The sequence below is a fragment of the Diabrotica undecimpunctata genome, chromosome 3 (assembly GCF_040954645.1).
Source record: "Diabrotica undecimpunctata isolate CICGRU chromosome 3, icDiaUnde3, whole genome shotgun sequence".
Taxonomy (NCBI): domain Eukaryota; kingdom Metazoa; phylum Arthropoda; class Insecta; order Coleoptera; family Chrysomelidae; genus Diabrotica; species Diabrotica undecimpunctata.
The window spans coordinates 66,094,947-66,239,125 of NC_092805.1; the positions used below are offsets into that span (position 1 = coordinate 66,094,947).

Sequence of the window (144,179 nt, forward strand, 5' to 3'; positions counted from 1 at the left end):
CAAATTAAAATGTAAGAGGTCGCTGTGCTTTAACGCTAGCTAGAAGCAAAATTTTGGTTTAGTCGTCAGTTGGGGTAAAGACTCGAGAGTGCGCAGCAACTTTCCATATCTCTGGTGGCGAATTTGAAACCAATTTGAAAAGTGAGCATCTTTTACATAATACCATCATTAAATATTAAAGCATCTCAAATTAAGCAAGAAACTTAAATAATAATAAATTATATATCAGATCACGCCATAGTGACAATCTCTCTAAAGTCCTAAAGCTACGCATTCGTCTCAGGTAAGCAATCTCAATTATTTATTTTATAAAATCGGTTCTTTTAATATCCATATATAATATCGTCATTTATTTAGTAAGAAACAAAATAGGATCAACGTTTTTATGTCATAATTTCATATGGTCTTCATTTTTATAGTAACATGTATCGTTCCTCGTTAGTTTTTATTCGTTTTTTTCAATACGGTAAAAAGTCTGAGCTGCGTAGACCGTTTATCGAACGATCCGATGTGAAATATGTACCTACTGTTATGTTATAACCATTCTTAGAAACAATTGGAATTTTCTTGATGTTATTTTTGTAGATTCGTCGCCAGCCACTCATCCAGAGTATATTTATACATACCCATCCACTCATACATATTTTATATACACCCATATAGTTGCATATTATTTGAAGAACAACACTTGGAGAAATCAGCTTGCCTTATTCCAATCAGCCTTCCATCGTCGTTGGTTTTTGTAAAGCCGAGAGGGCCAAACCCTATGTGGACCTGTTTTCTGTGGCACTAGCTGTGGAACAGATAAGCTTTTGTTAATTTTAAATTCATATAAATATCTGTAAATCGTTTTATATCTCTAAATTGTTGATACTTGTTTTAATTTACAATCAGTGTAAACTGCTTATATGTATATATTCAGGTAAACTTACTAGTATTTTTATAAATAGGGAATGGGTAATTAAAGTTTGCCGAAGAGAGACTCGCCGCACTAAGATAACCGCAGGTTTTCAAAGATTGCTAAACAAATTGTTTAAAAACAGCAGTTTCCAACACTGTTGAAATACGCTAAGTTTGTCCTTATGCTAAAAGGTAGAGGTGAAGAGGAAGAGGTGCGCTTTCGGCCAATCTGCCTTTTTAGTTCGGTAGCTAAATTGTACGAGCAGCTTGTAAAATGCCGCCTTGAGCGAGAGCTCGAAGAAAAGCATGCCCTGAGCGACCGCCAATATGGTTTTAGGGCTAAAAGGTCCACCTTAGATGCAGTCACAAAAGTAACCTCTTTAGTCAGGATGCAAAGAGATAAGTGGCTCTCATCCTGCTTGACGTCAAGAATTCCTTTAACACGGCATCATGGAAAAAATCATGTCCAGGCTGAGAGAATTGGGCGTTAGTGAGTCCCTGGTCAACGTATTTGGCAGATACTTTAATGATAGGTCCATAAAAGAAAAAGATACCAGCATCAGTTTGTCACAGGGTGTTCCGCAGGATTTAGTCCTAGGTCCCACCCTGTGTAATGTCCTATACGACGGGTTGTTGAGGCTACAAATGCCACAGGGATGCATTCTTATGGCTTATGTCGATGATCTCGCACTGGTTGCGCGGGCGAGTCAGAAGACTCGGCTAATGCAGCTAATGCGGCTAACACAGCCCTGCCTCATATTAGTAGGTCGATCAAAGAGAACGATCTACAGCTAGCACTTCAGAAAACTAAGGCGGTAGTTTGTAACGAGTCCGTCACTTCAATAATTCTTTATTCACTTTAAATAAAAATTTTAAATCCATATCCTCTTAATAATTTCCTTAATTCTTAAATTTTAAGTTGGTATTCAACAGAGACACCAAACGTCTATATTTGCAATCATAGTTTAGCTAACTCAAAACAAGTGCTGATTGCTCACTTCTGCTTCGACGTTCGGTAGAGACACTTGGGTTTAGAGGTAGGGGCCAGAGAAGGTATAAAAGGTTTTTATTTAGAATATTAAAGTTTTTTTTAAGAAGAAGTAGCAGGAAGTTTTGGTTTGGTTTTTTTGTGTCCTGTTGGTTTATAACCACTCTGAGCCAGTAAGTTTATCCAATTATCAATAAAATGAAAATATAAAAACCATCAGCCATTTTTGAGATCCTACAGTATTGTCATTCTTCATTTGATTCGATATATTTATCTGAAATGTTTCCCATCATTTCATTAAGAAAATTCAACATGTAAATCGAAGGTGTTATTGATATAAAATCATATGTATTTTAATTTTACTTCCCGGCCTTAAAAAAAGATTATCTATCTTTAAAACAATTTATTATTTATTAAGAGTATCGATAAAAATATTCTGTCGTATACCGTTCATTATATTATAAAATATATTATTATATATATCATGCTTTTCGTTAAAATTGTCGATATAATTAATCCATTTTACTTAAAATACGGTCAAGCCATACGAAGGTCACATCATTTACAAAATCATTAAGTTTTTGCTTCCACACTTCATAAGTAACCTTTATAAAACCTTTCAAGGTTCATAAACCTTGTGTTTTTTCCATACTCTGTATCAAGAGTAACAAAGAACTCTAAAACAAATGTTTTTTTAGCCTACCTCTGGGAGTCAAGCAGAAGTCGGGGGAAGAATATTTGATTTTGTTTTTTTTTTTTTTTGATGTTTTCAAGAAGAATTTTTAAGTTAATACCTGGTCGAAACTATACCTGGTTCCAGAGTTGATTTTTTTTGACGTGGCTGTTCCCTAGAGGTCCAGATCTGGCCTTGTTATTCCCGGACAATTTGAGAAAGCAGCAAGAAGTATCTTCCTCCTTCAGAATATAAAATCTCGTAAACCTGTATTAAGTTTATTTATTAGTTTTAATCTTTTTTATAATATTTTTTTACTTAAAATCATACTATTTTAAAATAATAATAAAAAACCATAATTTTTTTTTTCTAAAATAATATTTAATCATATTTAGGGACTAAGTAGGTTGAGGTTTTAAATCCTCCCGTTTAACTCATTTGTACGATTTCTTGTGTACACATTTAATCAGAGAGTTATTAATTGTTATTGTATTATTATATATTTAAACCTTTGGACATCTATCCATTCAGGATAGTGTCCTCATTACTTTTGCCGAATATTTAATTGAAAGCCGAAATACAGAGTTACATCTCTAGTAGGCAAGTAAATTACCTTTTTAGGACAAATCATTAAAATTGTCTTATATTTTATTATTTATAAATTCAGATCATCTAGGATCAGTTGTGTATAACGGGGGTATTTATTTTTTTTGTATATAACTAGGTTGACTGTACATAATTGGTGGTGGGTAGTTATAAAAGCAAATTATACTGTATATATTTGGATAGGTATTAAAATTTGTGGTGAAAACTAAATATTTTAATTAATACCTGTTTCCTTTTTTTGCAGCAAATAGCTTTACAAGATACCTTGGAAGGTGTATGTTAATACTTTCCTGGCGCCCAATCATATCTTAGAGCAACTTCTATAATTTAATACTTTCATTTACGTTATTTCTATTTTTTTTAAGTATCCTGTCATTCATTTTCTTATTCTACGGTCTCTGTAGGGCATGCAAATTGGCCGAATCCTCTTTTGAGTGTTAAGTAGTCACTCTCCGGCACATTCAGCTAGCCAGCTTTAATTTATTTGTTTTGTTACATCACTCCTCATTTGTATTTGTTACAAGTTCTCAAAGGGAGCCGAGACAAATAGTCTCTTCGCTGTATATTGGAAGGTGTGAAGGTTGTGCTGGTTAAATCGGTTAAGTATCTCCGAATCTGGTTGTCGAAAGAACTGAGATTCGGAGTACATTTGATACGGCTGATGCCAAATATTCAAACAAAACCGTTCAGGTAGCACTAAAAGAGGGGTGCTAAATAACGTATTCCAGTAGGTGGTAACCTACGCTGCCCCGTGTGTTGTAGCGCACTGACTACTGCGAAATACTCCAAGCTGATGGAGACTTCGCAATGGCGAATTTAGGCGAGGTTTCAAATGAGGCTTTGTATGCCATTGGAGTGGTAATACCGATCTCGTTTTGTTGTGCAAAAAGCGTGCGAGGGTGTATGCGAGGAGAATGGATGGAAATATAAATGAGAATGAGAGGGAGAACGATAGTGGAGTAGTAGAGAGAATGATAGCGGAAAGTTAAGGTGGACGAAGAAGCTTATTTTCGATCCGAGGCCGTGGTAGGAATGTAAGTTCAGGAAAGTAGACTACTCCCTGACGCAGTTTCTGACCGAACATGGTAGTTGTGGCACCTTCACAAATAGAATAGGCAAATCTGCCTCGGCAGACTTTATTATTTGTGGTGTACCGGACGCTTCTACCTACATTTTTAACTGCCAGAAATGAGCAAATGAGAGGAGAGACTTCGAGAGGCGAATGGGTTTCGGGCTAAATGAAAGAAACATGGTAAACATAATGATGCGAGGACTGAAAATATGAAGAGAAGTAATTTGATTTCTCTGATTTCTGAAGTGATAAAGAAGAAGAAGCAGGAGGACAAAGGAGAACATTAAACCAGTGATCTGAAATTTATGGTCAATATTATTTTTTTATTAGTTTATGGCCTCACGGAGCTATATTTTGATTTACAGTGATAGGCGCGGTTATTTTTAAGTTTTTTCTTAATATTGTAGTTATTCTTCTTTTAAAATAACGGTTAATATAAGGATTTTAGTTATTCATTGAGTGGCAAGACCACTATTCTAGAACAGTGGTTAAGGGTTTAGCCGAAACACGGTAAATCCGGCACTACTCTGGGATCTTCTGGCCTTGTAGGTGTCTTGCTCCGTGACGTTAGATGTCTAAAAAAGATTGCCCGCGCCGTTGCCTGCTAGAATTCAATGGATACCTTTTTAGGCTCTTACTGAAATCTGACAATAGAGATGTGTTTATTGGCTATTTCACGTTGTTTACTGCTAGAGTCAAAACTCATTGCGAATATCAGTCATAGACATAGTAAGAAGATTCTTATTATGTTTATGATATTAGTTTGGTAACACAGGCGCGTCTGACAGACAGATAAAGATAGCTAAACCTCTTAAAGTGACTATCGGCGTTACACCTCTTTTCACAGAGCGACCCATACCTTACCTCTATGATTTCACTTCCTTATCTTAGAAAAGTTCTCTAACTAAAATAAAATTATAATAACAAAAACTCGCATATCTATTTATTACTTACGACGAGTATTCTTTCCTGAAAAGTTTTTCAGTTTACATGGGAGAAAAGCCGTTCCATTGGTAAGTTATTCCAAGAAGCTCTACGTCAGATACTGATTAATTTAGTAGGTGATTGGGCAACGATTGATCTGGCAGGAGATACAAAGAAATAGATATTTTCTGTATTTATACATATTTTGAAATCTTAGAAAACATTTAATATTCAGACCTGTAATATCGATATTTTAAAATCATATAAGATATAAGACTGTATATTTCTAAGAGACCTTTTTGCCTTGTAGATTTTTTTTTGTTTTTTTTTTATTTAGAAAATTGCGTTGACCAAATGGCCATTAGCGAAAAATTGATGGATTACATTAGGTACAATTACTGCATTACAATTTGGATTATCAAATATTGTGGTACTTATTAATGTCTTTCAAGAAATTCAGAGTATTGTTAAAGTTACAGTCTGCACCTAGAGCTTCTAGAAGTGTTCCTGGTATCTTGTTGTTACTTCGTTGTTCATTGTATAGGGGAAATTTAGATAGTATGTGCATTATTGTTAGTGTCGTATTACACGTTTCACATCGCAGCGGTTCGCACTTTTTTATTAAGTAATCATGCGTTAACCTAGTGTGTCCGAGTCTGAGGCGCGTTACTATGATTTCTTGGCATTTTTACATATTTTTCACACTGAAACCTAAAAGCCTATCACGCATTTTCGAGATATATTTCTCACCTGGTTAGGTTCTACAGCAATCTGTTCCAGGTAGTTATAAAGACGTCGAACAATTACTGTATTTGACTGTTTATTAGGTAATATGTACATTAAGTGGTAATAAATATTTTGGTTGAATACTGAATATTATGCTGAGTTAGTTTTTACTTGAAAATCCAAACAGATATACTATTAGCTTCTGGAACATTTTACCTTAAGAGATATCAGAGAGAGCATTTCACTAAACTTTTTTTTGTTTGAGATTTTTTCATTATTATGACCGAAAAGGTTTTCTAGTATTTTGATGCTGGAATGATTTTTTTTGTTAGTAAAGTATCTAAAACGATTTGGTTCATAAAACCAAAGTTCAGCATTAACCATAACCACACCCGTATTCATTTGTCTGTACATGCCAGGATCTCTACTGTAAAGACTGCCCTGTTAGTCAATGTGTTGTTTTCCGTATCCAGACAAAAAAGTTACGTACTTTAACATGCGATACTGAGAGCTCTAATCAATATAAAAAAATTTTCTATTCTAAAAAACTGTATTAATTTTTTTTACAAATTTAAAAAAAAATGTTAATGTCAACATATACCTTCTTCTCTAGTGGTATAATTGATTTATGTTAATTACACATTTATTTTTACGAGAAGTAATTTATTGTAACTATTTTGTTAGTTATTTATAAATTATATTTTAATTTTATTTAATTGTCCAATTTAAAATTAAATACCATTAAGATAATAATATTTAATCGCAGGCGTAAACATTATGCAGGGAATAGACAACGACATACTTTATAAAAAAAACTTCAAAACATAAAAATAAACATAAAACTATAAACAAACTTTACCAGCATTCCCTAAAGTATTTATTAATTGAATGATCGAAGAATTGCTGATATGAGCTCATATTAACTATGTTAGCAAAGTAAAAACAGGTAATGACAATACAAATTAATTAGATATTATTTGTAGCTGCGGTTGCACACACTGTTTTGAATTATAATATTGAAGAATAAAAATTATTTTTTATTAAATTTTTTTTTTTTTTCAACTAAGAACAGTTCACACTTAGAACGAACACGTAATATAAGGGGAAACAATATGAACTATATCTCACAATTATTTTTAAAATAAATCACACCCCAAAAAAAAATTAAATTCCCCCATCTTCAAGAAGTCTGAAATGTAAACGTAAATGAATGGACAAGCAGGGGTGATTTCATGTTGATGGTTTACCTTCTCGAACTAGAGTAACTGGACGGCTGCTTTCCCGTGAACACCTAATTACCAGATTGCATTTTGCACGAGAACACTTGGCGTGGACAATACAGGATTGGAGTCGTGTATTGTTTTCCTATGAATCGAGATATCTTACGGTCTCAGACAAACGTGTAAAAATGTGGCGATGTCTAGGCGAGAGATATGCTCAAGCATGTGTTGCTGAGCGACTTCCATTTGTTGGAGGGTCAGTTATGTCATATGGAGGCATAGTTTGACGCTCGCACTGACTTAGTCTTTATCGAGAATCGGACATTGACTGCACATACGTACCTAACACAGGTTCTAGAAGACCATGTCTTAACATTTATGGTTATTCTTGGAGACGACGCAACATTTATGCATGATAATGCATAAATGTTGCGTCGGTTGGCACAATGCCCGGATAGTTATACCATTGTTTAAATAGGACTAGTTAGCCAACGCAATGTTTAAATTTGTTTGATTCTAATTGAGACAGTCACTAGATGTCACCACTCTTTCTGTCTCAATAGATTTTAATATACCATTGTTTGTTTGATATACATTATACTAGATGGTGCTATGTGAAAAAGTTAAAGACTAAACTAAACGTCCATTTTTGATCCCCTGAATTAAATTCACCAGCGTTGCAATATTTCACTGACATAGTAGCAACAGGTTTACTTACAAATAAAAATGTTACAAAAAACAGACCTTGAGTCACTTAAGATATTTATTTAAAATAGAGTTATTACTATCAACTAGTAAATATCGTGTCAACTAAAATTGTAAATAAACGTACTGTGGCTTCTAAATCTTCCTATATCTAAATAAGTTTAAAGAATTTAAATATTTTATTTTATTTGGAAGTGTATTACAAAAATTTGGTCCGAGGTAAGTAAAACATTTTAATTATATGTGTTTAAAACATAAAAAAACATTGTATGAGAAATGAACAAATTAGGTATTTAGAAATAAATTTTACCGGATAATACATGCATTTGATAATATTTGAAAAAAGTGATTTTAAATTAAAATAATGTTACTTCCATAATAAATAAATAGTTTTTTACAGATGGTCGGAAATATTTGTTGTTATTACAAATGTGGTTTATCACCATACAATATTCATGGATTAAGAATGTTCAGATTTCCGACAAAAATCTTTCGGCTTGTCAAAGATGGATATTTACTCTGGTAAGTAAATAGAAACTTTTTTTATATTCTTTTATTTTACACCTTTTCCGTTACGTAATTAACTTGAAAAAATGTTTATTTTTTTTTTTCATTCATCATTTTTTATTATCGCCAGGGTGCACGCGTCATATTCGAGATGCATTAATTTGAATTTTACGTTTGCGTTGGTATTATAATTATGATATAATAAACTTCAGAAAAACAAATTAGTGAATAAATATCAAGTTAATAAACATAAACAAAGTATTAGATATTTAAATATGTATTTCTTTAGCTATTTTTAGTTATTGTATTGAAAAGTAGAAATAAGTTCATCTTTATCGGAGAATTAATTTATACAAAGGTCCATCTGGGAAAAAATTATTGGTTTCACGTAAAAATTTTATACAGATATTTGAAGGTTCTAAAAGATATATGAGGGTTAGTTAATAATAAATATGTGAAGACATACAGGTGATTTTGGCTATAAACGTTTTTTATCCAGTTTAGAGAAAAGTAGTTAAAATAAAAATTGTAGATTCAAAAAGTTCTTCCATTTGTGAGTTTCTAAATTAAAATATGTAAAGAATTCACCAAAATAGTTGCAAAAAACCCTTGATTTTGCAGAAATTTATAAATTTTAATAACTTTGTTTTTGCATAATGGTATGTAATGTAACTAATTAAAATTGTGACGATTTGTTTATCGTAGAAAGCGATTATTTAAACAACTTTTTGTTGAGCTATTCCAGTTTAAAAAAAAAATATGTTTTACGTGCCACAGAAGCCAAGATATTGCAAGTTTTGCAATCGCGCTTCATTTTGAAAAAGTTCAAATCTAAAAAAAAACCGAGCTTAAATGGTTCTCCATTCTACTTTTCCGAAGCGGTATTTTACGAATACCATCATTTTAACGGGTTATAAATTTTTACTTCTTTACCGCATATGCCATATGTAAGTTGGAACGCAAAATTCAGATCTTCATTTAGGGCCCCTTCAATTTACAGCTCTTACTGTTAATAGACACTGGAAGTATGATTTTAGGAATAAAATGCTTTGGTTTTAAATATAAAATGCTCTCTTGCCTAGTAATGGTCATAGAAGATTCTGTTTTTTTAGAAAGTGTGTTTTTCACCAGTTTTTCATAAGCCTCTAAATAAATTTGTGGTATAAACGATATCAACGTTATTATAAATGTTTATAAACAGATTAAATAACCTATAAACTATTTGCTCTGATTGATATTTAGCGCACTTTAATAACTTATTAATTTCCATAATTTCAAGGAGCTATGTTACATGTCTTTGCGCAAAAAAAGTGTTATTATAATTTATAAATAACTGCAAAAATAAGTTTTTTTTTGCAACTATTTCGGTTAATAGTTTCATGTATTTTAATTTGGATACTTTCAAAAATTACATAACTTTTTGTGATCTACAACTCTAAAAAAGCTAAAAAAATCTTAAACAGATATTTAAAGTCTCTAAAAGGTATATGAGGGGTAGCTGATGACAATTATGTGAAGACTTCAGCTAATTTTGCTTTGCTTTTTTATTAAACAATCGTAAAAAGTGAAAAAAGTTTATGCGCATAAAACGTTTCTTATTCATGTTAGAGATATATGGTTAAAATAAAAGTTATAGATCATAAAATGTTCTCTAATATTGAGATTTTTATAATTAAAATACATAAAGAATTGACCGAGATCATTTAAAAACCCTTATTTTTAAAGTAAAATTTATAAATGTTAATATAAATATAAATAATATAAATATAAATAACTTTCTTTTTTGCATAACGATATGTAATACAACTATTTAAAATTATGGCAGTTAATGAGTTTTTAAAGTGTGCTAAATATCATACAGAACGACCATACAGTTTATGAGTTATTCAATTTTTTTATCCAGGAGACCGATTATTTAAACAACTGTACTTGTCCAAACAGTCACTCTAGGGTTATTTTGTAAATAGATATCGATTTTTATGGCTTCGTTTTAAATTACACAGGCCAACGATGAAAAAACTTTTTCACTAAAAATACCCTATTCTAATGTCTTTCAGGTCGCTGAATCCAAATATGATGCTTACAAAGCTGTATCACCCACAATTTCTTCACATTTTGTAGTAACATTTTTTTAATTAAGCGATTTCTACAGAATTTAACATATACTATAATAGTTTAAATATAATCAAAAAAGTAGAGGTAATGGACTTAAATTGTGTTGGTAGCACTGCTGAAACATACTAAAAGATCAAAAAAGGTAGATTCCATTTGAACGTTAACAGCTGATGTTTGTTTACTGTCAATCTAACCTCACTTTCACGGTTTTTGTACACGTGCTCAATACAATGTCTAACCGCGGTTGTAAAAACTCTGTTGACAGTTTTTGTTATATTTGTGGTGAGTTTGTGATTAAAAAACACCAAAGAAACATTACGGACTTTGTGAAAAAGGTTTATCGATCATACTTTGGAACTTTACTTGGCGATCAGGATAAATCTTGGGCGCCGCATAAGGTATGTTATGTATGTGTTGAAGATCTAAGAAAATGGTCAAAAAAGGAGAAAAAATCCTTCAAATTTGCAGTTCCTATGATATGGAGAGAGCAAAGAAATCATTCTGATGATTGTTACTTTTGTAGTGTTGATGTAACTGGTCACAACTCAAAAAATAAGAAGGTAATAAGCTACCCTAACCTTATGTCTGCCATCCGACCAGTGAAACACGGTCAAGATATGCTGGTCCCTGAACCTCCAGATGATTTGGATTCCATTCAAACTGAACCATCTTATGATGTAGAATCTGAGTTAGGTGAACAAGATGATGAAGAATTTCGATGTATTACAGAAAATGTAGAGCCTAAATTGTTTACTCAGATTGAACTTAATGACTTGGTTAGGGATCTAGGCTTAACTAAAGAAAAAGCTGAATTGCTTGGCTCTAGACTAAAAGAAAAGAACTTGTTGGGTGCTGGAACCAGCATTTATGTGTATAGAAAGAGAGAGCAACAATTTTTAAAATTTTTTGAACAAGATGGTGATTTGGTGTACTGTACAGACATTCCAGGTCTGATGAATGAATTTGGTGTTGAGTACAAAAAGGAAGACTGGAGGCTGTTCATTGACTCATCCAAAAGAAGTTTAAAGGCTGTTTTATTACACAATGGAAACCAGTACGCATCTATACCTGTTGGTCATTCTGTACACATGAAAGAAAGCTATGAAAACCTAGAAATAGTGCTGAATAAAATAGGCTATTGTGATCATGGTTGGATGATATGTGGTGATTTAAAAGTAACATGTATGCTACTTGGTCAACAAGGTGGTTTTACCAAGTTTCCATGTTTCTTGTGTGAATGGGACAGTAGGGCTAGAGATCAACATTGGTGCAAAAAGAACTGGCCTGCTAGGGAATCTTTAAAACCAGGTGAAAAGAACATTCTTCGCAAAAACCTCGTAGATCCAAAAAAAGTGCTCCTACCACCTCTTCACATAAAGTTAGGCCTCATGAAACAGTTTGTGAAGGCTTTGCCTAAAGATGGGCCATGTTTTATGTATCTCTGCCTAAAGTTTCCACACCTCTCAGAAGCTAAACTGAAAGAAGGCGTCTTTGTCGGACCAGACATTAGAAAAATGATGTTAGACCTTAACTTTGAATCGACAATGACCTCAAATGAGAAAGAAGCATGGGTGTCATTCAAGCAAGTGGTTACCAAGTTCTTGGGGAATAAAAAAGATCCAGAATATGTTGCTATTGTTGCTAACATGTTAAAGAACTTTAAAAAGTTAGGATGTTTGATGAGCCTGAAAGTTCACTTCCTGAACAGTCATCTTGATTACTTCCCGGAAAACTTGGGCGATGTAAGTGAGGAGCAAGGAGAGCGTTTTCACCAGGACATTAAACTGATGGAAAACGCTATCAGGCCGCTGGAACACTAACATGATGGGGGACTACTGTTGGTCACTTCACAGAGAAGTTCAGCAGGCGACTCATCGTAGAAAAAGCTACACAAGAAGTTTCAAAGAAAAGAGGGAAAGAAAATACAAACCAATCCCAGATGACTAATGGAACTTGTATTATATCATATGTATAACTGTTTCAAGTAACCTATTGTAATAATATATTCATGATTATGATGTAACATAGTGTTTCATTAATTTCACCATATACCGTATTTATACTACATAAGAAACTACATAAAAATGTATACTACATAAAAACCCAAATTGCAGAAAAACTATGGGTGATACAAAAAAACTAAGGCCAGATTTGGATTCAGCACATAAAAATCAATAAAAATCAGCCATTAAAGTAAAAAAAGTTTTCACAAAAAAATTTTTCGTCGGCCTGTGTTATTAAAAAAAAACATCAAGATTATATTAAATTTGTTTTTAAAAATCAGTTTAAAGAATAACAAATTTTTAGCATATAGAAATTTCTAATAACTTTGACTTTTTTATGTCATACACTTGTATGCAGGCTCAATATAAAGCTAATAAAAAAAACATTTAAAAAAAACCAAAACCCAGACTAAATCAAATAGCATTTTTTTTTCTTGTTTAAGAAATTGCAAATATTTTCATTGTTTATTAACATTAAGAGCTGAAAATTGAACACATTGTAAAAGAATATCTAAATTTTATAATTCGATTTATAAATGGCATACACAGTGAAGAAGTAAATTAGTTTTGAAACATTAAAATAATGGTACTCGTAAAATATCGCCACAGAAAAATGCAAGGGAGATCTGTCCGCTGCAATATCTCAGCTTGTTTCTTGTTATTGGTTATGGAAATTTCTGTTTTTTTTTTAATTGTGCTTTTACACCAACTTTTCATTGAGCCTACGTACAGCCGTATGACATGAAAAATATCAAAAGTATTATAAATGTTTAGAAGCTTAAAAGCACTTTTTCAAACTGTTTTTTAAATAAAATGTTGAAGTTTATAAATAAAGCTTCAAATAATCGATTCAAAAAACGTCAAATAACTGTCAAAGGTTAAACACCCTTTTTAAAGTACCTCACGGATTTTAAAGATTTAAACAGTGTTAAACAGATAAAGTAATTCATCGACGAGTTAACAATATGAAGCGAAGTTCTTTAATCACAATGTGATAAGAAAACAAGTATCAAATTTGGTTTTATATTTCAATAGTCGAATTTAATTGCGTCTATATTGGTGTAATTAAAGAAAACCAGTGAAAATCCCAAGAAATAGGTGAGATCCTTTTTTTGTTTCTTTCCAGTTTGGAAGAGGGTCCATTAGGTACCCACATTTAGGTATTGTGTTACGGTCTGGGTAACCAGGACTACACATCATGAACAGCAATTAAATATTTACATTTACACAAAACAACTTCAATTCCAACCCAAAATCATATGTCGTTGACGCAATCTCTACACCTCCTTCCCGTTCGTTTTCTAAAAGGAAACAAGTTATTGTCATGCACTCCATTTTGAATACTGTTTTATTTAAATATATTAAAGAAATTGGTAAAATAGTTTATCCAAAAAATATTACTTTTACATCTCGCATTTCGAATAATCGAATCTGCATTTTCCTCACTTCTACCGACATCGTTGATCAACTAATACACCGAACGTCATAATTAATTCCACCGTCATCTTTATCTGCAGGCTTCTTTCTGCGACCAGAAGAATCCTTATTTCAAATGTATTTCCTTCCATTCCGCATTCACTAATCGAGCAGTCCCTAAAAAATACGGAACATCAGATGATCAATAGGCATATATCATGAGTTTTCCTCTGTGCAATTTTCTCTGTTAATTAACCATGAAAATACATCCTTTAAAATATTTTTATTCTCTGACAGACTATAGTGCTTTCTTTGTAAGCTTACGGAACGTACCGTGGAGTCTGATTGCAAAGTCTCCAGTTCACCAGATCACGCACTCATTGCAGCTAATGCTCCTTCCTCTTCTTCATTTTCAGCTGACTCTAAGGAGTCCTTAATCCTGAATCCTTAACTTCATCAAAAGAATTTCTATCTTCGAAAATTGAGTCCATCTCCATTAACTACATACCCATCCTGGCTGCCATTATGGATTTATCCATCTCTCGTCGTACTAATTCAAAGCCCATGTTGGCAGTAGGACAAATAGGGGACACTTCAATGACAGTCCTCCTGATACTCCTAGCATTCTATCTTCATCTGGTATTCTTGCTCTATTAAGTTCTTTTCCTCCTTTGACATTTTCGATGCTACCCAAACCAGCCAAAAAATGTCCAAATCTAATCTTTGATTGGATTACTCGATGAAACCTTATTATATTTCCGCTATAGAAATGATTTACAAAGATAATCCGACTAATTTTACACTCAATTCCACGCAACTTATTACATTTCTTGAGAACTCTTTTGTATATATCACCCCACTACAAGAAGCTTAAAAATCCTCCAACATAGATGGTATTCAAAAGGACTTATTGCAGCTCTACATAGGTACAAGGAAAAGATCACTAAAAAACCGTATCACTAGAATCTTAAAAAAGTTAAAAGAACAGCCTACCTCCGACTTACAAGAGTATATATAAGTGCATCCTCTGATAAATCTTCTGATGTCAAATCTAATCACAGCATACATGATGAATAGAATTTCTCTCTTTCTCTCGCATTTATTCATTTTTTCTGCTCTCTGTATATTTTTACTTCATCTTTTGCCAAATTTAGACACGATATTTAATTAAGTAAGAAAACTTTATGTACTTCAAATACTAGCTTAATAAAAAATACCCTTAAAATATCCAATCTCTTTTTTAATCGAAAGGTTATCCTTGACAATTAAGAGACAGCCAAGATTCTGGCAGAAAATTTAAAATAAAAGTTTTGCAACAAATCTGGACTTAACCATATATACTCTTTTCTTCCTTCGCCCTTTCATTATTCATCCTCAGTTTCACAAGATACCAATTATCCGAACTCTCGTATAAACTATTTCGAACTAAAAGCTGCACTCAAATCTTATAAAAACACAAAAATTATTGTTTTCTAGAATTATCTTAAAAAATGTCTCGAAAATTCCTTAGGCACTAACGACCCTCTAAATGAAGCCAGTAAATTTACCACTGACATACCGCTGACAATCGTTAATGAAAGATCTTGCCCTAATCTATACTAAGATCAAAGAAAGATCATTACCAAAAAAAATTTTGTTAAAATCCTTTAAAAAAGGTACATAAATTAAAAAAACCCAAACGGGCTATGTCATGAAGACAAATCGTTTTTGGAATCCATATTCCATCATCAGTGTCTAGGTGTACATTTTTTGAGCCACTAAATATCTGGGTAAAAACCCGTTAAAAGTTATATGTTACAATTTAGTTTACATTATTTAGTCTTATATATTATTGGATGTTAAAGTTACCAGTGGATATGATAACTCCACTCTCATTTATAAAAAAAAACTGTTTCACAAATCCAAGGCAATAAAACTAACCTTCATCCTATGAATTTAGTCATCCTTCATTCCTATAACCTAACTATGTCTCCTATCATCGTCAACAACACAGTTATCTCTGACAGTCAATTCATTTCCGACACACTCGCTAATGGGGTTGAAGACAGATTCAATAAAAGTAATATGGCTTTTACTCCTTTAAATAAAAATATTAAAATAAAAATATTCTTTACGCGCTCAAGTTCCAAATGCCTTGACGGAATGGACGTGCATTTAGCAAATGAACCACTAGATGAGAAAAACTTTTTTTTGGGTACAGACAATGAAACAATTTGGACTGACATTCCATTGAGTATTACACACTCTCGAACTCCTTCGAGAAATATTATTACCCACCTTACTATAAAGCCAAAGGTCTTACTGACGAAATAAATATTTTTAATCTTTTTATAACAGATGAGATGATTGAACTGATTGTTCAATATACTAATAGAGAAATTGAGAGAAAATCATCGTCACATAATTCAGAACAGTCTTACATATCTTCAACAGATGTTATAGAAATAAAGTCCTTTAATGGCTTGCTATATTTGCTTGGTGCACTAAAAAATTCAGGCTTGACATTACTGGATCTGATTTCTCCAGTTTTTGGTCCCAGTTTATTTCTTTGCGTAATGAGCAAAATCGTTTTGAGTTTTTGTTGAGAGTGCTCCGCTTCGATTCTAAGATCACGAGGAAACAACGAAGGAGAACAGATAAATTTGCTCCATTCAGAGAATTCTAGAGTTTCTTCGAGAGTAATTGCAGAAAAAATTACACTCCATCGGAGTATATAACCGGATGAGACTTTGTTAAGCTTTAGGGGAAGATTCCCGTTTAAAATGTATATACCAAGTAAACCAGATAAGTATGGACTCAAAATTATTTCTCTTTGTAATGCAAGAACATTCTATTTCTATGGAGGAATTCCTTACCTTGGCAAATAGAACAGACCACAAAATGACCTGCTGTTACCAACTGAATATGTTCTCAAGCTGGTAGAACCCATCAAGAACTCAAACAGAAACGTTACCACCGACAACTGGTTTTCATCTTGTCAACTGTCTGAGGAACTAAGGAAGAATAATCTAACTTTAGTAGGCACCCTTCGAAAAAATAAGAGGGAGATTCCTAGATCTTTTATTGGCACAAAAGAGATTCCTAATGAGTCATCACGATTTTTGTACAGTCCAGATAAAATGTTGGTATCCTATGTACCTAATAAAAATAAAAATGTAGTTCTGATCTCGTCAATGCATTCTACTGAAGACGTAAATCAAATTTCCAATAAACCTGATATAATAGAATTCTATAATATGACGAAGGGAGGAGTCGACGTCTTTGATCAGCTCTGTTATTCAAAGACCACCAAAAGAAAATCCAACCGATGGCCTACGAGGTATTTTTTTGGAGTTTTTGACGCTGCTGCTGTGAATGCTTTTGTAATTTACAAACTGAATGTAGATTACACCTGTTTCGAGATCTCAATTTGTTTAAAACTTATCGCTCGCCTTATAGGCTACTCACATGGAGCGAAAATTCAAAATTCAGCCTTCTGCTACAAATACAGCTGTTAACGCTCAACAAGAAAGCTCAAAAAGACCAGGATTGTGTGTCTTCTGCTGTGATCGGAGAAAGAGAAGAAGAGGAAATTACAGTTGTGGCCATTGTAATAAAAGTGTGTGTGGTGAGCACAAACGAATTGTTAGCCCCCAGCATTATAATTAATTAATAAAAATTTTGTAATTTCTTATTTTGTTTAACAGTTTTTGTTGTTTTTTTGTTCCATTTTATAACTTGGAATATGAAGAATTGTATTACTTTTGTTTAATCGTTTATGTACTTCTAATGTATTTTATAAAGTTTTTTATATATTAAATAAACGTATTTTTCACTAAAATCTGTTTGGTTATTTAGTTTACATTTGTCTGTTTTGTACATTAAAGTAAGTTTTCGATATAAAATAGCGGTAAAATTAGAATGATGTCGTATCCGACGTCACGGTACTAGATATGTCCCAATCATCAACGTGTGGTTCTAGGGTTAAAATTTCTTGTATTTTAACTAAAAGCGCATCAAACTAAAATTGCTTTTTTTAATTTTAATACATCAAAGGAATATATATATATATATATATATATATATATATATATATATATATATATATATATATATATATATATCATCATCATCATCATGTGCAGCTTTATCAACCGTTTCCAATTACGGTGCAGCCTCCCTTATTTCAAAGTTATTCTATGTTCTTATTATTATTCGACGATGTCTTAGTTATACGTTGTTGTAATAATTTGCGCTCATTTGCGCCCATATTTTTCTATTTTGTGCTATTCGAGACCACGTTGTTCCTGTTAATTTTCTAATATCATAATCCCATCTGAGATTTGGGCGCCTCTTTGGTCTCTTAGCGTTCCTGGGGTACCACATAGTTGTTCTAGTGGTCCATCTGTTATCTGTTCTTCTTGCCATATGTCCTGCCCATTGCCATTTCAGGGATTTTATTCTTTGGATTACATCAGTCACCTGGGTTTGCCTCCGTATCCATTCAATTCTTTTACGATCCCTCTTTGTTATCCCTAGCATACATCTTTCCATTGCTCTTTGAGTTACTTGGAGTTTCGACGTTATTTCTCTCTTTAATATCCAAGTTTCACATCCATATGTCAAGACGGGTAATATGCATTGATCAAATACTCTCTTCTTGAGGTATAGTGGCATTTTGGACTTGAAGACTATGGAATTTCGTCCGAATGCTGACCACGCTTGTTTTATTCGTCTGTTGATTTCCGGAAGTAGTGATCCCGATTTATGTATGAGCTGTCCCAGGTATATGTATTCATCTACTACTTCTAGCGAGGTTTCATTAATTTTTATTTCCACGTTGGCGATCAGATCATTGCACATTATTTTAGTCTTTGCTAGGTTCATTTTTAGGCCTACCTCATTGCTGGCTGTATTAAGGTCATTAATTTGCAGTTGTAATTCTTCAGGACTTCTAGCAATTAGAATGATGTCATCAGCGAATCTAAGATGGTTTAGGTATTCTCCATCTATACATAGACCTTGGTTGTTCCAGTCTAATTTCCGGAAGATATTTTCTAAGGTTGCAGTGAAGAGCTTAGGGGATATGGTGTCTCCTTGTCGGACTCCTTTCTGAGTGGGAAATTCTGGGGTATTTTCATATATGCTTACTCTAGCTGTGGCCTCTTTGTATATATTTGCTAGCGTTTCGACATATGGTTTATCTACTCCTTGGTCGACAAGAGCTTCTATGACTGCTCTTGGGTATACGGAGTCAAATGCTTTCTCGAAGTCTATGAATGCTAGCGCCAGTGGTAGATCATATTCTTTTGTTCTGCTCATTACTTCCCTTAATGTTTGAATATGATCCATTGTGCTGAAGCCACTTCTAAAGCCTGCTTGCTCTCGGGGTTGTTCAGCGTCAAGTGTGTTTTGTATTCTGTTGTTAATGATTTTGGTGAATACCTTGTATATCACAGGTAGCAAGCTGATCGGTCTATAATTTCTAATGTCTTCCTTGCTACCTTTCTTGTGAATAAGGATTATGTTGGCTGAATTCCACTTTTTTGGAATATGTCTCGATTTTAGGCAGTCTGTGTATATTTTTGCTAGGATTTTCCAAGTTGTTTTACCAGCAATCTTTAGAAGTTCGGCTGTAACACCGTCATTACCGGCTGCCTTGCCGTTCTTCATGCTCTTAAGAGCTGCCTCTACCTCATCTACGAGAACATCTGGTACATCTTCTTGAACCGCAATTTCTTCTTCGCCTATTTCTTGTGCTTCCGGAGCTTTATATAGACCCTCATAGAATTCGGTTACATGTTTTATTATTTTATCCCTATTTGTGATCCTTCCGTTGTTGTTTCCCAATGCTATTATTTGCTTTCTACCGATTGCCAACTTCCTCTTGGTTTTCCTATAGCTTTTATGGTTTTCGATTGTATTTTGTACAAGTCGTTCATTGTAGGTTTTTATATCTTCTGCGATTTTTTTCCGTATTACTTTGCACAGTTCGGTATATTCAATTCTATTAATATTGGAGTTAATTTTCATTTCTCTTCGTTGTTTCAGGAGAGCTGTTGTTTCATCTGAAAGTTTTCTATTGCTGTTGTGTGCTTGTGATCCTCCAACTTCTTTGGCGCAATTTAAGATTGTTTCCATTAAGTGTGTGCTATTCGTTGGGTCTTGTAATTTTTCTTGAATTAAATTTTGATAGCGTTCCGAGTTGTTGCTTAGGTTAGTGATATTTACCCCTGCAGTTGGTTTCTGGAGTAATTTCATTCTTTCTAGTTTAGTGTTTAGAACGACCCGAGATCTAATTAGTCTGTGATCGCTACCTGTTCGGAATTTGTTGAGCACACTTACATCCTTTATGGTTTTCAGCTTATTAGTTAGGATGAAATCTATTTCGTTCTTGGTAGTTGCATTGGGAGCTAACCATGTCCATTTCCTATTGAGGTTCTTCTTAAAATAGGTATTGGCGATTGAGAGGTTCTGGTAATGTGCGTATTGAACCAGTCTCTCTCCCCTTTCATTTCTTTCTCCAATGCCAAAGTTGCCGACACATTGTTCTTGATTTGATTGTTTACCCACTTTGGCATTAAAGTCCCCGACTAGATACTTAAATTGGCTTTTGTTCTTGTTAAGCACCTCAGTTATTTCATTGTAGAATTCCTCTATTTCCTCATTGGAGTGGGATATGGTTGGTGCATATACTTGCACAATTTGGATGGTGTATCTTCTGGATAGTCTTAGACTTAGACTAGCTACTCTGTCTGAGGTGCTTGATATGTCGACTATCCTATCCTTCCATTTCTTATTAATTAGGAACCCCACTCCACTTGTTCGTCCATTTTCTGTTCCTTTGTGATAGAGGATGTTGCCCGATTCAAGTTCTATTAACTCTTCGTCCTTTCGTCTTACTTCGCTTATTCCGATGACATCCCATTTAATATTGACTGCTTCATTTTCTAACTCTATGAGTCTTGCCTGGTTCGCTAACGACCTGCAGTTATAGGTCGCTACGTATAGTGTTGTTGATCTGGCTGGGTAGTGGTTTAGACTCCGCAGATTCTTAGCACCCTCTGCCCTCCTGACTGGTTCTCGAGAACTACCCATCAAGGGGTCAGTTGGGCCTACGGAGAATGAGGGCCGTGGCTTTCTTTTTCCTTTATTCATAAGGGGTCGCGAGGCATACCTTACCACGCTGCCTCAGGTCGGGTTGGTAAGGGGCAAGTGTTGTCGTACAATGGCTTTTGCCAGTAACCATTGAGTTATATTATATTAATTAGATTTATAGTTCCATCGTTGATTAAAATCAGTTTCCCAGACATTATCTAAAAAATTGAATGTTTCACATTTTTCATCAAAATTATCATCATTGTTGTTGTATTTTGGATCAAAAGTCGTATTATTCATAAAAACTGTAACAAAATGAGATTTTCTGTTGCTATTTTATCCATTTACTTAACCAATTTTCAAATTTTAATATATATGAGATCTTAACGGAATTTTTCATATATTGTCATTTTGACAGTTTTGTTATATAAATAATCAACTGGATGCATTTTCATAAAAAAGGTACTTTGGGGTACCGTAAACAAACCCACAAACTGACACATATACAAAACGTGATTAAAATGTTCATAAGTAATTGTCAAAAACACTATAATTCCGGTTCTTATCTTACCGTTGATAATTAGTGTCATTGCGTGATATGTTTTCGACGTGGGAATAATTTCGTCTTCACTTAAATCAGTTGTATTGGAAATAAATTATTTAAACAGATTAGCAATAAAGTTTGTTGCACTACTAATTTCTACATCTGACTGCATCCAATTATGTGGTAACATCTTTTTGTAAATCTTTACAGAAATATCCAATTTATTCAGATCTTCTTCAGCTTGCTATTATTCATGATCTATTAAATAATGAAAAGTGATTTTCTGTTGCTATTTTGTTCATTTTTACCTTAAAAATTGGATATTTATAAGATCTTAACGGAAAATTTTGATATACAAACTAAATGTCACAATGACAATATATATATATATATATATATATATATATATATATATATATATATATATATATATATATATATATATATTGTGACGATTGGGGTTTATAGAAAATAATTTATAAGTTATATACCAGATAATTTTAGATATAACAAGTATTTGGTTATTTTAATAAGTTAAATACTAGAGAATTTAATAAAAATTATTTATGTGAGGGCATTTTTAATAAATTAGCATATAATAAGTGTAAAAAGTTGTATTTTAATGTTGTAAATATATTTAAGTGAGCCATGTGCATAGGCAACCAACTATACAGTAAATTGACAGATAGAAATTAATCATAATACGAATATAAGTGGGGTTATAATAATAATGTTAGTTTAAAATGTTTAATTTATATATATTTAATGATTTAAATGTTTATTCTGATCTGAAAAGCCTAAATGTCAACAAAATTATTAATAGAAAAGAATGGAATTCTCTGGATCACCGGAGATGGCCATGTTTGCGAAATGGTTTGTTCCAGAAAATTCAGACATGTATTTAATAGAACAAATTGGAACATGATCTCTTACCAGATGGTTCTAGAATATCCAAAAAGATATAAATACCCGTGATTTGGATTCAAGATGGCAGTTTTTAGTCAGAAGTCAGGCCAGTTTATTATGAAAGTTAGTAGACACATTTAGTTAGTGAAGTAAATTGTTCAGAATTTTCAAGAAGTCAGTCAGAAAAATTTAGTAAGAAATATGAAAGTTAGTTGGAGTCAGTGAATCACTTACAAATGGTCCAATTGTTTAATATAGTGAGTTAAATGAAGATTAAAAATTATGCATATATTTAATGCACATTTATAATTATACACAAATAATTATTGAAGATTATAAAAGTATATTAGAAGAATATTGGATGGACATTGGAAGGAATTAAAATTATATTATGATTGGAGATTAGTATAAATCAACTTATAATAATTGGATATTGGTATATTGAAAAGAAGAATAAATATAAATGGTGTTTGCTGGTTTGCTTGGTGGTGTATAAATGCTGGTGAAGAAAACTATATCTTAAATTGGTAGAAGCTGATAATTGGAAAAAGTAATTTTACAAAAACAAGGATAACCGAAGTACGAAGACATTCAGTGGTGATTAGAATCTATATAGTGGAAAACAGTTCATTTAGGCATTCAGTGAAAGAAAGGTACAAAATTTTGTTAATATAATTTAGTTAGTGTCATAACAATTTCAATTTTGAAGATAGTTTGTTTAAATTTTACATTGTCTATAGAATTTAATTAGTTTTATAAGAATATCAATTTAAAGATAGTTTATTTTAAATTTACATTGGCTAGGTAGATATATATGTGTGTTTCATAGTAGTTATAATAAAGATAATTTAAAAAAGTACTTACAAACTAATTCTTTGAGAACCGCGATAAAAACCCTATATATTATATTATTAAAAATACTCATTGCTATATATATATATATATATATATATATATATATATATATATATATATATATATATATATATATATATATGTATATATATATATATATATATATGTTAGTTTTGATATTTCCGCTATTTCCGCGGGAGCTGTATGTTATATCAATGGTATTCCGGGTTTGACTCCGCGTTAAATGTTGTTGGTTTTGATAAAAACCATTTTGACGACGTTTCGGTAAGATCTCACTTGCCATTTTCAAGTCTCTCTGGATGGTCTGCTTCCAACTGTTTTGGATGGGTTGGAGTCAATAAAAGGGCTATTGGTTAACTATTTTTTATCTCGAGCTTTCAATTGTGTTTACAATTGTTATCAAGAGCTGCTAAAAAAGACAAAATATCTTACAAAGTTGAACTAGAAAGAAAAAACAATTTTTGTTAGCTCACCAAATAAAATTAGTTTAGTAAATAAAAATTGCTCCTAATACATCTTAAAAATAATTATTATAAAAATGTCCTAATCTAATAAATGCTTCTCTGAAATTTTTAGTATAATTTTGAAAACTTTGTTTTTTAATACAAAAACAATTGAATTTATAAATAAGTTAAAATAGCAACCAATTACAAATAAGCCTCAATGTCATAAATGCCAACTTAAAATTTTTATTTTTGACAATTATATTGCCAAAAACAAAATTTTGTTTAAAAATTCTTTTTTGTTTAGTAACAAAATAGAAGAAGATTTATTCACCATTGATAGATGTCTAAAAAAATGTAACAGATATATGGAAAATTAAATCGAAATGTGACATTTTACAAGTTTTATACATAAATTTTAAAGATAGAATATAATTATAAATTTTGCTTAGATTTTGAATTTCTGATCTTTTGTTTAAATTATTATCACTTTTGCTAATACAAACCATTTCCAAAAAAGTCCTTTTGAATTTATTATTTTCACTACATAAAATTTTAATGATATCAAAATCCATAATATGGTCTTTATCGATTACATGCTCTGCCAAAGCACAAGAGGGTTTTTTAATTCTGCAATCACTTTTGTGAGAAATAATGCGATTTGAAAGATTTCTTCCGGTCTCACCAACATATTCAGCCTCACACTAAGTACAACTAATGCTGTATACTAAATTCGTTTTTTCAAATTTGTCTATAGGATATTTAGTTTTGGAATATAAAGATGAAATAGTTTTGATGTTCTTTGTTGCTATTTTTATATTGTCAATAACCTTTAGTGTTTGTATTAATTTAGGTGTTAATTATGGTATAAAAGGTAGTGAATGATAATAGATGTTCTGATTGTTAGATACAATGTTTTGAGATTTAGCAAAAAATGGTGTTAAGCTATTTATATGAACAATATTAGAAAAAAGCATCCTATGTAGCATATTTGGAGGATAAGAGTTTTCAATTAGAATATTTTTTAACAATTGAAGATCTTCTTGTAGATAATCTGGATGAGAAAGTTTTAAAACACGGTCTTTTAATCCTGTTATAAGGTTCATTTTCATCTTATTTGGATGATGAGAGTAATAGCTTATAAATCTATTACTACATATGGGTTTTCTGAATCATCTGGTTTTCAACATACTGTCTGTATTTCTTACAATTCTCATGTCAAGGAATGGTAGAGAATTATCTACCTCTTCCTCAACTGTAAATTGTATATATTGATTATGACTGTTAAAAATGTTGACTGTTTCATGAATTTTGTGTTTAGGAAGTGCCAAAACTAAATCATCTACATATCTTTTAATAAAAGGAATGAAAAAAGTGCAATTGCTGATACAATCACTGATAACATCATCCATGACATAGATACTTAGAATGGGTGAAAGACTAGATCCCATAGGTCTACCAAAAATTTGTTTATAAAAGACACCTTTAAATATAAAAATATTAGAATCAAAAACAAAATTGACAAGTGTTTTGAAATGTAATAAGTCAATATTAGTGTATTGCGAAATCTCATTCCAATGTTTTTCAACACTACTTATGATTAAATCTAAAGGCAAATTGATAAAAAGAGATGTTACATCAAAACTAACTAAAACATAATTTTGTGGCAATTGGAAATTATTAATGAAAGAACTAAAATCGAATGAATCTTTAATGTAAACATTGTTATTTAAATTATAAGCATTAGTTAAGATGTCAGTGAGGAGCTGTGCTATTGGTCCATTAGGAGGGCATAAAGATGAAACAATTGGTCCCATAGATAAAGTTGGTTTATGTATTTTAGGTAGAGCATAAAACCGTGGAACAATAGAATTATAAATTTTGAGCTCTTTTGCTTTTTTATTATCAATAAATTTCTTTCTGTTTAATTTAGATACTAGACAATTTGCTTTTTGTTGCAAAGTACAAACAGGACTCCTTCTACGTGTAGTGTAATACTTAGTATCATTTAAGAGTTCTCCAGTTTTTTGTAAGTAATCCTCTTTGTACATTACAACAGTTAAGTTACCTTTATCACTTTTGACAATATAAATTTCAGGATGGTTTTTAAGAAAAAGTTTAGTTTGCATATAGTATTTATTTAAAAAATGATCTTTGACTTCTTTATGCAAAAAGTTTGTAATAACGTTTGTACATTTAGATCTAACAACATCCTTTTGACTATCATTAAGTGGTCTGATTATTGATTCAATATCAGAAAGTAAATTAGGAACTCTAATATCAGATTTGGAAGGATATAAAGAAAATTTAGGTCCTAATGCTAAAAATTTTTTAATTTCAAAAGGAAAATGAATAGATGTTAGATTTTTAAACCATTTTTCTTGAAATTTTATTTTATCAAAAGCTTCTATTTTTAATTTATTGAACTTATTAATTTGTATTTTTTTGATTTAATGAAATTCTGTGTTGTGTTTAATTCTATGTCTACGATTAAATTCATTAAATGTGTGGAAACTTAAGATATTATAAGCTTTGGTACGTAACTCATGTAATTTTCTTTCAAAAAAGTTAATATCAGCAAAAGCGATTTTAATTTCTAAATTAATAATATATCTTCCAAACGTGTCACATAATTTCCGAGCATCATGATGAATATTCCCAGTCCGATGATGTAAAAGGAAATTAACATTAACTAGGCCATTTGTAACATGTCCAGGGAAACATCCATTAGATCTACACTTCAACAAAAAGGTCTTTTGATTGTGTAAAGCAGCAAGTTTGATGGTAATTCTAGTCCACTCCTTCAGAATTCTGACTGTGGATTGCCCATAATCGTTTCGGATGTCATCGAAAAAACCCATATTTTTCTACAAGAGTAAGAAAAAAGAAGTACTTGTGACTCGTTTGGAAAAAATATATAACTGTTTTGGATGGGTTGGAGTTGGTTAACTATTTTTTATCTCGTTATAAAAAATAGTCAAGAGCCAGAGTTAAAACACACCAGTAAAAGATGACAACAAAATTTTTACTATTTTTACCTAAATTTTAAAGAATTTTAAAATGTATTTTGTCCACTATTTTATATTTTATGCGTGTGTTATTAATGTTGAGTGTCTATGCTTTTATAAATAATCTCAACGACTAGTAAGTTGCACTGAAGATTTGTAATATTTTATAAATATTTACACTTTTTCTTATTACAGTGTCTTGAAAAAGGAATAACCATTCCGAAAGCTAGACAAAAAGTCATAAGAGTGTTTCATTCACATCCCGGCCAATTTTCTGACTGCAACCCTAATAAACTTTGTTGTTAGTTTATATTGACAGTCACAAATATCCAGTAATTCTTATATATATATATATATATATATATATATATATATATATATATATATATATATATATATATATATATATATACAGGGTGGTCCTTAAGTAATTGTACAAAAAGAGACAGTAGATTCTACACTTTAAAATATTACGATTTAAGCCAAATTGCTTTAATAAAATGTTAATATTAAGAAAGATACAGGGTGTTAAAGTGCAAAATTAAAATTATATTTTTCACTATAACTTTCATGTTTATAAACATTTATGTACAAAAATTTACAACTGGATACTTTTAAATATGAGAAATTATAATTTAAGGCACACTTTAATGTAACTGATAGAGGGCGCCACTTATGCCACATATGTGGTATAAATTTGCACTTAACTTTTTTGATCTTTAAGTTACCTGTATTTGGGATAAAAAATATTAAAGATACATTATTTTAACAAAAAAAGGTATACCTGTTAAAAACTTCAAAACTCAACAGTTTTCGAGATAATCGCATTTTAAAAATCAGCTGCATAATTCTGATCTAAGGCAATTACTCCAGGCAACGAAAAAAAAATAAACAAAAACATTAATACTTTTGAATTTTGGTATAAAATACCTTTAACTAAGTTAATATATAACGAAATATTAAATAAAATAAATATATCAGCAGGATAATTAATAATAGTATTTGACAAAATAACAGAATAATAGGATTTTACATCAAATATTTTACGTTTTATGTTAAATTAAAGTCAAAATCAAAACATTTTGTTAACAAACCAAATTAAGAAATAGTTAAACTAAATAACATAACCTTTTGTCAAAGTAAGTGTTCGATATGTCCATAATTTTCTTTAATTCATTTATATTCCATAAAAGATCGTCTCATATAAAATAGTATCATTGCTTAAATTATTGATTGATTAAATTCGGGGCTACGTGGTGGCTATAATGTATAATGGATGAATACATTATTTTGGATGCATATGCAAATCTTATGGTATATTATGGAACTATATCTTATTTACCGCAGAAATTAAATAATGTATTAAACTGTGATGTATCTCGTTCATTGGTTACTTATATACACACGAATAACCTATCAATGACATTACTTATTTATATGATTACGTTACAGCTTACGAGTAACTATAATTACATCTCGAATAAATGAACTATTATGATCTACTAACGAACTAATATTATGCTAAACTAAATTGCCTGTGTGTTTACTGTATTTATTACAATATCGGTTATTAGGACAACGATGATGTTTTTGTAAAAATGCTGAGTCTTTCAGGTTAGATTTGTAGCAAAAGTATTATGAAACAGGACACATATGTGTTATTCAATACATGTGCTCTAGTTTCTATTTGTCCTAATAAAAATGGGTCAACAGTTTACGTAATGAACAGTAAGTATTCTTTTCGGATTTTTATGAATTAAATAATTATATCAATATCTCATCATATGACTGCCACTACCAATCCAACGTTCAGAAAAGTTGTATTTAAGTATGTTCTAACTGCCTTCTCTCTAGAATGTGAAGGTGTACCATCTTGGATAAACCACATATTTTGGGATTTTAGCATTTTACAATAGAGAAAAGGTACTACAACGCCATTATAGAAACTTAAGAAGCGATAGCAAAGGAAAATTGTAAACATGATGACGGCCAACCTCTGAATACGGAAACGGCACCTAAAGAAGATGAAATATCTTTTCTACAATAAGACATATTAACTTAATAACACCCATAGCAAAGCATTTTGTAATGTTACATTATCATTTTTGAGTTGTTTTAATAAGAATAAACTATGAAGTATGCTTATCTACAGGTATTCATTGCTTTACCGCACAAATATCAAACTAAGAATGATTGTGCAGCTGACTTATAAAATGCATTTATCTCGAAAACGGTTGAATTTTTAGGTTACTAACAAGTATACCTTTTCTTTGTGAAAATAATATATCTTTAATATTTCTTAACACAAATGGAGCTAACTTAAACAGCAAAAAAATTAAGCGCAAATTTATGCCACACATGTGGCATATGTGGCGCCCTCTATGACTTACATTAAAGTTAGCATAAAATTATAATTTATCTCAAAAACATTTAACTGTAAATTTTTGTCAAAAAATATTCACAAACGTAACAGTTATACCAAAAAATAAAATTTTAAATTTCCACTTTAACACCCTGTATCTTTCTTAATATCAACATTTTACTAAAGCAAGTTAGCTTAAATCGTAATATTTTAAAGTGCAGAATTTACAGTTTCTGTTTCTACTGTTTCTACAATTTTTTAAGGACCACTCTGTATATATATATATGTATATATATATATATATATATATATATATATATATATATATATATATATATATATATATATATATCGTATCATGTCCATTTACTTAAGTGTCTTTACGACTTTGTTATCACTGACTGCTACATATCTTTTTAAGGTAACACATGTAACAACTTTTCCATGCTTGTGTGGTTTTTTCATATTGTTCTTTTTAGATGAACTGATGATGCTTTTTGATTAAGAAAGTGAAACGTCTTCAATAAATAGATGAAGTAGCCATCAACTTTGTCTTTTTTCTCCACCTTTTGACCGAAAAAACCCACCACTCTTCAGAGTGATCCTTAATTTATATATATTATATATATATATATTGTTATGATGTGTTTTTTTGTTTGAATGATGAGCAATGAGTATTTTTAATAATATAATATATAGGGTTTTTATCGCGGTTCTCAAAGAATTAGTTTGTAAGTACTTTTTTAAATTATCTTTATTATAACTATTATGAAACACACATATATATATCTAACCTAGCCAATGTAAATTTAAAATAAACTATCTTTAAATTGATATTCTTTTTTTTTTTTTTTTTTTTTTTTATTTAAACAAATATACCCGCATCAACCACTAAGGGTTATTAGCGGGGGGACATACACAAACAGTAAGATACATATTGTTGCATAAAAAAAATATTTTTTACAATCTGGTATATAGTTTAGTCATTTTAAGATAACTTAATAAAGACTGTAAATTTGACGTTAGTATACTTTTTAAATTATCACTAAGGGCACACGCGATTCTTTCGTTCTGGTACACTGGACACTCAACAATTATATGTTTCACTGACAACTGAGTATTGCACTTGGTTGATATTCTTATAAAACTAATTAAATTCTATAGACAATCTAAAATTTAAACAAAACTATCTTCAAAATTGAAATTGTTATGACACTAACTAAATTATATTAACAAAATTTTGTACCTTTCTTTCACTGAATGCCTAAATGAACTGTTTTCCACTATATATATATATTCTAATCACCACTGAAAGTCTTCGTACTTCGGTTATCCTTGTTTTTGTGAAATTTCTTTTTCCAATTATCAGCTTCTACCAATTTAAGATATAGTTTTCTTCACCAGCATTTATACACCACCAACCAAACCAGCAAACAGCATTTATATTTATTCTTCTTTTCAATATACCAATATCCAATTATTATAAGTTGATTTATACTAATCTCCAACCATAATATAATTTAATTTCTTCCAATATACCTTTTTTATCTTCAATAATCATTTGTGTATAATTATAAATGTGCATTAATTATATGCATAATTTTTAATCTTCATTTAACTCACTATATTAAACAATTTGACTATTTGTACCTGATTCTCTGACTCCAAATAATCTTTCATATTTCTTACTAAACTTTTCTGACTGACTTCTTGAAAATTCTGAACAATTTACTTCACTAAATGTGTCTAATAACTTTCATAATAAACTGGCCTGACTTCTGACTAAAAACTTCCAAAAACTGCCATCTTGAATCCAAATCACGGGTATTTATATCTTTTTGATATTCTAGAACCATCTCGTAAGAGATCATGTTCCAATTTGTTCTATTTCATACTTGTATGAATTTTCTGGAACAAACCATTTCGCAAACATGGCCATCTCCGGAGATCCAGAGAATTCCATTCTTTTCTATTAATAATTTTGTTTACATTTAGGCTTTTCAGATCAGAATATATAATTAAATTAGTAACTAACACTCTAATTTAATAAAATACACATTTCAAACAATATATTATATAACCCCACTTTATATTCCCTTATGATTAATTTCTATCTGTCAAATTACTCCGAGAGTATTTTTGGTTGCCTATGCACATGGCTCACTTATATATATTTACAATATTAAAATACAACTTTTTACAATTATTATATGCTAATTTCTTAAAATGCCCTCACATAAATATATTTTTATAAAATTCTCTAGTATATAACTTATTTAAAATAATCAAATACTTTTTTTATATCTAATATTATGTAGTATATAACCTATAAATTATTTTCTATAAACCCCAATCGTCACAATACCCCAAAAATAATATTTAAAATAAATAATTTACTTATTATTCTTTTAAATATTAATTTTCTCATACCTTATTAAATTTAATAAATCATTTTTTTTTTTTATTTAAAATGTGTTAAATACATCCCTGTTCGCTGTCTATGTCAAAGCAGAGAACAACGGATCACAGTTCGGCTATTCTATGGTCAAACTGTCATGTCAAATGAATCAATGGATGCTATATCTGTATCAGAGAATAAAATATAACCTTAATTAAAAATATAATCTATATTGTGTTATGTTTATTTATAGACAAAATCTAGGAATTATTTCCATTCAAAATAACTTTCATCAATATAAATTGGTAAGTTTTACACTTTTTATAAAGACATTTACACAATCAATTCTGTATCTAACCCCAAATGATGATTTTTAGGGTACCAAACAATTTCCATATGTACAAAATTCAACAAGTATGATGTCAAATTTATTCACAACAAAGAAATCTACCATCTATCTATGAAATGGATCTATCAGTAAGTTTTTTTTTTAAATTCTTTTCTTTGTTTAGTTGACATATTGGGCATTGGGTAGTAATTTCTTTTGCTATACTTATGTCATTCTTTGCAAAATAATTGTTCCTAAATAGCATCCATAGCTTTCTTGAACCAATATGCATATAATTGTTATGTAAATTTTTCAATATTTTCTTTGCTAAAGTTCTAGTTATTACATATACTTCTATGCCATTTATTATTTTATAATATACCCCATCTTTCCTAAGGACTTTTTGTTTTTCACTCAAATTGATCTGATCTCTTATAATTTCTTCTTTAGAATATAATCCAGTACTTTCTACTAATTGATTTAATCCAATTTTTATTGTTCGCTGCCCTTTTTGTGATGTATTTTCTAACCTTGATAAAGCATCTGCCACTATATTGGATTTTCCAGAAATGTATTTGATTTCAAAGCAGTATTCACTAAGTATTAGACTCCACCGATGTATTCTACTGTTTCCATATTTGTTATTTAATATAGACGTTAAAGCTTGGTGATCTGTTTCTATTGTAAATTCATTACCCAACAAATAAAATCTTAATTTTGTGACACAGTGTATTATACTTGCTAGTTCTAATTCTGAAACTGAGTAACCCTTTTCATGTGGCTTTGTAATTCTTGAAATGAATTGTATTGGGTATTCGACCCCATCATGTATTTGTAATAATACCCCTGATAATCTCTCTATTGATGCATCTGTTCTTAATATGAATGGCTGTGTGTAGTCAGGATAGTATATTTTCAAATTTGACAGAAAAATGTTTTTAATCTCTTGGAATGCTAGTTCTCTTCTCTGATCCCATCTCCATTTTACACCTTTTCTCAGTAGTTCAAGTAATGGAATTTCTTTTATACTTAGATCTGGTATCATCCTTTTATAATAATTAATTATTCCAATGAATCCTCTTAAAGTTCTTAAATTGTGTGGTGTTTTATATTCCTGAATGACTTGTGTCCGTTCTGGATCCATTTCGATTCCCTTAGTGTTAAGTTTATAACCTAGATATATGACTTCTTTTTGAAAAAATGTACATTTTTCTTGATTTATTTTTAGTCCAACTTTGTCTAATCTATTTATTATAATTTTTAGGTGTTTCTCATGATCTTCAGCCGTTTTAGAAAAAATTAATATATCATCAATGTAGTGAATTACAAAATGTTCATATTGATCCAAAATATCATGAAGACATCTACATAGAGCACTGCAAGATGATTGAAGTCCAAATGGTACTACTTTGAATTGATATACTACTCCATCTATCTGAAATCCTGTATACTGTCTACTTTTTCTTTCTAGAGGTATTAACCAGAAACTATGCTGTAAATCGATTTTAGTGAAAAATGACATTCCTGTAATTCTTCCTAATATTCCATCTATACTCATTGGTGCTTCAAATTGCTTTTCAGTAATCTTGTTAATATTCCTTGCATCCAAACATAACCTGATTTCACCTGATCTTTTTCGTACTACTACTATGGGGTTAATAAAACGTGTGTCTGCCTTCTCAATGATCCCATCTTCTAACATATTATTAATTGTTTTGTTTACTTCTTCTCTGTATTTATATGGTATTGGGTATGATTTTGTTTTAAAATCTTTTTCTTCTTTAACTTTTATACTATGGATATAATTTTGTGCAATTCTATTTTCTTTATTGACAAGTCCCTTGTGTTGCTGCAATATGGAAATGACTATTGATTTATATTCTTCAGGGCAATTTAAAACTTTCATCATATCTTCTTCTTTACAAATAACATTATTCTTCATTATGTACTCATTATTCCTTGCTTCCAATTTTACGCACTCCACCTCGTAGGCATCCATCTTCTTAAAATTTCCATTCCTTAAATATTCACTACAATAATTATTCTTTACATTCTTTTGGGACATTTCCCTATCATCAAAATACATTTCTTCTTCATAAACATCATTATTTTCTTTTAATAATATCCTATCAACTCTTATTCCTTCTTCTACCTCATCTTTCTGCATAAATTTAATTATTTGCCCTTCCAAAGTTACCATTTTTTCTTCAAAATCTATCTTTACTTTCTTCTTTTCCAATTCATCATTTCCCATTAATATATCAACACATAAATCCTTGACAATAAATCCTTGCATATTAATTTCTTTATTAAGAATATTAATTTTAAAATTGGCTAGTTTATCAATTTCACCCAACTTCTTATTATTTGCACCAACAATTTTAATTTTTGGAATCTTTATTATATCTGATAGTTTTAATGTATTAAAAATAAAATTCTCTGAGACTAAAGTACTTTCTGAACCAGTATCTATCATAATCTTAATCATTTTATTTTTGGCCAAAGCATTTATATAAATTAAATTAATAGATTCAATAATTTTCTCTTCATCTAAAGAAATAAATTCAGAAGGTTTTTCATAATAGCAATGGCCTAACTTGTAATTCAGAAAGTTTACTGCACAAAATTTTGATTATTAGAATTGTCAGATTGTATCTGACCACTTGGATCTGATGTACTATGTCTTTCCCTACTATGACTTCTACTCACATTTTCTTGCCTTGTACGATTTCGTTCCCTGTCTTCGCAGCTCCTATTCCTTCGAACACAATTTACCTGTCTGTTATAGTTAGGTCGCTCTGTATTTCTTCTATTGTTAAAATCTTGTCTATTATTATTAGTACTGTTATTAAAATGTTGTCTATTATAATTACTGTTATTATTATTAAAATTTTGTAAATTATTACCATATCTATTATATGATTGTCTATATTGTTGATTATCATTTTTATTATATTGAAAGTTATTATTGTTTTTTCTGTTGTTATTATTACTTGTCATATTGCCTCTTTGTATTCTTTGAATAAAATTAATAAAACTATCTATTGTTTGAATATTTTGTACAGTTACGGTTTGCACAACATCAGCATCAAAATGTCTAGATACATTTAAGACTGTTTCATCCTCTCTAAGTGGTGGTTCTAAATATTTTGCAACTGTTATCAATTTCAATGCATAATCTACCATATTTGATTTTAAATTTTGATTATACTTTCCAAAATATAGAATTTCTCTAAACTTTGCTTGCTCTAATTCACCCCAATAATAATTTAAAAATTTATTTTCAAATGTTTGAAAGTTATCTAAATCATTTTCAATACTAGCAAACCAAGTTGCTGCATTGTCATTTAATGTCATTCTAATATAATCTTTAATATCATTAATATTATTCACAAATCTTAATTTATGTTTTAAACTATTTATGTATACTCTAGGATGCAAATTTTTATATTACCAGAGAATTTAATCCCAGTCTCATTTGTTAAATTTAAGTAAGGTCTCCCTATGTCTCTCATTTGTGAAATATCATCTATTCTCTGTTCCACATTTCTTATTTGATTACAATTTATTTGGATATTTTGTTGTATATCGTCTAATTTTTCTTCTGTGTTTCTCCTGTCTTCGTTAATTTTTACTTCTAAGTTACATTTTTGCAACTCTATTTTCTGTTCTATATCTATCTTATTATCTTGAATAATCCTCTTTACTTCTGTCCTCTCATTGTCTATCCTTTTCTTGTAGTCATTCCGTATACTTTTTATTTCATTTGCTACTTTTTTCTCTGCAGCTTCAAGTTTTTTATCCATTTGTTTTACAATTTTATTATTATTATCTTCTATTTTCTTTTCTAATTTTCTATAATTCTCTTCCAATTTCTGTTCCATTTTTTTCATGTCTTCTTTGACTTCTTTTGAATTCTCTTCCAATTTTTTTATGTCTTCTTTGATTTCTTTTGAATTCTCTTCAATTTTTTTCGTATTCTCTTCCATTTTCTGTTCCATTTTTTTCATGTCTTCTTTGATTTCTTTTGAATTCTCTTCCATTGTCTTGTTCATCTGCATCATTAATGACATCAAAGCTGCCATATTGACATTTTCCTCTCTTTCTGGATTCATTTCTGCAGTATCTTGTGGAACTTGAACTAAATTCTCCTCTTGTATAGGTTGTGTTTCTACTTCCACATCTTCTTCATTCTTTTTGCTTCTTGTACCTTTCTTTCTTTGAGACATTTTGAGACTTTACTTGTTCAAATATAATTAAAATTAAAATCTATACTTTTTTCTTTCTACTGATAATTAATTTAATTATATGAGAGCACTTATCTTCCCAAACTAATTCTTTTAAATAGAGAGCCACCGCGTTGGGTGCCAAAATTGTTATAATGTGTTTTTTTGTTTGAATGATGAGCAATGAGTATTTTTAATAATATAATATATAGGGTTTTTATCGCGGTTCTCAAAGAATTAGTTTGTAGGTACTTTTTTAAATTATCTTTATTATAACTATTATGAAACACACATATATATATCTAACCTAGCCAATGTAAATTTAAAATAAACTATCTTTAAATTGATATTCTTATAAAACTAATTAAATTCTATAGACAATCTAAAATTTAAACAAAACTATCTTCAAAATTGAAATTGTTATGACACTAACTAAATTATATTAACAAAATTTTGTACCTTTCTTTCACTGAATGCCTAAATGAACTGTTTTCCACTATATATATTCTAATCACCACTGAAAGTCTTCGTACTTCGGTTATCCTTGTTTTTGTGAAATTTCTTTTTCCAATTATCAGCTTCTACCAATTTAAGATATAGTTTTCTTCACCAGCATTTATACACCACCAACCAAACCAGCAAACAGCATTTATATTTATTCTTCTTTTCAATATACCAATATCCAATTATTATAAGTTGATTTATACTAATCTCCAACCATAATATAATTTAATTTCTTCCAATATACCTTTTTTATCTTCAATAATCATTTGTGTATAATTATAAATGTGCATTAATTATATGCATAATTTTTAATCTTCATTTAACTCACTATATTAAACAATTTGACTATTTGTACCTGATTCTCTGACTCCAAATAATCTTTCATATTTCTTACTAAACTTTTCTGACTGACTTCTTGAAAATTCTGAACAATTTACTTCACTAAATGTGTCTAATAACTTTCATAATAAACTGGCCTGACTTCTGACTAAAAACTTCCAAAAACTGCCATCTTGAATCCAAATCACGGATATTTATATCTTTTTGATATTCTAGAACCATCTCGTAAGAGATCATGTTCCAATTTGTTCTATTTCATACTTGTATGAATTTTCTGGAACAAACCATTTCGCAAACATGGCCATCTCCGGAGATCCAGAGAATTCCATTCTTTTCTATTAATAATTTTGTTTACATTTAGGCTTTTCAGATCAGAATATATAATTAAATTAGTAACTAACACTCTAATTTAATAAAATACACATTTCAAACAATATATTATATAACCCCACTTTATATTCCCTTATGATTAATTTCTATCTGTCAAATTACTCCGAGAGTATTTTTGGTTGCCTATGCACATGGCTCACTTATATATATTTACAATATTAAAATACAACTTTTTACAATTATTATATGCTAATTTCTTAAAATGCCCTCACATAAATATATTTTTATAAAATTCTCTAGTATATAACTTATTTAAAATAATCAAATACTTTTTTATATCTAATATTATGTAGTATATAACTTATAAATTATTTTCTATAAACCCCAATCGTCACAATATATATATATATATATATATATATATATATATATATATATATATATATAAATATATATATATGTATATATATATATATATATATATATATATATATATATATATATATATATATAAACTAAGGTACACTCGAAGAGTGGTGGGTTTTTCGGTCAAAGTGGAGAAATAAAAGACAAAGAGTTTATTTTGGATTGACGGTCGTACTCCTTTTCTCGATATACATATATATATATATATATATATATATATATATATATATATATATATATATGTATATATATATGTATATATATATATATATATGCATAAAGCATCGAGAAAAGGAGTACGACCGTTAATCCAATATAAATAAAGGATCACTCGAAGAGTGGTTGATATATATGTATAAATATTTATGTATATATATATATATATATATATATATATATATATATATAATATTGATTAATGAATAAATAAAATATTAGTTGAATATCAATCTTTATTAAGTGAAGTAAAGTAAGAAAATTTTATTTGAATTTATTTAAATAGTTGACATATATATAAACACATACCTTAGGGAACAATTTGAAAGTAAAAAACCCATTAAGCCTAATTCTGCAATATTAATGCATGATAAATTTGGCTCAAGTTACTAATGTCTGTTCTTTTATTCAGAGCGTTAGGGTGTTTAAGTATCGAACACATTTCCAAAAACTGTCTTTTTACGAGATTGCATTCGTTGCCAAGAATCTTAACTTCATTAAAGTCAACTTTGTGATTAGTGTTAATAGCATGTTGAGCAAGAGCACAAGTATGCTCAGATGAGTTAATATCACTGCGGTGTGTCGTAAGACGCCCTCTCAGTGATCTCCCTGTCTGACCGATATAGCACGAGTCACACTCATCACAAGGTATGTGATAGATGCCATTGACTTGTTCCAAAAGGAAGAAGGATATTTTAGTTTTAGAAAACAAATTTCTGACAATCTTGGTATTCTTAACTGCAATTTTAACGGGTAAAATAAGGAAAAGAGGAGTCTAATAGGAGAAATCTAAGAGGAGAAATCGTTCTAATAAATAAAGAATTCGAGAACGATTTCCGAAGTGGAAATTGAAACGTCAATAAACGTATTTTAACCTTTAATTGTGGCTTATTCCCATTTAAATAGTAATTAATTTAAAATGACACAAGAAAATAGCTTCAGAACAATATTTTTTAAAATAAATGTACAATATCTACATGGTGTTTTGCTGTTTTATGTTTGAGTTAAATTGTAAACTGTATTTAGTTTCAATTAATTGTTTATACAACCTAACTATTTAATGTCTAATATCTTAAGCTTCTTTACATATTATAAAATTGACTGCTACATGTCTTTTTGAGCTAACACATTTAGATTGACTTTTCTATGGATGTTTGGTTTTTCATATTGTTCTTTTTAGATGAACTGATAATGCTTTCTGATTAGAGAGCGAAACGTCTTCAAATAAATAGATAAAGTAGATTAATCTAAGAAAGAAAGTTCAAAGACCAAAAATTATGAAGTACGATATTAACCAACTGAAAAATAAAACAGTAAAAGAAAAGGTACAAAAACGCCTAAAAGAAAATACGTGGGCTCGTACAGAAAAACCATGGGCCTGTACAGAAACAGATAACACAGATGTAGAACTAGAAAATTTGCACAACGTAAGTCAAGAAATAACAGAGAAATACTTAAAACTTGAAAGAACAAATAAAAAGGAATGGATGACGGAGGAGATTCTATGTATGATGGAAGACAGAAGAAACGCTAAAGATAATAAGAATTACTACAACAACATAAATAACGAAATAAAAAGGGCTATTAAAATAGCAAAAGAAAATTGGTTTAGCTCGAAGTGTACAGAGATAGTCATTACAACAAAAACATGATTCATTTAACCTCCATAAAAAGATTAAAGAAGCGGCAGGCTTATATAAACACAAGAACACTGGATTCCTGACAGATAATCAGGGAAACGTAGTACTGGAAATAGAGCATAAAAGAGATATTTGGATTAAATACGTAGAAAAAACTTTTGAAGATATACGAAGTAACACTGGTATTACAACAAACACCAATTGCGAATCTGGACCACCATTTACAGTCGAAGAAGTAAAATATGCCATCAAAAGCACCAAAGATGGTAAAGCAGTAGGCCCTGATAATTTTCACTCAGAATTCTTAAAACTTATGGACTATGATAGCATAAAATGGTTGACAAATATATTAAACAGTATATATGATACGGGCGTGGTTCCCCAAGAGTGGTTAGTGTCAACTTTTATAAATCTTCCAAAAAAACCCAATGCGAGAAAGTGCGAAGACTATAGAATTATAAGCCTTATGAGCCATTTACTTAAAACATTCCTAAAGGTCATTCACAAGAGAATATATACAAAATGTGAGGAACAACTAACAAGAACACAATTCGGATTTCGTGATGCTCTGGGAACACGGGAGGCCCTTTTTGCTGTACAGGTGCTATTTCAGAGATGCAGGGATGTGAATTGAGACATATACGTATGCTTTATAGATTACCAGAAGGCATTTGACAGAGTAAAACATGACAAATTAATGACTCTAATGCAAGAAATTGGGATTGACAACAAAGATCTTAGAATTATCAGAAATATTTATTACAATCAAACAGCCAAAATCAAAATAGAAGACCAGTTAACTGATAAAATTGCAATAGAACGTGGAGTACGACAGGGCTGTATTTTGTCTCCATTGTTGTTCAACATTTATTCTGAATGGGTATTTAAGGAAGCTTTAGACGGTTGTGCGAAAGGAATACTAATAAACGGTGAATGGTTGAATAACATTAGATATGCAGATGACACTATAGTTTTTACCGATAATCTGAATGACTTACAGATATTAACAAATCGCATAACAGAAGTCAGCAACAGATACGGACTAGCTCTTAACATAAAGAAAACCAAATTTATGACAATTAGTAAAAAACCAATTCTAAACGCTCATCTTACAATCAACCAAGAGAATATCGAAAGAGTCGAGCAATATACATATCTAGGCACCAACTTAAATAGCCAATGGGACCACTCAACAGAAATTAAACAGCGAATAATAAAAGCGAAAGCAGCATTCGTTAGAATGAGAACCATTTTTAACAGTCGAGACATATCATTAAAAACAAAATGCCGTCTATTGAACTGCTACATATTCACAGTTCTGCTCTACGGAATGAAAGCATGGACACTGACTGTTGCATCTATGAATCGGCTCGAAGCTTTCGAAATGTGGTGTTATAGGCGCATCTTACGTATATCCTGTGTTGACAGAGTTACTAATGTGGAGGTCCTGCGTAGAATGGGGAAAGAATGTGAAATTCTCATGACCGTCAAAACTAAAAAGTTGGAATATCTAGGACATGTAATGAGAAATCAAGAACGTTACGGCCTTCTCCAGCTGATTCTCCAAGGGAAAGTAAATGGTAAGAGAGGACCGGGAAGAAGACGCATTTCCTGGCTTCAAAATTTACGAAAGTGGTATAACACGACTACCACTGAACTGTTCCGCGCTGCAATAAATAAAGTAAAGATAGCCGTGATGATCGCCAACATCCGGAACGGATAGGCACTTTAAGAAGAAGAAGATTAGTCTGCTTTCTTCCTAATTTTTATTTTTTGTTAGGTACATATTACGAAGTTTGTAGGTTCTTAATTAGGTTGAAGAACAAAGTTGTATAAAACTTGTACAATTTTCAGTAATAATAAAGGATATTACTTATTTACTTACTTATTTATTTGTAATGCTATTAAGGCTAAAAAATAACCAAAAAATTAGTTTTAGAGCATTATAATAAATATACTCTAGAGATGGGATTGCAATAAATCTTAATTCCTATGGTCAACAAAAGAATGTCGTTATCTATATAAATGTAGTTTACTGTGATAGTGGAGGGTTCTCTGTCAAATGTTTGAGAATAAAAGAAAGAATGAATGAAATTTGTGAATCAATTCAGGCACATCATCAGTTCATCTACAAATTAGTTAAATAAGAAAGTATATAGAAATAGGATAGGGTAAGTAAATAGAAATTGTTCAGTTATGGAGCCCTGGATAAAGAAGTGAGAGATCAAGTACAAAAAGCAAACAGACCGGCAGGATACGTTCATCACAAAATGTGGCGAAACCGACATATTAACACTTAGATAATGACGCGAAAAATATTAACTGACAACCTTCCATAGAGGTATCAATCCGCCAATTAACAAGCAGGATTGCTTATAAAGAGAAAGAAGAATAAGATAATACCGTTAAATGGTATTATTAAAGAGTAATGGGTATTACAAAAGAAACATGAGAGCAACATAAATGCTATTGAATTCAAAATATTGAAAAAAATAACACATAATACAAGGAAAGCAAAATTAGAAATGATCAAATAAGAAACCACTAGAGCAAGAATCCATATTAAATAAAATAACCAGAAAACAATTGGAATGGTTTGGGGACTTGCAGAGAATGGAAGACGGAAGATGGTTAAAGAGAATATTAAAAACTAAAAGAGTAAAGAAACAAAGAAAGGGACAACCAAGAAAAAGTTGGATAAAAAAAATTATAAAAGCAGGCAGAGCCAGAGAGATGAACTATATAGAAATGAAAATGATATCTAGAAATAAAAATTAAATGGAAAAAGAGAGTATACATCAATATAAGAAAAGATAAACGAGTTTTAATTATAACTGTAGTTTATTCCTGTACAATATACCACACAATATAGAAGCAGATTATAATAAATGAATATTTTTAAATACCGCAATATTAAGGTCATTACTAAAAAACATCACAAGACAGATTACCAAATGTGGTACTACATCAAAGAATCACCCGTTAGAATAATAACTAAAAATTAACCAAATTAGTTTTTCATCATTTTGGGTTATTGAACTGCAATAAAAGAACTTTGCCATTACTGTTTTATGTCAAAAGCCAATTATTGTGGTATTCGATTATATGGTTGATAATTATAGGGCCAATAAATTTTAGGATTTCCAATAAAATAACACCTAATTGTTAAATACATAAAAAGGAAGCAATAAAGTACTCATATCATTTAAACATCGTTAACCAATAAATCTTTTTCATTAAAAGTACACTTAACAAAAGTGATGTATATTGTGGTTTACCTAGATTTACTAAAAACTATCATTATTTTCATTCAATAAATTTAATAACCATCAACAATAATAAACTTTGCCATTTCTGATGCTCTTATGTAGATGTGCACATAGGATATATACACACACTCAAAAATGTTTTGCATATTATCTGTAAAGCCACTGAACGTTTCTCATTTGAAATTTTTTGCACTGATTTTTTTTGTCTACTAAAATAATGTATTTTATTGCTTGTTTTTTGTTTTTTAATCGTCTCAAAGATTCTCAGTATTCATATTGCGTTCATCAGTTTTCGAAAATCGATATTTGTAAAAATTGGTTTGCGTTTTATTCACTTTGTAGTGAACAATATGAATAGACAAGTGATATCTGAGTTCAACAGAGCTAGAATCGTTACTTTAATTGAGGAAGGCCACACACAAGTCGACGTTGCTATCCGGGTTGGAGTTAATCAGAGTGATGTGTCTCGGATTGTGAAAAAATGTCGAGAGACGAATTCTGTTAGCGATCGTCCAAAAAGCGGAAGACCCAGAATTACTACCAATGCCCAAGAACACTTTTTAACGTTAACTGCCCGAAAAAACCTCTCTATGACTGCCCCAGCAATTAGAAGAGAGCTCCAGCAAGCTCATAACATTGTAATTTGCGATCAGACTATTAGAAACAGGTTACATTCGGCGAATTTATTTACAAGAAGACCATTGTTTGTACCAAAGCTTGCGTTAAAGCAGAAAAGGACTCGACTGGAATGGGCCAATGAACATTTACAATGGCATGACAACAGATGGGGAAACGTGTTGTTTTCTGATGAAACCAAAATTAGCCTTTTGTTGGATAATCGCCGAATTAGGATTGGGAGGAACCCAAATCGACAGGATAGACTTAACCAAGCTGTCCAAAGAGTCCCATATCAAGGTGGCTCCATAACGTTTTTGGGGCGGCATCATGCTAAATAATAAAACTCCTTATTCCTATTGTTGGTAACATGAATGGACAAATTTATATTGATACTATTCTTAGGCCTGTTGTACGCTTGTGGCGAGGAGCTGTTGGTCCAGAATTTATTTTTATGGATGACAATGCGCCTTCCCATCGTACGAGACATGTGGCAGATTTTTTAGAGGCAGAAGATATCGTCAGATTACAATGGCCACCTTGCTCACCTGACCTCAATCCCATTGAGCACGGATGGAATATGCTCAAAAGAAAAATTCAATCCCGGCAGACACCCTTAAGGACACTACAAGACTTTAGAATAGCAGCGATTGAAGAATCGAGCACCATGGACCAGAACTACATTAATACACTTATAAGAAGCATGGGACATCGCATTCAGTCTTGAATTGATGCAAGAGGTGGAAATACAGCATATTAAGTATTAGTTCCTATATCTGTACAAATTAAAAAAAATATATTTATAATACATATTATGAATAATAATATTAAATTGTTAATCCTTTAAATTTTGTTTATTGTTTTTTTCAAAACATACAATTTTATATATATAATAAAGTATTTTGTTAAAAAAAATAGATTTCACCAGATTAGGTGGATAATTTTGAAAATATTACATTATGCAAAACATTTTTGAGTGTATATATATATATATATATATATATATATATATATATATATATATATATATATATATATATATATATAAAGTAAACGTTAAATATTGGGTTTGCAGCAATTTATTCATCACATTTGTAGCTCCCTGATGAAGGACATAACCAATGTCCGAAAGCTTGGAATAAAGATTTAAAAGAGTACACGTTTCATTTTTTATTGCTGCAAACCCAATATTTAACGTTTACTTCCTTACGTTGTCAGCAAATACTTCTGGTTAATTATATATATATATATATATATATATATATATATATATATATATATATATATATATATAGGATATATAATGTAATTTAATAATCTTTTTGGTGTTCCTATTTTTAGTTTTGTTGAAAATATATTCACTTTGTTTTAAACACATATTCTTAAATGTACCTATTAAAAATCTCTGGTGGTATTATATTGATTCATTTTTAAGGAGTAGCTTTTTTAATTAGATAACAGTATCACTGATAAGTAAAGTTAAAACTTTTTGTTTGTTTCACAAACAAAAAATTAAAAACATTTGTCTCGAATTTACGTGTAAGGTTTACAGAAATAAAATTGATATGGCTTATATTTACTTTTAAAAAGTTTGGTAGTATATAGGTATGTATATAATGTATATATATTTAATATAAAACAATTTAATATAACCAATTAAATAAAAGAGAATTCTTAGAAATGGTATGCATAAATAAATATCAATGTGTTAATAAAAAAACTGATATTGATAAACTAAGCAATATCTATAATAACATTCTGTCTTACGAAAATTAATACTATAATTTTCTAATATTAGATTTTCTGACTATAAATACTATAATTTCAAAAAATTTTAATATTCATATTTGGCGTCACTTTGTACGTAACCATAATAATAATCAAGAGCTAGTTATCAACAACAAAAAATATAATAAACAGAATCGAGTGTCTTTCTGACATAAATCAAACATCAACATAATCAATGTCATAATGAATTTGTACAAAATTAAATATGTTTATAAGATCGGGGGAAATTTCGCACAAATTTAAAATTCCTCAATGTTCAAATGTATTAATAATATTTTATTTTGTTGATAAAAAATTAATAAAACTTATAAATTAGTGCAAAAAAACTGCTTTTTTGCAAATATCTCCGTAAATTATTTATCAATTTTAATTGAAAAAACGGTAAAATAAAGATATTCTTGATATAAAAAAATGATATTAATATTGTTTATTTAAAATATAAGGGAAAAAACTCTAATTGTGACCATAAATTATTGTTTAAAAAAACGCAAGGTAAAAATACGAGTACCTTTTCATCTATTCGTCATCTAGTAACCCCCACCTATATCTTAAAAGCTTCAGATAGCTGCGAAAAATTTTGCTGTGAAATCGATGATTTTTGAGTAACCAGACTGGGCTACACCATTATAATTCCACTTGTTTTAATAAAAACTTTCTGGGTAGCCAAGTCCAAAAATTGCATTTGTTAAGTTTTTTTGGGTTATGATTAAAAATTATTTTTCAAAATCTTCTTTTTCCAACAATATATAACGAATTATAGTAGAAAATGTCCATGGTTACAAACTTACTTATTTTTTGAACGTCTGCACTCAAATTTTGACAGTTTTGGTGACGGGTTCTGCCTGCGCGCATAAAATGCTTTGATGTAGTGCTACTTACCTATATGTTTATCTACGATTTTTGTTGTTGTGTTATGCTGACTATTCTACAGCTGTCTGTATTAATCTGAAGTAAGCTGTCTGTATTAGCGATTAGCCTAAGTGTTTATAAACAAAACATTGTGAAGTTCGTTAGCTATTTGCTGATTGTTCAGTTCTTTTGAGTTTTCTGTTTGAAATACTCATTTATTTTATATTTGTACTACATTATAGTATTGAAATGGGAAACAAAAAGAAAGTAGGTACTGGGTATAAGACATACAACACAAAGAAAAACAAACTGAAAGCTATAGTAAGACTTGGTCTATCTAGGCCTGGTCTACGAACTTCTGAAAGTAAATCTAGGCCTTGTCCTACTCAGTCCTTTAGCTCAAAAGTACAACTGCAATGTAATTTATCTTACTACGAACTGACAAAAGACACTAAACAGTATGATATTTTTATTATTGATATATTTAAAAAGTTGTTAGACGAAAATAGCGGTTTGTAAATTTTGTCACTACAAATTGAAACTTAGTAAAAAGATTATAGTGGGGTTAGTGAGTGAATTTAAAGTCTCCTGTACAAATTGCAAAGCTACAAAGTTTTCTGCCAATTGTGAAATAGCTAGGCCTAATTCTGAAAGTGATTCCACTAATAAAATATATGATTTGAATGTCAGATTGGTATATGGTATGAGGATGTTAGGCAAAGGACCTGTAGCTGCCCGAACTCTATGCGGTATAATGAATTTACCGCCTCCCATAACTATGTAATCTAGTTATGTAAAGGCTATACCAAAGACATGTCAAAGTATTTGTGAAGCTTCCATGATACCTTCAACTGAACAGCCAGTGCGTACAAATAACAATCACCAAAAAAGAGACCTTTTGATAATGTTCTGATATTTTAGTTGTCGATATTCACCCCATGAGTAAATACTGCGTGTGTACATCTAGGGATAAAAACATTTACAGTAAAGATTGAACAACAAAATATATTCGCACAAGGGGGGTATGAAGGTGGAGGGTGCCTTAAAAATATTTGAGCGTTTAGTTGTTCGGTGCAATGTTCCCTATACTCAGTACTTGGAAGATGGTGACTCCAATGCTTATGAGGCTGTTGTTCAAGCTAAACCATATGGGGATAATGTACAAATTGAAAATTGATTGGAGTGTATTGTGCATGTGCAGAAACGTTGTATCATTTCCATTTTACTTCGTATATATTAAAACACCGAAAGATATTATTAACCTTTTGCGTCTCTGAGATTGATAATATAAACATTTTTAATCTGTTTATTATAACACCAATAGCTATTTCGTTTGATCTTGTTCCGCTTGGATATTTGGGCATCAAATAAATATGAATTTTTCCACTTAGGTTGGTGGGAAAGTGATGCTGGGAAGAGAATGATTTGGGTGATGAGAACACTCTTTAGTATGTACATCGAGAGAAGTTGGTTTCATTGTTGTAGTAATGTAGAAATTTTATATCGGTAATGCAAAAGTGTAGTAGTTAAAAGGTATTGTGTGCTTAACGAGAGAGTTGGTTATCAGCAGATAGTTTCAAAAAACCGGCAAAATTTTTGTTTAATTCCATGAGTTAGAAGGAGGTGAATTTAATCTCAAAATGCTATTTGGCAGTCTTCGTTTAGTGAGTTAGTTAATCACCAATTTGTTGGATGCTGTATTCCATGCGAAGGGATTTGAAAAATAGCGTTTCCAAGGTTTTAGGAGGTCCACATGATTTTAAGTAAAAATTAAGCAGCCCCGAGTTTTGAAGAATACATATTGTTTACTATCAGGATAACCTAAAGCCAATGTTTGATCTCACCAAGATTTGTCCATTTTGTGTCTTCATGGGTCAACCCAGATCATTTGAAGTTTGTGTGGGACAGTGTGTTTGTTTTGTGTCCAATTTCAAGGTCATAAACTTTCTTAATAACTTAAAAAGAAATGCACAGCCAGTGAAGCAAATTAGTTTTTATTAAATTTTTCCAAGTAAAATGAACATTCTTTGTTAATTTACTAAGATTTGCTTTTAGTACAAATTAAAAAATTATAAATAAATAAAAGTATAAGTTTTATGGATCAGCGAATTGTCCTATTTTAGTTTTCTTTTAAATTAAGTCGACCTTGATAATTAATTAATAATTCAGAAAAATTTGATATTTCATTTCATCATATGACAGTCAGTATTATCCTTGTTCTGTCATTTGGTACATAACCAAAATTTTGAATTCTGTTTTGTTAAAAGGCTAATCTCAATGTAAGGTTTATTGATAAATTTGAATAATTTTATTTGTAATAATTCTTTTTGTGAAATAATAATAAATATATATTGTTTCTCTTAAATCCAGGAGTTTAAAATTATTTCTTTTAAAAAAGATTTGCACCCTTAATTTTTTTTAGGAAAGTAAAGCCTTTCTTTCCAACCAGCAAGAGGATTTTTTTAAACGGCATCCATTTTAAATAGTTAAGGAATCTTCTTGTGTATTGTTGCCCAGGAAATTTCTATATTTTTTTTATTTATTGTTTTTTGTAGTTAGTTTTTCCAGTCCCTCAAATAAGAAAACCTTTATCCACGACCTAGCTCTCTAATCAAAACACGAGTAGCTGTTTGCAAACATTGCAATTTATTTGCTTACCCTATCTCCAGCCCAGTAATTGTTCAGTTTCCCACATTACCCCCTATAAGTAATTATATATTGTTACAAGTGACACTCAACGTGGTAGGTAAATAATAATTACTACAGCATATGGGCACAAGATTGAAATGAATGAATGAATGAATGAATGAATGAAGAAAGCTGTGTAGGCACTTATTTGCATGTTCTGTCCATCAATAAAGATCCCGTGCACCAGTTGTGTCGATGTAGGAATACATGGTGCAATTTCAACAAGGCCCTATTAGAAAATAAACAGTATGATTACACAAAACACTTCCACTTGCCTTTAAAAATTATGTTAAAAATAAAACCAATTTTTAAAAGTCTTGTTGATCCTGTTTTAAAATTCAACGAAGGCTACTCCAGTAAATGCAAGGTTTTACAACATTAGTGTTTAAAAGTTGGTTCCAACATGTTAGAAGCCATGAAACGTTTGGACTGCGAGCACATTCGAAAGGCTGAAATGGCAGCGACTGAACCCTAACCAAGAGGAAGTTAGAATACCTCTATGAGGAAATAAAAGATCCAGACAAGTCGTCATATGGTGCTGGAGAACACTGTGTAAGTGTGCCGTTATGTGCCTATATGTCAAATATTTTTGGATTCTTAGATGATGGAAAGTTCAAATTTTTACAGTAGTTGTAGATAAATAATATTAAGTTCCTGGTTTTAAGTTTTATTAAAAAATGTAAAAAAACAAGTAAAATTATAAATAAAATCTAATTTTTTTGGATTTTTTGTAAAAGTATCTTAAAATTTTTTAAAATAAATGTTTTTTTCACTCTAACTTTACAAAAATCTACGCGGAAATAAACAATACATCTAGTTGCAAAATATAAACAAAAAATAGGTATCTAAGTGCTTTGGTTACAGATATGTGACATAATATTAACATTGTCGGTAAATGGGACTTCGGATGCCCTTAAAAATTTTTTTGTTAGTACATACCATTCGATTTGAAAACTTGTACTCTACAAACCCAGGTTTTTTATATAAATTAATCTGTAAAGAAATAGTGATTCAAATTTTAAAGATAGTCTATATTTACTTTAAAATTTTACTAAATCAAGATTATTAAATGCAAAGATATTTATGGCGCATCGGCATTTAACACATGTTAAAATAGTATGAGCGTGATTTCGTGATTATGGCGTCAATATAAATAATGCGGTAATGTCATTGAACGACATAAGGGTCGTCAATGTGAAACTTGTCCTCAACGTGATCGGTATGTGGTAGGATTAGCTTGTCGAAATGTGCATATTGCGAACTGCACGTGAACTCTACGACACCTTAGAAAATGCCCCCAACATTACTATCTGTGACCAAACTTTCATGGAGTACATTATATTAAGCTGACCTGCACGCCAGACGTCCATTGAGAGTTCCCATGTTACGTCATGGAAATCGTGGACTTAGATTAAGGTGAGCACAAGAACATGTGCAGTGTGGCTTACAGTTATGGACTTTTGTGTTATTCACAGAGAAAGCTAGGTTTTGTCTCTACTCTGATTAAAGAAAAGTGAGAGTTTGGAAAGGACCTAGTTGAGAAGAGAGACAAAAACATGTACAGTTTTAGTCCATATAGTGGTCTACAAGTTATGATGTGGGCTGGAACCATTTTTCTTCATCGAACTGTTTCCTTTTTTGTAGAACTATAAATCAATCTCAATATATTGATCGTATCTTAGAACCTGTCATTCTTCCATTTTCACTGTTGCAGGTCCTAATTTGCATTACGTGCAGGATAATTCAAGGCCACAGACTGCAGCAATAGTGAAAGATTTTTTTCATAATGAGGATATTACACTTTTACTCTGGCCAGGACACTTGCCAGATCTTAATCCCATCGATCATTTACGGAATATGCTTTAGAGACAGATTGCTCCTCATCTGCACAATGTTTATACTAGACAAGGTCTTTCAGATCTTCTCAAATAAAAATGCATCCTATTCTCTCAAATCGAAATTAATAGTTTAATTTTAATCATGCCAAGGAGGTGTCAAGCTGTAGTTAATGCTGCTGAGGAAAACACAGATTATTATACATTTTTTTTTAGATTTTTATGTTGTATCTTGACTCGTATGTAATTTGCATTAAATTAGTGCACTTCTTAACTTTTTTTTTTATTATTTCACCACAAATAAATCTTAATACACTAAAATTGAGCTGATTTTATTGCTGATTAATCAGGCATTATAACGATATGGCACTTTTAAAAATCCAATCAAAGGAGTCTTATCAGAACAGCCAACGAGTAAGCACGTTAAATTCTAATTACTTGTTTATCTGTTTCTGCAAAGGTTAAAAACGCGTTTTGTGAATGTGTTTTATTTTAATGATAAACATTGTTAAGGTACCTTTATATCAACTAATATCGACAACTATATCGACCAGTATTTTCTGGCCCGAATTAATTAATATTTTGGCATTCAAAATATTAATATCCACATCATGGCATCCTCATCTACGTCAACTCAACCTAGTTCTGTACCAGACCAACAAACTCTACAACCTAAAATTTACTCTTCCGTAACCAGACAACCAACTACTAGTGTTTTCCGTCAAGAAATCAAGCAATCGTATTTGATGCAATAGACAATACTTAAATTGAAGATGACCTTCACAGCTTAAGCCTAATAATTCGCCAATCAATATAATTTTCGGTTAAAGGCTATCCAACAACAGAATATGCATTTACTTAGCAAATATAAAATTGGTCAATGATTTTATTATCAACCACGGAAAAATCAACATTAATCAACAACTCTTACAAGCACGTCGACTAATCACCCCTAGCCAACGACTAGTACTTTCTAACGTATGTCCGTCCATTCCACGGACTATATTCCAGCATATAGTAAGCTTCAGGCGGCAAACCTACATATCCCCTTAAACCAACCATACCTTACCCGATTCTTTTGTTAATACTCATGAGGAGACATCATATAGAAATTACTTATCTTTAGATAACCAGACTTGCCAAATATGCAAAAACACCAAGCACTTAGCAGAAGACTGTCCAGCAAAGGTATCTGTATTAGGCGACACAACTTCTATACCTCAAAATATAGAAGCAAGTCAGAACCCTATCGAAAATAGTAACAATCAGGTGACTAAAGAAGTAACTAGTGCCATCCAACAAAAGCAAACCCAACTGAATGAACAAACTATGCAACATGAAACACCAAGTACAAAACTCCTAACTAATCAAATAGAAACAGATTCAGTACCACAAAAACGCACAGTTTCTGAACGTTCTACACCGTCCCCAACTCCTTCTCTAGAACATATCTTTGAATTACCAAAAAACAAGGAGAAAAAGACTAAATTAAACCCAGAAAAGAAACCAAAAATGGCGATAGAGCAAATGCTGAAACTAACAGAAGAATTATTTAACGACCAAAATTCAAATTATCCCTTAAACTATATACAACTAACAGATTTCTTCAAAAACTGCACAGGATCTTTGGACCCACTAAGTATTGCAAGAATATATACCAATGAAATTTCTGAAGTCACAGATCTACTGACAAAAATATACTCTAAACTAAATGACAGAAAAATTAAAAGTAGATGCACCCGAATAAGAAATAAAATTCTTCGACATATTGATCCAAACTTCCATATCGAGGCAGACAGTGATACCTATATAGACACATACTAACATAATAATAACATTCAGCACATTAATTCAATGGAATCTAAATGGATATTACACCCATTTAGAAATGTTGCAAATACTAATCTCAAAATAGAGACCAATCATTCTATATTTAAAAGAAACTAATTTTAAAAGCAGCACTGTACATAACCTAAAAAACTTTAATTATTTCTTTAAAAATCGACATGGTAAAATAGCCAGCGGAGGAGTAGCGATATATATAAAGAACGACAATAATAGTATAGAAATGCCATTAGAAACAAACTTCGAGGCAATTGCAGTCAGAATCAAAGACGTAACTAGCTTTTCCGTTTGCAACATATACGTTCCCCCCTAACCATAACGAAATATCGAACCTCTTAGATTAAATACCTACTCCTCGACTAATTGTCGGAGACTTCAACGCACATAACCGTTTATGAGGTTCAAAAAAATTAACTAGTCTCGGTAGAAAAATAGAATCCCTTCTGGAAAAATTCAACCTGAATCTACTTAATGATGGACAAGACACCCGTTTCGACATAAGAACGGGTGAAGGTTCTGCTATTGACTTATCTATATGCAAACCATCAGTAACGCATATGCTTTTATGGGATGTATTACTGGAGCCATACGATAGTGATCACTATCCTATTATAATTCATAACGAAGAATCATCTACAGCTATACCAGAAGTAAAATGTAACTTAAAAAATGCGGATTGGAAGAAATTTCAAAACCATATCCAACACAACTTGCATGTCATAAATTAAAATAGTAATGTGAATGAAGAAGTAGATTTTATTACAAAACTGATAATAGATTCAGCAGATAAAAATATTGGTAAAATTACGTTCGCCAGTAAATTCCATCCAGTTCCTTGGTGGAACTATGAATGCAAACAAGCAATACAACAATCCAAAAAAGCGTTTTATAAATTCAAACGACAGAAAAATGAACAAAACTCTTTAGAATTCAAACGACTACGAGCTATAGCCAGATTTACTATCAATAAAGCAAAGCGCGAATCTTGGATAACATACGTTTCAACAATTGACAGTTCTACTCCAATGACAACTGTATGAAAAAAGTAACAAGAATATCTGGTACAAAATCACACAAGTCGATAAATCTGTTAGAGCAAATCAGATCCCGAAACATATAGGCCAATATCTCTTACTTGTAGTATGGGCAAAATGCTAGAGAAAATAATAAATAACAGACTCATGTGGTATTTGGAATCAAAGAAACTAATTAGACCAGAACAAAGTGGCTTCCAAAAGCGCCGTTCTACTGTAGACAACCTTATTGATGTAGAATCGGAAATACATGAGGCTTTCGCTATTAAACAAAACTGTATTGGAATATTTTTTGACATTTTTAGTGCCTGCGATTCAGTATGAAAATATTTAATTTTAGAAACGCTCAGTGAATGAAAATAAGAGGTAATACACTAAAATATTTCTTCGAATTTTCTTAGGAGCACACCTAACAAGTCCAATACTAACCCTATACTGGGAAACTGGAGAGATTCAACTCGCATTTAGAAGACAATATCTAAGTCTTTCTTATGCCGCGGCAGTATCGTCTAATCAATATAATCCAGTTATACACAACTTATTCGCCAACCGCTTTAAAAGTTGTTTCCAAACTTCAAATCGAACTGATCACCCTTTCTATTACCGCCTACATACCTACTTCTTAACAATAAGTATTCATTTTCCAGACACTTACGATATCTCCTCAATTCAAACCCCTCCTTGGACAATTCGACTTCCCTCTACTGACACCAGCTTATTGCGCCTAAACAAATCAGAAAAGCCAGCAAGTCAATTTAATCAAGAATTTTTTAAAATATTAAGCAAATATGGTAGCTGTTTCTAATCATCAGATTATACAGAAGCTTACAAATTACCTTCATATACAAAAACGTTCTCTGCTGAACTGTATGCGAAACTAAAAGCACTAGTTCTGATAGTTAACTAAAATAAAAAGAGAAATATCATTATTACAGATTCTCTTAGCTCAATAATGGCATTAAACCAACTCTACTGTAATCATCCACTACTTCTTCTCATTAAAAGGGAACTAAAACATGCAGAAAATATGAACATAAAATTAATTTAATATAAGTACCGTCACATACTGGAATTGAAGGAAACGAGGTTGTAGACAAAATATCAAAAAATGCACCTACTCACCCAAACGCAGAAGAGAATACGAAATCTCTTCACACCAACCTGAAAGCATTCTTTAAAGAAAAGATTAATTCGATATGGCAGGATACATGAAAGAACTCCCCAACCAAGCTATACTAAGTTGATATTAATCATCAAAAATTACCAAAATTTAACAATAGAAGAGAACAAGTAACCTTCACTCGCCTCCGGATTGGTCATACTCGGTTAACACACGACTACCTACTAAAACGTGCTGATAAACCTGTGTGTGACATGTGTAACATTATTTATTGCAGTACCCCAAGTATAATGTGCAACGCAAAATTTATAACATATCACAACATTAAATAGTGCTCTTGGAAAAGACAGTGATACTAAAAATATTTTCGCCTGTCTCAAAGACTGCAAGCTGTTATCAAAAATCTAATATTTTACTTTGTATAGACTTAGGTTTATTTCTAATTATGTATTGCTATGGTTAATATTCTATTGTTCTAAGTTCTAACTCTTATCACAATCCATGCACGCTAATAACCCTGCGGGGTTGATGCGTCATGTAAGGAAAAAAAATCCAATGAAAAGTGATGCATATATGAGACAAAAATTTTGTATTCCTTAGACATTTTTGATGTGTTTATTATAACTGAGCATTGAGAACTTGACATATCTAACAGCGACAAAAATCATATTCATTTTTACTCAAATTAGAAACGGTTACTTATTTAAACAGGATAAGCCAGAACGACGTTTTGAGTTATATAATACTCTAGTAAATTTTTAACGACATTTAACTATAATGTATTTTTATTTAAAATTGTATCTTTTATATCCTTACGCACCAGACATAGACTGACCATTACACTAGGAATTTGGAGTAAAGATTTTCTTTCAGATAAAACTTTGTCAATGCCAACGAGTTTATTGTCACACTGTATGATTTGAAAAACAATATTAAATATAATAATTTATAGTTTACCCAAACGATACATGCCTTCATTTGCTTCAACCACTGGCATTAAAACATTTCTAGATTTGCCTCTTCCTCTTTCTACATCGAGTATTTTTAGAGCAGAAACGCCAATATTCCATGCGCGAAATTTTTCAGATAACATTCCTTTCATTTTCTTAGCTTCTTAGCTTGGTTTTCCAAACTGCTTTTGGCTTTATGTCGGGTTGAGAGACTTTGCTTTTCTCTGAAACAAGATTTACATATTCTATCTACCAAAGAACTTCGTTCACTGTAAACTGAACAAATATTGTCTGGGACATTCTCGCTTAAACAACTTAAGACATTTTCATCCTCTGCAATGGTATCGTCTTCATGGTGAAATTCGTTAATATTTTTTTCCAAACCCCTGTTCTGTTTCAGTACCCTCTATAACCTATTAAAATTAAACATTGCAGCACGAAAAGACTTTCAAAGTTTTATGGTTTATAACTTTTTTATGTTTAGTCTGACTTGGATTAATTTTTTGCTAGTCTATAAGTTGTAACCATTGAACGATTCATCAGAAACGTTCGGTGCCAATGGGTAACAATATAACTACCTCCTAATGTTGGGAGCCAATGTAGAACAATAAAACTCGCAACTTTCTGTGGGAGCCAATTGTTAGACCTCGTTTAGCTCTGTCTCTCAGGTGTGAGAACGTCTTATCTCATAAATAAATCTGAACAATGAGTTTGGCTGGGACAAATAAACCAAGATATTAACTAATCATTGTACATAAAAATTGAAAATTTTTATATTAAATTAAAATTGAACAAAATCACAAAGCAAATCTTGCCTATAAGCTTTACAAATAGAAAATATGATACTTATGGCAACACTGGATGACTTATTGGCTTCAAAAGATTGCACAATGTAGTGTTTAGTTATTGATGTTGGCTTCACAGGATTGTAGATAGTAGTGGTTAGTTGCTGATGATGCCGTTGAATTTATATACTTTCATCTTCAGGCGGCCATTAGATTCTTTTTATTGCTGCATAATCGACAATATGCTGCAGAATTCTTCAGACAGAAAGGCAAATAAAACATAGGCTAAAAAACTAAAAAAAATAGCCATATGTTAGCCACTGCATGTGGTTTATAATATTTCCTTACCATATGAAAATTAAAACTAATTAAAATATTAAATAACAAATAGCAAATTGACAAGGATAAAATGAATATAATTATTATTAAATAAATTATTTAAATTATACTTAAGATATACTAACTGCATATGGGAATAATATATTGAAAAATAAAACGTGGTTGTAGTTTAGGTTAAGACAAATGCGAAATTATAAAAAGACATTGAATAGTACAGGTCCAAAAAGAGCTAAGTCACCAAATGTTTATTTTGTACAAAACAAAGTTTAAATTTTAAAACCAGTTATTGATAAATTATTGATGTTTATCATGAATCCTGTTGATTAGATCAGTTACTTGAGAAATTAATGAGACACACATAAGAAATTAAACTTAAAATAATATTACGCAAAATAGAATATAAACTTTAATAGGTCAAACCACCAAACATTATTGATCTTCTTCTTCAACCTTAAGTAATCCAACTTTGGACATATGCCTCCCCCAAATCAATCCAGTGTTTTCTATTTTGCGCCACTTGCTTCCAGTTGTGTCCTCCGATCTTCTTAATATCATCAGCCCATCTCATTTGTGGCCTTTCTCTGCTTCTCTTTCCTAACCATAGTCTCCATTGTTGTATTTCATGGTTCCATCTTTTATCCTTTAGTCGGGCATTGTGTCCTGCGAAGCTCCATTTTAATTTGGCAGCATGTTCTCCTGTATTACTTTGGTTTTGCTTCTAATCCATTTGTTTGTTTTTTTCTCTATAAGTCTCACTCCGAGCATTGATCTTTCCATCGCTCTTTGTGCTTTTACTATTTTATCCATATTAGACTTGGTCAGTGTCCACGTCTGTAAACCATACGTGAGTATAGGGAGGATACACTGATCGTAAATTCTGGTTTTCAAATATTGTTCTATTTTAGTGCTTTTCAAGATCCAACTCAGTTTTCCAAATCCTGCCCATGCTAACCTTATTCTTCTTGTAATTTCAGCAGTTTGATTTTCTTTGTTAACTTTCATTATCTGTCCCAGGTAGATGTATTTCCTTACTGTTTCTAAATTTATGTCGTTCAACGGTATCTCTCTAATGTTCGGTGTATTTGTCATTATTTTTGTTTTTTCCAAGTTCATCTTAAGACCTACTTTTTCCAAAGCTTGAAATAGTTGCGTCATCATGGTCTGTAGTTCTTCGAAACTTGTAGCAAATATTACAATGTCATCAGCGTATCTCAAATGACTTAGTTTTCTTCCATTGACATTTATTCCTTTATCTACCCCGTTAATATCTTTGAACACGTCTTCCAGTCCAAGTGTGAATAGCTTTGGTGAGATAACATCTCCCTGGTGAACTCCTCTGGCTTATTATTAAATTGGAAATTATTTGCCTAAAGGGGCCAGATGAAAAAAAAAACAAGTTAAAATGACAAGTAAACAAAAGTTAATATGAAACAATTCTAATTCTTGGGCAGGTTATCAAAAAATTGTTTTGCTTCTTCCCTACAGAATCGTTCCAAATCTTGTAGGCATTTAAATTTTTTTTTTTTTTTAGCTGAGATTGGTGTCAAACCTAAAAATAATATTTAATAATAATATTTCAAGATATTAATATTTTTTTTACCTGAATAAGAATATGGAGGAAGGGCAAATTCATTTTGTAGTAGCACAAGTCCCTTTTGCTTACTTTTTTTTCCTTTACTATTGCTGACTCCCATGCTCCATTATAGGACTCCTGGTGATATTTTTTTTTTGGGAGGTGAGAATCTTCAAAAAGACCATCTGGGAAGGTGTCCCAGGTGTGTCGGATTCAGTCCGGCACGCTTCACCGCGTGGCGAGGCCGCCTACCGACAAACTCACCCCCTCTTCTTCCAGCCGACGGGTCAGTAACCCCACTTAGCGTGCATGTCTGACCCGCCGACCTTACTCCTAATTCCCTCTGGCACTTTTCGCGTACATTCCATTGGTTTGGCGGCCACCTATCCTCCCCCCTCCGTAAAAGCATCGCGGCAGACTGGTCGGTGAAGTGACCGTCCGGCGCAACTCATTCGCGGGTCGGGCGACTGGGCTGCCCTCCCTCCATGATGGAACTAGCCAGACAGAACCAGTTGGTAATTAAGAGTAACGCCAAATATTCTATTTTCATCAATTCATTAATTCAATACACACATTCATTCAAAACTCAAGATTTAAAACACGGAGGCAGTCGGCATAGGTTGGATGTAAAAGGTCCTCCCCTGCTAACTGCCCCAGGACGGACACGGGTAGAACAAGGAAAACATAAATCAAAACAGAAACAAAACAAGAAACACAAGAGGCACTCAGTGTGAGTCGAATGTAAAAGTCCTTGCCTTACTGAATATCTCTTAAGACATACACCACAGTTAAACAAAATTAGAGTAAAAACGGTAATTATTAATGAAATTGGTAAATAAATAGATAAAACAGAATAAATAAAATAAAATAAGGGCAGTCAACGTAGTTTGGATGTAAAGGGTCCTCCCCTGCTGACTGCCTTACGTGACACAAACACGTTAAAAAATAAATAGTGACGATCGGTCATCCCGCTTGCAGACGCCTCTCTTTTTCCTCTTTGTGTTTGATTGTCTTGGAAACAAAAGCAATGATCAGGTCGAAGTCTCTCTTGCTATCGACAGCTTTATCGATTAACTCGTGAGGCTCGCCTAGAGGGGATCCAAGACCCAGCTGTAGCTCGGTACGCCCCATTGATGTATTTCTAATACCTCGGATTGGACGTGAACTGAAAGGACATTTCTTCAAATAATCTGTTTTAGTATTAAAAAACTTCGTCCATGCTCGAAAGTAGGATTGATCTATTTCCAAAATGTGAAATGGCGATGGTTTTGCACGAGCACTTCTAAAAATTTCAACCTAATCTGAAAAAATCTCAGCTCGTTGTTTGGAGTTTATATATATATATATATATATATATATATATATATATATATATATATATATATATATATATATATATATATATATATATATATATATATATGTTTGTCCCACAAATAGGGAAATTTCCACACAAATAAGGAAAAATACCCACAAAAAGGGGGGCGTAGGAAATTTCGACACTAAGCAGGTAGCGACTAAAATTTAATGGCAATTTTCGACACCAGCCCCAATTCCCGTTTTTATCTTACAGGTATATTCGACACCAAATAAATATAGCTGCGACATAAATAAAATACCATAATTAATTAATTTATTTATTTCTTTATAACTGTAATAATATCTAAATATAATACAACTATAATATTATAATACAACTATAATATTATTATAGTACCTAATTTTTGTACATTTTACCGTTAATATACTTGTATACAATGATTTATTTGCTATTATAGGAATGATAAGATACAGCTTTTATAAAATCTAACCTACGTATTTGTTGGGATCGTAGTTTATCCATCATTTTCTCCAAAAATGCCAATTTAGCCTTAACAGTAGTATCTTTGATTTTTGCTGGTATATGTAAACTATTTATTTTGACATAAGTGTCTACTTGAAATTCTTTTAACTTTTCAATAAAAATAAAAATAGAAGGATGTGTTGAATATGTAACGTTAGGCACCAATTTGTAACGTTCCAACGAACATTCATTGGGTGCCAATTTGTAACCCTTCGAGGCTCAATTTATAACATCCCAACGTTGAGCTGCTGTTGTCAACTTGTAACCGCAAACCTTAGTTTGCTGCTACAATCCGACTAACATCACTAATAACGTTGGAGTGACAAATCGTTTCCCGTTGGGACCAATTTTTAACGTCATAACCCCTAATGTATCAATTGCAAAATTGCTACATGAGACGTTATACGAAACACTCCCTGGCTAGCTCACTCAGGACGTGAATATGGCCTACTCTGGAGCAACACACGCAAACAAGTAAAAAGAAGAAACAATACACAGTTAAATTAACACATGTTTATTAAAATATTAAAAAAAATGAGAGAAAAATACATGTTTAAATATATTGAATTTAAATAAAAATTATTTGACTTCTTGCTACAGTGTTACATTATAGTAAGGAAAAATGCTTGTCACCAAATCCTAGGTTTTATCCTGGTCTTTTCTGCTATGGTTGTTAGCAAGCCATGTGGTTAGTTGTGGATTTTCTTGCCCTGGAGTCAACTCTCCTATTGGAATGATAGTGTCATTCTCAGGCCGGTTGGTCTTCTGGATGTTAATATAAATTGACCCGCACCTGAGAAATGTATCCCGGAGGTTGACTAAAATGAAGAAAAACACACCTTGCTTCAGAAAATGGTGAAACCAAAATGAGAGACCTTGCTTGGGGGATGAATAGGTGACCAATCAAATTTAACAAAATTTTATCATTATTCACCCAAGCAAGTCGAGAAACAATTCATATTTATGTAGCAAATAAGTAAAAGTAAGGATATATAATCTTTTTAAGCAAATGGTAATTACTTTTTACTACTGAAATATTCTAATATTAATTACAAAGCGGATTCGGTAAAAATGACAAGATATATTTATTGAAAAGTTAGATAATTTAGAATTTAAAAACATTTCTATATAGAAATGGTAGTTTGTCAAAAGTTAATTATTATTAAAATCAAAAGATATTATTAAGGATTTAAATTCAATATTTAAAACTGTAAAAATATTCGTAAAACTTTTACATACTATATTAAAGAAACTATATATTTCTTATTGCTAGTTTTTATATAAAATAAAAAAAACGTAAGAAATATCCACAAAAATATGTACCTACCTACTTACATATGATAATCATAAATAATGAGATTAGAATTTTCAAAGTTAAAATTATAAAAAGATTTTTATACAACAGGTAGAATCAGGAAACCGATAAAATATATTAAACTCTTACCTCCTAATTCAGGAGACGACACAACAATTGATTATACTTTTACAAAAGTCATGAAGAAAATCGACATTTTTAGAAATAAAAGCCATTATATCGACTTTTGTATCGAACGGGAAGGGGGAAATGTCAACAAAAAGGAGTCTTTGTCACTAGCATTAAACTAACCAGAGAATAAAGATGGCACCTCTCGTTCCAAAGTAACAGAAATAGAGATGAAAATAAAATTCATTCTTTAGAAACTTGAGAAAAAGATAAAAATGATGATTATTAAGAAAATAGGAAAGGTAGATACTGAAATATATATATATATATATATATATATATATATATATATATATATATATATATATATATAAAGAAGATAGATTTGGACGCCAACTCGTTTTTATACCAAATACCAGTAAAAATGAAAAGAGAATAATGAATCAATTAAGTAACGACATAATTCTGATACAATCTATATCTGAGAAAATATATAGAAAAATAAGAGATACAATGGAGGATATAGAAGAATATGAATTATGACAGAAGATATGGAAATTGGAGAATAGAATTAACGCAATATATTAACATAAGAAAGAAAGCAGGCAATGTAGCAGTTATAACGCTACACACTTCCACCACCCAGTAGAAAAATTTCTAAAGTACCTTGAGAAATTTTTCTCATCACTAAACTCATTATATGTTATGATCATCAAAATAATAATAAAGGTAATCTTTACCAAATAATAAAGTTATCTAGATACCTAGATATAGGTATAATAACTTGTAAGTTTAGGTACTATTATTTAAACAAAATAAAGTGAAAATGGTTAACTTGTGATAAGATATAATATACCTAAGTCAAAAAAAATAAATGACTATCACCCAACCAATTTTAGTATCCGTTAAACTAAAATTTTAACTACATAATTATAAACTATGTATTACAGTATTGTAATACTATATACACTAAATGACTTTAGAGTGAGCACTCTGGGTATTATTTCATCCCCAACGAATTATAGTATTCGTCACACTAAAATTGTAAGGTAAATAATCCTATGCTATACCTTATAGCAATTCCTTACAAGGCTTTAGAGTTAATACTCAGGATAATATTTTATCCCAACGAATTATAGTATTCGTCACACTAAAATTATGAGGCAAATATTTATGTGCTATACATTGTAGCAGCATGTAACAGGGCTTTAGAGTTAATACTCAGGGAAATATTTTATCCCAACGAATTATAGTATTCGTCACACTAAAATTGGTCGTAGACCAAGAGGGAGAAAAGCTACGTTAAGGGTTATCCGCAATCTTTGGTACTGTTCATCGATTATACACTGGGCCGATTGAAATCATGTTGGTATGAACGCAGTAGCTCATAATCCATGGTTAAACCTCGAAAGCGCTCCTCAGAGACGACAGTCCTGTGTACTATGAACCCCCCGACGCCATACCCTAAAGACAACCTTACCATTAAAGGAAGATCCAGTGGTATAAATGTACATCTCCACCACAGTTCGGTCCCATATATATGTAATTACATAAATATCATACAAAAACAACTAATATGGGGACGATGTATCTATCACTCATGGAGATAAACATCGTTAGAAAGACATTCTTTCAAGAATGTTAGTTCTTAAGGGAAGCTAATTTTAAACCAAGGTAATTATGATATTAGCAATATCACTAGATATGCATATAATCATTAAGTTATAAACGATAAGATATCATAATCATCAGTAATGCAGTAGGTATATAAATCCAAATATTAGTTATCATAATACTAATCTAGATTTTAGTTGCATATATTGCATGAGATAGTATGAGTAGAACATTATAAGCAGTTAAGAAAGATAAGGTAAACATCAAAATATAAAAGAAATAAGTAAAAATTTAGTAAGATCAATCTAGACATCTATTAAGTATAAAATTTACACAAGATGAAAAGAAAACTGAACAAAATTATACTCAGTTGAACTGAAGAAGAAAAATTAGTCATAAATATACTTTGATTTAAATCCAAACGTTATACACCTGTTAGAATAATAAAGTAATCTATACAGAAAAATTGTACAGAGCAAAGTTATACAAGAGGGTATAAAAAACAAAACCTTTCCATTGTCATTTCAAAAAGACACAACCCTACACCAGATTTCTAAATAGTAGTATGCATAAGGTTAAATCTACCTTGTAAATGCAATAAAAAAAATTTCATTAAAATATAACACTCAAGAAAAAGAAAATTCATTGTAGTTATGCATTGATGAGGGCAATCATTGTGAACTAAATCAGAGAAACTTATTATGACTAAACTTCAATAGACAGTATGGTCTGGAAACAATTACATTGTTTATTAAAGATAAGAAGATAATGAGAATGAATTCTCGGCATATTGCATATGCATATTTATGGACTAAGGCAAGTCAATAAAACAGCAAATTGACATTAAGCTAGTATAAGATAAAGTAATTTTTGTACCAAATAGTATCAAAAATTAAAGGTAGGTAAATATCAAGATAATTAAGTAACACAAGTAATTTTGATTGTCAGATAAAGATAAGTATATTCTTCACAATACCTAGTAAGTCAAAGTTCTACACAAAAGACATTAAAGATACTGCATAAAATTTGGCTTACTTATGATAAAGGAAAATACAAAGCAAAGATAAGATAAGTTGTGGTAATATCATATAAAATTGCTATAACACTAAACACTATCCAGGGATCTACACAAAAGAAATAGAACTAGAACTGCATAAATATAGACGTATGTATTTAAAATGTTAAAGACAATTCAAATGCAATCAAAAACTTCAAAGCTTCATAATCTTACACCAGAGGTTTCTATAAAAGAAGATATATGCATAAGATTACTTTCACTCCAAAAGATAAAGAATTATGCCTAACGCAACACCCCTAATGGGTAAATGGAAAATATTAACGCCCTTGTTAATAGTTTTCCTGCAGTGACCTCAAGTCCCGCGAAGATAAATCATCCTAGGCAATTTTTATGTGCTTGTCCGAACAAATCTCATATTTGAACCCACTCAACGGAAAAACAAGACACTTGCACTAGGTATGAAAATTAGACATAAGTTATTACCGCAATAGTTTAATAACACCATAAAGGTAATACAAGTAGCTAACTTGCAAAGGTAAGAGATAATGTGTTATTAAACGAAGATAAAGATAAGTAAATAACAATCAAACTTGTGAAAGGTAGTAGATAAATTTTCTAGCAAAGGTTCTCATAACTAAATATTTTATTGAAAAGTCCATAAATAACGAAGATATTTGTTAACGCAGGTAATAAAAATATGTATAAGCTTAACAAAAGAGATAAGAAGATAATTTAAAATATATGCAATACAAGATATATGTAAGTTTAAATTACACTTAAAGGTAAGATATAATAGTATAACTGCAAGTTTTACTCAAAAGATATATTTTTAATATGCATTACTGATTTTCATCGTCACTAGAATCAGTGACATCTAATTTGATATCCCTGACATGAAAATTTCCAAGATCATTTCCATCTAGATCCTTTAAATTGTAGACTAATTTAGACAAAACTTTATTGACAATACAGGGGACAAATTTTGGCGCTAGTTTTGCAGAGAAATCATCGACAGCTTTTGATAGGACAAAATTTTTCTTCCAGACTTTATCACCAACGTGATATTTGACATCACGTCTACGAAGGTTATACCTGCTAGAATTCGTCGCATAAGAGTGACGTATTCTCTTTTGCACTTCTTTGAAAATAGAAGACATATTTTCTAGTGGTCTTGGGTCGAATAGCTTGTTATTAATATTAATGACATTGCTTGCTTTGTCTTCTATTGCACCAAAGAAGGAACCGTCCAAAGGGATATTTCTGGCAAAAGTTAGAAACGAAGGACTAAATTGTGTAACTTCGTGTTTGGCTAGGCGAATAGCCTGGGCAATCTTAAAGATTTCTTTGTCCCAATCTTTATGATTATCATGTATAAAAGAACGAATAGCTGTTACGATAGCCCCACGTTGGGCGCCAATTTGTAACGTTAGGCACCAATTTGTAACGTTCCAACGAACATTCATTGGGTGCCAATTTGTAACCCTTCGAGGCTCAATTTATAACATCCCAACGTTGAGCTGCTGTTGTCAACTTGTAACCGCAAACCTTAGTTTGCTGCTACAATCCGACTAACATCACTAATAACGTTGGAGTGACAAATCGTTTCCCGTTGGGACCAATTTTTAACGTCATAACCCCTAATGTATCAATTGCAAAATTGCTACATGAGACGTTATACGAAACACTCCCTGGCTAGCTCACTCAGGACGTGAATATGGCCTACTCTGGAGCAACACACGCAAACAAGTAAAAAGAAGAAACAATACACAGTTAAATTAACACATGTTTATTAAAATATTAAAAAAAATGAGAGAAAAATACATGTTTAAATATATTGAATTTAAATAAAAATTATTTGACTTCTTGCTACAGTGTTACATTATAGTAAGGAAAAATGCTTGTCACCAAATCCTAGGTTTTATCCTGGTCTTTTCTGCTATGGTTGTTAGCAAGCCATGTGGTTAGTTGTGGATTTTCTTGCCCTGGAGTCAACTCTCCTATTGGAATGATAGTGTCATTCTCAGGCCGGTTGGTCTTCTGGATGTTAATATAAATTGACCCGCACCTGAGAAATGTATCCCGGAGGTTGACTAAAATGAAGAAAAACACACCTTGCTTCAGAAAATGGTGAAACCAAAATGAGAGACCTTGCTTGGGGGATGAATAGGTGACCAATCAAATTTAACAAAATTTTATCATTATTCACCCAAGCAAGTCGAGAAACAATTCTTATTTATGTAGCAAATAAGTAAAAATAAGGATATATAATCTTTTTAAGCAAATGGTAATTACTTTTTACTACTGAAATATTCTAATATTAATTACAAAGCGGATTCGGTAAAAATAACAAGATATATTTATTGAAAAGTTAGATAATTTAGAATTTAAAAACATTTGTATATAGAAATGGTAGTTTGTCAAAAGTTAATTATTATTAAAATCAAAAGATATTATTAAGGATTTAAATTCAATATTTAAAACTGTAAAAATATTCGTAAAACTTTTACATACTATCTTAAAGAAACTATATATTTCTTATTGCTAGTTTTTATATAAAATAAAAAAAAACGTAAGAAATATCCACAAAAATATGTACCTACCTACTTACATATGATAATCATAAATAATGAGATTAGAATTTTCAAAGTTAAAATTATAAAAAGATTTTTATACAACAGGTAGAATCAGGAAACCGATAAAATATATTAAACTCTTACCTCCTAATTCAGGAGACGACACAACAATTGATTATACTTTTACAAAAGTCATGAAGAAAATCGACATTTTTAGAAATAAAAGCCATTATATCGACTTTTGTATCGAACGGGAAGGGGGAAATGTCAACAAAAAGGAGTCTTTGTCACTAGCATTAAACTAAACAGAGAATAAAGATGGCACCTCTCGTTCCAAAGTAACAGAAATAGAGATGAAAATAAAATTCATTCTTTGGAAACTTGAGAAAAAGATAAAAATGATGATTATTAAGAAAATAGGAAAGGTAGATACTGAAATATATATATATATATATATATATATATATATATATATATATATATATATATATATATAAATATATATATATATATATATATATATATATATATATATATATATATATATATATATATATATATATATAAAGAAGATAGATTTGGACGCCAACTCGTTTTTATACCAAATACCAGTAAAAATGAAAAGAGAATAATGAATCAATTAAGTAACGACATAATTCTGATACAATCTATATCTGAGAAAATATATAGAAAAATAAGAGATACAATGGAGGATATAGAAGAATATGAATTATGACAGAAGATATGGAAATTGGAGAATAGAATTAACGCAATATATTAACATAAGAAAGAAAGCGGGCAATGTAGCAGTTATAACGCTACAAATAAAAAGAAGAATTAAATTTCGAATGAAAGGATTCACAGGCATTTGTGGTCCTCGCAATAGACGGATTCTGATTAGACCATATGTGTGGTTGAAATAGAGCGCTATCGAAAATGTAATTTTCCAGTAAATAATCTGCATATATATCAAGTGTTGCGTTTATAGGTTTATATGACATTAAATCATAAAGAAAGCATTCTTCAACTTCTGCTGGATTTAAATAATTTAAACCAAACGTATGCCTTAACCATTTTCCAATTTCTGAATTTGTATCCTTATATTCTTGTACCAAACCCAAAGATTGAATTTTTTTAAACCAGTTTTGGTGTAAGTGAAAACGGCATCCACTAATTTTTGCATTGGGTCACATATACAATAAAGCACAGTGAATTGCTTTTTCAAAGTCCACAACTATTTCAGTTGGCTCTAATGATAATTGAAATGTTTCAAAAATCTTAGACCTTAATAAAGAAAATAAATTTTTGTATGTCATTGACAATTTGTCCTTTAACAAACAGTATGCTAAAGGAACATAATGTCCATTTTCCAAGCCATGTATAGTAAATAATTGGTACTGTATGAAAATGTACCATCCATATACAAAGTTTTTAATTTACACAACAAACGAATATTTGTCTCGCATGAAAATACAATTACATTTAATTCAGGATGATTTAAAAACAAAAAAACTTTCATTGCGACAGGTTTTAGGAGAATAATTACTAACCGCGTTATGGACTTCTGATATGCTTCTTGGTAACGGACCTGGTAACAGTTTACGACGACAGTTGTAAATGTTCTTTCTTATGCTAGCTATGTCAGGAACCGTCAGCAAATTGGCATCACACTCAGCAACAGCAGTTCTTGTAATTTTGGCAGGCTTTTCCGATATGTCCTCTTGGGCTTTTCTTTTACATGCATGGGTTACCATCTTTACTTCAAGCTTTTTTGGATCGGCTTCATGATTATGTACCAAATCACTTCTTGTGATGGTGAGGTCCTCACAGCCTATTGTAAACACTTTTGCGGAACACTTAGTGTTTCTTTGGATGCAGCGCCAAAATATCTCGCCGCTTTTTAACACTTTCTGTTTCGAGAACGAATGATCCTCCACCACTAATAAATCTCGACCACGGGAACTTTTTATCAAACTCATTTTTTAAATATCCGTATACGTGCACAAGTCAACGTCAAACAAGAAATAAATTACAACTGAAATAATTTAGTCACAAGTACACAAGTGCCACGCCCCCCGCCGTGAAAATAAATATTGGGAAAACCCGCTTGTCCTGCTTGGGTGCAAATGTCCATCGCCGCTAATTACCTACCTACCTGCTTTACGCCGCGGTGTAGAAATTTTCTATAATAAAATTTGACCCTTCGATTACCCCAGGTACAAAGACAATTTGGTGTCGAAAGTTCGCCCGCCGAAATAGGGAAAGAAACTTTAACATAATTAAGTATACGTGTATTGTGGAGAATATAATGCAAAAAATAAAACATGGTGAAATTTTTATTTTGCCCCCCACACTAGGACTCGTAGGGTTTTGAACATCTTTTGAATGTTTAAGTCTTCAGGTAAGTATAATTTTTTACTATCATTTACACTGTAGTGTGCAAGAACGTGGAATTCCAATTTTCTAGGATGTTTTTTATTTTCTCCCCTTTTATCTTTAGGGACGACTCTAGTAATTTTGAGTGAATTTTGTAATATCTCTAATTTTTTTCTTTATTTCAGGAATAGACATAAAAGCTTGTCTACAAATATTTATTTCTTTAAGCTAATATCAGTGCTAAAACGTACCCTGTAAGAATATGCAGCACTTCTCAAATTTGCTTCGTCTTCATCTTTCCTAGGCCTTCTTCGGCGAATAGGGAGTACTGTAATAAATCCACATAAGTATGAGTTCTGATTATTAACAGAAGTCATTTTGTGTTAAAATCCTGATACAATCCTGTACAGTTTTTCTTTTTTTCTTCAGGTACATTTTGAAAACATTATTTACGACAATTACAAGTTGCACCTACCTCGTGACTCTGCAATCTAATTTTTCTCATGACATCTCTCATTCTGCCGTGCTTTTTTCTCTGTTTTGATTCATTCTGTCTAGGTACTACTTTAGTCTCATTTTCACTACTATTGTTTTTTATATTCATGGTTATTTACTTTAAATCACTTGGAAAACAATGAAAATACTAGCTTAACTGACGAACCTAACTCTAAGCTGCGCGTATTAGATCAACGTCTATGAGCTGTTTACATGGACTTTACCCTTTTAGGACCTGTCTGATGGGGACTTGCCCCCTATTGGCGGAGTACGCGTAAATTATAATTAGCATTTCACGGGAACTAGGTGCTTTTAGGACGTGCAACCAGCCGCTGAACACTTCTTCTCTGTTAAAATTGCTACAAGATAGCACCACTAGATCGATTTATGAAAAATTGCGACTTACCCTCTTTTGAACCTGTACCCTTCAATATATAAAAAATATATATCAACTAGAAATATTAGTACTCACCCCAGGCAAAGATTTAATATTTAAATGAATTTTCAATAAAAGCACCAGCTTAAATATGCAAAAGACAATATGAAAAAAAAATCCACCTGTACATTTGAAATGACAATGAGAGGTGACATGACAGAGCAAAGTTGCCAACTAACGGATACACTGTCGATTGAGGTGAGGCATATATATTTATATGTTCCATGTCTGTGAAATAAAATAGACTAGAGTCAAATATAGGAAATATAACTGAAATAAATGAACATTGAAAATAAGAAAGAAAGATTAAATAAGATATTTAGTTGATAGAAGAATTGGGCGCCAACTACTTTTAAAATAAAAATGGTAAAATGAAAGTTAAAGTTAATAAATAAATAGAATCATAAGAAATTTAAATAAAATAATTATTAAACGAAAAATAACAAACATGTGACGTTTATAACGTTACAAAGTTGAACTAAAAAAATATGAACCAAGTTGTAATTTCGAGATTAAGTAAGTTTTGTAATACTCTATTTTTATAATCCAGTACGGTTTTTTGAGTAAGTTTAAAAACATATCATACCTCTTTAGGTAACGAAAAAGATTTAAGTCAAACTTTGATTTTATATACAAATTGAACAAATCTCAAGCCTTTTGTCCAGTTTTTAGTTTTTTAATAGCTCCTATTCGCCATAAACATATTCAGGATGTCCTGCTTCGCTTGCTGTACACTTCCTTGAACTTCCTTGCACAATTCGGAGTCCATTTCACACCAAACAAAACTGGAGAACAATACGATTACTGAATTCTCGACCTAGTTCAAATAAAATGATACATACGTAACCTAAATGTTTACAGAACTGGCTGTACTCAACGTTGTCTAATTTTAAGATGGTTATATTATACGAAGCTTCCCGCGATGCTTAATAGCCAAGTAAGTTACATGTAGCGTATCAAAAACTTCCACTACTTTAGCAAAATATCCTATGTTTGTGTCCTCGTTGGCGACAGGAGCAATAAGCCTTTCTACATAACCAATTATATACCAATTATACACAGTTTTTAAATAATACTGTAATGGCAATTTAGGTTTTTCATCTTTCGTTACTTTTAATGATTTTAAAAAAATACTGTATTGCGTAGAATTCATACAACACAGATGACACCAATTCACAGAACATTTCATTAAATCGTTCTTTCAAACACTACATCATCCATTTTCTTACGATATCTGATCTGATCTAATACGATATATCACGTAGCAGATTATTGCATCATTCAAGCACCCTTGCAGAGGAATATGCAGAGGTACTATACGTGAAATTCAATCCTAACTGTCTTTTTCTATCTTTATTTACTCTTTATGGATCTAAGAAACCAGTTCACGAAAGGTTTTTGCTTAAATAAATTGATGCGAAGTTGCGAAATGCAATTTTGGAATCCCCATGTCGTTCCTTTTATCGTCTGTTTTGCTTTGTAATTTATAGATGGCACAGATTTAAGCAAAAGTCTGAAGTTTGGTTTTGACAACCAAGATTTCTATATTTAGATCTTCGGATTTCTACTTTTTTCATCATCATCCATGGCGCTACAACTCTTCGTGAGTCTTTGCCGCGTTTACTATTGCCTTCCATGTTTGTCGCTCCTGTGCCAGTTATTCCCATTGTCGCACTCCCATTTTCTCTAGATCTTCTTTGACTGCATCTTTCCACCTTTTTCTAGGCCGCCCTACAGACCTTCTTCCCTCTGGCCTTTCCCAGAACACATTATTTATAAGGCGATTGTCGTTACTGCGTATCACATGCCCTGTCCATCTGAGTCTATTGGCCTTTATATATCTGACTAGATTTTCTTTTCCGAATAGAGACTCTAGCTCGTTATTGTATCTGCCCCTCCATTCGTTTGTCACGCTGTCTCTGCAAGGGCCATATATCATTTGAAGAATTTTACGTTCCCACATCAACAATTTATTTATTTCTCTTTTTGTTAGCGTCCAAGTTTCGCTTCCATACGCGACTGCTGGTCGTATTATGGTCTTATATATCCGGATTTTTGTACCTCGTGAAAGTAGTTTTGACGTCATTAGATGTTGCATTGCAAAGAAAGATCTGTTTCCTGCCATTATTCTCGTTTCAACTTCTTGCTCTAATTTGTTGTCATTTGTGATTGTTGCTCCTAGATATTTAAATTCTTTAACCACTACGAAGTTGTGATCATTTATAGTAAGGTTTTGCCTTATTCGCCGGCGTTCTTGTTTTGAGACGACCATGTATTTTGTTTTGTCCTCATTTATTTTTAGACCGATGTTTAATGCAGCTTCTTCAAAGCTCGAGAAAATATCCTTAATTTCTAATGTTGATTGTGCTACTGCGACATATTCTAAGGCCAGGTTAAACAACAATGGGGACAACGGATCTCCCTGTCTCAGTCCAGAATTTACGTAGAAAGCATTTGATATTTCTCCCCCTATTCTAGCTTGTGCAAAAGAGTTACTTACACACATTTGTGTTACCGCAGCTAGTTTCTTGGGTACGCCGAGCTCGATCATTGCCTTATATAATGTTGCACGATTAATTGAATCATAAGCCTGTTTGAAGTCTATAAAAATCTGATGCACGTCGTGATTATATTCCCAATACTTTTCAAGCATTTGTCTTATTGTAAATATTTGATCAATAGTCGATCTGCCAGGCCTTTCGGCGTATGGTACTAATCTTTTTAATAATATCGAAGCCAATATTTTATATATAGTGTTGATTAGTGAGATTCCCCTGTAATTCATGCATGATTACTTTTTTCTTTTCTTGTGTATTGGTACAATAATACTACCACACTATTATTCTACTTTTTGGTTTTAATAAAATATGAATATAAGATGACAGGCAACCGTTGATACGTATTTTTGACTATTTGGTTGTCATCAGCACTGTGCATCCAAGTTAGAATATGAGGATGTTAACTTGGAAAAGGATAACTAACGGAGTAATGCGACCAATTTTGGCAATAATGTTAAAAGACTTTAAGGTTTCTAGAGTAACACGTAACAAATCCATGGAGGAAGCTTCAGCTACCTGAGAAAAGCAAGCCAAACGTTTAGAACGTTTCAAAAACAAGAAAAAGTTTATGTGAGTTAACAGTAAAATAATGTTAGAAAGTGTCGGCATAGCTAGCAAACAAGGGAAAAAAATTAAATAATAATGTGTATATAAAACTGCAGGCAATCGTAAACAAGTATTTCTGACTATTTGGTCGACATCACTAAAGGTTCAGACAAGTTGGAATAGGAGAATCTTAACCTAAAAAAGAATCACTACAGGAGCAACGCGACCAATTTGTGGCAATAATGTTAGACGCAATGGTAATCGCCAACGTCGGATAATTCTGATATGGCACGCGAAGAAGAAGACGAATGTTAGACGACGCTGAGGTGTGTGTATGTGTGTGTGCGTGCTCGTGTGCGTGTGCGTGTGCGTGTGCGTGTGTGTGTGTGTGTCTCTGTGTGTGTGTGTTTGTGCGTATGCGTGCGCGTGTGCGTGTGCGTGTGCGTGTGTACGTGTGTGTGTGTGTCTGTGTGTCTGCGTGTCTGCGTGTCTGCGTGTCTGCGTTTCTGCGTGTCTGCGTGTCTGCGTCGTAAAAACATTGTTTGAAAATAGGAGATTCTATGTCTCTTTTGAGCGGAAGAAAAGTCGCTGGCCGAAACAGACGAATGGCATAGCGCAGGGTGGGGTGCTATCACCCATGCTGTTTAACATCTACACAAACGATCAACCAATTCAAACTGACGAGCACTTCCTGTATGCCGACGACCTTGCTTTAGTAGTACATGATAGAACCTTCGAAGAGGAAGCAACCTTTGAAGAAACCAGACTCGAGGAAGCACTTCGAGACCTTACAATCTGCTCTTTCTTTTTGACCTCGGAGTAAAGATGGACAAAACACTAACTTATAAAGCACACTGACAAAAGACCGCTCTGAAGTTAGCATCTCTTAACAACCTACTTCAAAAACTCCGTTACTTTAAATGGGGCACCCAGCCAAACGTCCTCCTAAATACAGCCAAAGCACTAAGCTTTTCTACGGTTGAGTATTCATGCCCTGTCTAAGATAGATCGACACACGCTAAGAAAGTGGACGTGACAAAAATCCAGTAAAGAATTTCTCAGTGGCGTCCACTCCGGTATCCTCCGAAACCAAACGCACCGACTGGTTTCAACTGCAACTGGAGGATATGGGCAATACTGAACCAAATCAGATCAGGCGTGGTCGCTGTGAACACAAACAGAGCAAGATGGGGCCAGCTTGATGAAAATGATATCTTATGCGCTTGCGGCCACGATGGACGACCTGGGGAATGCAAACATTGAGGCAATAAACTGCATCTGATTCTGGGTCGAACACCTGAAATTATCACGCTTGGACATGAAAAAGTAATATATTTTTCGTTTAGTGGTTTTATATTAAGTGGCGTAAACTAAGAACCAAAGATAAACATTTATGATTATTTGAATATAAAATTATGCTACACTTTTTAATTGTATTAAGAACTTTAGTATACCTACGTAAATTTACCAATATTTTGTCGATTACGTACTATCTAGTTATTGAATTTTAATTTTATGGTGTATTCGCTTTATGAACTTTCGGTACTCCATAAAATAAAATTGAATTGAAAAAGACTAATGAAATTAAACAAAACATAAGCAAACTAGTTATTGAAGTAATATACTTGCAGAATTAATTATATTTGAGAATTAATACAAGTTATTTTAATGCAACCATGTCCCATTCTTTCATTCATTGTTAGACTACAGAAATATATATCGTAATGTATGTTGCCTATATTAGAAATGCCCACTGGTAAAGAAATCCATAAAACGTTTGCGCCGTGTTAGTTTAATATCTCTGTCCATGTATTTTATTGCATCTATTCACTACGAGAGGGCAGAAATAATTTTATTGTTAAAAGAATATCTGTATAATAAATAATAGACTTAAGCAAGAAAATCTATGAAACATATTTTCTGATTGAATATACTGACAAGTCTCACGATATTTAAAAAATTGGAAAAAAATTTATTTTTACTCTATAGAAATAAATATGAGCATATTTATCTCATCATAATTTCAACGTATTTTATTAAAAATATTTAAAAGTAAAATTTTATTCATATTAGGAGATATAATAGAAAAAAATGGTGTCAAACTGTTGTACCTATATCAAATATTTTATAAGGAAGTCGATGGCATTTAGGTCGCGTTCTTAAGAAATTCCTTATTAATACACTTTTAGAGTCAGAAAATATAATGGCATTGGTGATATTTTGTTTCAGTATAATTTGGACTGCATGATTGATCGCGATCACCTCAGCTGTATATATTTGGGTATGATTGGGTAGTTTAGATGAAAATGAATAGTCTATATCTGGGGATAAAACTTCAAATCTCGCATTTTCTATTGTGTCAGTTAAGCCAAAATGTGTTCACCAAATTCGTAAGGTTAATTTTTTTTGTGATATTTTCATTCAGAACTCCTATTGGTTGAATTTTTTAAATAAAGGTAAATAAACAGTTTTTTTAGATATTGTAATATTATTTAGTGACATTATGAGTTTTCGTGTTAAGTGCATCGTATTCTGAATATTCATATGTGATATCAGGTAAGTTTCTACAGTTTTGTTCTAGTCATAACCTAAAAACAGATATCCGGTACTTAAAAAACTATACATACGGGACAGATGTGGACATACAGGGGAACAAGTGTACTCCATAGGTTCTTTCAAAACAAAACAACCTAAAATATCTTTTTTTACCTTACAGTTCAAAATAATGGTGAGAACCTACATCCGAAACACTCATAAAAGTAATATTCCTGAAAACGTAGTAGTTCAAGCCATTTGCGATATAAAAAATGGTAACGGATCAATTAGAAACGTAGCAGAGATATATGGATTAAAGAAGTCCATGTTACATAAAAGATTACAAAAACTGAATCAAAAAAATATAAACAGTACAGAAATCTCCAAAATAAAGTTTTCATCAAAATATACACAGCAGATTTTTTTAAATGAAGAAGAGGACCGTCTAGTAAATTATATTCTTCAATCTTCGAAGTTGCAGTATAGATTAACCTACTTTCAAATTCGAGCATTCGCATATCAGTATGCTCTGAAGCTTGAAAAAAATGTGCCGAAGTCATGGTCGGAAAATCATTTTGCTGGAATTGAGTAGATGAAAGGTTTCATGAAGGGTTACAATAATTTATCTTTGCGAAAAGCGGAGTCTACAAGTCTAGCCAGAAACATCAGTTTTAATAAAGTTAACGTAGAAATGTTTTTGATAACCTAGAGACTGTTTACAAAACGTACAAATTTATTAGTGAATCGTGAACGTAGATGAAAGCGGAGTGAACACTGTTTTGCAAATGCCAAAAGTGGTCGCAAATAAGGGCCGTAAGCAAGTGTTACAAGTAGTTTGAGCAGAGAGAAGTGAGCAAGTGACGTTTGTTGGAATAATAATTGCCATTGGAAATGCTATTTCACCTGTTTATATCTTCCCACGCATGCGATTAAAAGAGTCATTCCTAATTGGAGCTCCAGAATTCAACGAGCGATGACCAACGAGAGATTCCTCAAAGTTGTAAAGCATATTAAAAAAAAACATGCATGCTTCTAAGGAAAACCCTGCATTAATACTTTTCAATAACCATAATACATATGCAACGTTAGATTTTTTTATTGTATTAAATTAACGTTTCCTGTACACACAACACATCGTTTGCAGCCTCTAGATGTATGTATATGTGGCCCTTTTAGCTATAATAATTTATGACATTGCACATCTAATAGCTCCAGCCTTTGCCGAAGCATTTAATTGGAAAAACATTATTTCTGAGTTTTTAATTTAAACTCTGGTTGCTATCCCTTTAATAAAAATATTTTTTCCTCAGAAGATTTTGTAAGAGCTGAAGTTACGAGAGTCGGTGATTGATCGCATCGAGATACCACAACTGATGATTATCTAAATTGCAGTACACTCTCTAATTCCGAAATGCCTTCTACATTATCATCAGCAAATGTTCAACCACAAGTCAACAATAATTGTCAACCTGTTTTCTTCTTCTTAAAGTGCCTATCCGTTCCGGATGTTGGCGATCGTCACGGCTATCAACCTGTTTTAACTACCGAAAAATAAAGTTCCAAAATTGTAAATATTTCCGATGTAAAACTTACTCCGTAACAAATTCGTCCGTACCCAAAGGCCGTGACAATAAGTTCTAAGAGAGAAAGAAAGAAAAAAATTTTAACCTCAGGAAGCTCAGGAAAGATAGGCAAGCTATATAGAAAAGAAAAAATCCAAATCCCATATTCGCAAATTTTTTGATGAGATGACATCAGAAAGCGAATTTGAGAATTATTGCGAAGAATCAGATAATAGTCGTATGGAAGTTGAGACTGAAGATGGTAAAGATTTTGGATTGGATGTTACGAATATCCAGAAAGGGGACTTTGTTCTCAATAAATTTGCTACAAAAATAAACACTCAAATTCTTTGTTGGTCAGATCGAAAAGGAACTAGAAGAGTCAGAATTTTTAGTAATTTTTTTAAAAATGACGTCGGGACAAGATTTTGTGTCTCCAGATCAGAAGGATGACAGTCATATTTTTGCAGAAAAATTGGGACTGCAAGATCCCGCTCCTTTTTTAGGTTTTCCGTTAATTTTCATGGGTATGATATGGGATAATTCAATGTATTATGTTACATAAATATTAAAAATTGCACTTATAAAAAAATGTTTTTTTTTATTTATCATAACCTGTGTCTATATATGCCCCGTAGAAAATATTGTCTTATCCACATTTGTCACCCTTAGGGACACATATGGACTAAATACATCTACTTGGAATTTAATGCACGTACTCTAAATAATTTAATTACTGCCAAATTTAAATGTACACAAAGACTCACAAATATGTGAATTCCTACATTGAAGAAGCCGATACTTTACAATGAATTCTCATTTTGCGATATAAAATTTTTTTTTTGAAATTTGTCCACATGTGTCCCCTCTCCCCTACTAACTTGGAGTTATTTTTGAAAAGCAGTTCTCTGCATTATTATATAAGGTTAAATCATTTGGTATATGTAACTGTACTAATGTAGAGTACAGGTTGTCAATATTAACATTATCATATTTTGACTGGATATCTAATAATATTCCTATTGTGCAGTCATTATTACTAAACGATTTTTGGATTTCTGATGCGAAGAAGGATTGACATTATAAACATCGTTTACCTCTTCTAAAACCTAGCTTCAATGGTCTATGGATTTCCTTATTTTCTATAATCTATTCTAACCCTTTTTTAATCGTCGATTCTGAAACTTTACCTACGCAAGAGGTGAGGGCAATAGGCCGATAGTTAGTTGTAGTGAGTTTATCTTGCATGGGTTTAAGAATTAAAATAATTAATAAATTGTTTCCAATCAATCGAAATGGTCTCTGTACTTAAGCGTTTGTTGAAAATTTGTAACAATAGTAATGATCCTGAATAAGGTAGATTTTTCGTAGCATATCCTTTTTTTGAATTGATTATGTATTTCTATTCATTAAAGGTAAAAGGGAAAGTTGTATTACTAGGTTGTATACTTGTTGATGTAAATTGATTCTGGGCGAGCCCAGGAATTCAGTATGTCTTATGCTACATTAGGGTCGGGAAGGAATTTAATTAGGCTATTACCATATCTAGCTATTTTCCTAACTTTATCCCATATTGTCTGGATTGGAGAGATTCTATTAAAACCTTCCACAAATAGGTTCTTTTTTCTTTTAGGAATCTTCTAGCTATAGCAAATTTGTTTTTTACTGTTAAATAATTTTGTAACCTGGGTTTTTACTGAAATTCCCTTGTTGCCTTTATTCTGTCTTTAATGATTTCAGTGCAAGATTCGTCCCACCATGAGATGTGATATTGTTTATTGAAATTTGATTTGTACAAGGAGATGGTCAACTGTGATGCTTCGTTAATTGAATCTGTAAATGATCTGTAGTTCTTACCTGAAAATGATGTAAATAATGACTCTAATACTGAGGTGTATTGATTCCAATTAGTCTTTTTGAAATTTCTTTTCTTCCTTATGCATGTGACACGGACACTGTTTTGGACACCAATTTTGCACATTGTGGGCAGATGATCACTAACTCCTAAGTCAGGAATTATTTGCCATGATGATCTGGTAGTAATATCCTTGGATGTTATTGCTAGGTCAACAGCGGATGATTTTTGGTAGTGATGCTATTCTGGTAGATAACCCATCATTTAAAAAGACTAGTTCACGATCATCTAATATTTGGAAGATGTTTCTTCCACTGAAATGATTGCAGGGACTACCCTAAGCCTCACGGTTGTCATTTAGGTCTCCCATTATTATTATTATTGGTTTGTTCATTTTCTGGATTAGTTCTATCCATTTTTGTTTAGATATAATATTTGCATTAGGGAGATATGCATTAAGTTAATTAAGCTGAAATTTAGGTAGAAAGATAACCTGGAATTAAGAGTTGTTATTAAATTTATTATTTAAAGATATTTCATTCCTCTTTTCCTTCCTTTTTTCCTTTCATTCCTTCATTCATTCTACTCCATTCGTAATAAGGATGGCTATAGCACCATATGAATAATGTCTATCGTTTCCAATTACTTGATAGCCTTTTCATTATGTTCCATCTTTCAATAAATCATAGGTTATGTTATTTGTTGAGTTGCTTTTACTGGTTTTATATTGTGATACATTAGATGAGTTAGATCGTAAGTTTCTTAGCCACTTGTTCACAAAAGATAATACCATGTCTTTAAGTTTTAGTAATGGTAATGACATGGCACGAGAGATTTCATGTTTAGTTTCCGTCTTTAAAATGTGACCTCTTCTATTCTTTTTTCTGTGATGTCTGACATTATGAGTTTAAATTTTTTATGTAAGATCGGAAAATTTTCTTCGTTCAAGGAGTATTCCCTGTTTTAATTTTTCGATATTTGTATGTCCCATTTCTAACGAGATATTGTAGAAATACATTAGTGCTTTCATTTCCTTTTGTCCTTAGAATTTTTGCATTTTTTGTCTTTAGATTATATCGTCATGATTTTTGCAATGAATGCAGTAAGTTTCACAATTCGGAAAAGCTTCGTGTTGGTTTTTCTCACATTTCTGGCACTTTGTATTCCCTCTGCATTGATTATTACTGTGACCGTATAAAAGGCAATTTCCACACATTATAACTGCGCTAATTTATGGACCAACCCTCATAGGCAATCTATATGCAAGAATATGCAAGAACCTCCCTAGGCAGTGCTTTTGCTGCAAACCACACATATATCGTAGTTGTTGGTATATAAACTTGGTCTTTTCTCTTTTCAACAATTCTCCTATTTATTCTTTTTATATCAATGACTTTCATCATTAATCAGCCAATCGCGTCCACTGCTGGATATAGGCATCCATCAGTTCTTTCCAGTGTTGTCTACACTGGGCCGCTTGTAGCCAGTTTCCCGCTACACGTTTTGTATCATCGGTCCATCTAGTCGGTGGTCGTCCTCGGCTTCTTTTATAGTTTCTGGGCCTCCATTCCATAATACGTCTTGTCCACCATCCATCTTGTGTTCTGGCTAAGTGCCCTGCCCAGTTCCACTTAAGCGTCGTGGTTCTTTCGATGACGTCTTGAACTCCTGATCTTTGCATGATTTGTTGGTTTGTTATGTGGTCTTGAAGACACACGTTTAGCATTGCACGTTCCATGGGTCGTTGTGTAACTCTGGGTTTATTCTCAGATTTCTGCGTGAGTGTTAAAGTCTCTGCTCCATAGGTTTGTACAGGCAAAACACATTGGTTATAAACCTTTCGCTTGAGACACATGGGAATTGAACTTTTTAGAATATGGTTTAATTTGCCAAATACTGCCCATGTCAGGCCTATTCGTCTTTGTATTTCATGTGTTTGATTGTATCTGCTTATTTTGATCTCGTGTACCAGATATTTGTAAGTGTCTGTTTGTTGTATGGTATTATTGTCTTTAGTTATATTTCCACTCATTACGAGATTTGTCATAAGTTTAGCTTTCTCAAAGTTTATCTTTAATCCTGCTCTTTCAGACAGACTTTTAAGCGAATGTATAATAGAAACTGTATCCTGTAAGTTATCTGCGATTAATACAACATCATCTGCAAACCTTAGATGATTTAATCTTTCTCCATCTATATTCATGCCCATATCTTGCCATTGAGTGTTCTTAAATATTGACTCTAGAGCTGCCGTGAACAATTATTTTGGTGAAATATTGTCTCCTTGTCTAAATCCTCGACCTAAGCTGAATTTTTATGTGTCTTCGTGTAGTCGTATACTTGATGTAGCATTCTTCTAGATGTTTCTGATTAGTGTCGTGTACCTGTAATCTATTCGGCTTTGATTTACGGCTTTCAGTAGTGTTTCAAACTCTACAGAATCAAAAGCCTTCTCGTAATCGATAAATGCAAGAACCAGTGGTATGTTGTACTCTATGCACTTTTCTATTAAGATCTTTATGGTATGCAAATGGTCATTTGTGCCATATCCTGCCCTGAAGCCTGCCTGTGCCTTGTTCTGATAGAAATCAAGTTTAGGTGTTAGTCTCTTTGTTAAGATTTTCATAAAGAGTTTGTACATATCTGTCAAGAGGCTGATGGGTCTATAATTTTCTAATTTAGTAATATCGCATTTTTTGTGTAATAAGACTATCACTGCATTGTTCCAGTCTTTTGGAATCGTACCCGCATGTAAGCGTTTATTAAACAGTTCGCATACTGATTTTAATAGAATTTCTTCTCCTGCTTTTATTGCATCAATAACGAGTCCATCATCACCAGGCGATCGGTGGTTCTTCATTACCTTTAAAGCTACTTTTACTGTAATTACCATCGATATTGTATTACTGCTCATGTAAGCCACATTTTACATTATTATTCTCCTTTTACTCAACATAAGAGGTCACTTTTTGGCCTTTTGCATTAATTTAAAGAGCTTCACTAATCCATCTTCTTCTTCTGTCAACACCCTGTCTGATTATCGAACGTTTGCGATTATATTTTCAATAACACCTTTGTTTACGGCGGCTCTAAATAAATTAGCAGTGGTCTCTTGATACAATCTTGGAGATTTCGGAACCAGGATGTTCTTCTTCGGCCTGAGCATCTCCTTCCGGCGATCTTACGCTGTACTATGAGGTATAGAAGGTGATACCTCTCTGGATGTCTCATTGTATGACCGGAATATTGCAACTTTTGAATTTTTATCGTTTTTGTTACTTTGGTGCTCTTTTTCATTCGATATAAAACTATTGCATTTCTTATTCGATTAACCCAACTTATCTGCAATACTCGTCGATAAATCCACATCTCAAAGGCCTCCAATTTTTTCATTAATGTCTCTGTAATGGTCCATCTCTCCATACCATACAGCAACGTGGAGAATATGTAGCAGCGTATTAGTCTGATTTTAAGGTTTAACGTAATATATCTATTAATTAGAATTTTCTTTAACTTATAGAGGGCGGCTCTGGCTTTTTCAATGCTTATTCTTATTTCTTTATTTATATCCCAGTTATTGTTAACGTTTGGGCCCAAATATGCAATATAATCTAAAATAACTAATCCATCTAAAAGAGTATTATTCTGCAGATTTGGACTGGTGCTGTTTTGTAACATATATATATATATATATATATATATATATATATATATATATATATATATATATATATATATATATATTTGGAATATATTCAATGGTTGAATAGCAGAGGTTTTATCGGTCAATAATTGGCAAATAAAAGTCGTCAACTACTTTATTGATTTATTCGAATACGTTTCGCTTTTATTTTTAAAAGCATCATCAGCTCACTACAAATAAAAAAGATCAAGTCAGATTTAGGTGTTAGTCTCTTTGTTAAGATTTTCATAAAGAGTTTGTACATATCTGTCAAGAGGCTGATGGGTCTATAATTTTCTAATTTAGTAATATCGCCTTTTTTGTGTAATAAGACTATCACTGCATTGTTCCAGTCTTTTGGAATCGTACCCGCATGTAAGCGTTTATTAAACAGTTCGCATACTGATTTTAATAGAATTTCTCCTCCTGCTTTTATTGCATCAATAACGAGTCCATCATCACCAGGCGATCGGTGGTTCTTCATTACCTTTAAAGCTACTTTTACTGTAATTACCATCGATATTGTATTACTGCTCATGTAAGTCACATTTTACATTATTATTCTCCTTTTACTCAACATAAGAGGTCACTTTTTGGCCTTTTGCATTAATTTAAAGAGCTTCACTAATCCATCTTCTTCTTCTGTCAACACCCTGTCTGATTATCGAACGTTTGCGATTATATTTTCAATAACACCTTTGTTTACGGCGGCTCTAAATAAATTAGCAGTGGTCTCTTGATACAATCTTGGAGATTTCGGAACCAGGATGTTCTTCTTCGGCCTGAGCATCTCCTTCCGGCGATCTTACGCTGTACTATGAGGTATAGAAGGTTATACCTCTCTGGATGTCTCATTATATGACCGAAATATTGCAACTTTCGAATTTTATTAAAAGAGTATTATTCTTCTATTATTGATTTATTCGAATACGTTTCGCTTTTATTTTTAAAAGCATCATCAGCTCACTACAAATAAAAAAGATTTTAGAATATAAGTAAACAAACCAACAGGGTTTATACTTACAAAAACAATTTGTAGGGTTTTTTTTATAGATGTTTAAAAACTCTACGATAACTTAACATTAAAGATTAACAACTAAACGAGAGAAACGAAACAATAAAATACATGTAAAACTGTAAGAACATTAGTTCATTCATATGAGTTCATATCAGTTCATATTATATATATATATATATATATATATATATATATATATATATATATATATATATATATATACATATATTGTGACGATTGGGGTTTATAGAAAATAATTTATAAGTTATATACTACATAATATTAGATATAAAAAAGTATTTGATTATTTTAAATAAGTTATATACTAGAGAATTTAATAAAAATATATTTATGTGAGGGCATTTTTAATAAATTAGCATATAATAATTGTAAAAAGTTGTATTTTAGTAATTTTAATGTTGTAAATAGATTTAAGTGAGCCATGTGCTTAGGCAACCAACTATACAGTGGATTGACAGATAGAAATTAATCATAATACGAATATAAGTGGGGTTATAATAATAATGTTGGTTTGAGGTGTTTAATTTATATATATTTGATGATTTAAATGTTTATTCTGATCTGAAAAGCCTAAATGTCAACAAAATTATCAATGGAACATTAACGAATTCTTCAGAGTGCAGAGTGTGACCATTGTTTACAGTCGAACATTCTCGAAATAATGATTATGGCGGTGGATCGAACAGATATTTTTTTCGAGAACATCTATATAGAAGTGATAGAACAAATTGGAACATGATTTCTTACCAGATGGTTCTGGAAGATTGAAAAGATATAAATACCCGTGATTTGGATTCAAGATAGCAGTTTTTAGTTAGAAGTCAAGCAGTTTATTATGAAAGTTAGTAGAAGATAGACACAATTAATTAGTGAAGTCAATTGTTCACAGTTTTAGTAAATCAGTCAAGCAGTTTTATAAGAAATATGAAAGTTAGTTGGAGATAGTCCAATTGTTTAATATAGTGAGTTAAATGAAGATTAAAAATTATGCATATAATTTAATGCACATTTATAATTATACACAAATAATTATTGAAGATTAAAAAAAGTATATTGGAAGAAATTAAATTATATTATGGTTGGAGATTAGTATAAATCAACTTATAATAAGTGGATATTGGTATATTGAAAAAAAGAATAAATATAAATGCTGTTTGCTGGTTTGGTTGGTGGTGTATAAATGCTGGTGAAGAAAACTATATCTTAAATTGGTAGAAGCTGATAATTGGAAAAAGTAATTTCACAAAAAACAAGGATAACTGAAGTACGAAGACATTCAGTGGTGATTAGAATCTATATAGTAGAAAACAGTTCATTTAGGCATTCAGTGAAAGAAAGGTACAAAATTTTGTTAATATAATTTAGTTAGTGTCATAACAATTTCAATTTTGAAGATAGTTTGTTTAAATTTTACATTGTCTATAGAATTTAATTAGTTTTATAAGAATATCAATTTAAAGATAGTTTATTTTAAATTTACATTGGCTAAGTTAGATATATATGTGTGTTTCATAATAGTTATAATAAAGATAATTTAAAAAAGTACTTACAAGCTAATTCTTTGAGAACCGCGATAAAAACCCTATATTATTAAAAATACTCATTGCTCATCATTCAAACAAAAAACACATCATAACAATTTGGCACCCAACGCGGTGGCTCTCTATTTAAAAGAATTAGTTTGGGAAGATAAGTGCTCTCATATAATTAAATTAATCATCAGTAGAAAGGAAAAATTATAGATTTTATTTTTAATTATATTTGAACAAGTAAAGTCTCAAAATGTCTCAAGGAAAGAAAGGTACAAGAAGCAAAAAGAATGAAGAAGATGTGGAAGTAGAAACACAACCTATACAAGAGGAGAGTTTAGTTCAAGTTCCACAAGATACTGCAGAAATGAATCCAGAAAGAGAGGAAAATGTCAATATGGCAGCTTTGATGTCATTAATGATGCAGATGAACAAGACAATGGAAGAGAATACAAAAAAAATGGAAGAGAATTCAAAAGAAATCAAAGAAGACATAAAAAATTGGAAGAGAATTCAAAAGAAGTCAAAGAAGACATAAAAAAATTGCAAGAGAATTCAAAACAAGTCAAAGAAGACATAAAAAAATTGGAAGAGAATTCAAAAGAAGTCAAAGAAGACATGAAAAAAATGGAACAGAAATTAGAAGAGAATTATAGAAAATTAGAAAAGAAAATAGAGGATAATAATAATAAAATTGTAAAACAAATAGAAAAACAAATGGAAGAAAGAAATTCTATATTTTGGAAAGTATAATCAAAATATAAAATCAAATATTGTAGATTATGCATTGAAACTGATAACAGTTGCAAAATATTTAGAACCACCACTTAGAGAGGAAGAAACAGTCTTAAATGTATCTAGACATTTTGATGCTGATGTTGTGCAAACCGTAACTGTACAAAATATTCAAACAATAGATAGTTTTATTAATTTTATTCAAAGAATACAAAGAGGCAATATGACAAGTAATAATAACAACAGAAAAAACAACAATAACTTTCAATATAATAAAAATGATAATCAACAATATAGACAATCATATAACAATAATACTAGGTATGGTGATAGTTTACAAAATTTTAATAATACTAACAGTAATCCAAATAGACAGAACTTTAATAATAATACTAGTTATAATAGACAAAATTTTAATAATAATACTAATTATAATAGACAACATTTTAATAACAGTACTAATAATAATAGACAAGATTTTAACAATAGAAGAAATACAGAGCGACCTAACTATAACAGACAGGTAAATTGTATTCGAAGGAATAGAAGCTGCGAAGACAGGGAACGAAATAGTACAAGGCAAGAAAATGTGAGTAGAAGTCATAGTAGGGAAAGACATAGGACATCAGATCCAAGTGGTCAGATACAATCTGACAATTCTAATAATCAAAATTTTGTGCAGTAAACTTTCTGAATTACAAGTTAGGCCATTGCTATTATGAAAAACCTTCTGAATTTATTTCTTTAGATGAGGATAAAATTATTGACTCTATTAATTTAATTTATATAAATGCTTTGGCCAAAAATAAAATGATTAAAATTATGATAGATACTGGTTCAGAAAGTACTTTAGTCTCGGAGAATTTTATTTTTAATACATTAAAACTATCAGATATAATAAAGATTCCAAAAATTAAAATTATTGGTGCAAATAATAAGAAGTTGGGTGAAATTGATAAACTAGCCAATTTTAAAATTAATATTCTTAATAAAGACATTAATATGCAAGGATTTATTGTCAAGGATTTATGTGTTGATATATTAATGGGAAATGATGAATTGGAAAAGAAGAAAGTAAAGATAGATTTTGAAGAAAAAATGGTAACTTTGGAAGGGCAAATAATTAAATTTATGCAGAAAGATGAGGTGGAAGAAGGAATAAGAGTTGATAGGATATTATTAAAAGAAAATAATGATGTTTATGAAGAAGAAATGTATTTTGATGATAGGGAAATGTCCCAAAAGAATGTAAAGAATAATTATTGTAGTGAATATTTAAGGAATGGAAATTTTAAGCAGATGGATGCCTACGAGGCGGAGTGCGTAAAATTGGAAGCAAGGAATAATGAGTACATAATGAAGAATAATTTTATTTGTAAAGAAGAAGATATGATGAAAGTTTTAAATTGCCCTGAAGAATATAAATCAATAGTCATTTCCATATTGCAGCAACACAAGGGACTTGTCAATAAAGAAAATAGAATTGCACAAAATTATATCCATAGTATAAAAGTTAAAGAAGAAAAAGATTTTAAAACAAAATCATACCCAATACCATATAAATACAGAGAAGAAGTAAACAAAACAATTAATAATATGTTAGAAGATGGGATCATTGAGAAGTCAGACACACATTTTATTAACCCCATAGTAGTAGTACGAAAAAGATCAGGTGAAATCAGGTTATGTTTGGATGCAAGGAATATTAACAAGATTACTGAAAAGCAATTTGAAGCACCAATGAGTATAGATGGAATATTAGGAAGAATTACAGGAATGTCATTTTTCACTAAAATCGATTTACAGCATAGTTTCTGGTTAATACCTCTAGAAAGAAAAAGTAGACAGTATACAGGATTTCAGATAGATGGAGTAGTATATCAATTCAAAGTAGTACCATTTGGACTTCAATCATCTTGCAGTGCTCTATGTAGATGTCTTCATGATATTTTGGATCAATATGAACATTTTGTAATTCACTACATTGATGATATATTAATTTTTTCTAAAACGGCTGAAGATCATGAGAAACACCTAAAAATTATAATAAATAGATTAGACAAAGTTGGACTAAAAATAAATCAAGAAAAATGTACATTTTTTCAAAAAGAAGTCATATATCTAGGTTATAAACTTAACACTAAGGGAATCGAAATGGATCCAGAACGGACACAAGTCATTCAGGAATATAAAACACCACACAATTTAAGAACTTTAAGAGGATTCATTGGAATAATTAATTATTATAAAAGGATGATACCAGATCTAAGTATAAAAGAAATTCCATTACTTGAACTACTGAGAAAAGGTGTAAAATGGAGATGGGATCAGAGAAGAGAACTAGCATTCCAAGAAATTAAAAACATTTTTCTGTCAAATTTGAAAATATACTATCCTGACTACACACAGCCATTCATATTAAGAACAGATGCATCAATAGAGAGATTATCAGGGGTATTATTACAAATACATGATGGGGTCGAATACCCAATACAATTCATTTCAAGAATTACAAAGCCACATGAAAAGGGTTACTCAGTTTCAGAATTAGAACTAGCAAGTATAATACACTGTGTCACAAAATTAAGATTTTATTTGTTGGGTAATGAATTTACAATAGAAACAGATCACCAAGCTTTAACGTCTATATTAAATAACAAATATGGAAACAGTAGAATACATCGGTGGAGTCTAATACTTAGTGAATACTGCTTTGAAATCAAATACATTTCTGGAAAATCCAATATAGTGGCAGATGCTTTATCAAGGTTAGAAAATACATCACAAAAAGGGCAGCGAACAATAAAAATTGGATTAAATCAATTAGTAGAAAGTACTGGATTATATTCTAAAGAAGAAATTATAAGAGATCAGATCAATTTGAGTGAAAAACAAAAAGTCCTTAGGAAAGATGGGGTATATTATAAAATAATAAATGGCATAGAAGTATATGTAATAACTAGAACTTTAGCAAAGAAAATATTGAAAAATTTACATAACAATTATATGCATATTGGTTCAAGAAAGCTATGGATGCTATTTAGGGACAATTATTTTGCAAAGAATGACATAAGTATAGCAAAGGAAATTACTACCCAATGCCCAATATGTCAACTAAACAAAGAAAAGAATTTCAAAAACCAGAACACATATAAATCTAATGTTGTATATGAAAAACTAAATACAGTTTCCATGGATTTTATTTCAAATTTAGTTCTCAGTCCAACAGGAAAAAAGCATATACTAGTGATAGTTGATTTATATACAAAATTTATTAAACTATATCCCTGCTCTAGAACAAATGTTAAAACATTAAAATTATATATTAATCAATTTTTCGAAGAAATAGGACCATTTAGAAATTGCATAATAGATAATGCTACATATTTTAACAACCAAAAATTTCGGACATTTTGTGAGAAAAAGGGAATCAACATTCATTTTACAAGTATCAGACATCCTCAGGCAAATCCTGCAGAAAGATATATTAAAGAAGTTATAAAATATTTAAGGATACTGTGCCAAAATCAACACGAAACTTGGCAGCAACATATACCACAAGTAGAGTATTTTTTAAATAATACACATAATTTGAATACAGAGGAAGTACCAGAATATTTAATGTTTGGCCATATAGGAAACAGAAAGTGGATTAGTGAATATAATCAGGATATGTTAGAACAAGTAATGCAGAAAGTGAATAACCGAATTAGGAGGAAAGCTGAAAAATATATCAGAAGACAAAATCGAAATATAAAAAAACCAATCACATTTCAAAAAGGAGACCAAGTTTAAATTCGTTCACTTAGAAAAAGTAATGTTAAAGAAAATCGTTGTAAGAAATTACAACCAATGCTTGAAGGTCCATATACAATTGAAAATCAGAATGGACTAAATAGTTATGTGTTAATAGATGCAGAGAACAGACTAAGAGGCATATTTCATATCAACGACATTTTTCAATATCATGAAGAGATTGAATAACATTTTCTATACCTTTCTTTTTTCTATACCTATAACACAAATATAATAACACTAATAACTTACTGATATATCCATTTTATTCAATAGACTTGATTTGTTAAATGGTAGATGGTAGATTTCATTATTTTGAATCAATTTGACATCATACTTGTTGAATTTTGTATATATGGAAATTAATTTGTACCCTAAAAATCATAATTTGGGGTAAGACACAAAATTGATACTATAATTGCTATAAAAATGTCTTTCTAATATAATAAAGTAAAAAAAAAACTTACCAATTTATATTGATGAAAGTTATTTTGAATGGAAATAATTCCTAGATTTTGTCTATAAACAAACAGAACACCATATCGATTATATTTTAATTAAGGTTATATTTTATTCTCTGATATCGCATCCATTGCCCCATTTGACATGACAGTTTGACCATAGAATAGCCGAACTGTGCTCCGTTGTTCTCTGCTTTGATATAGACAGAGAACAGGGATGTATTTAACACATTTTAAATAAAAAAAAAAATTGATTTATTAAATTTAATAAGGTATGAGAAAATTAATATTTAAAAAAATAATAAGTAAATTATTTATTTTAAATATTATTTTTGGGGTATTGTGACGATTGGGGTTTATAGAAAATAATTTATAAGTTATATACTACATAATATTAGATATAAAAAAGTATTTGATTATTTTAAATAAGTTATATACTAGAGAATTTAATAAAAATATATTTATGTGAGGGCATTTTTAATAAATTAGCATATAATAATTGTAAAAAGTTGTATTTTAGTAATTTTAATGTTGTAAATAGATTTAAGTGAGCCATGTGCTTAGGCAACCAACTATACAGTGGATTGACAGATAGAAATTAATCATAATACGAATATAAGTGGGGTTATAATAATAATGTTGGTTTGAGGTGTTTAATTTATATATATTTGATGATTTAAATGTTTATTCTGATCTGAAAAGCCTAAATGTCAACAAAATTATCAATGGAACATTAACGAATTCTTCAGAGTGCAGAGTGTGACCATTGTTTACAGTCGAACATTCTCGAAATAATGATTATGGCGGTGGATCGAACAGATATTTTTTTCGAGAACATCTATATAGAAGTGATAGAACAAATTGGAACATGATTTCTTACCAGATGGTTCTGGAAGATTGAAAAGATATAAATACCCGTGATTTGGATTCAAGATAGCAGTTTTTAGTTAGAAGTCAAGCAGTTTATTATGAAAGTTAGTAGAAGATAGACACAATTAATTAGTGAAGTCAATTGTTCACAGTTTTAGTAAATCAGTCAAGCAGTTTTATAAGAAATATGAAAGTTAGTTGGAGATAGTCCAATTGTTTAATATAGTGAGTTAAATGAAGATTAAAAATTATGCATATAATTTAATGCACATTTATAATTATACACAAATAATTATTGAAGATTAAAAAAAGTATATTGGAAGAAATTAAATTATATTATGGTTGGAGATTAGTATAAATCAACTTATAATAAGTGGATATTGGTATATTGAAAAGAAGAATAAATATAAATGCTGTTTGCTGGTTTGGTTGGTGGTGTATAAATGCTGGTGAAGAAAACTATATCTTAAATTGGTAGAAGCTGATAATTGGAAAAAGTAATTTCACAAAAAACAAGGATAACTGAAGTACGAAGACATTCAGTGGTGATTAGAATCTATATAGTAGAAAACAGTTCATTTAGGCATTCAGTGAAAGAAAGGTACAAAATTTTGTTAATATAATTTAGTTAGTGTCATAACAATTTCAATTTTGAAGATAGTTTGTTTAAATTTTACATTGTCTATAGAATTTAATTAGTTTTATAAGAATATCAATTTAAAGATAGTTTATTTTAAATTTACATTGGCTAAGTTAGATATATATGTGTGTTTCATAATAGTTATAATAAAGATAATTTAAAAAAGTACTTACAAGCTAATTCTTTGAGAACCGCGATAAAAACCCTATATTATTAAAAATACTCATTGCTCATCATTCAAACAAAAAACACATCATAACAATATATATATATATATATATATATATATATATATATATATAATCGTATATATACATATATATATATATATATATATATATATATATATATATATATATATATATATATATATATAGACGTATAGCAGGGTATTTTGAAATCTTATTGGGCCTACCGTATACAGGGAAGGTGATAGTCTTGTGTCTGTCTTGTGCTAATCGTATAATTGTTCCTATATCTAATCTCGAGCCATTGGCGTAAGTTTCACAGCCAACAAAACTGTTTTTCTGCTACCTCGTGTTCCTTCGATCTTTTCTTCAACAATCAACTGCAGAAAACTATAGTTATCGTTTTTAAAGATGTGGCTAAAATAGGCTAATTTTCTTCTCCCAACTATCGCCAATAGTTACTTTTTTTAAACATTTTTTCCAACACTCGATCATTTGATACTCTTTCGATTTATGTTTTTTTCAATAACTGCTGGTCCAATCACACCTTAAAAGAATCCAGACTTGACATGGTTCTTGCATTTAATGGTCATCCCTAACTCGATACAATAGTGTAGACGGTACGTAGAAATTAATGGTATTCCATCGAGTAGTCAGATTCAGGTCTCTATTGCAGACTAGTGCTCTCATTTAAAAAAAACGTACTTTTGGCTACTTCGATTTTAATCTGACATCATCAGGATTACATTTATCGTTTATATAGTATCCCAAGTAATTACTCTTGCTCTCTATACTCTTTCTACGTTCCGATTTACTGTCCTATTCTGATATTTTCTATATCACGTTTGCTGATGACCATGAATTTTTGTTTTCTTTATATTTATTTTAAAACCATAGTTTTGACTTGTTGATTGTATTGACTTTATTTATTAGGAATTGTAACTCTTTTTCATCATTGGCAAGGAGAACCATGTTGTCAACATATCGGCTTCTCCTTTTTCAGAGGTCGCTATTCGTTACTTTTTGTCGCATCTCATTTCTGTCCATCGGACCTTCTTTACCTAAACCTTTCTCTCTCTAATCCTCTGCCACACAGTCTTTACATATTCTTTTTGGTTTTCCTCTACTTGTACTTCTATTAACTTATAGCAGCTCTATCCTTCGTCCCACATAGTTTTTATCTCTACGTCTGATATGAGCAAATCATTGCAGTCTTTGTTCTTGAATCTTTTTTGAGACTGTGGTTACCCCGGCTCTTTCTCTAATTAAGTTCTAATCCTAATCCTGTCCCTGCTAGTCTCACTTAACATTCGTCGTAACATTTTCATTTCAGCTACCTCCATCTTCTTTCCCTAAATCTTCTTTACAAGCCACACTTCACCAACTTCTCCTCAAACATTTCTTTGTTTTCCTCTACTAACACGATACCATTAGCAACGAATACTAATCAAGGAGTCTTCCTTACTTTCTCTGTCAGTATATCCATAACAATATTAAGGAATATTAAGCAATATTAAGCAGGTAAGGACTTAATTTGTACTAACTGGTGTACGCTCCTTCATACCCATCCTTTAAGAGCCTTTCGTACTTCTGAGAAACAAACTTATCCCTCATACATCTCCATAGCTCTTATCTAGGAACTGTGTCGTACGCCTTCTCAAGATCTATAAATATCAAATGTAGCTCTCTTTTCTTCTCGCTGTATTTCCCTATCAACTATCCCAACGCAAACGAGGTATTCGTTGTCCTCCTTTTTGGCATAAATCCAAACTGTTCTGCTCCTATCGATGTATCTTTTTATAACCTCTACCCTACAGTTCTTTTCCAAATTTTTATTGTGTGCAACATTAACTTTATGCCTCTATAGTTCTTACAATCCTGAATGTCCCCTTTATTTTTATACAATGATACTATCACAATCGCTCTCGAATCATTTGCCACAAAATATCAATCCTGGTAGCAACTTACTAAAGTAATAGTAATATTATAAAGAAGTACGAAGACATTCAGTGGTGATTAGAATCTATATAGTAGAAAACAGTTCATTTAGGCATTCAGTGAAAGAAAGGTACAAAATTTTGTTAATATAATTTAGTTAGTGTCATAACAATTTCAATTTTGAAGATAGTTTGTTTAAATTTTACATTGTCTATAGAATTTAATTAGTTTTATAAGAATATCAATTTAAAGATAGTTTATTTTAAATTTACATTGGCTAAGTTAGATATATATGTGTGTTTCATAATAGTTATAATAAAGATAATTTAAAAAAGTACTTACAAGCTAATTCTTTGAGAACCGCGATAAAAACCCTATATTATTAAAAATACTCATTGCTCATCATTCAAACAAAAAACACATCATAACAATATATATACATATATATATATATATATATATATATATATATATATATATATATATATATATATATATATATATATATAAATAATATATATATATATATATATATATATATATATATATTTATATATATATATATATATATATATATATATATATATATATATATATATTTATATATATATATATATATATATATATATATATATATATATATATATATATATATATATATATATATATATATATAGTAAACGCTTAAATATTCGGGAAAGAAAGACCCTAATGAGTATCAATTGTTTCGCCGAACGTTTTTACCAAAGAGAATTAATTTGGCTTCTTCAGGGCTGAAAGAGAATAAATTATAATTAGCTACCATATATTATCTATTAAAAACGTTATTGATCTTACCATAACTTAGAATTGTAGAGTTAGAATGTTAAAAAACTTAACTAGTAACAACATCGTGGTGTTTTTGTTACTATGTGCAAAAAAAAGGTTTTTTTAACGTTTGAAATGTATGGTAGCTTTGAACTTAAAACGCAAAGGTTTACCCAAGGTTAATCGAAAAACCCAATGTAACTATATTTAAAAGGAGGTAATTCTTTGAATTGCCGGCAATAACTAAATATTTGATTGTTAGAAAGTTTAAATGTAAGGTTCTGTTTAACAAGAACGCATGTGCTGACAATTCAAGTATTTCTTTTGAATCTTTATGTCGTTAAGGTTCATTGGTAAAACCGAATGAAGTTAAATCCCAGTCGGTTTAAATCCCAATTTATTCGGTTTTACCAATGAACCTTAACGACATAAAGATTCAAAAGAGCTACTTGAATTGTCAGCACATGCATTCTTGTAAAACAGAACCTCACATTTAAACTTTCTAACAATCAAACATTTAGTTATTGCCGACAATTCAAAGAATTACCTCCTTTTAAATGTAGTTACATTGGGTTTTTCGATTAACCTTGGGTAAATCTTTGCGTTTTAAATTCAAAGCTACCATACATTTCAAACGTTAAAAGAAACTTTTTTTTGGACATAGTAACAAAAAACACCACTATGTTGTTACTAGCTAAGTTTTTTAACATTCTAACTCTACAATTCTAAGTTGCGGTAAGATCAATAATGTTTTTAATGGATAATATATGGTAGCTAATTATAATTTATTCTCTTTCAGCCCTGAAGAAGCCAAATTAATTCTCTTTGGCGAAAACGTTCGGCGAAACAATTGATACTCATTAAAGACTTTCTTGCAGATTTCCCCAATATTTAAGAGTTTACTATTTAACTTATCTGCAAAGATTAAATTTCTTTTCTATATATATGCATATATATATATATATATATATATATATATATATATATATATATATATATATATATATATATATATATATATATATATATATATATATATATCAAATAAAATTACATTTGTTAACAAAATTTGCTGCTAAACATACTTAAAAAAGTATGACTTTTTATTGACTCCAACCCATCCAAACATATTTATATTTTTTCCAAACGAGTCAAAAAATACTTCTTTTTTCTTGTATATATATATATATATATATATATATATATATATATATATATAGATATATATATATATATATATATATATATATATATATATATATATATATATATATATATAAGAAAAAAGAAATATTTTTTGACTCATTTGGAAAAAATATAAATATATTATATTATATATTATATTATAGTATATACATAACCGTTCCAGTCTTTCCATATGATAGTTTCTACAAGTATAGACTATAGATAGATGTATATAGTATAGTGAAAACGGAAATTTGAAGACAAGGAAATGTATATCTGAATTACCGGCAACATCGTTTGATCCAGTCAGTGTCTAGAAGACTGACGGAGGTCGACTTGATGGTCAGTGTGTGTGGTCTCCAAAAATTACACACACAAACCATAAATAATCCCATAACTTCATAGCACGACAACAATCTTTTTCAAATTAATATAATTTTGTACTACAATTTTCTGCTTTTACGGATTTGACGGGCAGATATTTGCCGAATCTACTACGCTACCAAATCAGTTAAGTGAGAAAGAAAACATTATAATAAGGATTTTTTGACAAGATTTGGACGAAATAGTATTTCAGACTAACACAGAATAACACTTTAAAAAATAAGTGTCTTAAGTTCATATTCAAATAGAGTATAGTCAAACTAGTTATTATGTCCTAATAATTTTACTTTTATGTTTTGGTTGTTAAAATATTGGTGCAAAAGTTGTTACTTTTTTAAGACTTTCATCGTTTTAAGCAGTATGTGAACTACTTTATTTTTAGGCTTTATTTGGTCTATTTGAGTTAAAAATGGTCACTTGAAACTTGAAATTTTTATCGAGATTACTATTATAAGACTTTTAGTTAGATATAGATGAAAAACAAAAACCTTGGTCACACTAATTAATTCAATGTTACACTTAAACGTACATAATTTAATGAACAACTTTATTTTTTGTTGCAGCGATTTGTTGTCAAATTGCTGAATTTAAGATGATGAAAAGGCAGCGGTGGCCGGCCAGGTGAAGTAGATGAAGGTGAGGTTCACCAAAAAAATATAATTAAATTGAGACAAATAAATAAAAAATGAAAGCAACATTATCAACCGGACGTCAGTCTATCCTTAGTGATAGCTGAGGAAACTGATGAGTGCAGTTCCGTCTAAAAATATATTATTCGTCTTCACCCACTGTTGGATGTGTATTTGGTATTTCTATTTTTCGGAAATTTCTCTCAGCGACAATATTTTGAAATTTAGTTTATTATATAGATATTTTTTATATAGTATAGTATTTATTAGTTTAGTTTAGTCACAGTATTAATTTTATTTGTTTAGTGCACTTTATTAATACAGTTCTCTGTGGTTTGTTTCGGATTTCGGATATAAAGTGTTCTCGTGGATTTCGTTTAGACAAAAATAATTTTAGACAGACATAAATCCAATTAATGACTTCTTCTTCTTCTTCCTATGCCGTCTCCATTAAACGGAGGTTGGCGACCACATTTCTAAAAGTTTCTCTGTCTTTTGCAACGTGGAATAATTCGTCTACAGTCATGTTTATCCAGTCTCGAATATTTCGCAACCATGATTTCCTCTTTCTACTTATTCCCTTTTTGCCATCGACTCTATCCTGCATGATGACCTGCAGAAGACTATATTAAATGGCGGCTAAATTAATGACTTGGTGTGTAATATATTAGAGACTCCGTTTAGGCATTGGAAAAATTAAGATAAAAGGGATGTTCTTTTACATGGTCGACTAGCCAGTATTTTAAACATCTGCGTCTGATCCAGATTGGTCGGCTGCAATCAGCATCTGACTCAGAGTGGGCGGCTGAATCGAAACTCACCAACCCGTTTAAGCAGGCGTGGTGTTTTAATCACCAAAAAACCCTCAATGAAATGTCAAGGTTCAGAACTAAAATACCCCAGGCAAGCAGAACGAATCGTATCTAGTAAGTGCCCTAAAAAAACTGTTTTCAAGTTATTAGGGCCCTAAACCCTATACATTTTTTTAAACAAATTTTTAATGAGTTTTGGGCGCGACGTAGGTACCAAAACTCCTTTTGGCTCCGGCAAGCTTTCCTCATCTTCACCACTTTTTTAGGCCACGTGCCGCCGCTGTGAAAAGGCTTTGGAAAAAGAGGACAAATATCCCAACTTCTTCTTTTGGCATTTGAACAGTTTGATACGTAGCGGCTAGTTTATCTTTCAAGCTGCATGGTACAACGTTAGTATTGATATTAACTATAAATATAAACATCCAAAGAATAAAAAAAGATGTATTGCAATATTAAGCTCACATATTTTTCAAATTCTTTGCATCGAGTGCAGTTTTCCAAGCCTCCGACCACTATTAACTTGTGATTGCGGGCGAGGATTTCGTGACGTCACCACTGGCCCACGGCCACCGAGATTATTCTCTTTGTGGGCACAAACCGCCACGCCAACAACCATATTCTCATGCCGTTCCCAGAAAACAAACGAGAATCAAGAGAGCGGTGGTCGCACCCATTGAATCGAATCCAACCGCCAAACACATGAATTATTTATGCATGTTATCTCTTTTTTTACTTTTTTGTTTACCATTTTTATTGTATTTACACTTCTAAAGAATGGAAAGTTCCTAAACTAATGTGAGAACCGGTATTCCAGTGGACTAATATAAGATTTGGACATCGCATCGCTTTAGCTTCACTATCCACTATCACTATGCACACATTATGTTTTTATTTCGCGAGAAACAGTTTTAAAAAATAATTTTATTTTGAAAATACAAAAATATATTTCCATTTTTGCGTAATAATAATTATTAAATGTACTAAATGGAAATTAGAACAGATTGTACCCAAAGTGTAAATAAAACCATCTATAATCTTCTAGTGCGTTACAATCTAGGTACATGTTCAAATTGGTTCATTTAGTGGAATACAGAATCGTACCTCGAGGGTTCGGGCGAAAACCCGATAACTAACAAAACCATTGTTTAGAGATAACGCGATTAAAGATGTTAGTAACTTCGAAGAAGATTTAAAATCGTCATAGGAAGTTTTATCAAACATTTGTTATAGGCAAACGGTAAAGAATTTAATATTTAGTTATAATAATTTATTTTTAGTGTAATGTATAAAAACATATTTTATACATAGCGGATTTTCCCTCGCTAAATGAGTATAACATTTGGTTTTATTGGTTTTTATTTATATATATATATATATATATATATATATATATATATATATATATATATATATATATATATATATATACTTAATTTAAACCAATATCTTCTAAGATTTTAAAACACTTTAATGCCTTTAAGCGATTCTTTCCTCTCTTACCTTTAATACATTTAAGTCTCTTGATTTTTAACCACTGTACAGTGTTACAGCCAGAATCTACTGTTCTGTTTTGAAATATATTTGCAGCAAGTGACTTTAGATCTAAAAATTCATTGTATTTTATTTTTTTACCTGTATGAACCTATATTATATTTTACATTGTCTACTGTCTTTCCTTTCTATTTTCTTGCCGTTTGAAACATTCTATAGATCAGCTTTAGCAGATTTGACACAGATGAGACATTGGTTCTTTTTTGGAGTGAAAAATCTTGGATTATAGTTTTCACAAAAAATAGATCGATATTTACGTAAAGTAACAGAGTCTCGATTATTTTCGATGCAGTTATCTAAGTAAAACTGATACATTTTTTTGATATTTAGAGTGGGATCGAAGTATTTTCTAATGGTATCCAATTCGGGTATAGTGTAATTCCATAACCGGAAAGGATTCAATATGACCTTTGACAAATTAAACATCTTTAACCTTTATTTTCTTAACTGATTTCCGTTTTTCGCGATTGTCTTCTTTAGAACAGCAACCAGTAGAATCACTGTAGCTCCAGCATTCATTATAACATCTGAGGATATGCACAACGTTTTTGTAAAAAACCTTTTGGCCCACTGGAATTCATTCATGGTTAGCTAGTGGAAAGAAACATTTCTTGCTAAATGTTTGTTCCTTTCTGTGAGAAGTTTTAAGGACAAGTCTAGTCCTAATTTGTGTGAAAGTTATATTGTACAAAATAAAAATTTTTCTAGACTTAAAATCTAGATTCCAGTTATTGCTACAAAGTTTGTTTGTATAGTTTTCAGTACACTTAAATTTACATTTTTACATGCTATTCGTTATATATGTGCACACTTCTGACCGTATTTTTTTTTTTTGTAAATATTCAATTTCTATTCAGCAGGATTACTTTTACTCCATCTTTTCGGCTTTGTTGCCTTATGCAATACTGTTTCTAAAATACCTTCAATTATTAATTGAATATATAGATGTCTCAGAGGTCTCAGATGTCTCAGACGTCTTCTATAAAATTGTATTACGTGGAAAGTTTACAACTTTGTTTTGCATTACGAGATTATTTTCTTTGGATCCACGTAAAAGTAATCACCTCCAAATATAGGAGAAATATCGTCAAATTCATTAATTTTATCGATGGTCTCCTCAGCTTCTGACATAAAAGCCAAAATAGAATAGTAACACTAAAATATTATTCTAAAATATAGTCACCTGTGTTAAAATAATCATCTTCCATTATATTATTTTCCATACACTCTACTATCCGGCATTGATTTTCGTCTAACTTCAAAGAATTTTTTCAGATTATATTATCATCCTCTGTATTTGAGGCTAAAACAAAAAAGAAGCGTGTAAAACTCAAGATTATAATAATTACATAATTAAATTTTATTAAAAACTAGGTAAAATTGTGTGTAGTGTTTATATTGTTAATAATAAATTTTAGGTCTTGATGTCGAAAATTAAATTATTGAGAGAAAGGTGTAAATTTATAAATAGTTTTACATGTTCGAATGGAATTATTCGAACATACTCCCCGCCAGGGGAACAAAGGCTAAACATATAAAACTAGAAAAGAGAAAAGAGAAGAAAGCAAATTATATTAGGTGGGGCTAGGAAGTTTACTTACTTGCCTGCTGGATCTAAGACAAGTTGTGTTTTTTGTCCGAAACCGTAGAGTCCGAACCAGGCCATCCTTGCTTGCAATTAGCTCTAAGACTCTTGCCAGTTCCCACTTTAGCGGGGGTAGGTGGGCATCTATTATGAGTACTATATCATCTACTTGTACGGGACTTTAAGTAACAGTACACCACTTGGATCGAGATTGTATGGTTTGGAGGTATGAGACACTCCATTTCTTCCAAAACAATAATTGCATTTGAGACAATTTCTGGTAGAGGGACAGTCTGTTTTCTGGGATCTCTAAAATATTACTAGGCTCCGGTGGGGCTAATAGAGATTGGCCCACCAAAATATGGGCAGGGCAAAGAAACGAAAGATCCTCTGGGTATTCTGAGATCCTAAATAGTGGTCTAGAGTTAAGAATTGCCTCAATTTGGCATAGTGTTGTATTGAAAGATTCGTAAGTGAGCACTGCGTTTCCGATGACACGACGGAGATGAAACTTAGCTGACTGAATGCCTCTTTCATGTATTCCTACACTTGCAGGATTAAGAGGGGTAGCGAATTTAAAAGTGATTTGGTTTTGAGCTGCGAAGTCTTTAATGGATGTTGTGTGGTCTTCATTCATAAAAAATTTATAGAGTTCATAAGGCTCGTTTTAGTCGCCCCATAAAAGTTGGTCGCATTGTCAGACCAGATACATGATGGAACTGACCTTCGTGCTATAAATCTTTTTATTGCCAAAAGATAGGCCTGACTAGTGAGGCCGGTTACTAGCTCAAGATGGCAACACTTAGTGTTGGTGCAAATGAAAATGCTACATACGCTTTATAGGAAGGAAATCTACGGAGGTGAGATGATTTCAACGTAAAATGTCCAGCGTAGTCCACTGAGACAAATTGAAAGGCTCTTGTGCCTGAAACACGGTTATAGTGAAGATCAGACATAAACTGGGTAACTGGTTTTGCTTTAAACCTGTGGCATACCACGCAGTTGTGAATTACTTTTTTTATTTAAGTTAAACCCGACAAAGGCCAAAATTTCATTCTGAAATGAGACAGACACACTTGTGGTCCACTGTGGAGTAGGGAGACGTGGATTTGATACTTCATCAAAGATACAATTCGATTCTTACTAGGAAGAATCATGGGATGTTTTTCATTGTAAGAGAGATGGGGAGCGTTGGCAAGTCTACCTCCAACACGTATTGTCGAATACTTCTGATCATAAGAAACATTTAGTTGCCTAAGCGATCTATTCGAGAGAGGTTTTCCACTTTTTAATTCTAATAGTTCCCTGTGAAATGATCGTAATTGAAGGTATCGTAGGTACAATGTTTAGAGTTGCCGCTTCAATTTCTTCATTCTTTAGGGAAGATGAGAGCAATAAGAGATTAGAGCTTTTATTCTTCAGATTTTTGATAAATCTAGAAACATAGGCCAATACTCTTTGCATGCAAGAAAATGTCGAAAACTTAAAGAAAATGAATTCTAAGGTTTCATTCACTTGTATTTCAGGGGAGGCCGTGGTTAGCGTAACTTGTGTTGACCGAATCTCGGGTAAGTTTTGAGTGATAAGAATAATCTTAAACTGAGAAAAATCGAGAGGGTGCTTAATAAGAAACTCTGTGCCTGACAACCATAACACTGAGAGTTTGGAATTGCGTGTAATATCCCTGAGACGAGTCGGAATATCTGCTACGTTTAGTTGAGACAGAATGTGATGAAAACAGTAATCCTTACTTAGGGCAATAATCTTCTGCACACAATTATGAACATAAGGATTCAACGAAAGCCTTTTATTCAAAATCCAACTAAGAGCTACTAATGAGTCGCTATAAATATGAGTTTGTGCGATCGGCCAATTCCTTCTCAATACATTCGAAACTGATTGAGTTAAAATAACTCCGATCAACACAGCATTCAACTCTAAGCGAGGTATCGTAAGATTTTGTTTAGCAGAAGCTATTCGAGATTTGGAAGATACCAACCGAGAGGAGACAGAGTAATCGTCGTACACTACGCGCAGATAAGTACATGTTGCAAATATCTTAAGGGAGCTATCACAGAAGGTGTGAAGTTGAACATCTATAATTCGTTTATCTAATATTAAACATCTGAGGAATTTCAAAAGGGGAATGGATTGAAAACCATCAAGTAAAATTTTCCAATCATTTAACCATTCTGGCTCGAAGATAGGTTCGTCCTAACTAAGTTTAGCCTGCCATAAACGTTGCAAGAGAATTTTGGAAGAGGCAGTGATATAACCGGCTAAATTCATTGGATCGAAATTAGACATCAGAATACTAAGCACCTTTCTCTTAGTGATTGATTGGCCTAAATCAAAATTTGGTGATGAAAATGAAAATGTATCTAATTGTTGATTCCATTTAACTCCGAGGATTTTCGAAAAAGAATCGCCTAAGTTATGGGTTAAGGGCATCAAACTTGTGAGTACATATCTTCTCAAAAACTCTTCGTTGTTCGAGGAAACTTTGTAATGATTAAAACTGTGCTTACCTAACAAGATTTTAAGTTGAGAGAACAAGTGTTCTAATTCTTCTAAAGAGTCACATCCACCTAAAATATCATCTACATAAGTAGAATACAAGAGAGTATTACAGGCTAAAGGAAAATCATCCTTATTATTGTCCGCATTGTGTTTAAGAACCCTAGTGGCGAGAAATGGAGATGAGCATAAACCAAAAGGGACTCTAGTGAGCTGAAATGCATTAAATGGCATTTCCGGTGGGTCACGCCAAATTGAGTAAGTGTAACTCGGAACTGTCTACGTATATCTGCATATACATAGATTGGATATCTGCTATTAAAACTTGTGTGAATGTGCGAAATATTAAAAGAATATCAATAAGAAGAGGTTGGATTAAAAACCCTTAATCCAGTTTATCATTAAGACAACCTAAACGAGTTTTATTATTCGGATCAAATACTAGCCGTACATTTGTACTAGAGTCATTTTTTCTGAGTGGAAAGTGGGCTAAATAATAATTTAGCCTATTTTCTGAGGTTAGGGGCTTTAAAGGTACTCTTTTAATCTGGTCATTGGCTAAATAATCTGATCTTGCGATAACTATCAAAGAATTGTGGATCAGAGTATAGTTTCCTCTCTAATTGGAGAAAGCGAGCTTTAGCTGCCGGTAAAGAGCCTGATAATTTAATATCACTAATAGGGCGATTTAAATTTAAAGAGACTTTGTATCGACCTAAGGGAAGAATTTGTACGGTCTTTAAAAACCAAGTTTCTGCGGGGTGATCTGTATCTACAGAATCCTGAATCTGTGGAAGTTGATCGGACTCCCAGAATTTTTCCACTAATCCATGTATCACTTCATCAGACGAGAGGGGGGTGTCAGAAACATTATTGATATGGTATGTGACCAAATTATTAAGGTATGTGGAGTGATGATATCCTTTATTAATAGCTGAACTTGGGACCCTACCAAAGATTATGTAACCGAAAAGAGTTTCCTGTAACATTGGTAGCTTTGGGCCAAGAGAGACTATATTATTTAAAAGAATATCAGAATACAAATCAGCGCCGATCAATAGATGAACTGGGCTGGGAATTGCATAACGAGAATCCGCTAATATAATGGAACTAGGAATATGAATTTGCCTTGCGTTTATTTTGGCCTGAGGTAAATATCCAGTAATACTTGGAATTTCAAAGCAACTAGCATTCAACTTGTGATCAGTAGCTGCCGAGTAAGTCTGCAAATGAGAAACTTTGGTGGAAGTGGACGTGCCAGAGTTAACCCCGTTAATTTTAATGGTCTGAGATTCTGTGGTAATCCCTAACTGATGTACTAGGTCACTGGTTACAATGGATAGCTGGCTGGCATTGTCTAAAAGAGCTTTGACATAAATATAGGAATATCCTATATGACATCTGTGCTAATTTCATGCAGTCCCTTCCTACTTTCTGTAGTGTTCATCACCTTTAATGGTGGGATTACTTTTTGTTTATAATTGAAATTTATAAAAGAAGGTAGGAATTATAATAAGCTTCATTTTGTGGTCTGCAACATTCTCTTGGGATGAGTACTTTCATTGTAATCTTTATTCTATAATTCTGACAGCATTCTCAATATTCGTAACCTCACTTCTTTCGAAAGCCCGTTTTTTTAATTATATGCATGTAGGTAACATAATTTAACTAAGTTCAACAGTAATTATATTTCATGTTATCCTTGCCATCTGCTATTTGTTTAATTGTAATTTTGTAAAATGGCAAGGAAATTAACCCCTTTTTGATTTGTCTCTAATACAAGTTATTTCTGATATTTTAGTTTATTGGCTGTATTTATCGACCATATTCACGGTATATTGGCTGTAGTCATCGACCATATTCACGGTTTATTGGCTGAATTAATTGGCCGTATCATTTTACTGGCCATATTGTGAAATTTATCTAATCTATTGGAGGACCTGACACACAAGCAGCCCATTGATGCCATGGTTGCCTTAAGTATCACCCAAACTATATTCATTGTCAAGCATTGGCAGGGTTGATTGTTTCCTGTTTTTAATAAATATGATTAGTTAAAAATTGTTTTATTTGCTATCAGCTAAGGGTTCAGGTTTGATTCCTAGTTTAAGACGAGATACTGAGCTAGGCGAAGCATATACGATAAGCTCCCATGGTTGATTGAGGTATTATTTTTATAATGGTATTTCAATTCTTTTTGGTAGTCTTATCGTTATATGTTATCTGTGCAAAGAAAAGACTTACCTTGGAAATATGGTCTATTAATTTTTGTAGTCTGTCTCGATAGAAAGTAGTTCGCATTTTGAGGATAAAAATCTGCACTTAAAAATTCTAAGGGGCGGTCAACGGTTCATGGGGCAAGTGCATTCCACAAATCAACTCTATTGTATGTCGCTGTTGAATAGCGATAATTTAAACTAAATGCGACATAATTTCCAAATAACAAAGAGAAGTTAGTTTCTATAAACTTAAAAACAGACTACATGTGCTAGCCAGTTTGACAATAAGATTTTACTGAATAGAAGAAAATAATTTGTATCTTTTAAGGTAAATAAGTAGTTAGTATATACCATTAAATAACATAATATTGTATCATTTCGATTTATTGCGATTTCTCCTCGTACATATCAAAACACCGAAAAATATTTTCAGTCTTTTTGCGTCACTACGATTATTAATATAAACATTTTTAGTTTAAATTATATTAATACAGATTGGTATATTTCTTTGATCGTGATGCCGCCAAATTATGCTCGTCAAATAAATATCCACTTAGGTTAGATTTGTTGGGAAAAGTCATGCGGGGAGATTATGAAGTTACTCTTCAATAGACCACGATAGAAGTTAGTTTCGTTGTTTGGTCCGGATTTTCTTCAAATTCGTTATTAATGTTTTTTATTCGTTTTTTTCATGGAAATGTGAAGTTTAAGTGAAGATTAAGATTTTGATTCGGAAGAAATAGCTTGCGGCGTGTTGTTCTTCAAAGCTGGCAATTTTTTTTGTGGAGAGGTAAATTTGTTGAGGTATTCACCGATTTGTTGTGTTGTGTCCTATGTGGGAGATTTGTAAAGCAAAGTTAGAGCAATTTGACAAGGTCCATATGGTTTTAAGCAGGCTCATGTAACTAGCCAAGTTTTAAAGATTGCAGTTTCTTGTCATCTAGGATAATCCGAAGCCCGAATCAGTTGTCCACCTTCCCAAGAATTGTCTAATTTGTATTCTATGGCCACCCCAGACCAATTTGCAGCTTGAGTGGGACACAGTTGTATATTGTTTGCAGTATTTTGGTTCAATTCCGATCCCAAAAACTTTCTTAATGGAAATACATCAGCCATCGTGATATAAGGCACTTTTTGTTAAAAGTAAAACTAAGCATTTTTCATTAATAAAAGATTGACTTTTATGACAAACTAAAAAATTGTAAATAAATGAAATTATAAGTTTTATGGATGAACTGATTGTCATATTAGTTAAATGCAATTAATTTTAAAATTTAATTAATATTTCAAATAGGTTTGATATTTTATTTCGACATATGCCAGTCATTATTATCCTTTTTTTTTTGACACCTCAATGTAAGCTCCGTTGAAAAATCTAGATATTTTCAATTTAGTAATAATTTAAATTCATATAAGTGTTTCCAACGTCTGAAGCTTGTTGTAAATCGTCACAAATAGCGCCATTGTAATTTTTTGTTGATAAATAATAAACATGTTATGTTTCTCTCTAAGGCTTAACTCAGACGTACCACTTTCCGACCACATTAGAACCACAAAAAAGTGGTTGTGTGTTGAGAGTATACAATTTGTATGCAATATCGTGGTAGCATTCAGACGGACGACAGACTGTGGTCGGTATCAACAACTGTCGTCGTCGGTGGGTGATACCGTCCACAAAACTATCGCAGATGCTGCCCGTCCTGCGCTCACACGGGCAATTCACCGACCACAAGCCGACCACAGGCACAGCATCCCTATCAGCACAGCGACTCCCTACCAGCACAGCGACTCCCTAGCCAAAGCCTGCCAAAGCGTCATTCACTTCTCTATGCGTGAAGCATAAATTCGTGCTGGTGGTGATTGTTAAATATTTGTTAAATAGAAATTTTAAATGTTTTTAAAAAATACTCTTTTTTGAACCCATGCAGACCTACAATGTTAGAGATAGAGGTTTCTCTATCTAGTTTCTCTATCTAGAGGAAGCATGACTATCTCCAACAGAACCGAAGCTTTTGCCACATAAGAATCCGGGACAAGCTTTGTCGCCAAGTCAACCGGCGTTTTTACCACTTTCCCAGGAGTCGCTTTTATCTCAAATTTTTGATTGACATCATGTTTATTGTGAAAATATATCAATAAACATTAAATAACAAAATGGTTTTACTGACACTAGAGCGATTGCGAGGCGTTCGTCAGGAGAAATACTTTTCCTCATGTATGTATCTTTTCGTTTTAAATTATCCTTTAACTCTGTTAACAAATAATCGAAAGTACTTTTGCTCATTCGAAAATATTTAAAAAATTTGTCATCATACAGTCTCTTTATTATCATCATCATCCTCTTTATTTTCGATGATAGGATGAACCCAATACAATATATTACGATGACGCCGTTTTTTTGGCCCAGTAAAACCCACAACAATGCTTCTTCTTCAAAATTCATCGCTGTACTATGTGATTTGTGTGGTTCATTTGTGGTTGATTTGTGGTTCATTCGACCACAGCACGTCTACAAAATTGTTGACGGACAGTGGTCGTTTTGATCGACAAGTCAACCACCGTACGACCACTGTTTTGTTGGTGGAAAGTGGTACGTCTGAGTTAAGCTTAAACTAGGAGTTGTAGAATTATTTCCGTTAAAAAGATTTTCATCTTTTAATATTTTTTAGAAAAGAAAATCCTTTCTTTCTATCCAGCAAGAAAATTTGTTAAAACGGCATCCAAATTCAAATAGTTTAGGTACCCTCTTGTATTTTGTTATCTCTTTTATTCACTTACTTACGACCCAGCTCCCCAACCAAACGAAGAGTGGGCGTTCGCAAAAGTTTCGGTTTGTTTGCTTCCCTTATCTCCAGCCCAGTAATTGTTGTTTCCACTTTCAACCCCCTATAAGTGATATCCAATGTGGTAGGCAAATTATTCCTGTACAAAGGGGCGTCCAACGTGGGGCTTGTAAATATTCCTACATCTGATGCCCTGGTGGCAACATTTTTCATTTCTTTTACCTACAAGTATTCTTACCAAAGTAAGACAGATTCCTTTTACCCTTAGTTACTTCTTTTTTTTTTCAATTTACCCTAGTTTTCTTGCATTTACATGAAACCCCTCATAGTGTCTCACAAAAATATTGATTGTATATTATGTATTGTATATTATCATATGTATTGTTGTATATTTACTGTTGATTTCTAGTATATGGACAAATGTAGATTTAATGTATTGGTACTAAAAGCAAATATTTTAAAATTGAATATTTACATATAAATTTTAAGTGTGTAGACAGAAGACAATTTAATAACATTTCAGTTTGTTTAATATTGAAATGATTTAAAGGATATAACAGTAAAATTTAATACCGTTATTTTTTGCATTTATTTTTAATTAATTTGACAGGCTTTACAGAATAATCGAATTTTGTAATTTTGTTTGTTCGGTCGTTTTGAGTAAATGTGTGTATTTTTAGAGTGAATTTTGTTTGAGCTGAAGAGTGTGTAGTTGTGTTTTATCCTTCTTAGCCTATCTTTGACGGTGTCTAGTATACCACAGTTTAATTGGAGATTTTGAACGAGAAGTAGAGTTATTGTTAAGTCAGTTTTAGTTGAGAAGATTCGACCAATTTTAGTCTCAGTAGCAGACTGTTTTGTATTTCCTTTCTTGTGTCTGAATGACCACAAGTTCAATACACGTGATAAGGAGGTGTTGCTTAGTTTTCTAAGGGCACTTTCATTTGGTTGTCAGAACAAAAACTGGTTATTTTGTGTTATTTTATGTAGCTCAATCAAAGAGAAGTTTTCATTATTATTAGTATTTTTGCCTACCCCTGTATGTGCAGTTTATAAGGTCTGTTGTTTCGAACCATTTTTTTATCAGTTTTATTGTGTGTTTGCTTTCATCAAATTTTTTAAAAATACAGTCGACCCAAGTTAAGTATTCGAAATCGGGAGAGTTATCTTATGAGCTTTTCATGACTGATATTAATTCCCAATTTTCCATTTTTTTATAGTTCAGTCTTTGTAAAATTAAGTGGAAATATTTTCGTCTATTTTTTATTTTATAAACCAAATGAGGCGAATTTTTTATCGGTCGGTATTTTGAATGTGAAAGATATTAGTCACTGTTTATCAGTGATTCATCTAATAAATAAATATCTTAAGACTTGTTTACACGAGTAGAGTTGTGAGGAGAGTAGAGTAGCGAGTAGAGTCGACTCTACTCGCTACTCTACCAAAAATGGCTTGATACCGTTCACACGAGGAGAGTTACAAGTATAGTACTTATGCTAGTATACTGTGGAGTAGGTGTTTGTTTAGTACAAAATGAATTCAAGAAGAAGAACATTGATTCAAAATTGTTTAGCTACTGTTGCAAATGCATTTGTAACTGAGGTCGCTTTGTAACAAAGAACAGAGTGGATGAGAGAGTGGCTTAAAAGAAGGAATACACACGGGGCCTTAGCTGTTTTATCTTGATAAGAATACATTTTTTATTTCTTATTGTATTTTTTATTAACAAGTAATAAAAACCTGTAACTTGCCCGTGAGCCTTCAGTTTTCTTGTTTCTTTTTGCACCTTTCATGATTGCTTCCATAGGAGTGAAACATTTCACGTTCGGAACGTATACATCGGCTGAACCTGAACCCCATTTTTTTATTTTTGTATTTTTAAACACTCTTGATTATAAGTGCACCTTTATTCTTAATTTTTTGCTTGAGCTTTTTTTTTTTTTTTTTTTGCCATTTTTTCGACGATTTCATCCTCCGCAGCTTGCTTTATAGTTTTATTTCTGTAGTGTACACTACCTAAATTCCATAAACACTGGTATTCGCCATACATCTTTACAAGTTTTAAAGTGAAAGTGAAATGAAGTTCATCTTCGGTGAACTTCATTTTCACTATTTACACAAAACACAACTCCAGACGGAATGACAGCGTCCCTATGCACTCTCCTACCTACTCTACTCTACCAGAATTGACCGCGTTCCATGGGTAGAGTGCGCAGGCGAGTGGATATTTTGGCGGTGGTGGTGGTAGTAGAGTAGAGTTACTTTGCCTTTGCCACATGTTGCTAGTCACTCTACTCTACCACTTACTATGCACTCTACTTGCTACTCTACTGCGCTGAGCGTTTTTACGGGTAGAATTACTCTACTCTACCAAGTACTTGCATCATTACTCTACCCGTGTAAACGGGTCGTGAAAGATATTAGTCACTGTTTATCAGTGATTCATCTAATAAATAAATATCGCATATTGTGAGAAATAAATCGTTTATTTGGTATACAAAAGTTGACCTTTTTTTTTGTTTATATAAATACAGCTGAGATAATGACCTAATTTTGTACGAAAAAGTTAGGTGAAATTTTCTTGAGAGATATGAAGATTGTATTTCTTCAATTTTGAATCGTTTTTAATTATTTGACTGTCATGTATTGTGTCGTTTTTGCTCGTTCTAACATCTATCGCTGTAATTCGTCAGACATAAATACTCGGTTATAAATTTTTATATTTCCTAGTCCGTGTACTGGGTGGGAATAATTTTTAATCTTCCGAAAAAGAAAATATTTTCTGTATTACTAGTTCGCGTTTTTCCGTGAATGTTTTTGTTGTACAAGTAGTAGGAAATAATGATATGACTTCGTTTGTCCATGGTTAAGACCGACTTGTTAGTGATATAGAGCGAAAGTATTGTTATGTTTCTTCTGTCTGTTAGTTCTGTATCTTTGTGTGGTCAGATGTTGTAGTGGAGATATGTTAATAGTACTAGAATATATTATTTTGTGGTTTCATTATTGTTTTTTTGAAATATCATGCAGGACGTACAGGCACGTGACCTGGATTTTTTATCCTTGGATATTTCTGTTAAAATAACACTTCGTTTCCAGCAGCATTTGTAAGTTGACATTTTTGTGGCCGTCTAATATAGTTTATTAGACCAAATAGAATGGTTAAGCCTTTCTATGTGTTGATGTAAGACTTCTGACAAGTCCCAGTAGCATTCCGTTGTGATGTGGTGTTTGTGATGTGGTGTTCATGATATGCTAGAAGCAGAGGTAAAAACACTTGCATTGTCCATTGTGACGCTTTGTTATGCAAAGGTTAAAGGACCTGCCTCCGCCTATTGTGAAAATATTGTGTATGCCGACTGTAAGACCACGTTCGTTAAACAGCTGAAATAGTTCTAGTACTACCATGACTCAAATGACCCCCTAAGAATTGAAAGTCTTGTATTATTTTGACTTTGTTCGAGTTTTGCTAAAGAATGGTTTACATTTCTTTGTGATTTGTATGATAAACATGTTGGATTCAATTATCATTGGTAGAATAATAAGGTTTTTCTTCAAACGTCAAATAATGATGACATTACTTATCTAACTTGATCCTGTCAAAGTTTGATGTCTCCGCCGGCAGCAGTTTTTTTTCCCATTTCTTTACGGCGGAGGGAAAAATGTTGTCATGGCAACAATATGAAACATGTCACAAAGCAACAATACAAATGTCATTAACAACAATTAAACATCATTTTTATTTATAGTAATATTAAAAGTACAATTAGTTAATGAGGCATTTTCAAAATTGAAACCGTGCAAAAATGTTCCCGACTCTTGATACGCATTGGTAATTGTTGATGATACTGATGGTCAAGAACAACTTTCAGCAATCATTCCCGATGTTGGCGAATCATGAGGGTTTAAAATTTTTTTAGCATTATCGTTCTTATTTCTTATTGAATCCTCTATATATCCTTCGGCAACCGTGCTTGATTTCCAACCCCCATGTCGTTTGAGGCATTCTAGATTTCCGCCTCCATCAATTAAAAGTGTTGCTGAAGTTCGTCGTAAAGAGTGACCCGTGTATGCGCTTGCATCGTTTAAATTTAAATAACTAGCTACTTTTTGGGCTACTGCGCTGATCGAATGTATTTCTATGACGCTTCGGTAACACTTTCCATTTTGGTACTGATAAAAAATCGGTTTTCTGTGAAATTTTCAGGCCGCAGTGATGCATACTTTTTATACAGTTTAATGTAGTTTTGACCAATTATCGTAAAAGATCTAATTTGTCGTGTTTTACTGTCTGGGATTTTGATAAATTATTACATTTTCTTTATCCTCAATGTCCACAGTCTTCATTTTTACCATGTCGTCGCATTGACAGGCGCCGGTAACCCCAATTAACAAAACAATCTGAAATATTTTTATAATTTAGTAGAGTATACTACATGCTTTGCAATATAATTTTTTTTACCTTTAATCGTAAATACAACTTATCTGGCGCTTCAAACAATAATTTATCAAACTCGTCTTTAGTGAAAACTTTAGACTTCTTTGCAGTATATCCTTCGCTTGTTTTTTTCAGAAAGGCACGTAACTTTAAAAATTTGCTTATATCCACATTTTTTTTAATAACTAACTCGGATTTTTTCAGAGTATCGTGACCACATTGTAGAAGATTTCCATTTATTTTCATTTTCCATTATATTAAAATATGCCAGTAAATCGTCTTCGGTAACTTGCCGTACTCCTCTTGTAACCCACCACTCTTGGAAGTGCTTGTACGCTAACCGATACTTTATTCCGGACTTGGAGGGCCCCAAACGTGCTACTGCATCATTAGCCGCGGACTCAATTTCGTTTAGGTTTTCCATTTTCTTCATAGGTCTTTAATAATTGCAAACAACTGTCAAACAAGTGTAACCAATTTCGAGTAAAAATAGCGTATGAATTGTACTATTTATGGTTGAAAATTGCTACGTTTGAAGAAAAAATAGTATACTTTATTCGGCAAAGAAGCGACTTTTCTTGACTTGCCCTCTATTACGCGCCTCACTTCGTTCGGCGCGTACTATCGGGCGCGTCAAGAAAAGTCATGCTTCTCCTCCTCATAAAGTAATATACTATTATTTCTGAATGGTGCTTTTTATTTCCTTCCCAAACTGTGTCTTTGACCTTATTAGTTGTCACGAGAGGAACGGCTAGGGCGATGAGTTTTGGATTCGTCCGCCAGGTGATCTGTTGAGCTTCTAAGAAAGATAAGATTAGGTTAGGTTTCGCCTTTTGTATATATACTCTTCTTCTTTACTTTTCTTACCATTAGGTTTGAAATTTTTGTACCAAGTTGAATTCGATTAGGCGTTAAAAATGTTTTACTGTTCAACTTCTACTGTTGTATTGTTGGTATGTGTTACAGACGACGGACTGTAATATTGTTTTGTTCCTTTTGAAAATTGTAGTGATGTTTCTGTTCCTTTGGAGGTCTGTTGTAACTTTTTTGTTTCTTTGGAAGACTGTTACGCTTTTTTTGTTTCTTTTGGAAATATTAGTTTAAGACTGAACTGTTTGTGTATCGATTATGGCTTGTATGCCATGTACCTGTTTTCTTTCTTCTTTTCCAAGATTGTGTATTAATATTTTGGATTTAATTTTTTCTTTTGTTCTTCTAGGAGTTTCCTGACTTGAAAATTTTTCGCTGTGATTAACCCCAGAGGATATTCTTATGGAACTATTGGCCATCCTGTTATCTTATTTTTGTGTTAGTTCGATTTTTAACCAGTGGTTGGAAGTTCGAAAATTTATTTTTTGACTGCTATAGTCAAGTTTATTGTTGTTTGATGCTATTTTGGTTATCTACAGAAAATGCTACTGTTTGTTCAGTTTTCGCTCTTAGGTGGGGGTATTTTAGCATTTAGATTTATTTCGATTTTCAACTCGTATGTATCAAAACACCGAAAAAGTTTCAGTCTTTTTGCTTAACTAAGATGATAATATAAAAAATTTTAGTTTTGTTTATATTATACAGATTGGTATTTGTTTAGTATTTCTTTGATCGTGATGCCACAAAATATTGCTCGTCAAATAAATATCCACTTAGGTAGGTGGGGAAAGTCATGCAGGGAGATTATGATGTCACTCTGCAATAGACCACGATAGAAGTTGGTTTCGTTGTTTAGTCCGGATTTTCTTCAAATTCGTTATTGCTGTTTGTTATTCGTTTTTGTGATGGAAATATAGTATAAAGTGACAGTAGCAGTTAAATGTGGAGTTTAAGGAAGGTTAAGATTTTTATTTGGAAGAAATAGCCTGTAGAGTGTAGTTCTTCAAAGCTGGCAATTTTTTTTTTAAAGGTAAATTTGTTAAGTTAATCATTGATTTGTTGTATTGTACCCTATGTGGGAGATTTTTAAAGCAGTGTTACAACAATTTGACAAGGTCCACATGGTTTTAAGCAGGAGCATTTAACTAGCCGAGTTTTGAAGATTGCAGTTTGTTGTCATCTAGGATAATCCGAAGCCTGAATCACTTGTCCACCTTCCCAAGAATTATCTAATTTGTATTCTATGGTCACCCAAGGCCAATTTGCGGCTTGAGTGGGACACAGTTGTGTATTGTTTGCAGCGTTTTGGTTCAATCCCGATCACAAAAACTTTCTTAAAGGAAATACATCAGCCAGAGTGATATAAAGTACTTTTTGTTACAATTTTTTTAAGTAAAAATAGAAATTTTTCATTCATAAAAAATTTGCTTTCGTGACAACCTAAAAAATTATAAATAAATGAAATTATAAGTTTTATGAACTAGTCGATTATCATATTAATTAAAAGCAACTAATTTTAAAATTTAATTAATATTTCAAATAGGTTTGATATTTCATTTCGACATATGACAGACAGTATTATCCTTTTTTTTTGACAATTGGTACATAACCATAAATTTGAATTGTTTTATTTAAAGGTTAACCTCAATGTAAGCTCCGTTGAAAAATCTAGATATTTTCATTTTAATATTAATTTAAATTCATATAAGTTTCCCCAACGTTTGGATCTTGTTGTAAATCATTACAAATAGCGCCAGTGTAAGTTTTGTTGATACATTTTGTTAATATTATTTGTAATAACTGTTGATGTGAAGTAATAATAAATATGTTATGTTTCTCTCTAAACTAGGAGTTGTAGAAATATTTCCTTTGAAAAGATTTTTACCCTTTAATATTTTTTAGGAAAGAAAAGCCTTTATTTCTATTCAGCAAGAGGATTCTTTTAAACGGCGTGCAAATTCAAATAGTTTAGGAATCTTCTTGTGTTTTGTTGCCCAGGAATTGTTGTCCCCACTTTCAACCCCTTATAAGTGATACCCAATGTGGTACGCAAATTATTCCGCTACAATATTATAGTACAATAATAAAAATAATAAATGTATAATATGTAAATAAATACTAAATACTTTTCCAAACATTCTCCCGCTACAAAAACTAATGTTTTTAAGAACAGCTTAAAGTATAAGTGTAAAGAATAGACATGAAAATATCGATGTACTAATAAAGAATGAAGTAAGAATAAAATATGGATTGACAAATAAGCGGTGGGCATATTTTGACCACAGGACATTGTTGGATGCCATCTGAAGCTATGCTCTGATTAACAATGCGTACAATGCCATTAGTTAAAAAGAATAGCGTCGAATCAGTATAATTTTTTGATCTACTAAACTAGGAAGGCTGTGTCAAACAGAATACCGTTGTCCTCTTTTCCTATTAGAATTTCGTGGGATGTGAAAAACAAGAAGAAGAACGGCGTCGAAATTTTGGCGTGGTGGCGTATTTCAGAAGAAACTCTTCGACGAAAGCCGTACAGTAATGACATTAAGACTAACTGCATGGTAGGAAAATGCCAGTTTGATGAAAATTGTAACAATTGTGCCGGTGATAAAACACGACTAACACAATCACAGAGGTTTTGATTAGAAGGCAGACAGAATCAGAACAAACATCGGAAGATCGTATGAAAAACTCTGGCATATGTGACTAGATCAACCAGCAATATTACTGTCAAAAGCTCCAATCTTGTCGAATCAGAACGAGCATGAAACTTGGACAAGACTTGTTGACAAAAGTAACTACATCAGTCAGCAGTCTTGTGTAGAAATAGCACTAGAAATGTAACACATACAAATAAAGAGGTCAATTGTATCTGTTCAAATGTCTCAACATCCCAGGATACATTGAAGTACCACAACAGTTGTAGAAAACGTTTGACTAGTAAAAAGACATGGAAAAATAAACCAAGAGAATAGAAAGAAAATACGGTTGATTTCCGAACGAATAGCCCGCTTTGTACAAGGTTTGTCCAAGGGACGAGTAGAAGTCAGTCGTAGGGTCTCATTTTAGGCCTAGCACCGTTACAATGGAAGGTTCCTCTGTAAAACGAACAACATGTCAAAATGTCTGAACCAAATCCTTGAAATAAATGACATTGTTGCTGAGGCATTTGTCTAGCGGAAAACCATCGAGCTTTAAAAGCTGAGAGAGTGCTTACTGCAGAAAGTGAGTAGATAAAAGAGAATCACTTTAAGCGTGATTCTGATGGAAAGTAATTATTCCAATCTTCAACGAAAGATTTCAAATTTGGACACCCTCACATCCACAATATTCTTCTTGATAAAATTTCCTTTTCCTAAAACTAAATTAAATATCAGTATTTGACTGGTATGGTACCTCAACTTATTTACCACAAATTTCTTAATATAGTCCACCTGGCTTTTAATATATATACTCATTATATTAGAATTTGATTTAAGTCAACACGTGGTTTAAAATTCTAACACAACATTGAAGAATCGTTCAGACTAGTATTACTAATTAAATCAACTTATTTTAATCTTAAATCATATACAACTCACGTTGTCGAATAGAGATACTAAACATATAACTATAAGTGACTGTAAATTTGAATTTGTTAAAGTGTTGCAGAAATTTATTGTATAGACTTACCAATGTCGACGTGGACGTTACATCTTGCTTAGGTACATTATAAACTCAAAATAAGACTAAAATTTACTGTTACACCGTTGAAATGTCACATCAGTTACCGGCATTCATACATCATGCCTATATCCGGCGATCAACTGTCATATACCAGAGTTAATAATGAGCCAACCTCATTATTAATTAATTATTAACTCAATTAATTTCTAGAATTTGTTGCTATAAACAATTTTATCTATTTCTTTTGTTTCCACATTAATATAATAAAACTAAAATGAAATTTTTAAACATACCATTACAGATTGCTCATCCAAGCCGACAATAAGTTTTTTCAAAAAAATCTTTTTCAAAATTTGTATATTTATTACATAATTGGATTAATATTTCGTTACCAAATACTCATGTAAAGTTTGTTTTGTAATTCTGACCTTTAAAAAAATATTTTCAAAATTTGTTATATTAAAATTATTTCAATTATTTCGACTGTCACACTTAAATTTTAAAGTTAAATTTAATTCATCTAGTGATTGTTAAAAGTATGCCAATATTATACATATTAGCTTACAATTTCATTTTCATTTAATTGTTTAACTACTAAGGTCTGTTTGCTTCAAAAACTAGTTAACTTTAGAAATAGAAGAAGAACTGTCAGACTTTAACCTACATTGGCTTGTCAAATTTACCTCTTAAAATACTAGTAGACAACAAAAAACTCAATTTTTACCAGTTCCTCTCCTACCAAGTAATATAGTGCCAATAAGCCCCCTTTTTAAAAGTTTTATGTCTGTTTTGTCCTTGTAATTGTGTTCTGTTTGTCCCTAATTGTGTTTCAGTTTTATAATTTTAACATTTGACATTACAATTCTCTGCCAAAACAGAAATTAAATGCATTTGATCCAAAAGTTGATAATTACAAGTCAAAAGAAATTGCACACCCACAAAATAGCACAACTACTATCATTCATTGTCATATATCAATGTCCTCTTTCTGTAAAAATTTCAATAATTTGACACACATCTCAAAAATATACCTCTTGAATAGATATAAATACCTTTGATAATTTAAATAGTATAAAACATCACTCTTTCATTTAACAAACAATCACATATACCTTACTCCTATATTATCTGTTACATCTCTCCCCTCAAGAAACTTCCTCGTTAATTGTCAGACAGTTACAACATGGACCTAAGATCACCCATTATCAGCAATACAGGATAGTTTGAACTATGTATCACCAATCATTATATAAAAATTCTTGTACAGGCATGTAAGTAGTATTTTGTTTATGTCTAATTTATTACAATTCAATAGATTATCTCTTACCAATTTATGGGTTGTTACTTTGTCTGCTAAATTAATTTTATGCATATTAATAAGCACAGACATGTGATATTGACATAATTACTATAACTTTTTTGATCTATATCTTTATAAGTCAGCACCCCAATATGGGCTTTTTATAATTTCAGAATTTAATTTACTTTGTACCGTTTGTCCTGAAGATGCTTTGCAAATTTTAGAAAGCGAAACCGGTCGTTTTGGGTAGTAAAATTAAATTGATTGTGAGTAAGTCTAATTTATTTCTTTTACCCATTTGAAATGGACTCACACAAGCAACACATTCATGATATGGTGTCTTTGTTCATATACAGATTATTTATACAAATTCATTCCATATGGAGGAAAACAACATAATAATTTTGATTTGCGTAATGGTTTAGGAACGAAGGTAGTTTTAGAGTTACTTTCTGTAGATGACAAACCCCAAGAACGTCGACTCTTTTTCGATAATGTCTTTTCTTCTTATGCTTTTTTTGCGACACTGCAGGATCTAGGCTTTTTTGCCACAGGTAGTATAAGAAAAAACCGCCATATAACGTTCCAAAAATCGAACATTCGAGTATGCATTTGATACTGTGTCTAAAGTTTTACTCGTGAGATGGAATAATAATTCTGCTGTTACGATGATAACAAATACCTGCAAATTACTACCTCTTGTTCAAACAGAACGATACAGTCGGAAAGAACCCAAAAATATTCTCGTATCTCAGCCTAATGTAGAAGCCTAATACAATATGTTAATGGGTGGTGTGGATTTGCACGATAATGGCATTGTTAATTACCGAATCAGAATAATGGGGAAGAAATGGTGGTGACCTCTATTTATGAATCTTATTGATAGCACAGTCGTGAATAGCTGATGATTTACAAGATTGCAAATGATAGTAAAATGTCACAGTTACAATATAACCTCGAAAACCTTTTTTGGATGGTGCTAGAAAGGTCACCAATCGAGACACTGCGGACGGCAGCCATGGTTGGTGGAGAGCGAGTCGTGGGTTCGAAACTAGCTTTTGGAACCGGGAATGGGTCCAATGGATGAAATAAGTAAAAATAGGATAAGAGATATTGGAAAAGATACAGAAATAAACAAAAAGATAGATGGGTAAAATTACCAAAGATAAGATAAGATAGGGCACAGGGCGCCACTTAATTTTTTGGGGTTTAAGGAGAAAATTAAGAAACCTTTAAAAAGAAAAGAAATAAAGAAAGATATTTTGGTTCTGAGACCAAATATAAGGAAAGATCTCAACAGTTAACGATTCAATAAATTTGGTCAACACTCTACATAAACAAATAATAAATATATTAGGTGAACTCCGTCCATCTACTTACCTACGAAACTTAATCGGCCTGATCTTTCTACTGGTCAAAGGTATAGTAATATTTAAAGGTAAAAAGCAAATATTCAGAGTTACGGTTATCAGGAAACTTTGTTAGGAGTCGACAAATAAAATACATACATAAAACAAAAACAATATATTCAACAACACAATGATGTCGGTAGCTGAATGTACATACAAGTAATAAAAATACACCATCAACTATGAAATGGTGGTGTACACATAAAAATAAGCAGTAATATGAATAATAAGTACCTTTACAAATACAACAATATAATAATGCACAGGTTCAATTATCAGCGAAGAGAGCCTGATAGTGAGTAAGACAAAATTCAACCAAGGTTGATTAAAGGTCTCTCTTTGCTGTTTAAAGGGCGTATCTCGAGACACTGGGTTAAAAATGCATAACAATTATAGCAAATAACGAAAATTAATCAAATTATAAATTTATATAAATACAAAAAGGTTCTCGAAATAAAAATTTAACCAAACCGCACTTGGTTAAGTTGATTATCTATCTCGCACTGTTATTTAATGATTGAGAACTAAATGTTCGTAATTATGTTTATTGTAATTTATTAGTAGTTGATGGAAAGGTCGTAAGAAAATATTGAATGTAAAAATCAGTAGTTACTCTCAACTACAGGTGTAGTTCACCGTTTAGTAAACAAAATTCACAGATAAAGTGACACAGAGACGATAATGAGCAAAGCGCCTTTACTCGACGAATGCCCACCGGGAAGTAAGTTGGTTCCTCTACAATTTTACCAAACTAGCCAAAGAAAAAGGTGGGGAAAATGACAAACAGCCTGTATCTATTTCTAAGAAGACAAAAAGATCCTAAAGAACATCGAAACTAACGGTACCCTTCTAGCTAGGAACGTGATGAAATATAAAATCCCTTGCATTGGGTTATTACAGAAAAACATTTCTACGTGCCTCGACCATATTTAACAGCTTTATCATAAAGGAACCCGGCCTTAGAGCCGGAAGGAATTAACCGAGGATTACCTAAACCGTCATTTTTAAATAAGTAGGTAGATTGTTACCCTTAATATTTCGGTAATTTTCAAAAAAAATTCCTAATGGTCAACCGACTAACTGCGTATATATTATTTGCAAATACGGCCATCGGCGTCTCAGCAACGGGGTAAAAAGAATTAGAAATAATTTGATATTATAATCACAAAAAAAATGTTACAACAATTTCGATCACTTCTAGCAGTATCACTTTGAAATTTGAACGTTGCGTTGTGCTGAAATAGTGAACACGGCTGCTCACTCGGGTTGTGAACGTACCTCGAAAGATAGTTTGCCTAGCTGTGTAAAATTTGACAATATTGGTAATTTGATTAGAAGGCACGATACAAGTGCACGAAAGACATGTAGGTTATGCAAAAGTCATACTATATATTATGTTTTATGTCTAACAGTATTGACCAAGGGTGCGTACACGCACCCTTAATTTTTTAGATGTTATTGTTAATTTTTTTTTTTTAAATCATAAACATATCTTATTTGAGATATTTTTAACTAGTTTCAATAAAAAAATTCGAAAAAATTATTGTTTTTCATTGCTTGGCCGGTAATGGGTTAACTACAATCGATTTAAATAGCCCAACGCCATGACAGGATTTGAAACTTTTCTACTTGTCTTAAAAGTGTGTTTTGATGGCCAACAAATAAGAATCCAAAAAAAATTGTAATAAAAATGGTATATAAAAATTCAAATTTTGAACGAAACTTTAAATCAAGCAAATGCTACCACCTCACTACCACAAAAGAGTTACATGGCCAACCGTGCTCCCATTATTTTGTGAAAGATGCAGCCCTTCTGCTTTCTAAAAATTTAATGAAGCCTTACCCATCGAGAGATTTAGCCAACCAAAAAAGAATTTTCGACTATATTTTGTCATGAGCTCGCTGTATTGTAGAATGCGCTTTTGATATAACGATGTCAAAGTTCAAGTTCCTAGAGAGACCTATTCTATATTTTACAAATAAGGTCGATAAAATAGTAAAGGTAATTTGTATATTGTATTTTTATATTAAATATAGAAGACAGAGTGAAGAATGTCACAACCATTAATGGAGGTGGAAAGGAACGATGTGCAATCGACACCACAAAATCTTCGTTTTCAGAGTCTCTGAGGTATGTATATGACGGTACGACGTGTACCAGGCGTGTTTACCGTAGGTGCCATAGCACCTACACGCGATCTAGAAGGTGCGCTTAAATCAGGTATTACTTTTCTAAAAATAAAAACAAAACCATCGTTAAATTAATTCTCACGAAGACTATGGCGCAAGTCCCACCCAAAATCAATTTTTTACTCACATAATAAAACTAAATAAAATTTAATAAAATTTTAAAATAAATTTAATTCAAATAATTTAATAAAATTTTTGGGGTCCAAAAACAGGGACTAGTAAATTAAAACCATATACGCTTTGACAAAATATTTGGACATTCCAGAAACGAGCATAAATTAAAGATACACCCTATTGCAAAATTGGAGGGCTCAAAACAGTAATTAGCAAAACAAATCCACATACTTGGATGCAAATTCCAGAAATCTAAAAACAATATTAAAATAAGCCCTTGTAGAATATCGCTACGAGTTTAAAAAGTAATTAGTATATCTACGCAGCTGGCTCTATGGCTCGATAATTAGTGAAATGAAGCACTGGAAAAACTATTTGGGAAGATTGAGAATATCTTGTTTTGTAAACATAATGTGGAGTTATCGATTAACATTTGTCGAACTTACATCGAAATATATATTCCTAAAATAATACAATGTTTAAAATGTTTGCGTTATGGACACGTAGCTAAGCATTGTCGTGGTAAGAATAGATGTAAGTTTTGCGGTAATGAACAATTAGTGATACATGCGAGAATCAAAACAACCCTTCATGTATTTTTTTGTACAAGCAATCATTGTGCCACCAATAAATTTAAATGTCCAGAATTTTCCGAACAAAAATCAATGAAAGGGCGACAGAAAACATAAAATACGTGGAAGCCCTTAAAAGACATAAATTAAGATCTGCCTCAGCTACCAAATCTTCCACAGCGGGATCTAAATATATATACAGTCAATGTTAAACGAAAGAGAATCACAACAAGTCTACTATCAGCAGATCCCATAAACCAAGAGCATAGAGAAATAATAACCCTTCCAACTATCCCCTCCAGATCCATGTATGACAGTTTTAGACATATTCCACAATATCACAAGGTACCTTCTAGTCAACTGAGTTCTTCTTCTCTCACTCACTTTGATGCTGCATGTATACAGAGTGACACAATAATGGAATCGATTCTAAAAGTTTTAAAAGAATATATACCAACAGATGATAAGCATATGTTAAATTCAATTCAAACTAATATTTTACCAAATATTACTAACATTCAATTGTAAAATAGTGCAATGGAATAGTAGCTCAATAATTCACAATAAGGGTGTATTAGAGAGATATATATGTATATATATATATATATATATATATATATATATATATATATATATATATATATATATATATATATTTGAGAATAGAGTAATAAAGAACGTCACGTTTGTCCTTCCATTTACCAACTAAAATATTATCAGAAAAACAAGCCATTCGCTCACCTTTTTTTAGTTTTTTTTTTTTCAATAACGTCTTTGTAATTATGTTTCCTTCTCACATTTAGTCTTTCAGTACAGTAAGTACTTAGATTTGTTAATATTTTAGCTAGTTCATAGGAATTATAAAAATTGTCCCTGTATACCTGAAGTAGCTGTAAAACTACTTTTGTTGTGTGGCCTTTTCCACCAGCATCATCCAGAGCTCCAGTGTAGGCTAAAGATTTTAGAATAAACCACTTGCCTCTGTAAGATTATAGAGTTTTATCCCGTATTTATGACGCTTGTTCTTGATATATTGTCGGAATACCAAGCGTATACGCCATAGTACCATTGACTCATTAAGTGAAAGGTTTTTTCCAGGATAATAAACGGCAGACATTTTGCTATCGAAGAACGTTATTATAGGACGTACTTTGTACAATCGATCTTGAACTTCTTCTCCACTGGCTGGGTTTCAAGCAAAATTTAAGCACCTCAATATGATAAGGAAACGATCTCTACTCATATGCTCCAAAAAACATTTTAAATTAAATAATGGATGAGATTTCCAGTAACCATTGAGTCTATTTAATTTGATGGTTCCAGTGTGAATCAATAGTGCAACAAATTTTAACATTTCTTCTCGTGAAACTGGCTTCCACTTTGTAATTCTTGATTTTTCTCGTATATTTTTAGAAAGGAATATCTCTTCTGCATACAACTTGGTTTGGTTAACGATTAAATCCAAAATGTCGTTATCAAATATCATTTTAAAATAATCGATTGGATCATTGCCACCTGGTTGAAACAAAAGTTCATTTGTTTTCGAAAACATAAACTCTTTCATATTCGTAGGAATATTGGTCCAGTCAGGAAATGAGTGTTCTAATACAGTTTCGTTTTCGTTGGGAACGTCATCTTGGATTTGAATTGGCATTTCATTTACTGTAACAATAAAAAAATTAATAATATTGTTATCACATAAAATATAAAAACGTACTCTCTCTATCATCGTCTGAATACTCCTCGGATTCAGAAGAAACGCCTTCAAACCAGAATCAGTGTTACTGCTAATAGAATGATTACTGAATAAGTCCTCCTCGTCAGTAGATTGTTATAACAAAGCTAACATCTCACTTTCCCTTAGTTTATTAGGATTTTTGACCAGTACTTTACGTTTTTTACATTTCGAAAGTCCCGGTATAGAGTCTTTCATTTTAATAAGACAAAACGATCTATACGCGAACGTAACAAAATAAATAAGCCGACAACCAACCTTCCACTGCAACAATACAATCACACTGCTCAATTGTGATCACATCAATTCTTTGAACAAGTGTCTGACTTGACCGCGCTAATTTGTATCCCCTACTCTAGCATGTCCGAATGCCGAATGCCGCGAATGCCATCTCATTGCAAAATTCTGAAAGCGGCAAACATATTTTAAATACTTTGTGCCTTAGTAACACGCTAACAAGATGTGAACTATCTGCTGCATACGCTGTATTTAAAATGCTCTGTTAAATTTAACTGGTTAGATGTCACGCAAGTATGTCGTCAGCACCTGGCAAAATAACATAAAGTCACGCACATGCGTGACATCAGCAGTGAAAGTGTTAAGGAATACAATATTTTTTTAATCACGATATTAATCAAAGCTTTCCAAATTATTTACCAGTGTATATTGACGCTTCAAAATATATAAACGGCGTGGGTGTTGCATTTTGGATACCGAAAAAGAAATACTCTAAGGTAATCAGGTTAAATAACAAATTTTTCATATATTCTGCAGAACTAGTAGCAATTTTAGAAGCTTTGATCTATATAAAATCATTAAACATTAAGCAGGAAATCGTTATTTTTTCGGATAACAAAAGCGTAGTAAAAAATTCTCACATTTCCGGCCTAACGAAAACCTAATTATTTAATGATGATTATAATACAACGAAGAAGTACTACATAGAATGGGTAAAGAGCGCGAACTAGTCATAACCATAAAACGTCGCAAACTAGACTACCTGGGCCATGTAATGCGCAATGAACAACGATATAACCTACTTCTGACCATACTTCAAGGTAAACATGTTAGTGTCCAACATCCCCAATGGATAGGCACCATAAGAAGAAGATAATACAAATATCAAACCGTTCAAATTGCGTGGATTAAATCATATTGCGGATTTATTAATAACGAATGAAGAAATAGGAACAGAGTATCCGATTCTCAATTGTCACCTGATACAAGGCAGAGTAAATATTTTAAATAACTCTATTTGTAGACTACCGACTATCAGAAAACCATACAACCTAATTGGCTTACTAGAATCTAAAAATATTGAAATTTACGTGCTATTGTATAAACATATAATAACCATTAGACCAAGATTGTAAAACTAATTAAAGGTAATTTTAGGTTAAGAAAATTTATAGTTAAACTCTAAGATGAGGCACCTTTGTTTTTATCCCATATGTTCACAACTTTTAAGCGGTCCCCTTGTGTGTATCAATCGCTTATACCGACCCATAGGCGTATTTAGTATCCCTGTCAATCCCAACAAATAATGTTAACATAATGAAAAAATATTAAATAAAACAAATATTAAATAAAAGAAAAACAAAGAAAAAATAAAAAATTTAACTACAAAATAAACGAAATAAAAAAGATTAAAAATATAGATAAACGAATGAGAAAAAAAATTAATAGTAGCATTATTTAGTATTAAACATTTAGTATTAAAATTACCAATGTAATAATGACGCCGCATTATCATCACACACATATGTTAAGATCAACAATAAGTAGTTTGTGAGATTTGGTTTAGATATAACTAAAAATCTAAAAGTATTAAACATATTGTTACGAACATGCCTTCTTTGTAGCCTATATAACGGTTGCAGGCCGGGACGAGAATGATCTGTCCTTCTAGAAGGGACGGGAACTGTCGGCCGCTGGAGAGTTCGACCCGACAAGCGCTGAGAGGAATTAGAGGTGGGCTACTCCAGAATGTTCTAGCACATAATTACTTTTATATATAAGCATACCTTGTATGAGTTATGTTTAGTTGATAGATATTTTCGTACTTATAAATAAATATATTTATATAAATTAAGAACCGCTCGTTTTACTTAATCTCGCTACAGTTGGTGTCCGGTGTGAGATTTCAAAATAAATTCAGCAGTGATTTTTTAAGAAGACTTTTAAACTTTTGAAAAGTATTGTTCGTCGGGAACCTTCGCGTAGTTCGGTAGTGATCTTTGTAAAATGAGAACATTTGTAAAATACGTGTGTGCCTAACCAAAGATGCTGCTAGTACAATTTTTAGTAAAACAGTTGCGTGAGAAACTAGAAGAACGCGATGAAAACTGCAGCGGGTCCAAGAAGATCCTCCAAGAACGACTGAAGAATGTTCTTAATAAGAATGGAGATGAACCAGAGAGATTCCAGTTTCAATCAGCAGAAGAAACAGTTTTAACAAAAATGGATAATAAATTTGAAAACGTCTCGCAAATGATCGAAGAATCTTCTAGAAAAATTTGAGAATGTTTCCAAAAGATTCGATGAAACGTCTCAAATGATTGAAGAAACTTATCAAATTATTAAAGAAGCAGCTAGACATAACTACGAGAAACTCGAAAATGTATCTAGAAGATTCGACGAGACTTCTCAAATAATTAAAGAAGTATGTATTCAGAATAATGAGAAATTTAAAGAAGTTTCAAGAACATTCGAGAAGATACAGAAAAATGTAAACGACGTAGAAGAGAAGATCAAACAATTAGAGACCATCATAACTAACACGAAAGTGCTGCCACCAGGTAATACAGTAACTTTAGATCCAGTAGTGAAAGAAGAATCACCCAGAGACGAAACGACACATCATATGAGATTCAAATTGCCACCATTTGATGGATAGTCTTCTTAGTCCACATACCTTAAACAATTTGAAGCTATTGCGACAGCCAATCATTGGACAGAACAAGAAAAGGCTGTTTCCTTGACTGCTGCTTTACGAGGTGATGCTGCGGATATACTAAGATTAATTCCTAAGGGTCAAGAAAAAAGTAGTTCGTAACACGATACCGAAGAGACGCGAGCCCAGATGTTGGAATTGTCTCTCCCGGTACTGTAATTTTACCTCGACGATAGTGGGAGAGCCGAGTAACCGTTCGTGGTCCCTGAGAATGTGAGGGGAGCACGACCAGTGAAACCAAGAACAGTACCAAGCGTCCAGCGCCAGTGCACCGGGTGAGCGCCGGACACCGCCGCTGGACGCTAAAAAGCGCCGCAATAGACCCAATTGCGACGCCTTCCATCCTTTACATCTGGCTGTGCCGCATCCCGACGAACCTAAAGGACTTAGCACTTTCACTGCTACCCCCTTTAGTTTATGGCAACATCCCAGTCAAAACATGGTCTACGACCACATCTTCGACGGCCGTTTTTTCTTCCACATAAATACTCCTAGTACAGCCAGTATGATCCCCTCCTTCCCCGACCAACATCCTTAGGAGAAAACCTAGGCCAAAATTCGACGGAGTAAACCAGCGGGAAAAAATCCGTAATCCAAGGTGTTAGAAACCGTGCTGAAGGATGAATAACCACACGACACGGGGCCACAAACGGTTCCCTCGGGGCGTCTGGCGAAACCTCGTTGTAAGCAGCCTTACCACCACATGCGGGGCTCTGTGATGGAGGTCCTTTTTTTTTCCTAGATACTCGTTAGATTTAATGCTTAATAAATTCTCTAAAGAAACCGCTGGCGACCTGGGCGGCAATCCAGGAAGAAAACTAGACACAGCCAGGAGGAGAACAAATTCTCTTCCTGACGACCATAATCTAAAGAGAAAAGCCTCGTACGTTAGGTCGATCTCCGAAGTATATAAAAAGCGACCGTGCAGTCAAGCAATGGAGATGCTTGACTACATAGATAATATGACAAAACAAATAGAGCGGCTTACTTCCCAAATATGGCAAGACCTTTAAAGGAACTTCATAGGCAGCTCCACAAGCGGCATGCACCCCATCGTATGGAGCACATCCGCGAATGGTTGCATAGTCATGCTATTGAGCCTATCGAAAAAATAACTGTGGACTCAGACGTCCAATGTGACCTTCCGTGTGCTGAAGGCTCTATTGTGCCGAGACCCACCATGACGGATTGCGGCACGCAGACCGATAACTGCCACGGACCTCCCGCGAGGACCAAGGTGAGCCTAGAAGGTGTCAGCACTTTTGCAGACTTCCAGAGGCACGCTCGCTTTGAGTGGCCTGAGAGGTTATATCAAAAAACGACTATGGAGGTCTCAAACCCGTTGGACTCTAAGTGCCGCGTGAAGGTGGTAGCTCTGGAGCCCAACGACAGAAATATAAACTTTAGTATTCAAAGACTTTATAGAGACCGATACCCCGATCTATCGTCACTTAAAGGGGACTTCAAGGTAATGGAAAATTCAATCACCATCCGGGAAAGTGACGGAAAAAAAACAAAATCCCACAAAGTGATTAAGGTCACAGCCGGTACACCGGAAGAGCTCTGGCACGCACTCGAGCGCGTCAGGGAGGAAACGCAAAAAAATGACACTGTGGCCCTGCACCATGTGAGCTACATGCCGGTGGCTGATATGAGGAAGATGGCGGAAGTTATCTTCTGGAAAACTACCCGTGTTTCCGTCTCGATATTCACTACAGCCACCAAACGGGAAAGGCCGACGTATGGATTTATTGTGTCTAAGAAGGACACGACCTACTCCCAGCTGCTGACTGGAGTACAGGAACCCGTAGCAAACTGCGAGGCAAAGGAGGCTGTTCTTAGTCTTAGAAGCACCCGTGATGGTAACCTACTCATTACAATCGACAAGGATCAGGACGCAGCCTCGATAATCAAAAAGGCTATTATCAAGGATAGCAGTGTATCGGCCAAATTGATAGGCCAGGAGAGGCAGGCAGGCATCCACGTTAAAGGGATGACCTCGAACACGAATAAAGAACACCTCAAAGTGGCTCTTACAAGGGAGCTGGGTAAATGGGAACCTACCTACTCCATCAAACAGCTGCGTCCCATGCGGAATAACACCTTGGCAGCGACGGTCGTCCTTTCCGCTGAAGCGGCAAGGCGAATCATCGATAGGGGAAACCTGAAGGTCGGCCTTGTGAGATGCGAGGTGGAAAGGAGGTTCAGCATCAGGAGGTGCCAGAGATGCTGGTCATATACACATGATGTGAGCAAGTGCGACGGTCCTGACCGTAAGGGATCCTGCCCGAAGTGTGGAAAGAAGGGTCACACCTTCGAATCTTGCAATGAGGCAGATTGGTGCGTAATCTGCGAAGACCCGCACCGTATTGGCAGCGGCAAATGTAAGGAGTTACGGTCGGCTCTCCAGAGAGCTGGATTGGCGGACCAAACAAAGTCGCTGGAGACTCCCCCCCCCCACAGGCATACCAGCCACCTACTCCTACAATAGATACCCCTTCCGCTACCCCCACCCCGACTGAAATGGACATGGGCTCACAGAAAACTGACGAGTTAAAGGTTGAGGTCACAGGGCCGTCATATGAAGAGGTCGAGAAAGCCGACGACGAGGTCTTTCATGGAGCGATCCACTCCACCCTTATGGAGCAGTTTAGCTCCATGTGCGACAGCGTGGCGGCCAAACACTTGCAGCAGGCCGAACGGCTCAGTCGTTCATCTTTCCCTCCCCCGAATGAGGAATCTGATGTAACCACTACACCCTCCTTCCCGTGGGATGTAGAGAAAAACACCCTAGATAGTAGTCTAGAAAAGCTAAAGTCTCTCACCACCGACTAAGCTGGCTTCGACCGCGACCGGTGCGAAGACTCTCAAAATATTACAAGTTAACATCGGAAGAGCCAAGGTAGGACACGATCTAATTCACGCCAAAGCCCTGAAAATTCATTATAGTTCCTGAACCTAATAAAAACATTTCTAACAAGTTTGGTTTGGTCGCCGACAAGGTGGCTGACGTCGCCATCCTCTTGGTGAACAAGAATCTATCCATAAGCAAAATCACCAAGAAAGAAAGCTTCATTAAGATAAAACTCAATGATGTAGCTATTATAGCGTGCTATATATCACCAAACATCCACATGACACAATATGAAGAGAAGGTCGAAAACATCATAGAGGCGGCACTAACAGAGAAGCATTATATAATTGCTGGCGACATAAACGCCAAATCCATATGGTGGGGGTCCCCAAGAAATGACGTCAAAGGAAATATATGGAACGAATGGATCGCGTCTACTGATATGGTAGTGATGAATAATGGGAAACACACGTTCGAAAGAGGTGAATCGCGGAGCCACATAGATGTTACCCTGGCATCCAAAAACTATGCCAACAAGATAACGAATTAAGACGTTCTAGATGATAACATCTTTACATTCCATAAGTACATCGTCTTCGAGATTGGCACAAAGGTAACAAAAAAGAATGGCAGAGAGGTACTTGACTTCAACAAAGCAAGATTTGTGGAGTCGATTAGCAATCTACAGGAACAAACTACTGACTTTTTCACCTTCAGGAATTCCATTACTAGGGCATACAAATTAAGCAGCAGGAGCAAAACCGCCTCATACACCGTACCCTACTGGTGGAATGACGAAATTCAGTCAAAACGGACAGAATGCCTTAGATCCAGGTGAATCGCACAGAGAAACAGGACTCAGCAGACGAAAGAAGAATATAAACGCGCCAAGAGCGAATTAAACAAACTTATAAAGAGGGCAAAGCGCACATGTCGGCAGGACTTGTGCGAGGCGCTGGAAAATGACGTGTGCCCTCGTGTGATGAGAGGGACGATGCGGAACATTGCATCTTCCGGTGCAATGTTTTCGCCTACGAACAACAAAGGCTGCAGAATAGATTCGGCGCGATCGCGCCAAACAACATCATGCAGATTGCAATGACCAGCAAAGAGAATTTTGAATATATAATCAACCATATAACAGGTATCATGAAAAGGAAGACTATAATAGAAAGAGCCGAACAAGCTGGGTGAGGGGTCAAATACAAAAATAAACAATAAAAAAAAAAACATACATAAACATTCTTTTTTTATTTCTTTCTTTTTCTTTTCTGTACAAAAATGTACCAAATGTTACCCTTTACGGTAACCCCATTTTTTTAAGCTCTCAAGTTTCTCCGCTTGGGAACTAGGTCTCCTTCCTACACGCTTACTGCTTTTAGGTAAGTGCTGTAACTAAAATAAATAGCCCTAAGGGCACCTTTAACCCAGGCTGCGCATGGTATCCTCATGTTTCGTTCGCTAATGAACTCGTCCAGGGATACCACGGGTTAAAGAGGGGGTGGTTTTAGTTGGTAGGCGACCTGGCAGAGATGTCCGAAGGGGGCCCTCTGTCACATAGTTTGACATCGTGCCGTCGGCGTATGTCTCTGGTCCTTTTGGTTGAATCCAACAGTACTAGGGACACCTTCCCTAGTCGATTTTACGAATCTTTCCACCTCAGTCCAAAAAAAAAAAAAAGATGTTGGAATTCTGGTGACGTAGATCACATTCGCCGTAATTGCAAGTAAATGATACAACAGTCGGAAAACTAGAACGGGTCGACACCAAGGGGCAACTGCCCACCTCGTGAAACACAGCCCCTATAGTAACTGTGAACATTACCTCCTCCAGTTGAATTCATAGCTTGTACATCGAGGGTCGTATCAATAATAAATGTAGATCGGTTTTGGTAGATATAGGGGCAACAAGAACTATTGCACGTCCAGAAGTAGTACGAAGCCCTCTTAAATGATCACCTGCAACAGTAAAGCTTAGAACACAACTGGTGAGATAATTAATACATATGGCGATGCTAATATGTCAGTATCCATTGGCCAGACCACAGTGAAACATAGAGTATTAATGGCAGAGATCTCCGAAGAGTTCATATTCGGGATGGATTTACTAAGGAAATTTGGGACTGTATTGAATGTCAAAGATGGAGTTCTCGAGATCAGTGGTGAAGAGTTGCCGTTTCATGAAGACAAAGAAGATGTTATCAGCTTAATAACTACTTGTGACGTAACAATACCCGGTAATAGTGAGAAAATTTTGATGACCAGACCTGATAGTTACTGCCGAGAGGGAAGTTTAACGGCAAAAGCTAGAATTCGAGATGTCATTCCTGTAAGAGTTATGAATTTAAAGGGAACTGCTATTAAGTTAAGTAAAAGAACTTTGATCGGACAGTGTGTTCCCGTGGCTTCGATTTGTTCCATGAATACTAATGAGAAACCATCAAAATCCAAGTATCCAAAGGAGCTTGTTGAGATGGTGCTTAAAACGTGCCAAGATCTTGATGATGAACGAACTAAAAAAGTCTATGCTGATAGAATTTCAAGATATTTTTGCCATTAATAAGAAGGATAAGGGCAAAACAAGCATAGTAAAGCATAAACTTAATACCGGAGACTTCAGAGTTCAGCCAATCAGACAACAACCTAGACGACTTCCATTTGCGAAAGAGATGAAGCTGAAGACATCATTAAAGATATGAACAAACAAGGGGTAATTGAACCATCAAACAGTCCATCGACATCACCAGTAGTGCTAGTAAAGAAGAAAGATGGTTCAACGCGTTTTTGTATTGACTACCGATAGCTCAATGCAGTAACTAAAAAAGATAGTTATCCTTTGCCCAGAATAGAAGATACTTTGGATACTCTTTTTGGTTCTCGTTGGTTCTCCACTCTCGATCTTCTTCTTCAAGTGCCATCTTCGTTCCGAAGGTTGGCGATCATCAGGGCTATACGTATTTTCGAAACTGCTGACCGAAACAATTCGTTGCTGCTACAGCTATACCATTCCCGTAGATTCTTTAGCCAGGAGTTTCGTCTTCTTCCTATGGACCTTTTTCCTGCTATTTTCCCTTGCATAATTATTCGAAGCAGTTCATATCTTTCGCCTCTTGTAATGTGTCCCAAGTATCCCAAGGATTCTGCGATACATCCACAGTTCAAATGCCTCTAATTTGTGGCTCTCTCTCGTGACTCTCGATCTAAAAAGTGGATATTAGCAAGTAGACATGGAGCCAGCTGATCGGGAAAAAACCGCATTCTCGATAGGATCAGTGCTTTGGCAGTTCACTGTTATGCCCTTTGGTTTATATAATGCCCCTGCCACATTTGAAAGATTATGGAGGCAGTTTTAAGAGGTCTAACATGGAAAACATGCCTGGTTTATTTGGATGATGTAATTGTAGTTGGAAGATCCTTCGATGAACATGCCAATAACCTAACAGAAGTCTTTCAACGATTGCGGGCAGCGAATCTGAAGTTGAGTCCGAAGAAATGTCACTTGTTTCGACGAGAAGTGAAGTACTTGGGACATATTGTAGCAAGTAATGGTGTAACAGCTGATCCTGAAAAACTTGCAGCAATTAAGGATTGGCCAGTACCAAGAGATAAACACGAAATTAGAAGTTTTCTTGGCCTATGTACATATTACCGACGTTTTGTCCAAGGATTTGCCAACATCTCCAAGCCATTAACAAAGTTGACAGAAGAAGGCAAAGAATATACATGGAGCGAGGAGTGTCAAAGAGCTTTCGAACACTTACAAATGGCTCTGATCAGGGCACCAATTTTAAGCTACCCTAGACAGGTAGGAAAATTTGTGTTGGACACCGATGCCAGCAACAGTGAAATAGGAGCTGTTCTCTCCCAAATCCAAGATGGGCAGGAGAAAGTCATCGCTTACTTTAGCAAAGTCTCGTCGAAATCAGAAAGAAACTATTGCGTTACCAGGAGAGAATTGCTAGGCGTAGTAAAGGCTTGCGAGCATTTCCATAAATACTTGTACGACAGAAAGTTTCTTCTTCGCACGGATCACGTCGCTCTAAAATGGCTCCTACAATTCCGTAATCCAGAGGGCCAGATGGCAAGATGGTTAGAAAGATTACAAGAATATGATTACGAGATCGAACACAGGGCTGGAAGGGTTCATTTAAATAATAATGCCCTCTCAAGACGGCCGTGTAGTGCAAATTTTAATCACTGTCTTAAATTAGAATAACGACTTTAAGACGCTCAAGCATCCATGTATAAAAAGAGTATTGGATTGGATGCGTCGAAGTAAAAGACCTTCTTGGCAAGACATTAGTGCATGTAGTCCAGAAGTCAAGTGTTACTGGAGCCAATGAAATTGCCTAGTGCTGACAGATCTTCTGTATAGAACCTTTGAGAACGATGATGGTACAGAATCTAAGCTTCGGTTGATTGTACCTAAAAGTAAAGTGTCAGAAGTATTGTGTCAGTTGCATGACAGTGCATAAGGTGGACACTTTGGTATTACCAAGACTCTGCAAAAGGTTCGAGAACGGTTCTATTGGGTGAATTGTAAAGATGATCTAAGAAGGTGGTGCCGGAAATGTGAACTGTGTGCAACCAGTAATGGTCCAGTTGATAAAAAGAGGGCACTCATGAAACAGTACAATGTTGGTAATCCTATGGAACGAGTAGCAATTGACATTGCAGGTCCACTTCCAGAGACAAATGATGGAAATAAATATATCCTGGTAGCCATGTATTATTTTACGATATGGACTGAGGCCTATGCGATACCAAATCAAGAAGCTGCTACCGTTGCAGAAGTACTTGTTAAAGAATTCTTTAGCCGATTTGGTGTTCCCTTGGAGATCCACTCCGACCAAGTGCAAAACTTCGAGTTAACCCTTTTCCAAAAAAATTAATGGAAAATCCCAGTAGTTGGCCGTATACCATCGTTTAAAAAACTGATACAGAAGTAAAACACCTCACCTATGTATTTAGGTATAAAACATATTGAAACTTTTAAAAAAGTGTCGTCAAAATTTATACAGTAGCATAACGTGACGTTTTCGATCTAGATCAGATAATCTTCAGTGCCTTCTTTGTAATTGAAGCTAACACTAAAATTGTAGCTGTGACATCAATATATGGTTTTACATTGTTCCAAATTTAAATTCTAAGGTGACTCTAGGTCGATGACATTGGATAAAAATTTAATACTTAAAGAGCAATGTCCAATATCAAATCTTCATAATTCATATCCGAAATTGGACAGTATAATTTTATCACCCAGTAGACCGAATGAATCTATTTGTTATTAAATACACACACGTAGTTAATTAGGTTACATACACATTTGGTCAATTATAAATAATAATTTGGACATCAGTCAAAAGTACTGACAAAGTTAAACAATTTACATAAATTAAATACACATCTCACGCTAGGTACGCGAAAAATATTGACCCAAATAGAATTTATATAAAACTAATATCTCTTGACTAGAGAAGCATTCAATCAATATTCACTCAACGAACATATTGTCTTCAACGATCAACTTCATCAGTCTCTACTCAAAGTAATCCCGGGTCTACACCCATAGTGTACGTCTCAACAATAAACTCTGCTACTATTATTTGGTGTTTCCATTACAACAGAACGAACATCTTCACTGAGCCAACGAAGGGAATTTGTTCATGGTCCTATCGAGAAACAGAATACTTCAAGGAAGTTTGAGAGAGCCTATACAGTCCACGCCAGCAACACCCTCAGTAGCAGAGAGAGACCACTAGACCCGGGAGACCGAGAGCCATACTAGAGCCGAGAGCGGTACCAAAGCCGAGAGCCATACTAGAGCCGAGAGCGGTACCAGAGCCGAGAGCAGTACCAAAGCCGAGAGCCATACTAGAGCCGAGAGCAGTACCAAAGCCGAGAGCCATACTAGAGCCGAGAGCGGTACCAAAGCCGAGAGCCATACTAGAGCCGAGAGCGGTACCAAAGCCGAGAGCCATACTAGAGCCGAGAGCGGTACCAGAGCCGAGAGCAGTACCAAAGCCGAGAGCCATACTAGAGCCGAGAGCAGTACCAAAGCCGAAAGCCATACTAGAGCCGAGAGCAGTACCAAAGCCGAGAGCCATACTAGAGCCGAGAGCAGTACCAAAGCCGAGAGCCATATTAGAGCCGAGAGCAGTACCAAAGCCGAGAGCCATACTAGAGCCGCAGAGCAGCCAAAGGACAGGACCGATTGCAGAACCCACCAGAAGCGAGGGATCCTCAACGTCTAAGAACACAAAAAACCGTAAGTTTTTGAATAATTACAAAATCTTCCAACTTTTACAATCTTACAATTTAACAAGTTTTTTTTTATTACAATTTAACAATTTAGAACAACAATCTCCACTCTATCAATCGTATAATAATGTACTTTAGAATGCATACCATTTAAATAATACAGAGAATTGATAAAACAAAAATAAACGTCATTCACAACTATAATTAACTAAACAGTAATTTTGTATGACAATTAGAAAAAAGAAACGTTCATACATATAGCTTGCTTTTAATTACAATTAAATATTTTATTTCGAAAAATTAAAATAATTACGTAGCAAATAATTTCATTTATTTTGATAACAATATATATATATATATATATATATATATATATATATATATATATATATATATATATGTATATATATCATTATAAGAGTGTGTGGATTACATCTTGACCTACCTCAATGCAAAGAATAGCACAGCAGGCAAGGTCAAACTCATATTTCGCTAAATTGCACATTCCGATAGAAAAGAAAGTGTTATAATACAGGTATACTTATTTAATACATAACGTACATTTAGTATTGTCTAATATATTTACCGCTGAATGTAAAAATTTTTAAAATAATCATGGAGAGTCTATACGTTAAGCAAGCGGAAATAGGAACAGAAATAGTGAAACTCGTTTCAAATACAAAAAAGGATTCCCAATCTCGGAAAAATCAACAATACATCCGGGATAGACAGGAAAAATTAGAAGAATATTGGGCAAAATTTTTAAATAACCACGAAAAGCTGCTAGAAGGGGGTATAACGAAAGAAAAATATTTTGAAACAAAATACTATGATCAGGTATTTAAGACATACATTGAGGGGAAAACCCTGTTGGAAGAATATGGAAGGGTGCTGAAAAGAGGAAAAGCACCGAAAGTAAAGGAGATACAGATAAGAAAACAAAGAATCGAGGAATTATTACGGCCAGAAAATGAACAAGACTTGCAGGAGGATGAAGAATTGCAGTCAGAGTTAAGAGAATACATGGAAAAGGTGAATACACTAATGATTGAAGCAGCAGTAAATGAGGAACTGGACGCTACAGATATTGGAGAAGTAGAGAGAATAATTCATCTAAAGAGGAAAGTCAGGGAAGTTTTAAAGAAAATAAGGCCAGGAATGCAACGGCCAGAAAGCACACAGAGGAGGGACGGTGTGACATTGCCGCAGGTAAAAATCCCTGTGTATGAAGGCAGATATGAAACGTGGAGAACTTTCCACGATCTGTTTACTAAAGTAATACATGAAAACGACCAATTATCAAACGCAGAAAAAATGCAGTACCTAAAAACTCAAGTAAGAGGGGAAGCCAACAGAATGATACAACACTTAAACATATCCGAGGCCAACTACGAAGTGGCCTGGAACATGCTAAAAGATAGGTATGAGAACCCAAGGATGATATTGTTTAAATTAATAGACAGGATGCTACTAGCGCAGGAAGTAAAGGAATCTTCTGCTAGAGCATTGAAATCACTACATGACACCTTCCACGAAAGTCTGGAAGCCATAGGAGGGTTAGGAACAGACACGGAAGCGTGGAGCCCATTGATAGCCCGAATTATCATAACGAAATGGGACAATGAAACTAGGAGGCTGTACGAAAACCACATTGGAGACAGTAGAGAGATACCGACGTACAAATCGACACAAACATTCCTACAGCGAAGATTTCAGACACTGGAACTGCTGGAGTCAGAAAAAAGACAAGAGAAGCAAGGAGGATCTCTTAGGAAACCAAGAACACATTGCGTGATATGCAACGGAGATCACGGAGTACCGAACTGCAGAGAATTTCAGGAACTCAATGTAAGAGACCGGAACAGGATGATAAAAGAAAAAGGATTGTGTACAAACTGCCTAGCACATAAAAAAGAAAAACAAACGAGAACAAACACAAGAAAGAAATGGAAGAGATTCAAACAATAGAAGAAACGGGTACCAAGCTGATAGGTACAGAGGAGGAAATAATAATCCATACAACGCCAGAGAACAAAATAACGGAAGGCGAGAAAATACACAAGATACCAATGGGCCTAGGAATAGCAACGACCAGCAAAGAGGGCAGAATTCAGTAAACTGTGCAAGCCATAAGGAAGGTGAAGCATTACTAGCGACAGCTGTGGTACGCATAAGAGATGCGAAAGGAGATTCACACATAATGAGAGCACTAATCGACCAAGGGTCACAATGCGCATTTATAACGGAACAAGCTGCGACGACGCTAGGAACAACAAGGAAGCCCATACAGGCGACCATATCCGGGATAGGCTCGTCAGGAGAAAAAACAGCCAACTGGAGTATGAAACTTTTAATCGAAACTCATTACGAAAGTGACTTCGAGATGGAAATAGAAGCACTAGTACTACCGAAGATAACAAGGAATTTACCGGAAAAGGATATAATTCTACCGGACTATAACGAGAAAAATGCAATACTGGCAGATCCAAGATATTACAAGGTAGGGAAGATAGACTTACTACTAGGAGTAAAAGAATACAGTTACATATTGACAGAAGGGATGCACAGAATAAGTAATGGACTCCTGAGTCAAAACACCAAACTAGGATGGATAGTTTCGGGAATAGCACGAGAAAGGGAGAATATAAAAGCAGAAGTAAGCTGTATGATATCAAGACAAGAAATGGACGTACAAATAAAGAACTTCTGGGAATTAGAAGAAGTAAATCAGGATACAAGTTTCTCAGTGGAAGAACAAGAATGTGAAGAACTGTATCGACAGACTGTAAAAAGGAATGAAGAAGGGAGATACGAAGTAAAAATTCCGTTTAGGGAAGACGTCGCAAAGTTAGGAGAATCTAAACAGCAAGCATTCGCCAGATTGATGCAACTAGAAAGGAAGTTTGCAAAAGACAAACAGTTAGAAGCGAATTACAGACAATTCATGGAAGATTATGAAAACCAAGGTCATATGGTAATAGCAGAAAACCAGGGAGATGGGTACTACTTACCTCATCATCCAGTGAGAAAAGAGGACAGTACTACAACGAAAATAAGAGCCGTGTTTGACGCATCAAGCAAAAGCTCATCGGCAGTAAGCCTGAATGATGTTATGCACACAGGGCCGAAATTACAACAAGACTTGACAAATATACTATTACGATGGAGATCCAATAAGGTAGCATACTCAGCGGATCTGGAAAAAATGTTTAGACAAATCAGAATGGCAGAAGAAGATCAAAAATATCAAAAAATTTTGTGGAGAAAGGACACAAAGGACCACATACAAGAGTATAACTTAACGACGGTGACATACGGCACGGCCGCAGCACCCTTTTTAGCGTTAAGAACAATACAACAATTACAAGAAGACGAAGGAGCGAGGTTCCCGTTGGCATCGAAAATTGTAAAAGAAAACATGTATGTAGACGATATACTAGGAGGAGCTGAGACAGTGCAGGAAGCAGAAACAGCCCAAAAGGAATTAATACAACTGTTCAGACAAGGAGGTTTCACTCTTAGAAAATGGTTGAGCAACGAAGAAAAAATAATGGAGAACGTACCGGAGGATATGAGGAACGTAGACTCGAAGGCATTCAAACAAGAAGAAGTACGGAAACGTTAGGAATACACTGGTCACCTAAAGAGGATATAATCACATTCAAAATAGGGATAACGACGGCAAAGAAAATAACGAAAAGACACGTACTGTCAGAAGTAGCAAAACTATACGACCCACTGGGATGGATAGCACCTGTAGTAATTCAGGCGAAAATGTTCATACAGGAATTATGGGAGCAAAAGACCAGTTGGGATAAAGAATTAACTAGCAACCAACAAAGCAGGTGGAATACATACCAGGCGCAATTAGTAAATCTGGAGAAAATAACATTGCCCAGGTGGAACAACTTAAGCAAGATAAACAGAGTAGAACTGCATGGATTTGCAGATGCGTCTATGAAAGGATATGGAGCGGTAATCTACTCAAGGGTATTAGGCCCAGAAATTAAAACGAATCTAATGATAGCAAAATCGAAAGTCGCACCATTGAAAGGGAAAACGACGTTACCGAGGCTCGAGCTGTGTGCCGCGGTACTACTAGCAAATTTAATGAAGAAAACCCTACAAGCATTGAACAGGGAAAACATTGAGGTATATGCATGGTCGGACTCAACGATAACCCTGGCTTGGATAAGGGGATCATCAAAAAGGTGGAAAATGTTCGTCGCCAACAGAGTAGAGGAAATAAGACGCGTTATAGGACCGAAAAATTGGCATGAGGTAGATACAAAGGAAAATCCAGCGGACATCCTCTCTATTTGAAGATGCCGACGAGGTGGAGATTAGTGGAGAAAATAAAAAGAGACTTCTGGAAAATTTGGAAACAGGAATACCTGCACCAATTACAACAGAGAAATAGATGGCATAAGGCGCACCTTAACATAAAAGAAGAAGAAATAGTTATAATTAAAGAAGAGGATACAACTTCAGGCAGATGGCCATTAGCGAGGGTAACAGAAACAGACCCTGGAGCGGAGGGATTAACCAGAGTAGTAACAGTGAGAAAGGCAAACGGGAAACTGACTAAAAGACCCATACATAAGCTAATACGACTGGAAGAAGAGAAACAGGAAAAGCCGAAAAAGGCAGCAGCACTAAGATGGAAGAAAATACTAGTAGCTATAATGTTTTTAACGATGTTAAAACCCATAAAGGCAGAACCGTATAAAATATATAATCCGGTACCAGGATTTTTCACAGAAGCCCTTGGAGAGGTCGTCATAGACCGGGGAACATTTCGAATAAAGGTGTTACTCGAAAAAGGAAGAATTCGAACAGAGCACCAACTAATAGGAAATATGATACAAGGCGTACGAGAACTGTGTCATGAGATAAAAATCGTGAATTGTAAGGATATAATAGAGAAATTGGAGGAAGGACAAAGAAAGGCGGAGTCAGTAAGCGAGGGGCTGACAGTAGAAATAAAAGGAAGGGAAAGAAGAGGAATATTAGGAACAATATTAACCTCAGTATTTGGAGTCAATGACGAAGCCTACAGTAACATTGAAGCATTAGATAATAACCAAAAGGAGCTAATAAAGGGATCACAGCACCAGGCGAAGATAATGTTAGAAACAATAACATCAATCAATCACACAGAGAACAGGATAAACGAGCAAATGAACAAGTTTAACAAAGCACTAATCACAGGTCTACAAGAAATATCTAAAGGACTTAACGAAGTAGAAGACAAAGCACAAAAACTAGAAACCGAATATAGCACGTTACGAATACAAACGATAGCATTACAAGTTATGGACTTCATAAACGAATATACTCAATTTTACGAGGGAATAATAAACCTTCACTATAACCACGGACACTTCATTGATATAGTGAAACCGGGTGAAATAACCAAATTAATAGGGAAAGCAGGGCAGATACTGCCTCAAGGGGTCGAAATACGACGACAACCCATTATAGAAACAGAAGTCAGTCATGACGACAGATATATAACAGTCATCGGCTACTTCATAGTGACAGGGAAAAATAAGTACAGCATGCTCAAAGTCACGGCCATACCACTTAACGTTGAGGGGTCGGTGTTGCGCACATTTGTCGCCCCAAGGAATCTACTGGTCGTAGATTATAACACACTGCACTACTTCGAATTGACCACGGAAGATAGAGAAAGGTGCTTACTGTTGACAAAGGCGCAGATAGCGTGCTCACCAACGGCTATAAGAAACATGGATACCCAACCAAACTGCATACTAGAAGAAATTTATGAGCGATCTAAGAATAGCACATGTCCAGTGGTAGCCAGGACAATACAGACAGCTCAATGGAGTAAGATGGGTACTCCCAACCTCTGGCTAGTTATCACGCCAGTCACGATACACATATCCATTATTTGCGATGGAAATCGGAGCGAAAGAGTACTGGAACGAGTCACATTCCTGAAGCTTTCACCCAAATGTATCGCCCAAACGAAAAATATTACATTACTCCCCACTAGCAGTGGGGTGGACAGAGCAGTGACGAGTTACCTGAAGTCACCAATCACCCCCGTGGCCCAACTGGTGGCGAGGACACCCCGCAAGTTTAACACGCCTCTAAACACCTACCTTGACATACCAGGAGGAGAGCTACGTCATGTGTTACTTGAGGAGGAGAGTCTGGAACAAGAAATGACGCATACGCAGTGGCGATCGATTCACGAATCTAATTATTTTGTGGCCACCGGGATCATTACTATAATGGTAATAATTGGGATACTCACGTTATGGAAGTACCGTCCTGTTGCACGACTATGTCGTTCAGGGAATCCACAAACTCAGACTAACGAACAGGAAGTACCTGTATTAGTTAGTAATCGGCACAACAATGTACGGTCGACTTCCCAAGTTGACATCCCACTTTCCACATTTTCATCCAATTGCCCTAATTTTAATCTAGAGATAGAGTCGGACATTGATAGCTAGGGTACGGTTGGAAGATTATTGATTATTCTTAAACTATTTATAATTTATCATGTTTGAATTTTACTATGTTATGTAATACTTATATGTAAACTTTGAGTATTGACACTTGGGCCAGATTGCCCGATTCCGCAGTATGTCCAATATCAAATCTTCATAATTCATATCCGAAATTGGACAGTATAATTTTATCACCCAGTAGACCGAATGAATCTATTTGTTATTAAATACACACACGTAGTTAATTAGGTTACATACACATTTGGTCAATTATAAATAATAATTTGGACATCAGTCAAAAGTACTGACAAAGTTAAACAATTTACATAAATTAAATACACATATCACGCTAGGTACGCGAAAAATATTGACCCAAATAGAATTTATATAAAACTAATATCTCTTGACTAGAGAAGCATTCAATCAATATTCACTCAACGAACATATTGTCTTCAACGATCAACTTCATCAGTCTCTACTCAAAGTAATCCCGGGTCTACACCCATAGTGTACGTCTCAACAATAAACTCTGCTACTATTATTTGGTGTTTCCATTACAACAGAACGAACATCTTCACTGAGCCAACGAAGGGAATTTGTTCAAGCAACATGTTTCTTTGCTATACTTGAACACGTAGTTCTTGTCAGTTAAAACGACACAGACCAACTGATTTAACTAACAGAAAACTGTCGTTTTAACTGACAAGAACCACGTGTTCAAGTCGAGCTAAGAAACATGTTGCTCTTTAAGTATTAAATTTTTATCCAATGTCATCGGCCTAGAGTCACCTTAGAATTTAAATTTGGAACAATGTAAAACCATATATTGATGTCACAGCTACAATTTTTTGTGCATTTATTAATCATTGTGTTTGAACTTCCGAAACTTTGGTATGTGGGTTGTATATACTTATTACTATTGTTGAACCTCGTAAATGTGTAACCATATAGTGACAGAGTATGTTAGTTTACATTACGGAGAGAC

The 144,179-nt window shown here is 32.7% G+C and overlaps 1 protein-coding gene and 1 long non-coding RNA gene across 2 annotated transcripts; both read right to left on the bottom strand.

Moving 5' to 3' along the window:
- Positions 1-17,750: 17,750 nt before the first annotated feature.
- LOC140435834 (uncharacterized) lies at positions 17,751-20,932 on the bottom strand. Its single transcript, XM_072524549.1, has 2 exons — positions 20,531-20,932; positions 17,751-17,855 (listed from the first exon to the last, which is right to left on the bottom strand). The coding sequence occupies exons 1-2, from the start codon at positions 20,930-20,932 to the stop codon at positions 17,751-17,753; spliced, it is 507 nt and encodes a 168-aa protein (XP_072380650.1).
- Positions 20,933-56,388: 35,456 nt separating this feature from the next.
- LOC140435628 (uncharacterized) lies at positions 56,389-117,425 on the bottom strand. Its single transcript, XR_011950201.1, has 3 exons — positions 117,332-117,425; positions 100,431-100,550; positions 56,389-56,549 (listed from the first exon to the last, which is right to left on the bottom strand). It is a non-coding gene; the product is annotated as an uncharacterized lncRNA (long non-coding RNA).
- Between the last annotated feature and the right edge of the window lie 26,754 nt (positions 117,426-144,179).

Coding starts and splice junctions, on each gene's coding strand:
- LOC140435834 (XM_072524549.1), bottom strand. CDS start 20,932: ATGGGTAGTTCTCGAGAACCAGTCAGGAGGGCAGAGGGTGCTAAGAAT. Junction 17,856..20,530: donor ACACCATCCAAATTGTGCAA/GTATATGCACCA, acceptor AAGCAATTTTAG/TTTGATGCGCTTTTAGTTAA.